Here is a 144,179-nt window from a genome sequence, read left to right as displayed (position 1 = left end):
GAGAGAGAAGTTGTGGTTTGAAGTTTTGATGCAATAAGACACAAATAAACCTGAGTTTTCCCAAAAAATATGAGTTTACAAAGATTGTACACCCTTGTAAAGATTTAATTGAGAAAAACCACTCATGGAATAGTTGGAGGGATGAATCACCTTTGATTTGGTGGTGGTCTGAGTTTTTGATCATTTTTGAGTAGGGAAAACTCTTCATTTTTTTGATTGTAACTTGGAAAGTAAGGGTTTGGGTAGGGTTTTACTTGGAAATTGTCATATCTTGCATCTCCTTCCTCTAGAAGTTAATTCCTTTGGTGGAGTACAAGATCGGTCAGTTTACATTAAGGTTTTCATGGGTTTTTTTAGGGGAGACTTGGTCATGTTGAAAAAGAGATAAAACTAGGTAGGCATCTCCATGTGACTACCTTAAGCAAAATTAGGACAATCATCTTAAAATGTGATAACGGTGGATTCTAGGCATGCAACCCTAAAATTAGAGGTTATTCACTATCCCCCTCATTCTCATAAATTTTTTTTTGTAGTTGGGATACCAGTAATGGGGGTTGCTTTGCAACTGAGTCCTATTCACCTTAATTAGGTCTCTAGGCTTCTATGGGGTTCAAACCCTTAGGTTGCATATCTTTCCAACCCATTTTGGGGATGAGTGTAACTCCCAAAAGGGTATCTAGAATGGTGAGTATTTTGTTAGAGTGTGTGGAATATTTTGGAGTTAAGGTCAATTCTCTCGCTAAAAAGGGCTACTAGCTTAGGGGGTAGGTTCCCAAACGAGGTATAAGGATTTGAAGATAAAACCTTAAACCAACACTTGGAATAATCCTTAGTAGTCCTGAGTGGACAAATTCCAAAGCCCCTAAGATTAGGAGTTATCGGTGAGGCATGTTAGAGAAGTTGAAGCCATTTACTCATCCTGAGTAGGTGTTAGGCTTGAGTAGTGGAGAGTAGTTCAAAACCTTAAGATGTGGAGTCCTTCCTTGTAGGGTCATTTTTGTCATTTGAAGGGTCAAACCCTAACCTTTTTGACTTGTCCTTAGGTTTAATAAAGCCTCTGCATCACTTCTATTTTTTGAGTTTACTTCATTTATGCATTTGTGCGTAGTACTTCATAACTATCATCTTAAAATGCGTCAATTTAAACAATCCCCTTCAATGGCTCCATTTGATAAGAATGAAAGTGTTGAACAACCTTTTTCAAAGTTTATACCAAACAAGGTGTCATGCCCAAACTTTTGGACAAAAATAGAACAATTTTTTTTTTTGAGCAACATAAACTCACAAAGTAATCTACATTTAAAGTGGAATCAATTGAGTTCTGTCTCAACTAGGGTGTAAGTAGAATTGTTTTCTAAAATTGGATTAATTAACTAACTCAAATAAGTGACATTAATAATGAAGGCTAAATATTCCCAAGAGGGTTATCGCAAATTAATTAGTTAATTTAATTAACGTATTTAAATTACCGCTAATTAAAGTCGAGGGATATTTAAATATCTCAATTGCATTTAAAACATCCCAGGCCCAAACAATGATAATGCTATCTTAAAATTAAAATTAATTAATTGGACGCATGCAAATTCATTAATTAATTTTAACCAATAAGGTTACAAATTCAATAATGTTATTTGCCAAATAAATCTAAATTATATTATAGCCAATTTTAGTTTCCCCTAAACCTTCAAATTTCAACGATTAAATAATCTGGCCAAAATTGGCCTCATAGGTTAAAAATTCATATAAAATAATTAATAATTCCCATTTACAAATTTTCCCCAAATTAAATTTAACTTGACATCCACATTTAATTAAATACAAAAATTAACTATGAATATCCTTATTAATAACCCTTGATAAAATTACGTCAATAATTGTGATATTAAGACTATATAAAATTAATTCCCCCAATTTAATAATTCAGCTAAAAGTGAAAGGGTCTAATTATTACTTACGCGTTCATTAATATTTATTTTATTATATATATTTTTTTTGTGTGTGTGTGATTAGTGTGTGTGTGCAAGGTTTGGGTGGCCATGAGGCAGCAGCTGAATGGAAGCAAGGTGGTGGCCAGAGTGGGGAAAAAGAAAAGGAGGTCCAAGTTTGGCAGGGTGGGGAGGCTCCCCGGACGCCACTGTGGATACCCACAGTGGCGGTCGGTGCCGCTCACTATGGGCACCCATAGTAGTGGTCGTGAGCCACCCACTATGGTTACCCACAGTGGCGGCCCCTGTGTTGACCACTGTGGGTAACCATAGTGGCGGCCTATGCCGTCCACTGTGGTGAACACAGTGTGTCTATGCCAACCAATGTGTTTACCCACAGTTGCGGCACCCTCCCGTGTCATCCACTGTGTGTAGACACAGTGGTTGGGCCCTTCATAAAATCTCTTTTTTTTTGTTATTATTATTTTTTTTTAAAATAAAATAGAATACTAATGTAATATCTTTTTAAAGTTTTCCCATCTTGCCCTATATGCATATTATCCTATGTTTTAGTTTACTCTTTTCTTTTAAAAGGTAAAATTTGCAGAGTATTAATACACACACACACACACAAATATATATATATATATATATATATATATATATATATATATATATATATATATATATATATATATATATATATATATATATATATATATATAATTTTCATTAAGAATGCATGAATTCAAAGCATAAGACTGGAAAATAGCAACTGGTAAATGGAAATGTTGTTTTCTGTTATACAAACACACACACACACACATATATATGGTAATAAAACATAATTAATGGCTTCTACCTATATCTCTAGATTTCTCAACTATGCCTAAATCTGAATAAGTATCTCCTATTTTTTGTTTTTTTTTTTACATACAACAATCCTTTTTAAACTAACAAATTTACCTACTGCATTTTTTTTCATTCTAACTTCTAATAGTTAATAGTAGGAAGAGATACATCTAGATTTGTCTATTTTATCTTTCTTTTCTTATGAAATAAAGGAAAATGATAGTAATAAATATCACTATAGCAACATTTAAATTTTACAGAAAAAACACTTAAAACATTTTCATTTCTTTTTCTACATCTTTTTTTTTCTTTTTTACAAATTATAGAGATAATAGATGATAGATTGTAGTTAAATGACATATTTAAATAAAATACAGTTTTCGTATAATGGATAAATTTGAGATAAAAGAAACAACATTAACATTACAACCTTTCATTCACAAACACTTTTCTCATAAGAACATTTTAAATACAATAGTCAACTTTTACAATGAGGGTAATACCCCAACTAGTCTCTCATTCCAAATAATGAGGACTTAAATAAAATAATGCATTTCTTCTTACAAAAATAAATACAATATAAATCTCCTCACTTACATTTCTTATTCTTTCCTTTTTAACAAATTTCAATGTTACATTCTCTCTTCTTTTTTTATTTTATTTTTTCTGCAACTAAAGTAAAATATGCAACTCCTAGCTTTCTTTTCCGAGCAACCTGCATTCAAAATTTAAGGTTGTGACCATGGGGTGCTCACCTCCCAGCCTAGGCTTACTAGAAGCTACCCCCGAGCTTGGAGAACCAAGTCCTAGATGGGTTACACTCAAGCAAACACAAACAAGCAAGGGGAAAAACTCAAACAGACACATTCCCATCCAAGGCTAAACTTCATGACATAATGTGATGTTTATAAGGGTGTAAGTGGACCAAGTACCTTTGAGGAGAACTGCAAGATAGTAAATCATAGCCAACTCATCGAAACCAAGAACACAATAGAAATCATCTTAACCCCACATCCTTATGACCCCCAAGTCAGACGTGCCATATTTTCTCCCCTTATGACCCCTGAATGCATAAACAAAACTATGCAGCAAGGGTCACAAAAACAAATCCTTGAGATCACTCTCAAAATGAGAGCCTCTCACTCTAAGGCTGTCAAACTCCTTCCACCCCCAAGACCATCCTACCCTCCCAAGGGTAAGAAGGCCTTGGATACTCCCAAAACACAAGAAAAGCATAAACAGAAGTACGAGGAAGCTCACATAATATTTTCACAAAGGAAAGAGCATGGAAAACAACATTGCATCCAACCAATCCTACAAACAGATTTCAAACAAACAAGTAAGAAAAGCACACTCCCTAACCAAGGCACCTCAAGAAGAGGAATGAAATGGGGAAGAGGAATAACACCTACCAAGAAGGTTATCTAACCAAGGATGGCACTCCTAAAGATGAAAATCGAACATCTAGGAAAACCCACTTTTTTGGGTGGTTAAACAAGCCCTAGGGAAAGACACATGGCCAAATGTGGCCCTCACCCATTGGTACCGCATGAGGCCCAATAAAAATGCCCCAAAACTAACTCTAGGAGTTGATTTAACCCTTTGAAAGTCCACCTAAAGTTAACTTATAGGTCAACTCTTAGTTGACCCTCCTTATAGCTCACTATCCTAGATTTCTTGGAACCTTCAAGGATAATTTGGAAATATATCAATTAAACAAAAAGTAAATCTCTAAAAAAGGTGACATGACAATTGCCAACACAACATACAACATATGTTTCAAGTGACACTACAAAATAATTCCACATCACAAATGCACACATGGCAATTGTCCCTTGAAAGATTTAAACAATTTAATAATTACAATTTACACACATGCAACATTTACGTTTACGAATAAAATACAATACATAAGGGGTGTTGTCTCTCCAAATAGAAAACCCCTAGTTTTACAAACGTACATAGGCCTAGGCTTGAATCTCCATAATGTTTCCATGGTCACATGGATAATTAACCTGCATATCTCAATTACACATTAGTAATTCCCAAATAGCCTCATATAATATTAAACACATAAATAAGAATACACATCAATCACTCTACATACAATTGACATCATACAATTCAATTTTCCATATATCAAAGCAAATCCATATAAGCAATTATCATAATCCTCATAATTTTAATCCCTTCATAAGATATGCATCATATTTCTAGCATCCTAATAAAGTCCTGCAGATTAAATAATGACATACATCATCTCAATTTTATCCTATTCTAGAATCATATAAAATTTTATACCCATAATGCATAGAAATGAAGCATCAATATATCAATGTTATCAAATTCCTGGGATCATATAAAGTTCTATATCCATAATGCATAAAAAAATAAAGCATCCATAATAGTTCCAACATGAAAATCACTGAAATGCTAGGATGGGTTGGGGTAGGACCTCACATCATCCCCCTTTAGGCATGAACTTCCTCTTGGAGTTCATTAAATAGATGAGGGTACTGTGATCTCATACATGCTGCATCCTCCCATGAAGTTGTAACCTCATCATAACAATCCCACTAGACCCTAACTTGGTCTAGCTCTCAACCTCGAAGGGCCAATGTCTGGCAAGCCAAAATGCGAATGGCCATCCCAATCTCAAATATGAGACTCATCATAGATATACTTCCTCAAAACTAAAACATGAAACACATCGTCGATACGTGACAGGCTAGGCGGCAAAGCTAGGTGATAAGCAACTGGTCCTATCCTCTCAAGGATCTCAAATGGTCCGACAAAGTAAGGTGTGAGGTTAGAACCCTTTCCATAATGGATTGGACTCTTATGCGGTCTCACTCTTAGGAAAACTCTTTCCCCAACCATGTAACTCTAGTCTATCCTCTTTGCATCTGCATACTTCTTTTTCCTATCATGTGCCTCTCTAATGCGTTGTCTAATAGAAATTACCTACTACTCCATATCACAAACCATCTTAGGACGTATGGCCACTCTATCCTCAATACGGTCCCAACTCAAAGGTGTCCTACAAGGTCTGCCATACAAGGCCTAAAAAGGTGGCATCCCCAAAGAAGTGTGATGCCCATTATTATAGGCAAACTCTACTAAATGAAGGTACTCTCCCATCTGGTCTGATGATCCATGATGTACATGTGGAGAATATCCTCTAACACCTGGTTAACCCACTCTGTTTGTCCATCTATTTCTAGATGATAGGCTATACTGAAATTGAGCTTGGTGCCTATTGCTGCCTATAATGCCTTCCAAAAGGAAGAAGTGAAGAGGGAATCCCTATCAGAAATAATCTTGTGTGGAATGCCATGAAGCCTGATAATATCTTGTAAGAACACTTGTGCCACTACTGGTGCTGTGAAGGTAATCCAAACCAGTGAGATGTGGGCCACTTTGGTCAACTTGTCAACTGTCACCAAGATATCATCATGGTGATGAGATGACATGGGAAGACCAATGATGAAATCCATGGATATAGTATCCCACTTCCACTCTAGTATAGCATGAGACTGGAGCCACCCACCTGGATGGCAGTGCTCCACCTTGACTCTCTGACACTCAAGGCATCGGGCTACTAACTCAACAATAAGCTACCACATACTTGGCCAATGATATAATTGCCTCAAGTCTACATGCATCTTCTTAACCCTGGGATGCGCTACATAAGGAGCTCTATGAGCCTCCATGACAATGAACTCTCACAATCCCTTGGGAGAAGGTACATAGATGCACCCTCTATGGCATAATAGTCCATCAGACTCTAAAGAGTAATCCACATACATCCCCTCTAGGGTCTCCTGAGATGGAATCCTCTGACAAGCCTCTAGATACCATCCATCCTCTAGCAACCACTGCAATATACGGTCTCTCAAATTCGTGCTCATAGATATGGATTATACCTCATGTCATCTCCTACTCAAGGCATCTGCAACTATGTTCTCTTTCCCCTTGATGTAGTGGACATCAAAATCATACTCGCATAGAAACTCCATCCATCTCCTCTAACGGGCTTTAAGATTAGGCTAGGTGAAGATGTACTACAAACTCTGATGGTCTGAATGAAGCTTGAAGTGATGACTCAAAAGGAAGTGTCTCCAACTCACAAGTTTATGTACTACTACTGCAAGCTCTAGGTCATGCATAGGGTAGTTAAGCTCGTGAGTCTTAAGTTTCCTAGACTCGTAAGCTATAACTTGACCCTCCTGCATAAGAACTGCTCCTAATCCATCCAAGGAAGCATCCATGTATACCATGAAATCAGCCATGGGGTCTAGAACAATGAGGATAGGTGCACTAGTGAGTGACCCTTTCAGATCCTAAAAAGCCCTCTCACACCTCTCTATCCACTTGAATTTCTTTCCCTTTTGCTGGAGGGATGTAATGGGATGTGAAACTCTGGAAAATCCCTCAATGAAGCGTCTGTAGTATCCTGCTAAACCCATGAATCTCCTAACCTCTGTCACACTGGTTGGCACTGGCCAATCCATAATAGCTCTAATCTTTGATGGGTCAACTGAGATCCCATCACCGAATATAACATGCCCAAGGTACTTGACCTCTGATATAAAGAAAGTACACTTCAAAAAAATGCCAAACAATTGGTTGTCCCTCAAATGCTCTTCATGCTCCTTCTCATTCTGAGATTATATCAATATGTCATTCAGGAACACAATCAAAAACTGGTCAAGGAAAGTGTAGAATACCCCATTCATGAGACTCATGAATACAACTGGAGCATTTGTAAGACCGAATGGGACCATGGTGAACTCATAGTGGCCATATTTGGTATGAAATGCGGTCTTGTGTATATCACTCTCCATAATCCTCAATTGATGATACCCTGACTTCAAATCTATTTTGGAAAACACTTTAGCACCCTAAAGCTGATCAAACAAATCATTGATCCTCGGCAAGGGATAACAATTCTTGATGGTTACTTTGTTCAGTTGCCTGTAATCCATGCATAACCAAAGGGACCCATCCTTCATCTTCATGAAGATGACTGGTGCGCCCTAAGGGGAGATGCTAGGATGAATGTGACCCTTCTCTAAGAGTTCCTCAAGCTACATCTTGTGCTCCTTAAGCTCATGTGTGGTCATCCTATAAGATGCTCTTGAAACTGGCTCAGCTCCTGGTACCAAATCTATGTGGAAGTCAATCTCTCTGCTAGGTGGCATACCAGGTAGCTCGGTTGGAAACACATGTGCAAACTCCTCAAGGATGGGATGATCATCTAGGGTAGGCTCCTTCTCACTTTCTTCCTCTCTATCACTAATGGTGATAGCAAACAACTAGAATCCCTTTCGCATTCTCTACTTAAGCTGCATAGTGGAAATCATACGAAGAGACACGGGGCTCTGAATCCTAGTGATTACTATGGGAGCACCATGATCATCCTCACACTCAATTTTTTTCAAGCGACAATCCATCTTGGCTCTATGGGTGTAAAGCCAATCCATGCCAAGTACGATGCAATAAGATCTAAGCGGTGTAACTCTAAGGTCTACTAAGGTGGTGGTATTACCAATCTGGAGTGGACATCCCCTAACCTCTGAATCCACTAACACTCTAGCCCCTGAAGCTAACTCCACTTCCTAGCTGACACCTTGCCTAACTACCACTAGCCCACAATGCTCCACAACCAATGGAGATATAAAGGAGTCAGTTACTCCTGAGTCAAACAATATAGAAATATCAATACCTCTGATTATACCTACAGCCTCAATGACTGTGGCATGGTGCTCTGCTTGGTGGTTGTCAACCACTGTGAAGACCCTATGGGACTTGCTCATATCTCCAACTGTAGGCTCTGATGCTGCCATCCTTTGACTACCTGCCATCTGACCCTGCGAACACTCTCTTGCCATGTGCCCCATGGCTCCACATGTGAAATAAGCACCATGTGCCTAAAACTATGCACCCTGAGGCCTAGAGAAAGGTTGCCCACCTATCCTTCTTGAACCACTGTACCCACCCCTGGAGGACTGCTGAGTCCATCTCGGAGGTGTGTATGTACCCTGTGGTCTCTAGTCATGCCTAGGACCCTATGAATGCCACTATTTGGGCTTAAAGCTCTGTTGTCCCTGAGGGGGCCTCTACCTCTGATTCTATTGTGACTGCTGTGGAGGAGGGGGTTTATAGGACCCCGATGCATTTTTGTGTTTGCCTTTCTAGTGGGGTTTCTGAAACTCGAAAGACTGGGGTACCAGGTTTTAGTTTTGCAACTGATCCCTCATGTCTTGTGGCCTAACCTGAATCTCCTCAGCTATCAAAGCCTTCTCCATGGCAACCTGAAGGCTCCTTGGAGTGGCCATCCTCACCGGTCCTGCTATCTTGACATTAATTCCCCTGATAAAATGGTTGATGAGAAGCTTCTTGCCCTTCAGGTAATCCACATAAGATAGGAGCTCAATGAACTTGCTCTCATACTAGGTCATTGAGAGACCCTTCTATTGGAGGTCATGGAACTCATCTATCCTATGCTGCCTGAAGTGCTCTAACAAGTATCTCTCACTAAACATCTTTGTGAAGATCTCCCATGTGAGGGTGTCTATAGCTAGGCCACACTTGTATTCCTCTTGTCTCCACCATGTGGAGTTCGTCACTCTCAAAAGGTGTATTGCAACTCGTGCCTTTATATTTCTATCGTAAGAACGCAATGTGAAGCACCGATCTAGGCTCAAAAGCCAACCCTCGGCTTCTACCCCGTAGGTAGATCCCCCAAAAGATGGTGGCTAGAGGAGCAAAACCTCTCTAATTAGATCCCCTAGTTCATGACGTACTCTCTCAAAGTACATAGGTACTGCTACTAGAGGTAGTCTAGGTAGATGAATGGACTCAGGCTCATGCTTAGCCTAGCCCTCTACAAGATTAGGAGGTGGACTCCTACTCCATTCCCTATCAGTTGATCTAAGGCTCCCTGAGTTCTGGTTTGCTGCATGACGGTCAACTACTTGAAGCCTATCCTGCACTATCCCAATCAGGTTCTAAAGTGCTAATAAGATGTCTTGGTTTGGGTCAATCGGTGGTTCAGGAGGGGCCTCTGGGTTCCCTTCCGGAACTGGTTCCTCCCTATCAACATCTTCACATGCCATACGTGTATGCCTAGGACCCCTTCCGCACTTGCAAGCTTGTCGCATAGTCAGAGGCATCCTTATGAGAAAATAAAATAAATAAATATATTTTGGGGAAAAATTTAATTAATTAAATAATCAAAGCGAAACATAATGGAGAAAGGTTTTTAGTGTTGCAAACCTTGCGATGATACCAAAATGTCATGCCCAAACTTTTGGGCAAAAACGGAACAATTTTTTTTTTTTTTTGAGCAACATAAACTCACAAAGTAATCTACATTTAAAGTGGAATCAATTGAGTTCTGTCTTAACTAAAGTGTAAGTAGAATTGTTTTCTAAAGCTGGATTAATTAACTAACTGAAATAAGCGACATTAATAATGAAGGCTAAATATTCCCAAGAGGGTTATCACAAATTAATTCGTTAATTTAATTAACCTATTTAAATTGCCGCTAATTAAAGTCGAGGGATATTTAAATATCTCAATTGCATTTAAAACATCCCAGGACCAAACAATGATAATGCTATCTTAAATTTAAAATTAATTAATTGGGCGCATGCAAATTCATTAATTAATTTTAACCAATAAGGTTACAAATTCAATAATGTTATTCACCAAATAAATCTAAATTATACTATAGCCAATTTGGGTGAATTCACAAAGCTGGTTCCCACTTTTGCCAACGAAGGAATTTGGCGAAAGTGGGAATTTCGGATTTGCCAGTGTTCGAGCGAAATACAAATGTTCGCTCAGACTACCCCTGGGAGTCCGAGCGAACCAAACTGTTCAGTTGGGTTCGCTCGAACATCGAGCATGCCAAAATCAAGCTCACTTGTTCGAGCAAATGGGGGTTCGCTCGAACCCCTTTTGGTTTGAGCGAACCCAATCCGATCGAACTTGTGTTCATTCGAAACCCAAAAATTAAAGTTTCTCCTAAAAAATTTTAGAGTTCTGAAGAATTAATGACTTCGGAGCTCTGGTTCAATGCACGAATGAAATAATCTTGATAACCCAAAAATATTAGATGGTAGTACTCGAAGCAAGCTTTCCAACAAATATAATTTTGTAATATTTTGAATTTATTATGTTCTTGATTTTTTAATTTTATTAAAAATTGGTTTTTCACCAAACATGAACTTCTCTGTTCAACGCATTGGGAAAAATAAGAAACTAATTCAAAAAAATTCTGAAAAATATCTATGCCCTTGGTATTGATGTCTTCTTTCTAACAAAAAAAATAAAAATTGAATTTCGATTTATATAGAACAAGTTATGTGTTCAAACGTAAACCTATGTTTGAATTATGACTAGTCGGACTTCAAAACTTTATAAAATGAAAAATATTGAACATATTGCTATAAAACCAAATGCAAGCCCTGGATATTGATGTTACAAACCAAAATTCGAAAGAATTGAGTTTTTATCATTTATAGAAAAAATGTTATGCGTTTCGGGAGGCACATCACTCTTAAAAAATGTAGTTTGTTGTAAAAAACTACTTTTCGAGGGAGATGGAAAATTTTTAAAAAAATCTTTCAAAAAAATTTGAAAAAAATGTATATAGAATCTACAAACAAAATGCTAGAAATCACTAATTTACATCATCTTCAAATTTTTAATAGTTTAAAAGTTATAGTTCTCGGAAGTTGAAGATTATTTTAAAAATGTACATCTCAGTGTCAAAAGTGGCAAAAAAGTGGGAACCATTATTGTGAGTTCACCCATTTTAGTTTCCCCTAAACCTTCAAATTTCGACGATTAAATAATCTGGCCAAAATTGGCCTCATAGGTTAAAAATTCGTATAAAATAACTAATAATTCTCATTTACAAATTTTCCCCAAATTCAATTTAACTTGACGTCCACATTTAGTTAAATACAAAAATTATCTATGCATGTCCTTATTGATAACCCTTGATAAAATTACATCAATAATTGCGATATTAAGACTATATAAAATTAATTCCCCCAATTTAAAAATTCAGCTAAAAGTGAAAGGGTCTAATTATTATTTACGCGTTCATTAATATTTATTAATAAAATCAAATTAAATAGGTTTTCCACCTAACCTCTTATATATATATATATAGCATATATATAGATTAAATATATATATAACAATTGGATAAACAAATCTATATTTATACCTATTTATACATGTATATTTCTTTAATAAAAAATGAACCAGCTATACCCATTAGATATTATATTTCAACTTATAAATAAACCCTAAATTAAAAGTTATAATTAAAAAAACTATAATTCAATTTCCCTCTCTTATTTTTATATGCAAACCTTAACTCGAATATGGGCTAGGGTTGCATTTCCAATATATTTTTGTTATTTAAATGCCAACCCTTACCTGAAATAGGGTTAGGGTTGCATTTTTAGCATCTAGAATTTCCCTTTTTTTTCTTAATTATTTTTACCCTAACCCGAAATTGGGTTAGGTTTTGTTATATATTTTTTGTGTGTGTGTGCAGGGTTCGGGTGGCCGTGAGGCAGCGGCCATGGAGGTGGCAGTCAAATGGAAGCAAGGCGGCGGCCGAAGTGGGGAAAAAGCGAAGGAGGTCCGAGTTTGGCAGGGCGGGAAGTCTCCCTGGACACCACTATGGATGCCCATAGTGGCGGCTAGTGTAGCTCACTATGGGCACCCACTGTGGTTACCCACAGTGGCGGCCCCCATGCCGACCACTGTCACTAACCACAGTGGCAACCTACGTTGTCCACTGTGGTGAACATAGTGTGGCCATGCCAACTACTATGTGTAAACACAGTGGTTCGACCCCTCATAAAATCTCTCTTTTTTCTGTTATTATTATTATTTTTTAAATAAAATAGAATACTAATGTAATATCTTTTTAAAGTTTTCCCAGTTTGCCCTATATGCATATTCTCCTATGTTTTAGTTTACTCTTTTCCTTTAAAAGGAAAAATTTGCAGAGTATTAATATATATATATATATATACAATAATAAAATAGAATTAATGGCTTCTACCTGTATCTCTAGATTTCTCTGCTATGCCTAATTCTGAATAAGTATCTCCTTTTTCTTTTTTTTTTAAATACAACAATCCTTGTTAAACTAATAGATTTACCTACTACATTTCTTTTCATTCTAACTTCTAATAGTTAAGAGTAGGAAGAGATACATCTAGATTTGTCTATTTTAACTTTCTTTTCTTATGAAATAAAGGAAAATGATAGTAATAAATATAAACTATAGCAACATTTAAATTTTACAAGAAAAACACTTAAAACATTTTCATTTCTTTTTCTGCATCTTTTTTTCTTCTTTTTAACAAATTACAGAGATAATAGATGACAGATTGTAGTTAAATGACAGATTTAAATAAAATACAGCTTTCTTATAATGGATAGATTTGATAAAAGAAACAACATTAACATTACAACCTTTCATTTACAAACACTTTTCTCATAAGAACATTTTAAATACAATAGTCAACTTTTATAATGAGGGTAATACCCCAACTGGTCTCTCATTCCTAATAATGAGGACTTAAATAAAATAATGCATTTCTTCATACAAAAATAAATACAATATAAATCTCCTCGCTTACATTTTTGCAACTCAAAAATAATATTACATTTCCTTTTCTTTCCTTTTTAACAAATTACAATATTACATTCTCTTTTTTTTTCTTTTTCTTTCGGCAACTAAAGTAAAATCTGCAACTCCTAGCTTTCTTTTCCAAGCAACCTGCACTCGAAATTTAAGGTTGTGACCATGGGGTGCTCACCTCCCAGCCTAGGCTTACTAGAAGCCACCCCCGAGCTTGGAGAACCAAGTCCTAGATGGGTTACACTCAAGCAAACACAAACAAGCAAGGGGAAAAACTCAAACAGACACATTCCCATCCAAGGCTAAACTTCATCACATAATGTGATGTTTACAAGGGTGGCAGTGGACCAAGTACCTTTGAGGAGAACTGAAACATAGTAAATAACAACCAACTCATGGCAACCAGGAACACAATAGAAATCATCTTAACCCCACATCCTTATGACCCCCAAGGAAGACATGCCATATTTTCTCCCCTTATGACCCCCAAATGCATAAACAAAACTATGCAACAAGGGTCACATTAACAAACCCTTGAGATCACTCTCAAAATAAGAGCCTCTCACTCTAAGGCTGTCGAACTCATTCCACCCCCAAGACCATCCTACCCTCCCAAGGGTAAGAAGGCCTTGGATACTCCCAAAACACAAGAAAAGCATAAACAAAAGTAAGAGGAAGATCACATAATATTTTCACAAAGGAAAGAGCATGGAAAACAACATTGCATTCAACCAATCCTACAAACAAATTTCAAATAAACAAGTAAGAAAAGCACCAACCTTGAATCTGCCAAGGGATTTCTAGGAATAGCTTGGAGAAGAGCATCCCAATTCCTCAAATCTTGTCTCCAACACTTAGCTAAAATTCCTATTCTATAACTGGTTTTTTTCTTCCAAAATTATCAAAATCTTCAAAGATGGAGAGTGGGTGATTAACTCACTAAGCCTCAATCTCTAGCCTAAGAAGGCTTCTCTCACTCCTTCCAACCTCTTGGATAGAGTGAGAGACTCCCATTGGTTGTTCTTCCCTAGGTCTTACACACTCCCTCACCAAGGCACCTCAAGAAGAGGAATGAAATGGGGAAGAAGAATAACACCTACCAAGAAGGTTATCTAACCAAGGATGGCACTCCTAAAGATGAAATTCGACCATCTAGGAAAACCCACTTTTTTGGGTGGTTAAACAAGCCCTAGGGGAAAGACACATGGCCAAATTTGGCCCTCACCCATAGGTACCCCATGAGGCCCAATAAAAATGCCCCAAAACTAACTCTAGGAGTTGATTTAACCCTTTGAAAGTCCACCTAAAGTTAACCTACGGGTCAACTCTGAGTTGACCCTCTTTATGGCTCACTATCTTAGATTTCTTGGAACCTTCAAGGATAATTTGGAAATATATCAATTAAACAAAAAGTAAATCTCTCAAAAAGGTGACATGACAATTGCCAACACAACATACAACATATGTGTCAAGTGACACTACAAAATAATTCCACATCACAAATGCACACATGGCAATTGTCCCTTGAAAGATTTAAACAATTTAATAATTACAATTTCCACACATGCAACATTTACGTTTACGAATAAAATACAATACATAAGGGGTGTTGTCTCTCCAAATAGAAAACCCCTAGTTTTACAAACGTACATAGGCCTAGGCTTGAATCTCCATAATGTTTCCATGGTCACATGGATAATTAACCTGCATATCTCAATTAGACATTAGTAATTCCCAAATAGCCTCATATAATATTAAACACATAAATAAGAATACACATCAATCACTCTACATACAATTGACATCATACAATTCAATTTTCCATATATCAAAGCAAATCCATATAAGCAATTATCATAATCCTCATAATTTTAATCCCTTCATAAGATATGCATCATATTTCTAGCATCCAAATAAAGTCCTACAGATCAAATAATGACATACATCATCTCAATTTTATCCTATTCTAGAATCATATAAAATTTTATACCCATAATGCATAGAAATGAAGCATCAATATATCAATGTTATCAAATTCCTGGGATCATATAAAGTTCTATATCCATAATGCATAAAAAAATAAAGCATCCATAATAGTTCCAACATGAAAGTCACTAAAATCCTAGGATGGGTCAGGGTAGGGCCTCACATAGGGGATTCATTCAAGTTCAATGACAACAATAACACCCAAGTACAAATCACGACAATAGGTGTGCCTCCTTTATCCAAGTAGTTTAGATCTTGCCTTTTCTTCTAATAATCTTGGTCTTGAGTCTAATAATGAAGTGAATCTTATTGATAAACCTACGCCTCCTAAGGACCTATGCATTACCTTTGATCCTAGTTATACTATTAAAGCACCTAATGACCCACTATATACCATTACAATAAATAAGAACATTCTCTCATGAGGTGTGCTCATTGATCTCACGTGCATAGTATTTATGTAATAACTGAAGAATATCTTTATACCTTACAATTGAATTAAATGACATATGATGTCTGATGTGGTGATTAAAATATTTTATGGTTTCTCTTGTCCTACTATTGGCTCTATTTCTCTTCCCATTGAGGTTGGTACTAATTTCTTAGATGTCAATTTCATGTGAAGTTGGGACATCCATGGCTCTCATCCATGAAAGTGATTGCTTCTACTACTCATAAGTGTTTGAAATTTCCTCTTAATGACAAAATGATAACAATTAATCATAGCATGTACCAACCTACAATGAGGCATGGTGTAAACAATTTGAACCTCTTAAACCTTGAAGTGATTCTCTTTTTCAATCTTCTCAAAGGTGGAAGAATGAGATGATCTTATCCTTGAGTAAGCCTAGAGATCTCAATCCCATTCAGGTCTTCTTCATGATAGATCTATCCCTCATCTTCATGATAGACCTAGTCTTATCCCTACACCTTCAACTCCTCCTTTATATGTTGTGGTCCCACCCACTACATCTTACAAAGGGAAACACATGACATCTCGTATATTTCAACCTAAAAAGCCTTCTCCCATGTATCCTTCTTTAAAGGAAGAGAAGAATTCCATGCCTATTGATCCTAAACCTTCACAACCCTCAGCTAAAACAAAAAGAAATTGTTGTACGAGAGAACACTGATGGAGACACCACACTAAGGCTCATGAATTTTCTTCTTAACCTATTTCCTCCCTGAAAACTCCAAATGTTGACATGATCCCATATGTCCAGCCTTTGCCTAACCCTAGGGAGGAAATTCAATCTAAATCTCCAAGACATAAAATTCTTAAGAAAAATGATGGTTCATGTTCTATTCCAATTAAAGATCCTATTTTTATTAATCTTGATGAAGAGATGGATGAAAATGATGCTCATGCTAACAATGTTGATTCAAGTGATGAATATAAATATGTTGATGTTGACAACAATTTATCTATATAATTTTCACAATCATTAATCCTAGCTCCTAGTGATAGACAAAGTGATCCATCTGTAGACACCTAAAAATGGTCAACGCTTGCAGATTCATACTTTAACATTTGCGCATTGCCTCATTTTAGGTTTTTAGGTTGCATTAACATTTCTCCTATGATTTGCACTTGGTATTTATCATTTGCGAACATCAAGTCATTCTTCTACATTCTTCATTTATCTTGCTCTCGAATTTGGTCTTGTTGACAATACTCTCGAGTCATGATTTTAATCGATATTATCTTATTGCATCAATGTGCATGCTCATTTGTCATCATTTTGGACATTGTCAATCCAAATTAGGGTTTTGTCCTCTTATCAATCTTGTCGATTTGTGATCGATTTGCCATCGATCGTTGTCCTCTTTTTAATCTTGTCATTTAACGATCGATTGGTCATTGGTCGTTGTCATGTTCGATCTTGTCATTTTGCGATCGATTTGTCATTGATCGTGGTCATTTTCAATCTTGTCGTCTTGCAATCTATTTTGTCATCGATCCTTGTCCTCTTGTCAATGTTGTCATTTTGTGATCGATTTGTGATCGATTGTTGTCTGTCTCAATTATGTCAATTTGGATCAATTAGTCATTGTTCCTCGTCAATTGGCGTATTTATCAATCAAATCATTTATCACATTGGTCCTTTGTTAATCAAAATCATGATCAAGTCAATTATCTTTCATCAAGACCTAATCCATCTCCTAAGGTTTCGTGATTTAATCATTTAACCTTGTTTGTCATTTCCCCTTCTAGGATTAATAAATTATTTATTTATCCTAAGTCTTCTTGTCACAATTAAATGTTCATTTAATTGGCTAATTATTCCTCTTTTTGTGAATTAATTAATAAATGACAAATTATTACTTTACCTAATTTCCTAGTCTTTCATCAATTTTCCCTCTTTGTGAATTAATTAATAAATGAAAAAGTATTAATTAATTCACTAATTCCTAAATTTCCTCATTTCTCAATTTTCTAATTTTCCTAATTTTCATCAATTTCTTAATTTCCTATTTTTCTTAATTCCTCTTTTTCTAATTTTCTAATTTTCTAAATTCTTAATTTCAATTTCCTCCTATTTCTCTCCTAAATTCATGGGAATGACATAGCAATTGTCATAAATTGTCATAAATCTTGCATAGCAATTTGTCATAAATTGTCATAAATCCTTGCATAGCAATTTGTCATACACATGTCATAACTTTGCTATTCTTGATTTGAATTTCCATTCGAATCATTATCATGCTAATTTGATCTTTTTCTCCAATTTCTCTATAAATTGGATGAATTTCTTCAATCTAATCCCTAATCAGATTATCGAATTTCTAATCAATCACGCTTCGAGTACTTTTGAGCAATATTCTTACCTACTTGCTTTCAATCATGTATGTGCACTTGTAGGTGAGATCCACAACCAAACTATTTGAAGAGGAAAGAAGAACAATGGAGCCACATGAAGGAAGCATTCAGATCTGCATATGGTTTGCATAGTATTTACTTTTGAATGTTTTATCTTTATGTCTCTATTGGATGTGTTTAGGATAGATTGTTGCAATGTGCTTTCGTGATTGAGCTAATGATTAGTATGTTTATCTTGTTTGTGATGATTTCTGATTTCCTATGCTACATTAATTGGTGAACCCGATGTGAACATTAACCATCTAACCCCTTTACTGTGTCTTTGAGTACTTTTGACTTGATTTGCAGGCCAAAAAACCCAAAAACAGGGCAGTGCAGGGCTTTCTGGAGACTTCTGCGCCTATGTAAGACAACCTGCGCCTGTGTCAAGCAACTTGCGCCTATGTTGAAGACATTTTGAGCTTGTGTCATGACTTTTGTGCCTGTTTCATGACTTCTGCACCTGTGTAAAGTCCAGAACAGAGGTAAAAATGCAATGTTTTACTTGAAATTTGTTTTGTTTTTGCATTCTATTTTCTGTGTTTTGGTTTTTGGTACTAGTTATTGGTGCAGCATCTTGGCATACACATGGCAAAGACAACAAATTAAACTACTAACATGTTTTATGCAAAATCGATAGTCAAAGAATAAATATCTCAAACTTCTAACTTGGGTTTTGCAGGTTGCCTTGGAGAAACAACTAAACTTGATGTTTGTCATTAATGTTTTAGGCACCTAGTGATTTATAAATAGGTTGGAATGAATATGTTTTTGCTTTGATTGTTGAGTGTGACATTGGAGTAGGAGAGTATGCTCTCATCCTTCTTAGGGTGATCAGAAATCCAGATCTTTGATACCATGCTTGTATCTTTGATTGTGTGTCTCCTTTAGAGGGCCTGCCTTCCCGACCACTTTCCTTTTGCAAGCAAGTGATAATCGTGAGAAGGGAATGACCCAAAGTGAGTATGGCTAGAATACCTTGGCATTCTAACTCACTATAAAAAAATACCCGATGAGCGAAAGCTTTGAAGGAAGTGTTACGTGGGAATTGCAGTTACTTGGGAAGTGATGACCCTTGAACTCTTTCTCATATCAACATCTAAGTAGGGCCTCTTGGTCTAAATTGTGCTTGCACGACTACATTTGTTTGGTATCTTGATGGGCTTAATGTCTCAATCACACTTGCATGACATCAAGAAGTAACACTTAATAGAAATCCTTACTAAACACCTTGTTTTTAGAGGCCAAAAAAACCCTTCTAGTTGCTTGAGAAGGAAAAGTTTGGATACTTGGAAGAGATACTAAGTTCGCCATGGGGAGATTTCCATGGGGAGTGATGCTTGGCTGCCCTGAGAAGTGAGTGCCATGGAGGGGAGCCCGTGGGGTCAAGCATCTATGTATTCTCCTTGAATCCCATAATGAGTCTACCTCTCAAGTACCTAATGTCCTTGCCTACCATAAGAAATGTGGGAATGAGCATGATTGTCTTGAGTCTAAGTTGAAATATCTTGTATTCTTTGCTTGTCAAAAGTTGAATTGCATCTCATTTCAAAAGAAAAACAAATTGATCCAACATAAGGTTAAACATAAGAACATTTCATCCAACAAAGTCAAAACATCTGTCAAACATGGTTGTCAAATATTGTTCAAAATCTTGTCTCAACATTCATGTCACTTACATTTAGATTCATCTTAGGTTTACATTTTGCAAAGTCATTTGTCAGGTACCAAGGTTAGATTCCACCTAAGTCATACTCCTTTGCATATCAATAAGGGTCATCCATTTGCATATGTCCTCTTGCATTAAAGTCATACCATTGTCATACATTCATATTTGCATACCCTAAGTCTCTTTATTAAGCTTAGGTCATTATCATATCATATTAAGATCACTTGCATATTAATTGTCCTTTTGCATATAGTCTCAAAACTAGGTTTTGTGATACTTGAGTAATCCAAATCTTTGATAAACCCTAAGTCATTGTTAGGAAGTCTAGACCTTATTAAACCTTTTGTCCTTTTGTCATCCATGTCATTTCGTCAAACCTAGCTTAGTATCCAAGCATATAGGGGAGACATTGTCATCTTGTCCTTTGTCACTTGGTCCTTTTGTCCTTCGAGGTCTAGACATCATTCCAATTTCCTAAAGGTCCCTATCTTAGATTTGCATTCATAAGTTGTCAAAATCTTCAAAAACAACCAAAAACATAGGTTGCATTCTTGTCGTAGATTGCATTTTCATCTATTTAAGTTTGCACTTAGTTGCATATCATACATTATCTTTGAAAATTCCAAAAATATTGCATTTACATAAGTGACATGCCTGTTGAGACAAGATCAAAATCTAAAAAGATGGGCGAACCAACGTATCAACCCATGGACAACATAGCAAATTCAGAGTTCCAAACTAGTCAAACATTACAAATTGAAGGTTCACCAAACACATCTCTACCACCATATGGAATGGTTCAACTTGGACCACCTCCATTATATGAACCAGTGTTTGTACCTATGAAACTAGGACATGGAAGTGTTCCACCAACTCCAAGAGGAAGTGCACCTTTCAATTTGAATCAACCACACCTACAACATGACACTAAAACTCAAACATTATATGAAGAACAAACCCTCTCACAAGGATTTGGTTCAGATCAAGGCATTCAACAAGAAATGAATCCAAATGTCCAACCAGATTCTTCATCCGATTCTGATGCTTTTGATGATGTTGACATGTTCCTTCAAGATCCAAAGATAACAAAAAAGATGGATAAGTTCTTGAACAAGGTCTTTAAGATGTTTCCACAAAAGTATCTTAACATGATGAGTAATGTGACCTCTTCAAGTGACCAAATCAATGAGCAAGAAAAACAAAGTGGTGAGTTGTTAAGTTTCTCTCCGCATCCAAATGAAGAAAATACATGACAAGCAACTCAACCTACATTGATGAGTAAACATGCTTCAAAGGCATCGACAGTGACCATTCCTCAGAAGTCACCATTTGAGACAATAAATAATCCACTATTCAATACAACACCTATAACACAAGATCAAATGAAGACCATACCAATATTGACAGCTGTCCCTCAACAAGAAGTGGTTCCTTACATGCATAAAATTGGATCAAAATCTAAGATGCAGGAAAGCTTCACAACTAGAATGCTTAATGTCACCAATGTCCAAAATAATTCCATGATGCAACAAAGTTCTTATGTCCCGTTAAGTTCAATATCTTTGTCAAACACTATTGTGATAGATCCTTCGATAATGGTGACACAAAGAGCTACGGATAGTGGTTTGCACCAACAACAATTGAGTAATATACAAAAGGTACAATCAAATGTTCAAACTAGCAATGTGCCACAACAACAATTTCGCATTCGACAACAAATTGTAGCGCCTTCGGCACCATTACAAGTTAATGCAAACTTGCAACCATCACAATGGATTGGACAAACAACACAACAAGTTAATGCAAGTGCTATACCCCATCCTAAGGAGAAGCAACGAAAACCATCTAAACAAAGTTTTTTACAAATTATGGGATATACACCACGACAACAATTGGCACAAAGTCAACAAATTCCGATCCGTCAGCTTCAACACCAACATGTGCCACAATATGTGCCAAGGCAAACAAGTTATCCTACTTCACAACCGCAATTGGCGCCTATGCAATATCAACCTAGGTTCCAAGAGGCACAACAACAAGGTTGATATCAAGGCATAGCACAACCACAACAACAAGCGATGTACCAAGAATTTTATATGCCAGAGACACCAAAAACAGCCATTTCAGAGTATCAACAACTGATCGGAAATGCGATGTATCGACAAAGAATACCAATCAGGATTCATGATGGACCTCTAAAATCTGATACAATTGTGCAACAACTTGAGAAGTTGCAACGAAAAGTTGATGCATTAGAAACTAAAGGAACAAAGAAGTTGTATACAGATCAAGATTTATGTCCTAATCCATTTGATAAGAGTGTATACATGCCTCCATTCCCTAAGCATTTTGAGGCACCTAATTTTGAGAAATATAAAGGGAATGGCAATCCAAAAGATCACATTCGAGCATTTTTTGTGGCATGTATGGAAGTAAGCTATAAGGAGACATATCTAATGCGATTATTTGCACGAAGTCTCACAGGACAAGCCATGGATTGTTATTCACATTTGCGAGGAAATATAAAGACTTGGTCGGAATTGGCTCAAAAGTTTTTATCTCATTTCGCATTCAACATCGATAGTGATGTGACCATGTCAGACTTATGCAACACCAAGCAAAAGCAAGGTGAATCATTAGCGACTTTCTTGCAACGATGGTGAAGCTTGTATAGTCGTTCTTCTCTCGATATACCCAAAGAACAACAAGTGAATCTGTTTATCCAGAATTTGGTCCCAGAAATGATGTATGAGTTAAAATTCAAAAGTCCCAGTACTATAGAGAAAATCATTAAGAAAGGAATGAGCATTGAGATGGCTCTTGTAGCTAAAGGAATTATCAAGCTCAATAAAGACAATGACAACACCAATTATTCGGGGGATAGAAATAGATTTTGGTATAAAAACAACAATGTCACTAACGATGGAGTTGTTGATGCAAGAGCGGTGAATGCAAATCAACCCCCATTCATGATCAAGAAACTGAGTGTTCCTAATATGTCAACTATGGAACAAAATCAAGCACCAATGAGCAGTGTTACTCAACAGCCGCAATACCAACAGTATGCTCAACAACAACATACTCAACAATATAACCAACAACAAGGCCAACAACAAAACCAACAGCGCAAACCCTTCTGATCGCGGGATGGGCCTCCTCAACAATTTACACCATTAGGAGAGCCTATTGAATTAGTAATGAGACAATTGATACAAGAAAAATTTATTAAGCTACCAGAAATCAAGGCAGAACTAGCGGTAAAACCGCATTGGTGGAATGATAATGCATACTGTGAGTATCATCGGTCCAAAGGACACAAAACTGCATCATGTTTCCAATTGAAACATATAATTCAAGATTTATTAGAGCAAGGATTAATTGAGGTAGATCCACCCCATGCGACCTCTAACGCTGACCATACTATTTTCAAAACTCCTTTGCTTGATCATGACAAGGGTAAAGCGTCTTCTTCCAACTTTGCCCAAAAAGCAAATTATGCAAATACTGGTTATAACAATGTCATTAATTGTTTTTGTGCATCAAATGAGTATGTTTCCACCCTGAGAATAAAGGGACAAGATCCTTCTTGCGCAATCACCACTCATCGATCGAAAATAGTCCTAAAAGGAGCCCCTGTAGCTCCTCCCAAGCCAACTCCTACAAGTTAGTATAATCTTTTGGATCATCTAGGAAAGACACCTACACAAATATCAATCCTTGAGTTGTTGAAAATGTCTCCCATGCATCGTGCAGTCCTAGATAAAGCTTTAATTGAGTCCACTATCCCGATAGTTATTGATGTTGACCAGTTTCAAGCCCGGATTGGACATTTAGCTATTTCCCAAAATGTTGCATTTTTTGACAATGATATCTCACCTGATAAGCTCCCTCACAATGATCCTTCACACCTTGAAGTCTTTGTTCATAATTGCAAAATCTGACGAGTCTTGATAGATGGTGGAGTAGGTCTTAATATTTGTACTTTGAGAGTAGTTATTGGCCTTGGATATATAGAAAATGACATTGATGCTTCCAAAAGAATAAAAATCAAAGCATATGATGATGCTGAGCACCCATCCAAAGGGATAATTACATTGCCTATCAGAGTTGGTCTAGTGACAGAAAACACTTTCCTACAAGTCCTCGACCTTGATCTCCCTTATAATATGATCCTTGGCCGTCCATGGATCCATGTGATGAAAGCAGTTCCATTCACCTATCACCAATGTTTAAAATATCCTTACAATGGAACTGAGATAATAATTCCAAGAGATCCTAATCCATTTCAATTTTGTGCTACTCTAAAGGATACTCCTCAGCAGCAAGTCCCAGTCAATAGAGAGGCCAAATCACATAACTATGTGGATCCTAATCAATTATTAGATGCTGTCAAAGGAAAATTGAAGATACAAGACCAAGGATGTGGAGAATATTCAATGGATCAAACATTCCTCATTGGGAATTTGCCAATATTTCCAAAATCATATGGCAAACTGCATTTATTACAAAAGGAACCTAAGGTCATTATTCAATATCAGCCTCCCACTACATTTACAAGATGGGGAGAACTTGACAAAGAAATTGTAGATGATGATGTCATAGATTGGCTTTACAAAGATCCAACTGAGACCCCACCTATCAGATTGCTAGTGGAACGATATGGCAAAGGATTTACTATGCTGCAAAAGAAAGGATATGATGGTTGCAGTGGCTTAGGCCTGAACAACAATGGAAGGCTAGAACCTATCATACCCAAGAGGCGACCTCCAACTTTAGGGTTAGGTTTTGTACCATTGCAAATTGGATCTACATCTACCAAAGTGCCCGTGTGTAGAAAAGGGCATGATTTTGATGATGAAATAACACCTGAGGATACCCGACCCGAAACTGATTCCAATGAATGGGAGTGGAGTTCTTTTTATTCTAGCTCCTATGCCCTCACCAATATTTTCATTGACCCTGATAATTTGCCTATGGAAGACAAACATGAAATAACTCCTCTTCCTAAAACATGTCCCCATGCTTGGATAGAGCCATTCTGGGATCCAAGCTCTGAATCCAATACAAGTAGTTCAGATAGTGATACCATAGATGTTCATATCTTTACCATATCAGCCCTCTATCTCCTTACAACCGACGATGACATGCCCCTCATCTATCCCTAGCTTATCCAACATGACCAACAAGAACCGCTCACATTGGATTGTTTTCAAAATGACGAAGCAATTGCAGAATTCCTTGGACTACGGGAAGGCATACCACAAGGTGATCATAAGGAAGGATTTGCTATTGACTTGGATTCCATAGCATATTTTGGGGAGTCAACTCCCTCTTCCAGTCATCAAAATGAAAAAAGAAAAGAAAAAGTAAAAAATAAAAAAAATAGATCTTTGAGTGAAAACCGTAAGGCACTCTCTAATCATACAAAAGTCAAAATAAAAGATGTACCTGTGGGTGAAAACCTCTCCGAGGTGCCCAAAGGTGGAAGAGTGGACATACCCCTATCAAGTCAAGACAAATCAACATTGCTAGTGGAAATGATCGAGGAAATCAATTTGGGTATGCCTGACAACCCTAAGGTCATTCATTTTGCTGCTTCTCTATCACAATAGGAAAAAATAGATTTTGTCAATTTCTTTCTTGAGAAGAAGATCAGCTTTGCATGGTCCTTTGCAGATATGCCTGGCCTTGATCCAGAATTGGTTCTTCATCATTTGCCACTAAAAGCTGATGCCAAGCCTGTCAAACAGAAACTTAGAAAGATGCATCCCCAGGTGGCTCTTTTGGTCAAGGTGGAACTAAAAAAATTACTAGATGTGGGCTTCATTAGACCCATTGATTATGCGGATTGGATTTCAAATTTAGTACTAGTTAGCAAAGTAACTGGGGGCATCAGAATCTACACAGATTTTAGGGATCTCAATAAAGCATGCCCTAAGGATGATTTTCCATTGCCAAACTTAGATATCATAGTTGACATGACTACTGGATATGAGATGCTTTCATTAATGGATGGTTTCTCCAGCTATAACCAAATTCGCATTGCTCCTGAAGACCAACATAAGACAGCATTCACCTGTGCTTGGGGTACCTACTATTGGAATGCGATGCCCTTTGGTCTTAAAAATGCAGGCACAACATATCAAAGAGCAATGACGACAATTTTTCATGATTTCATGGACACTTTGATGGAGGACTATGTTGATGACTTGTTATGCAAATCTGTCACCAGAGATAGTCATCTAGCCATCCTAGGCCTGATCTTTGACCGAATGGTGACATACAAGCTCAAACTCAATCCAAAGAAGTGTGTCTTTAGTGTCACAACTAGCAAATTACTAGGATACATTGTTTCTCACCGAGGCATTGAGGTCGACCCTGCCAAAGTCAAAGCAATAATGGATATGCCTCCACCTTCAAACCTCTGGCAATTAAGAAGTCTACAAGGAAAGCTCCAGTCAATCCGTTTCTTCATAGCTTAGTTGGCCAACAAATGTCATCCATTCCAACATCTACTGCACAAAGGTGTCACCTTCAGATGGACTGAGCAATGTTAAATAGCCTTTCAAGCTCTCAAAGACTATTTGCTATCGCCGCCTATTCTAATGCCTCCGATAGATGGAAAGCCATTTTTATTGTATATTTCTACAACTAAAACAGCATTAGGAGTTCTCTTGGCCCAACAGGATGAGAATAGCAAAGAGCGAGCTATTTACTATATCAGTCGGACACTAGTAGGCTATGAGCTAAATTATTCAACTATTGAAAGGGCATGTTTAGAGGTGGAATTTGCAACACAAAAGCTCCGACATTATATGTTAAGCCACCAAACATTGTTGGTTGCAAAAATTGATCCCCTAAAATACTTGCTTAGCCGAGCAGCTTTGACGGGTCACCTAGCAAAGTGGGTAATGATTCTCAGTGAATTTGATATTGTGTATATGGAGCGAAAGGCCATAAAAGGACAATTCATAGCAGATCAACTTGCAGAGGCTCCTATTTCTGATGATCGTCCCATGTTGACCAATTTTCCAGATGAATCAATCTTTGCTTTCACGTCCTCTAATGAATGGAAGTTATACTTTGATGGGTCCCATACCAAGTTTGGATCCGGAGCTGGCATCTTGTTTGTCACCCCTCAAGGTGATGCTATTCCAAAGTCCTACAGAATAACTTTCCACTGCACCAATAACATTGCAGAGTATGAAGCACTGGTTACAGGACTCCGAGTAGCAGTCCACTGGAACATCACGCATTTTCAAGTCTATGGAGATTCTCAATTAGTCATCCGACAAGTGAATGATGACTATGAAACAAAAGATGAAAAGCTTATTCCCTATAAGCATATGGTAGATTTCTTCAAGACCAAATTCATGGTTATCCATTTTAGTCAAGTTCCAAGAATGCAAAATAAGTCGGCAGATGCAATGGCTATGATTGCCTCCATGTTAAATATGCCAAACAATATGGACAAATGTGAATTTTTAGTTGAACAATTGCTGGTTCCTTCTTTTGACATTCCGACAGTAGAGGTGATGTGCGTTCTTGTTGGTCCCAACTCCCCATGGTACAATGGCGTATATCAATATTTGAAATCCCAAACCTTACCACCCAACCTTTCTGCTAACCAATGCCGAGCCTTTATCCGACAGACAGCCAAATATGTCATCATCGCCGACACCCTTTACCGACGATCCTTTGACTATACCCTCCTCAGGTGTTTGGATTCTGATGAAGCACAAACGGCTTTACACGAGGTTCATGATGGCATATGTGGGGGCCATTTCAATGGTCTAAGCTTAGCCAAAAAGTTGATTCGTGCTGGATATTATTGGCCCACTTTAGAAAAAGATGTTCATGATTTTGTTAAGAAGTGCTACAAATGCCAGATTCATGGAAACTACATTCATGCACTAGCCCAAGAGCTTCATTCTATCATATCTCCATGGCCCTTTTCTCAATGGGGATTGGATCTTATTGGCAAGATTCACCCGACATCTGCAAATGGACACAAGTTTATCATTACAGCCATAGATTATTTTACAAAATGGATCGAGGCCATCCCCATGACCTATATCACTGGTGTCCAAATTTCAAAATTCTTGCTAAATTATATCATATGTCGGTATGGGGGTCCCCTTTCCATAATCACAAATAATGGTCGTCCTTTCAAGAATAAAGATGTTAAAGAACTCTGTGAAAAGTTTCATATCCAACACTGTTTCTCCAGTCCATACTACCCATAGGGGAATGGTCAAGCCGAAGCATCAAATAAAACCATTATCAAGATCCTAAAGAAGGTTGTCAATGATGCTGGTCGAGATTGGCATGTACAGTTGAATCTAGCACTATGGGCCTATCGCACTTCTATCCGCACACCTACTGGCGCAACACCTTATTCCTTGGTGTATGGTGTGGAAGCTATTTTACCCTTGGAAGTGGAGATTCCTTCCTTGCATGTTTCCTTGCAACATTTGATTGATGATGAGACACACAAAGTCTCTCAATTGCATCAGCTTGAGATGTTAGATGAAAAGCGTCAGACAACTCTAACACATTTGCAAGCATATCAAAACCCTCTTCGTCGCTCTTATAATAAGAAGGTCAAAGGGTGACACTTCGAAGTGGGAGATCTGGTTTTAAAGGCAAACCCTAAGAATGCACAGTCTACTGACATCATCAAAGGCAAGTTTGAACCTAATTGGGTTGGGCCTTTCATAATAACTACAGCATATGGCTCGGGGGCATATTAGCTTGCTACCCTACAAGGTGAACCTCTGTCTGATCCTATAAACAACATGCATCTTCACAAGTACTGGGCATAATTTTCTATCAGCATTTCTTCAAATATGATCCTAAAAAAATACAAAAAAATGAAAAATAGAAAATACGAAAAAAGTGAAAAAATACAAAAATACAAAAAAAAAAAAGAAAGAAAAGAAAAGAGAAAAAGAGTAAAGAAAAAAATGATTCACCCTCTAGTGAAAATCTGGCAAACAGACGCTTTGGGCAAGTACCTTGGTGAAAACCTGGCAAATAGGCACCATGTGTAACATGAGATGGTTGCTCTGTCATCTAGCCTGACCTCTAAGCTATGCTTTCTCTCAGCCGGTTTCTCACATCTATCCTTGTCTTGACCCAATGTTCTATTCCATGTCTATTATTGGTCAACATCATTGTCTTGCATACTCCGGTTTCTTGTACATATGTTTTGGTCCTGGTCTATGTATATCTTTCAGATGCGCATTGGGTGTATTTCCCTTGTCATGATCAATCGTTGGAACTTTTGCATTGAAAAAATCTCAAAAAAATTTTAAAAATGTCCTGAAAAAATCTCATAAAAATTGAAAAATGTCTTGAAAAAATCTCAAAAAACATTTAAAACTGTCCTGAAAAAATCCCTAAAAAATCATATAAAGTCCTGAAAAAAATGAACACAAAAAAATTGTAACAATTCAAAAAGCAAACACAAAAAAATTCAATAATCCCTTTGTGCATAGGCAAATCACTGAGCATCCCTCCAACGACACTCACAATCATACACTATGCTTTAATGAAATCATGTTTTAACAGATGAACTCTTTCAATCAACTCAGACATTCAAACTGATCAGAATTGTCATATCAATCAACCTCAAAATCATTTGTCCTTGGCACACTATCATGGGTCTTATACAGGGTGTGGTATACTTGAAACCAGACTATGTCTTGTCTTAGACGAGGTACCGCATGTCCTGAAACCAGACAACATGATTGTCCTATCAGCACTTTCAACTTTTGACAATGAAGATCAAGATGTTTGTTTGATTTGTTGGAATTTGTGCATCTTATCTTTCTATTGATTTATCTTCGATCATGCTCCTATGTTGCTCGATGATGTCACTGAGTGATTTAGAGTGACCGGGATGGTTCATGGTCCCTTTCTTTTTTTTATGATTGTTGTTTGTCTGTGATGTGTCTGTCTTTTGCAAAAAGGGTTGCATTTTAGCTCTGGCCTTCAATGCCATGATGCTATGCATCCATTTTGCTACATTAAAATAAAGGTTCTCATCTACAAAGTGCATTACTAAAAGCAAGTTTTTCTTCATCTCTAACTGTCCTCTTGTCTCATTTTCTTCTTACTAACATTTCTTCCGTCAGTTCGGATAGTCAGTTTGATCTAGTGCTCTGATTTCCCCACACACATATGCTGCATCCTGCATCCATTTGGTTAGTACATTTTCATTACATCATGCATCACATCAAGTATTTTATCCATTTCATATTATCAATACATAAAAAACACATCAAAAAAAATAAAAATAAATCCATACATGTTCCACAATAAACAGTGCATAAGTCATCCATCCATCAAAAATAACAAAAGTCATAACACATTGCATCCCATCATATCGATGCATATCATATCATATGTCACAATAATATTGGAGTACAAAATTGGACTGTCTGTCCTAAGTATGGCCCGCAGGCTGACTACAAAATGTCAAACTACATAATGTCCACTGTCTATCATACGGAGCACATGCCTCTATCACTGGGTGCTCCCTCTATCCTCCTCATCCCTGCCATGTCTTGTGGATGATGTCCCTTCTGGTCCTGGCTGTGGTGGTCTCATAGGTCAACTCACCCCCATGCTGCTCAATGACCTCCGAGAGCGTGCCCTGCTCTCTGTCCTTGATTATGCCCACTATGAAGGTGCTCTCTACTCTGGTGGAACTACACTCTCATATAATGTCCTCCAATGGTGTCTCTCCTCTCTGGTCTCTACCAGCATCTGTGCCATCTCCCGTGCACTGGCATCCCGAATCAACCCAATATACTCAGTGACTCTCTGTTCCTCTCGTTGTGCCTGAGCAATTGCTGTATCTCGAGCCGTTGTGAGTCTAGCTATCTCTACTTTGAATTGATCCTGCTGTCTCTTTAAAGTCGTAATGTGATCCTACTGACTCGCTATGGTAGCCCTACACATCTCCATCTCTTCTATCCTAGCTGTCTCCGGCTCTATGGGTATATCCTGCAATGCCTCATGCTCGCCTGAATCTGGCTCATCCTCATCTTTGTCCTCGTCATCCCCATCCTCATCTCTGTCCTCATCATCCCCATCATCCTCATCCCCACCCTCATCCTCCTCATCCTTGTCATCTCCCTCCTCCTCTCCTATGAGTGGGAAGTCCTCCTGTCGCCTCAGTACTGGAATATCTGGATCTATCAATGGCACTGGTCGTAGTCATGCAAACCATCTCTCATACTCCTCTGTCATCCCAGCATCCACCACATCTAATCTCCAATCCCACTATCTCTGCTGTAGCTATGTGAAGTCAACATATGCTATGTGTGGTTGAATCATTATCCCCCACTAACTCGTCTCTCTGTGAGATCGGGCAAAGTGTGCAATCCTCCTAGGTACATCCTGCTTCTCTCCAAACTGTCGTTTGACTCTCTCTGGTAGGTACAACTCAATCACTCTCTGGTGATTCACTGGTCACCCAATCAGGTACCTCTCCTATCTACAATAAGGTAGCTCCTCACTATCATCTGACCATCCCAGACAATCACGATATGGCCTCCATATGAACTCTCTCAGTCTGTCTAGCTCATGTTGCCAATATAGCATGTATCCAAACAGACCCTGTCTCAGTGCTCCCCCATAGTAGTATACATATGGTTGGTGTGGTACTACCTGTCTATCTATAATCGATCGACATATGGCTATATGCTCAAATGCCCATACCTGTAGCAATGTGACTCCACAACTCAAAGTCTGCACTCCCTGATATGCTATCTGATGCAGCTGAAAATATAGCATAGCAAGCACACATGGTCCCCATGCATACACTGTCCCTTCTATCGCCATCCGCTCAAGTACCCTTCCCTATCCAATAGGGAATCCATGTCCTCGTCTGTCTCCTACTAGTAGACATGCTATCACCACTGCTATCACCACATACCATCGATCATACTCTAATGCCATGGTCTCCCAGCCAATCTCCCTCTCGATGATATCCAGATCATCTATGTCACACTCAAATAATCTGTACAATGCATCTCTCCCTATCACTGGGTCATACTCTATCATCTCTCCATGTATCAGAATGCGGAGGATATGCCATACATCCTCCAGTGTCACTATCGCCTCTCCAGTCGCCAGATGGAATGAGGAGGTCTCTAAATGCCATCGCTCTGCCAATGCGGTAAGCAGTCCTATGCTTGCCCTAATCTTGGGCATGAACGTGACATAGTATATCCCAAGTCCTACTAATGTATCTCTATCCATGCTTCTGAGTCTATGTCATAGCATGAAGCAGTCAGGTCGGTTCTCTCATGTGATCAACGGATACTGTTGACTCTGCATCACCAATTGGGGCACATTTTGTCAGTATTAGGGTTTTCTCCCATGGGTTGCATTTCCTCATTATCATGTCCAGATCAGGGTGTTTTTCATCTAATCTGACTTATCCTACCCTTATCCCCCCTTTTCGGATCATTTGCATGTAGTTTTGAACCAAAATTAGGGTTTGCATTGCACAATTGCACCTGTGTCAAGGAACCTGCGCCTGTGTTAGGTAACCTATGCCTGTGTCTCCCTACACAAGCATAGAAGACCCTACACAAGCACAGGATTCACCCTACACAAGCGCAGGAGTCCTTTTCTGCATCCCCTGTGGGCCCCGCAATGTCCCACAAAGCAATCAAACTTCATCAAATTGAAAACATGGATTTTTGAGATACATACCATTGCTCCTGCATCGTCCGATCATCTGAATGTGCGTACACATTCTCCAAGGTGATCTGCCATTGGAATGTTCGCCATCTCTCTGCAAGTGTCCTTATCCAGAGCAACAAATCCTCCTCTTTGTCTAGTGCAAATGAGCAATTTTCACCTCTCTTGGTCTCATTTATAGATCTTCGTCAGTGCATAGATGGACGTGCACCCTCTCCATCTTATGTTGGTCGCAGTCTTTTGCACCATAAATTGCTTGTCCTTCATGCATCTGATCTCCGATTGTCAGTCCGTTTGATCCTTTCATTTTTATCGATCAATTGGCCTCTTTTCTGCATGTTTCCAGCCAATTCCTCAAGGGGGCATGCATATGTCATTATTTTTCTTTGAAACAATGCTTAAAATCGCATTGTCTCAAAGAGGGGCAAAATGTAGACACCTAAAAATGGTCAACGCTTGCGGAGTCATACTTTAACATTTGTGCATTGCCTCATTTTAGGTTTTTACGTCGCATTAGCATTTCTCCTGTGATTCGCACTTGGTCTTTATCATTTGCGAACATTGAGTCATTCTTCTACATTCTTCATTTATCTTGCTCTCAAATTTGGTCTTGTCGACAATACTCTCCAGTCATGATTTTAATCGATCTTATCTTATTGCATCAATGTGCGTGCTCATTTGTCATCATTTTGGACATCATCAATCCTAATCAGGGCTTTGTCCTCTTATCAATCTTGTCGATTTGCCATTGATCGTTGTCCTCTTTTTAATCTTGTCATTTAACGATCGATTGGTCATCGGTCATTGTCATGTTCGATCTTGTCATTTTGCGATCGATTTGTCATTGATCGTGATCATTTTCAATCCTGTTGTCTTGCAATCTATTTTGTCATCGATCCTTGTCCTCTTGTCAATGTTGTCATTTTGTGATCGATTTGTCGTCGATTGTTGTCTGTCTCAATTATGTCAATTTGGATCAATTAGTCATTGTTCCTTGTCAATTGGCGCATTTATCAATCAAATCATTTATCACATTGGTCCTTTGTTAATCAGAATCATGATCAAGTCAATTATCTTTCATCAAGACCTAATCCATCTCCTAAGGTTTCGTGATTTAATCATTTAACCTTGTTTGTCATTTCCCCTTCTAGGATTAATAAATTATTTATTTATCCTAAGTCTTGTCATAATTAAATGTTCATTTAATTGGCTAATTATTCCTCTTTTTGTGAATTAATTAATAAATGACAAATTATTAATTTACCTAATTTCCTAGTCTTTCATCAATTTTCGCTCTTTGTGAATTAATTAATAAATGAAAAAGTATTAATTAATTCACTAATTCCTAAATTTCCTCATTTCTCAATTTTCTAATTTTCCTAATTTTCATCAATTTCTTAATTTCCTATTTTTCTTAATTCCTCTTTTTCTAATTTTCTAATTTTCTAAATTCTTAATTTCAATTTCCTCCTATTTCTCTCCTAAATTCATGGGAATGACATAGCAATTGTCATAAATTGTCATAAATCTTGCATAGCAATTTGTCATAAATTGTCATAAATCCTTGCATAGCAATTTGTCATACACATGTCATAACTTTTCTATTCTTGATTTGAATTTCCATTCGAATCATTATCATGCTAATTTGATCTTTTTCTCCAATTTCTCTATAAATTGGATGAATTTCTTCAATCTAATCCCTAATCAGATTATCGAATTTCTAATCAATCACACTTCGAGTACTTTTGAGCAATATTGTTACCTATTTGCTTTCAATCATGTATGTGCACTTGTAGGTGAGATCCACAACCAAACTATTTGAAGAGGAAAGAAGAACAATGGAGCTGCATGAAGGAAGCATTCAGATCTGCATATGGTTTGCATAGTATTTACTTTTGAATGTTTTATCTTTATGTCTCTATTGGATGTGTTTAGGATAGATTGTTGCAATGTGCTTTCGTGATTGAGCTAATGATTAGTATGTTTATCTTGTTTGTGATGATTTCCAATTTCCTAACATACACCATCATCAGAGCATGGTCATTGTTTGGAAATTGTGGTAGCTTCATCTATCATGTTTGAAGTTGCTCCTCTTACATATTGTCCACCTTCCCAAAACAATGTTGAGCGAGATTGGGAGGTAGATGACCTGCTTGATTAGCTTCATTCATGTCATAGATTATCTCTCTCTCTCTCTCTCTCTTGTCCATAACCTTCCTCTATTTGTTTCTCAATTCTTATATTTTTTGTCCATAGTGTTGTTTACTTGAGGACAATGCAAAGCATTGAGATATCTTTTGGTCTCTTCCATGTTGACTCAAAAGACACATGTGTGCCCTTCTTCTATAGTGGTTCTACTTTATTTGGGGTATGAGGACAATTAAATGCATATATACTTCATGATATATATTATTTATCATAAGAGCATATTGAACCCAGAGTTAAGTAGAACCCTTATGTGTTTTGTATTTTGTGATTGTAATGCCCCGACAGGAAACCCCTATGGGTTTAAATTAAAAACACTCAAATAGAGTGTAAATTTTTTTTTTTTATAATAACTAAGAGTGTTAATGAAAAGGTTACAATATTAAGATAGACTGAAGTGATCTCAAGTTATCTCTATCTAGATAACACAGCGGAAGGCTAAAACGATCCTAGGGAGTTTCCCAACGCGATTACACAACTTTACACCTAACTCAACTTGCGTCATTTGATCCATTAAACTGGATAACTTAATTACGAGGACAATGCATAGATCTTAATTACAAATGTGTTCAATGGTTTGACGTCTTATAATTTTAGGAAGAGATCATTTACTTTAGACGGTTAGGGAGCCATTGTGAAGTTATTTATTCATTGCACTTTAATTCATAATTACATTAGGAGGTCTCCAAATGGGCTCAAGCGCCTATAAATATAACAAGGTTCATTCATTAGAGTTTTAAAATGACCATCCACACTTGACATCATCCTTTAATACTATAAATATGCTTTACGAGATTCATTCATTTAGGGTTATACTTCGATTAGTAAAACAAGGATGCCATCATTTGATTTTAAGATATTCACCCACATTTGTTAACCTTTTTTTTTTGTTAATATTAAAAGCATGGTTGATGAGAGGAATTCATTTCTTAAGGATTAACCACAATTAATAGAGTGAAGTCCCCTCATTTGGTTTCATGCATATTCAACTAATGAGTTGTAGTGCTTATACGAAGGGTAAGTTATGAGTAGCCTTAGATCTCATTTGAATTTTTTTTATAATGCAATAAATGGACTAACTTCATTAAGTTGGATATGCATTAGAACCCCTGAGAGCATCCTTCAATTTAAAGTATCGTTAACGAGATTACATTCATCATTTCAAGGTTTGAGTAATCAGACCATAGTGATGTTCTTCTATTAGGATTAGAATACAATTATCTTTTTGCATATCTCTTCTTATAAACGAAGTTAATATGAGATGGTACATATATTAAGATTAAGGTTTAAATAACTATACCAAAACTTCCCTTTTTAGATCCATTTCAGCATTCATAAGGGATTCGTTATTTAAGGTTACAAATATAGAAACTAGTTGAGTTCACTCTTGTATAAAATAAATCTGATAAAGCATATTTGTTAGGATTAAAATGTAAACAACTAAGTAATTTCATTTGATAAAGTGAATTACAATAAACATGGCGATGTTCATTTACAAGGGTAAGATGGTAAATGCCTAAATGAGTTTCACCAATTATCAAGTTAAATTTCGATAAGGTTGATTTGTTAAGATTAAACGTATTTAACCAAACAACTATATCTAATATATTGAAACATAATTAACATGACATTTCCCATTCTAGTTCAATCTTAGCAAGCATGAGGGATTCCTTTTTATAAGATTAACATATGGGTTTTCTAGTTGGGTTCACACAATTATAAAGTTAATTTAGTGAGGATTATTGTTTTTAATTACAACATGAATTACTAAGTATATGCATCTCTTATACAACATGAATACCTAATTAAGCCCTCACGGTTATCGAATTACTCTGGTGAGGTTTATTGTTACGATTAAATCGTGAAATAACTTAACAAATTTACCCAATGCAATGAAACATAATTGACATGGCGAGGTTCGTTTACTAGGGTAAAGGATAGATATTTCTGTTATGTTCATCTTTTAGATTTCAATTTAAGAATAGTGACATAATTTTATCTTTGTTTCCTTTTTACATCATTCCATTTATATACTTAATATCAAGATGATCCCATAAAGTAATTCTAATTAGATTTCTGCCACTATTACAATTTAAATTAACGTTACCAATTTACCCTTTTTTTTTTTTTTTTTGCACTTTAATTTCTAATATTTAAATACCATGCCATATCCATAATTTACAACGTTTTATGAACTTAAATAACTACGTTTATCCATATGAAAAATGTTATACATTTAAATTTGAATTCATTTAATCTACACTTTACACCTTGCAAGATTACAACCATTCAAGATAATCTAAAGCATAAAACAAAGAATGCTATAAACATCGCATAACACAGATATGATCTCGGAGTTCACCCCGGATGGGCTACATCTCCGGGTCTGCTCAACTGCAAGACCCCTTTGGTATTATGTTGTTAGAAATACATGATTTATGAGTCTTTTACATCTTGCCACATAGGCGAATAAAATCAATATACAACAGACACCTCGGACGTTAATTACATAATGATCCCTTTTGTAATGGATCCTATTAAACACATCAAGTAAAGAAACAAAAGACAAGGATTTCTTAACCGGAGGTGCCTTAAATGGTGACTAGACCCACAAAGTAATTACAAAATATACGGGGATAATTTCGATTCAATTTTCATACTCTCCTGTACTTTAGTTTTTTTTTTTTTTCCATTTGTAAGGTTATCGGGAGATCTTAATCATTAAATTTGATAGACAGTGATTATTAAAAGAAGAACAACTTCTTGTTAAAATATATTCCATGACGTTGGCAATGGGGTTTTGTCTCAAGGGTTTTCAAATACCGACAGTATTTGGTCTCTTCTCCAAGTTTACTCCCCTATTAGGTTTGGTTCCAAAACTATACGTGATCAATATAAATTTAACATTTCATGTCTAATGATATGTTAAAAAAAACAACAAGTCTAAATAGCTACACAAACATCGTGATTGATACACACACATATACATACATATATATATATATATATATATATAACAATCTTTAACGAAATAAAAATTAAATAAACTAATTTTCAATAAACTGAGCTTTTCCCACCAAAATACCCCTTTCTTTTATTTTAAACATTATATATACTAATATAAAATCCCAACTCATTTTGAAAATACAATATATTACTTAAAACAGGTTTTACACCAATAACATCTCCCCATTTTATAAAATGAAAACCCCCATTTCATGTTTAACTATACTGATAAGATTTTTTTTTTTAAAAAAAAACATTTTAAAAACAAGCAAAGGGCGGCCAAACCCTAGGCGGCCAAACCCTAGGGCGGCCGAGCCCGAGCCGAAGAGGCTGCGGCCTCCACGGAGGACGCAGGCCCCTCGGCCTCCACTTACAGTGGAGTCGGGGGGTTCTGCGCCTTCCGTGGGGGTCGCAGGCCCTTCGGCTCCCCACACAGTGGCGCCGGGAGGGACTGTGGCCTCCATGGGAGACGCAGTCCCCTCGGCCCCCACTGTGTGTGGGCACCGAAAGAACTGCGAGCGGCGCGCGGGGAGGGGCGGGTTGAGCTTCGGCTCCCCCCCCCGAAAACCCCAAATTTTGTTATTAAATTTTTTTTTGTTTAATTAATTTTTTTTGTGTTTTCTCATTCGAATTCACAGTTCGAATTAACCCTTTTTTTTTGCATAAAATCTTAACCAGAATGAAATCCTCCATTATTGCCCCATTCATTTTTTTAAAAATTTTACAGGTCTTTTCATTTCCAGATTCACCCAAAACTCCATAATAGAACAAAAATCTCCACATCGGGTTTTTAAGCCACCAAATCTATTAAGAACAAGAGTTTTATTCAAGAACAATCCAAGTTTGGAAGTAAACTGAAACTAAACTTCAAACATTCATGGGTAAAACTAAATTTATTTATTTTTTTTGTAATCAACAAATAAATGAGGTAGTGGATTCGAATCCTACCTCAAAATGCAATTTCCAGGCATGAATCTTGATGAAGTGCTTCCCATTCTGCTGCTCCCCTCCAAATCTTCCATTTTTCTTCCAAAAACTCCCCAAAACCAAGAACCCCCAAAATGTCTCCAAAACTGGGTTAAAAAGAAAAAGCCCTAATTTTGCCCTAATTTCAATTTCGAATTTAGGGTTTTATTTCTAAAATACAATAAATGAAAATCCAAATGGGAATCATTCATTCCCTCCTTGTTCATTTTTCTTTTAAAATTTAAAAGCTTCTATTTCATATTCAACTCTAATTTAATTTACTGAAATTCAAACTTTTATATTTTATCAACTATACAAGTAAGAAGAAATAATTTCTTTTAAACAATAATAATTTTCCCTTTTCCCTCCAAATGCGAAAATGCGTAATTTATTGCTATCTCCCAAATGTCTTTAAATTTTTCCTTTCCAAAAACGCATAATCTCATTAAATTCATTATTTTAAAATTAGCTATTAAATTAACTCGCTACAACATAATAAAGCTATATTTTTAAATAAATGACTAATCTAATGCAAGAGTTTAATTTATTCTAATTTCTCGACTACAAACGCATAAAAGTTACAAATGCGTAAATGAGCACACTAACCTCAGTTAAATACCTTAAACTTGCTACAATAATAATTTAAAGCAAGTCTCTTTAATTACTGATTAATCGTATAAAGAAGCTACCTATTTAAATTTCTATATCTCTAATGTGTACGTTTAATCATAATTTTAAATTTAATACTTAGGATAACAAACCTCACTTACCTCGTGCAAGGCACGCAAATCGAGGTAGTCCTCCAAATCTCTCGACACGCATCCCAATGAAAAGCAAGCCCCACGAACCCACACATGGTGCTCACCTAACCATGGCTAAGGCAAGACGAGAGTTATATGACCACAAATCCGAATTCAAAAGATGAAGGAGCATACTCAACCTTGCAATTTCCAAAGGAGATGAACCTTGCCCTAAGCGGTGTTGTACCTGAAATCTCCTGCACCCATGAATTCATACAAGCATGCATATACATATACATATTCAATGAAGGCGTTAGCTCAAGATTTATCTCAAGGGTTAGGGAACAATTGCATTTACACAAAAATCGATGCAAATGCACAATAATAAGTATGCACAATTTATTTATATTATCTAAACTACACATTGCATATCGGTTACTCTACCATTCAAAAAATGCCACATAGGAAGTCAATCAAGGTTAAACGGGTTTTAAAAGTCCGACTAGGGTATGGGCATTACATTCTCCCCCCCTAGGTTCCGACTTACTCCTGGAAGTCGCAAAGTTAAACGGAAGTCCTACAACACTTATTAGTCCTTAAATTCAATTAACAATTTTCATTTTGCACAAACAACTATTTGTCAACAATTTAAAACATTATTCATCAATAAAAAAAAAAAGCATCTAACATCATTCACACCTTCAAATATTCTATAATTTACACTCAATCACAGCATGGATACGAGACTTTTGCCTTTTTATTTCACCAAATTTAAGCAATTTAAAATATATAAGCACAGTTATCATACTCATTTATTAAACATGACAAGGAAATGTGCTCTCAAGGTCAATTCTTTCACCAATTCATCTCTTTCACAAAATTTTATCACATAAAACTAGCCTCAATTAAACAATTTCTACGATCAAGTTAACTTCTCAACAAATAATAACAACGTAAGAGCTCAATTGTTTACATTTTTCAGACATACAAGATCCTTTCCAATGACTATGCCCCATAACATAGTGACAAGTTAATACCATTTAATCTATGCTTACACATAATATCCATCCACAATACTGGTTTGCACAACACAATAGGCCACATGTGAGCATGTCTAATGCTCGGTTAAAGGTAACATATATGATCCACCTCTCTATGTCTGCTCTCAGAATACATACATGATCAACAAATATCCATCATCTCACTCAAGGGCTTGATGGTGCTAGGGTACACCATAGCGGTGCCACCTTCCATACAAGTCCCCCGTGAATATCCCTTGTTGTGTAAGGTGTTTAGCCTCCAAGAGATAGTCACCACTCATAGGTAGGTAGTGGATCTTAGCTGTTTTCACAGCCTCACATACCTCCATCCTCAAGGTTCCTTGCGTCTACTTCCTCGTACACACTCATCCAAGCCCGTCTCCTACGTTCTTGGAGAGGAATTCACATTACAACACAAGACCAGCATACGAAAACAACAAGGATAAACCGGTTTAGCCACCAAAGTACAAAAGATTAAAGATAATATTTGTCAATTCCAACAATAAAACAAGAAAATAATTTCCGGATTTGCAACATCAAAGCAAGTAAGATCAAGATCGCAAGATCGTGGCTAAACTGTCAAGGTCAAAGTAAAATAATTTGCTGGCCCACAAGAAAATAAATAAATAAAGGAAATTCATAAATGCACATTACACCACTATGTGACTAGTAGCTAGCCACCAACGAGGAAGGAAGGAACAATCGTCTAGCTATCCTAGTAGCTCATCATGTGGTGTGACCAAGTCACACATCCACATGGCATGGCAGTGTGCACCTCGGCATCACCCCGCATCACGTCGTCACGTGGCATGGCTCTACCCTATACCTATTGGTAGGCCGCATGGCGATGTCTGCTACATCCCGCATCGTGTCTCAGCACGGCATGGCAATACTCCAAGTGGACAAAGCACACAATGGACGTATCCCGCATGGCAGTGTACCCCGCGGATAAGGCACGCGCTGGTCACACTCCGCATAGCGATGTTCCTCTCAGGATACTCGCCGTAAGCTAGAGGTATACATGGCTAAGGTCTACCCATAAGTCTACCAACACTAGCCAGTTGGTAACTTATGTAGAACAATAACACGCCTCTCATGAAGACAAGGCAACAAATGCTCCAATATGGAATCCAACAATATGCTGAAAAACTGTCATCTATATGCTCAAGATAAAGGATAGGAATAAGGCTGGCACACATGAACCTCATAAATCGGTTCATCATAAGGGGAAGTATTGAGTACACCTATGTTATAGTTTCATTACAAAACCATGCTTTTCCTCGAAATAGGGAAGCTAAAGTCGCTTCGCGTCGACATTACTCGTACGCTATTTATTCTATTTCAAGGAACGGTGACTACTACTACTACCCCTTCACATACTGACTTATCAACAACCCGTGGGTTGGCACTCAGTAAGGGAACAACAAGCAACATCACATAGATAGGTATGGGTTCCCATACTCATAAACAAACACATTCCCCATGGTTGATTACTTCACCATCCCATGGGCACACAAAGCAAGTGCGGGTTTTCTCACAACACACACAGAATAGCACTATTACTGGTTTAGTCACATTTACGGGGAGTGCTTTACATTATGCTAACATATACTTAAGGGAAATTTTAATTATGCTTTACACATGAATCACCAAACAAAGTTTACTCTGGATCCACGTACTGATATTTTCAACAATTCAAATTTACACAAAGTAATAGCATCATTCTGATATCTTTCTCAATCTTCCCTGAGCTTTTTACTCATATTACTAACTATGCAATTTCCCTTTTTTCAAGATGCAAAAATGTTCCCCTTTTAACTAGAAGCCCAAGGCAACATAAAATTTCATATGCATTATAAGAATTTCTTTAAATCACTGCATTCTAAATAATGCTTCAAAAACAACAATTCCTATATTTTAGACAAGAGGAGGAAAAGAGTTGGAAAATCAACCATTTCCTACGAATACACAAGGATTTCAAAATCACACCATATGCTCGGATATAAGTTTATCATTTGAGTTGCACGGTCTTCATTCTTCTATCTTTTAGGAAGGTTCCAAAACATCCCACATGACATTCCTAATCATTATTGCTGCACTATAATGTCCTAGTTTTCCGAACAAGAATTCAAATAACCAAATTTTCTTTTTTGTAATACCAACCTTCTAAAGCACAATCACTATTCATAATACGTTACAATACAATAATACCTCAATTTTAACATTGAAACTTCATAATATGATAAGGAGGTAAATAAAGAGCTATCTCCTAGATTTTTACACATTTAATACATACAAATCAGCAAGTCTTTTATTTACTCCTTTCGAAGCATAATAAGGCAATTATCTAATTCCAAAACAAGTTAAATGGTGCGTCATTTAATAGGTCCTAATCACACTAATTGAATAAGCACATAAAACAATCTTTTGAGAAGCACATCAATTTACTCTTGAAGCTACTGCAGTATGTCCTCTTTTGGTTTTCCTTTCACATCAAGCAATTTTCACAAAAATTAACTATACGCATATGGATGCACCTTACTTAAGATAAAATTTAACTATATTACTCCTACCAAGCACATGGAGAACCTTTTAATGCAATATACAATTTCCTATCATTAACCAAAAATTAACTCCTAAATCAATCCTTTTTCACAATCTAAGCACAAAAAAAAAAAAAAAAACGTTATGAAGCTCACACAAGGCTCAAGAAATATCATCCTTTCTCTTGCAATACGAAAACTTAACTAAGAGGTAACTTCATATATCAATTCATTCTAATTTACTTAGAGAAAGAGAAAAGAAGATGAGTCATAATCACCCAATGTACTACATGATAGGCATTAACATTTGTCATATTAGTCCTTAAAGTGGACAATCATTAAAATAGAGCCAAAACCACAAACAACACATTTCGTACTTTTAGGTTCAAGATATTAACAACCAACTTAGATGGATTAGTCAAAGAGGAAAATAAATCGAAAATGAAGGTACATACGACTCCCTTTTGAAGTAAGAGAAATCGTAGACCAAGACCTCATTAAGCAGACAAAACACCTATAATTATTCCCAAAACACCCACATCATTGAGGTGAAAACAAAGTGTGAACACACACGTTACACACAAGTAAGGTTTGTCAAATCACACCCTCGCAACAGGGTGGGCAAGCATACAACATAAGGTAGATACACACACACCAACTAAGAGCACAAGTGAAACCAGAGATCCCAGTGTTGCAACATGGGCTCTGATACCAAGTGTAATGCCCCGACAGGAAACCCCTATGGGTTTAAATTAAAAACACTCAAATAGAGTGTAAATTTTTTTTTTTTATAATAACTAAGAGTGTTAATGAAAAGGTTACAATATTAAGATAGACTGAAGTGATCTCAAGTTATCTCTATCTAGATAACACAGCGGAAGGCTAAAACGATCCTAGGGAGTTTCCCAACGCGATTACACAACTTTACACCTAACTCAACTTGCGTCATTTGATCCATTAAACTGGATAACTTAATTACGAGGACAATGCATAGATCTTAATTACAAATGTGTTCAATGGTTTGACGTCTTATAATTTTAGGAAGAGATCATTTACTTTAGACGGTTAGGGAGCCATTGTGAAGTTATTTATTCATTGCACTTTAATTCATAATTACATTAGGAGGTCTCCAAATGGGCTCAAGCGCCTATAAATATAACAAGGTTCATTCATTAGAGTTTTAAAATGACCATCCACACTTGACATCATCCTTTAATACTATAAATATGCTTTACGAGATTCATTCATTTAGGGTTATACTTCGATTAGTAAAACAAGGATGCCATCATTTGATTTTAAGATATTCACCCACATTTGTTAACCTTTTTTTTTTGTTAATATTAAAAGCATGGTTGATGAGAGGAATTCATTTCTTAAGGATTAACCACAATTAATAGAGTGAAGTCCCCTCATTTGGTTTCATGCATATTCAACTAATGAGTTGTAGTGCTTATACGAAGGGTAAGTTATGAGTAGCCTTAGATCTCATTTGAATTTTTTTTATAATGCAATAAATGGACTAACTTCATTAAGTTGGATATGCATTAGAACCCCTGAGAGCATCCTTCAATTTAAAGTATCGTTAACGAGATTACATTCATCATTTCAAGGTTTGAGTAATCAGACCATAGTGATGTTCTTCTATTAGGATTAGAATACAATTATCTTTTTGCATATCTCTTCTTATAAACGAAGTTAATATGAGATGGTACATATATTAAGATTAAGGTTTAAATAACTATACCAAAACTTCCCTTTTTAGATCCATTTCAGCATTCATAAGGGATTCGTTATTTAAGGTTACAAATATAGAAACTAGTTGAGTTCACTCTTGTATAAAATAAATCTGATAAAGCATATTTGTTAGGATTAAAATGTAAACAACTAAGTAATTTCATTTGATAAAGTGAATTACAATAAACATGGCGATGTTCATTTACAAGGGTAAGATGGTAAATGCCTAAATGAGTTTCACCAATTATCAAGTTAAATTTCGATAAGGTTGATTTGTTAAGATTAAACGTATTTAACCAAACAACTATATCTAATATATTGAAACATAATTAACATGACATTTCCCATTCTAGTTCAATCTTAGCAAGCATGAGGGATTCCTTTTTATAAGATTAACATATGGGTTTTCTAGTTGGGTTCACACAATTATAAAGTTAATTTAGTGAGGATTATTGTTTTTAATTACAACATGAATTACTAAGTATATGCATCTCTTATACAACATGAATACCTAATTAAGCCCTCACGGTTATCGAATTACTCTGGTGAGGTTTATTGTTACGATTAAATCGTGAAATAACTTAACAAATTTACCCAATGCAATGAAACATAATTGACATGGCGAGGTTCGTTTACTAGGGTAAAGGATAGATATTTCTGTTATGTTCATCTTTTAGATTTCAATTTAAGAATAGTGACATAATTTTATCTTTGTTTCCTTTTTACATCATTCCATTTATATACTTAATATCAAGATGATCCCATAAAGTAATTCTAATTAGATTTCTGCCACTATTACAATTTAAATTAACGTTACCAATTTACCCTTTTTTTTTTTTTTTTTGCACTTTAATTTCTAATATTTAAATACCATGCCATATCCATAATTTACAACGTTTTATGAACTTAAATAACTACGTTTATCCATATGAAAAATGTTATACATTTAAATTTGAATTCATTTAATCTACACTTTACACCTTGCAAGATTACAACCATTCAAGATAATCTAAAGCATAAAACAAAGAATGCTATAAACATCGCATAACACAGATATGATCTCGGAGTTCACCCCGGATGGGCTACATCTCCGGGTCTGCTCAACTGCAAGACCCCTTTGGTATTATGTTGTTAGAAATACATGATTTATGAGTCTTTTACATCTTGCCACATAGGCGAATAAAATCAATATACAACAGACACCTCGGACGTTAATTACATAATGATCCCTTTTGTAATGGATCCTATTAAACACATCAAGTAAAGAAACAAAAGACAAGGATTTCTTAACCGAAGGTGCCTTAAATGGTGACTAGACCCACAAAGTAATTACAAAATATACGGGGATAATTTCGATTCAATTTTCATACTCTCCTGTACTTTAGTTTGTTTTTTTTTTCCATTTGTAAGGTTATCGGGAGATCTTAATCATTAAATTTGATAGACAGTGATTATTAAAAGAAGAACAACTTCTTGTTAAAATATATTCCATGACGTTGGCAATGGGGTTTTGTCTCAAGGGTTTTCAAATACCGACAGTATTTGGTCTCTTCTCCAAGTTTACTCCCCTATTAGGTTTGGTTCCAAAACTATACGTGATCAATATAAATTTAACATTTCATGTCTAATGATATGTTAAAAAAAACAACAAGTCTAAATAGCTACACAAACATCGTGATTGATACACACACATATACATACATATATATATATATATATATATATATAACAATCTTTAACGAAATAAAAATTAAATAAACTAATTTTCAATAAACTGAGCTTTTCCCACCAAAATACCCCTTTCTTTTATTTTAAACATTATATATACTAATATAAAATCCCAACTCATTTTGAAAATACAATATATTACTTAAAACAGGTTTTACACCAATAACATCTCCCCATTTTATAAAATGAAAACCCCCATTTCATGTTTAACTATACTGATAAGATTTTTTTTTTTAAAAAAAAACATTTTAAAAACAAGCAAAGGGCGGCCAAACCCTAGGCGGCCAAACCCTAGGGCGGCCGAGCCCGAGCCGAAGAGGCTGCGGCCTCCACGGAGGACGCAGGCCCCTCGGCCTCCACTTACAGTGGAGTCGGGGGGTTCTGCGCCTTCCGTGGGGGTCGCAGGCCCTTCGGCTCCCCACACAGTGGCGCCGGGAGGGACTGTGGCCTCCATGGGAGACGCAGTCCCCTCGGCCCCCACTGTGTGTGGGCACCGAAAGAACTGCGAGCGGCGCGCGGGGAGGGGCGGGTTGAGCTTCGGCTCCCCCCCCCGAAAACCCCAAATTTTGTTATTAAATTTTTTTTTGTTTAATTAATTTTTTTTGTGTTTTCTCATTCGAATTCACAGTTCGAATTAACCCTTTTTTTTTGCATAAAATCTTAACCAGAATGAAATCCTCCATTATTGCCCCATTCATTTTTTTAAAAATTTTACAGGTCTTTTCATTTCCAGATTCACCCAAAACTCCATAATAGAACAAAAATCTCCACATCGGGTTTTTAAGCCACCAAATCTATTAAGAACAAGAGTTTTATTCAAGAACAATCCAAGTTTGGAAGTAAACTGAAACTAAACTTCAAACATTCATGGGTAAAACTAAATTTATTTATTTTTTTTGTAATCAACAAATAAATGAGGTAGTGGATTCGAATCCTACCTCAAAATGCAATTTCCAGGCATGAATCTTGATGAAGTGCTTCCCATTCTGCTGCTCCCCTCCAAATCTTCCATTTTTCTTCCAAAAACTCCCCAAAACCAAGAACCCCCAAAATGTCTCCAAAACTGGGTTAAAAAGAAAAAGCCCTAATTTTGCCCTAATTTCAATTTCGAATTTAGGGTTTTATTTCTAAAATACAATAAATGAAAATCCAAATGGGAATCATTCATTCCCTCCTTGTTCATTTTTCTTTTAAAATTTAAAAGCTTCTATTTCATATTCAACTCTAATTTAATTTACTGAAATTCAAACTTTTATATTTTATCAACTATACAAGTAAGAAGAAATAATTTCTTTTAAACAATAATAATTTTCCCTTTTCCCTCCAAATGCGAAAATGCGTAATTTATTGCTATCTCCCAAATGTCTTTAAATTTTTCCTTTCCAAAAACGCATAATCTCATTAAATTCATTATTTTAAAATTAGCTATTAAATTAACTCGCTACAACATAATAAAGCTATATTTTTAAATAAATGACTAATCTAATGCAAGAGTTTAATTTATTCTAATTTCTCGACTACAAACGCATAAAAGTTACAAATGCGTAAATGAGCACACTAACCTCAGTTAAATACCTTAAACTTGCTACAATAATAATTTAAAGCAAGTCTCTTTAATTACTGATTAATCGTATAAAGAAGCTACCTATTTAAATTTCTATATCTCTAATGTGTACGTTTAATCATAATTTTAAATTTAATACTTAGGATAACAAACCTCACTTACCTCGTGCAAGGCACGCAAATCGAGGTAGTCCTCCAAATCTCTCGACACGCATCCCAATGAAAAGCAAGCCCCACGAACCCACACATGGTGCTCACCTAACCATGGCTAAGGCAAGACGAGAGTTATATGACCACAAATCCGAATTCAAAAGATGAAGGAGCATACTCAACCTTGCAATTTCCAAAGGAGATGAACCTTGCCCTAAGCGGTGTTGTACCTGAAATCTCCTGCACCCATGAATTCATACAAGCATGCATATACATATACATATTCAATGAAGGCGTTAGCTCAAGATTTATCTCAAGGGTTAGGGAACAATTGCATTTACACAAAAATCGATGCAAATGCACAATAATAAGTATGCACAATTTATTTATATTATCTAAACTACACATTGCATATCGGTTACTCTACCATTCAAAAAATGCCACATAGGAAGTCAATCAAGGTTAAACGGGTTTTAAAAGTCCGACTAGGGTATGGGCATTACAGTGATCATTATCTTTTGATGTATCCTTCTTGAGGGAATAGCATTGTGATAATGTGCTTCTCTTTTGGATTAATTCACTACCTCAAATAAATTGCACTTGATAAGGTGTGCACAATCTCTTTAATTTGGGGGCATACACTCTACTCAATTTTTTTCTCTTTGTGCATCTCGATACTCAAGTTAATTTGAAAACTTAGCCTTTTGGTTTGTAATTTCATTATTTTTCTTTTCATGATAGTAAGTGAGCCTTACTAGGCTTGCAATCATGCTTCTCTTTCTCCATCCTTATGATGTCCCTTTTATCTTGATCTTGAAGTCGTATGATACCTAAAGTCCATTGGGAGCTTGGTGTGTCTTGCCACCTTAGCATTTTGATGAAAACCTTTCAATGTGAACCATTGTAATTTACCAAGAGTATGCTTAGTCTCATACTCTAGCTAAATTGGGGACTAAATGTAGCATCCTAAATTGTACTCCCTTACAATTTTGAATGCATTTGGAAAATTGGCTTGGTGTTCATACTCTAAGGCCTGAATAGAACCTAATTATGTTCTTGCTATGAAAATTATCATCATTTTCACCTTCCACATCATCCTGCCTCCTGATTTTGGTACTTGATTAGGCAGGACTAGGGAATGACACCCTAGTATCCTCAGAACCAAAACACTCAATGCCCTTGTCCTCCCAATTAGGACCCATATTTAGGCCCCTTAATGGTCATGTAATTTGAGCAAGAATTCCTGCTCTGTGTCAGCTCATGTCAGAAAATTAATTTGTTTTTTGATATGCAAGTATACAAAGAGGTCTACCCCTCTCATTTGATCATCTAACAATAATATTGATCTATCAATTCAAGTGATCAAGAATTCAAGTTCAAGAAAGCAAGCAATCAGACTTCCTTCAAACATTAGAGCAGAGATAAAGTCAAGATTCAAGCATTGGAGTTGACATTCATGTTCTATGTTATTTAAGACTTCATGAAACCCTAATTCTATGTGGAGACAAACAAAACTTCACAAGGAGGTATATCATTTGTGTTTCAGTCATTATTCAACATCTCCCTTAAAAGGATAATATTTCCATTATTGTAATTCAATCAGATTTCATTTCTATTTCATGGTTAATTGCAAAACTAGGTTTTGACCTAAGACAAACCCATATTCCCAACCTATTTCCCTTCTCTAGTGTGCATAGGAATAGGTACAAAGCTGTGATCTTCAAGATAAGCTTTATTTATACAGATGAATTGATCCCCTATTGGAGTCTGAAAAGTGTGGACTAGAGCGATCGTCACACTGTTCCTAACAAATTAGGAGCTCCTTCTAGGAATAGGTCTGAATCCTCTTACAATCATTAGATCTAGGTTGGTGGCTTGAGCGAATGACTATAGCTCATTTTTTGCACATAATTACATCAATTTCATCCCATTTACCCTAATTTTTGCATCTTCAACAAATGAATTCAACTTAAGGGAAAGAAGAGGCTCATTCAACACCCCTAGATTTAGATTAGTATTTAAACCTCTTAGGTTTTGTTCTATATAATTCCTATCTTTACCTAATGTAATGGTCCCCAAGTCATAAAATTAGTCGTTTCTTCCTTTGATGGTGGTAACCTTTATTTTTCACCATTATAGAAACAAATCTTGATGAGAAGAGTAAAGAATGGTTGAAATTCGAAGAAGTGACAAATATAATAAAGGAACTCAAAGATGCTAAAGATCAAATTAGTACTGGCTTAAGTATAAAAGTTTAAAAAGAGATATGGGAATCTATCTTGCAATTTCAGAAAAATGGAGATCTTGGTGGATGCTTGAAGATCAATGAAGGAAAAGACAAAGAAGTAAAGAATGCTACTGAGGATAAAAATATTTTCATTCTTAATTAGAATTTTTGGAAGTGTGTGATGGACTGAGGACCTCCTCCTATTTTCTCCAAGTATTTATCTTTCAAAGGAAATTATTTTTCATGTAATCAAGTAGGACACAAAGCAAGTGGATGTAGAAATCAAATGAGGAATTGTTTTTTCAATGGAAATTTTCATTATTGCAATAAGCTTGGCATAAGGCTAGTGAATCTAGAAGTAGAATGAATATGAACAAAAGTGTCAGGTATTTCAATGGATGTTAGAATGTTTTCAATAGATATGGGCACAAAGTTTCTAAATGTAGGATAGATAAGAATTTCAAAACAAATGTAAAAGGGAGTGTGATGCAGAATGGTTTAGTATTCTATATTATAGTATTGTTGGGCATATTGCTAAATTTTATAAAATTCACAAAGGAAGGAATACTAGTTTGGAGAATGTGGTGGACTCTAATGGAAAAGGAAAGAAGTTGTGGGTAAATAAATCAAAACATAAGACTAAATGAAGTGTTGAAGGTGGTTCGACATCCACTATGAATGCAATTCCCTATTCTGATAATCGACACAAACAACAGGGTCTGAGGGGAACATTAATGAAAACATCCTTTGACCCCTCTTGGTTTGATGTTAAGTTTCTTCTCAGCATGGTGGATGCATGTGAATATTTTTTGGAGGTTTTGAGCATATCTTGTGGTCCAGATATAAATCTTGAAGGAACGGTAAAAAGATGTAAAACTTAATTGGCGAGTATTTATTTTGGTGATTACAATCATTTGTTCACTTTCCATTTGGAAAGCAAAGGAGGGAGAAGGATAAAATTCAAGCAAAAGTGTGTGAGAAAGGATTGCAAAGTAGTAATTTGATGAAATGGAAAAAAATGTAAGTACCTAGAGTTGAGTATGAGTTGAAACCTTTCATTTTGTCAAATATAGATTTAGTTGGAGCTTTTTCTAGAGTTGATGATAATGTTATTTATAAGGAAGACATTTGTCATGTTGTTCTAGAAGAATATGATCATGGGAAGATTAGGGCCTTCAAGGAGAATAATTTGGCTAATAGTTTGTAGAGGTTGAAAAGTGAATTTGGTAGCCTACGACACAAGGGTTTGGATACTTGGAATTGTTTTCTGATATTTGAAGATGAAGAAATTAACAAAATTATTATTTAAAAAATTAATGGGGAATATATCTATCTTGATAAAACATACTTTATTTTGATGGAAGTGTTGTAGGTTGTGACAAGTTTATGTGCGATCGAGAAAGTGCCAATGTTGAAGTCTATAAAGAATGTTGAAGTGATTCGATTGGATAGAGTAGTTCAGATGGGAGAGCAATAAGAATTGATTCTATCAAGGATGTAGATGTCAGGTATGCAACAATGGGAATATCATACAAAGTGTATCACAAAAATAGAGAAGGTTCTTATGCATCTACTAAAGTATATGTGGCTTACAAGTTGGTTAAAGAAAATGTAGAATATGATTTGTGTCAAATTCTATGGTGGTAGTTGTTCGTTAATGTCAAGATGACAAAGAGTGATATGTATCCATTTTGGTATGGTTCTCTAATTGTTTGTTTAGGTTTCTATTTTTTGAATTCTTTTCTCGGTGTTGAGAATGTTGTATGGAGAGATGATATGAGTGTTGGATGTCAGATTAAGGGTTACTTAGATGGACTGGATGATAGCTCTAAAATGTGTAGAAATTTATTTCAGAAACTAAGAAATGTTTTGATCTTGAGGAACCAGATTCCTCCTAAGGCTTTAGATTGGTATAAGAATGACATTGTGTTTTTGGTAGATATTGATAATTTATTTTTAGAAGTTGTTATTCTAAGAGTTTATTGGATAACTTTGTTATCTTATGAAGTTTCAGAAGATGAATGTATGAGGTTAGTAGAAAAACTTTTGAAGATGTCTAAGGATCAAAATGCAGAGAGGTTTTGAACAAAAGAAAATATTCTTGGAAGGTCTAGAATGATGAAGCCAAGAAGAAAGTAAAGAAATCTAGAAGGATATCTGTAGAGGCATCTTCCTCTTGTTATAAGATTCAAAAGAGATGAAAAAGGGTTTTGGAGAAGAAGGATATATAACCAGTGACTATAGTTAGTGATAACAAATAAGAAGAGATGAAGGGAAAAAAGGAGTAGAAGGATTCTGAAGAAGCATTTGATGATGATGAGATTATTGAGGAAAAGTTCTTGAAATGATTAGGAAGCCTAGTAATGCCCAATCTATTGGAGATTCGTATCATAACTATGTTTCTTATGAAAAAGATGTCATTGAGAAAATGTTTGTGAAATATTTGATTCAAAATAATTTGGTTGCTACTTTATACACATAAATCTGGCTCAATTAATTAACCTGGATGCAAAGTTTTTTAATATTCTTCTATTATATAGTTAAGTTCAATTTAATTATATAATTGATTTTTCTAAGTTATTATAAAATCACAAATATTCCACCCCACTTGCATTCTCCTACAAATCCACATCATCACTCCTCTTTCCACCTCATCATGAAACATCAGCATGTTGCAAATAAATAGCTATTTTACAAATTAAAAAGGTAAAATATCCTCAGATCACATGGGTACTTGGACCTTTCTTGTAGTACACCACTTGGGTACTTGCACCTTTTCTTTATCATGCTTCCAAAGTACTCAAGCCTTACACTTGGGTATTTGAAGCTTCTTTGCACATGCATTTTGGGTACTTAAGTCTTACTCTCAAGTACTCAAAAAATACTCCTTGCTTCTTGCACCTAGGTACTTGGACCTTACTTTATCCATACCTATTTACTCTGTGTTGCTTTCTTGACTCATGGATTGACAATAAATTCTCATCTTCCATCTACAATCATAAATGATGTTTGCATCCTCACCATTCAATTTGACAGATTGAATTTCAGCCCTTGATTCCATTTCATCTCACCCTTGGACTTGGAAAGCCTATAAATAGAGCCATCTCCATGCATGAAGATCATATCTTGTTTTTGCATCACACTAATGGTCATTTTCATCTAGCTTGTGCATCGATTTTAGTATCATTTATCTTATTTTATCATGTTGTTAACTTAGAATATTGTTCATATCATGTTTATATTTCCATCTTAGCTTCATATTGGCTTTGTGTATATCTTGCATTTAGCTTGCATTGCACATAATTTAGTAATCTCATTCTCTAGGTCATCATCCAAATGAATCTTGTGCACAATATGAGAGTACTAATCTTCCAGATTCAATAGGTCCTTGGAGATAGAGGACAATGGGATGCTCTTGAGAGACTTTTCATATTCTCATTAACATGCTTTTATTTAAATCTTTCAATCTAATGTCTCATTGGTACACTAGGTGCTAACCTTGTTTTGTGTGTACATCTTTGGTGCCCACTGTGGGGCAGATTTCTCCCGAACTTGATATTTGTCTTGCAGGAATCTTGAATTTTCTCGCAGTTTTTTTGGTGAACAGAAGGACAAAAGCACATTTTTACGCATATGATTCTCAGGTTTGCGCATACATCACCCAAAATAGCACATATACAATTTTTTTTTGTGTATTTAAATATTTCTATAGCACATTTAACTCTATCCATCACACATTTAAAGTTATCTATAGTGCATTTTTTTGCATATTTATTCTTAGTTATGCATACTATTCATCTAGTTTAGTGCATAAGACTTAGATTAGTACATTTAATCTTCATACTAGTGCATATAACATTCAATTTAGCATATATACTACTCAGAGTAGTGCATATCCATTTCATTTTAGCGCATATGAAACATTTCATGAGAATCTAGTTTTACTAAGTCTAACTATTTACTCGTTGCTTGTAGGTTGCTAATCCACAGGCAAAAGATCAAATTATGCAACTACTGACTGGTTTTCTTGCAACATCATTTGACAAAGATAAAATAAACCAAACTTTGTGATTGTTTTTCTAAAATAGGCATCTAGCTTAATCTAGGGGTTAAAGATCTACTTGTTTCTTTTGTGTCTTAGGATCAAAAGTGGTAGGTATATGCTCTCCCCTTTATTGGGTGACCAAAAATCCAAACCCACTTAGATTATTTTGCTTTCAAAAATAGTGCATATCTGTAGTGGGCTTGCCTTATCGAGAAGCCCATAAGGCCAGTGAGAGGGGAACAACCCAAGTGGTAACAACTAATACCAAGTAATATAATCCACTATAAAATAAATGTGGTTTGGTGAAAATCAAATCAATGGTAGTATTTCAAAATACCTCTCTTCCATACCTTTGGGTATATTAAACCTTGGTTTTCAAGGTTGGGAGACCTCTTAATTGAGTTTATACCCCTCTTCACCGAGCGGATACCTCTCTTGAAGATACCCACCATATGTTCCTCTTGAGCTTATGTGTGAACTCCCCTTTTGAGACCTTATTGCTAGGCTCATAACAGGACTCCACTAGCTCTCACAAAGGCAAAAACACAGGTGCCCTATTGGGGGTGACAAGGTTGTGGGTTGAGGAATAACTAGTGAATCCAATCTCCTATTGGTAGCTTTCTTGTATTTGTATTTCATGTGAAAAACCTATGAAAACATGGGCTTTCTTTAAAGCCTAAGAACATACACTCAATGTTTACAGGAATAGGGAAGACACATGTTTGATTAAGTGTTTTTTGTGTCCTTTTAATCATAATCACAACAAAAACATTCAATTCATTGCAAAAATCCAACTTGAAAACTATAAAAAATTGCCAAAACAATCAGAAATTAGAAAGATTTGCGCATCTTATTCTTAGTTTTGTACATCTAATTTACCATTCTACACATATACTTAACAAAATTGTGCATCTGATTCTCATAATTGCACATTTAATCAAAAGAACAACGCATTTAAAACACAGATCTATGCATTTGCATCATGAAATTATACATTTAACTAAAACAATAACACATGTAAGGTTCATAATAGCGCACATGTTTCTCACAGTCGAGCATATGCTCATTAGTCTAGCACATCTTATAATTTATGTTGTTCATTTGAGATAGTGCATCTAGGACAGAGGGCATTTTCAGTAAATTTAAAAAAAAATTAAAAACATTATTAGATACCCTTTTCATCCTAGTATCCATCCAAAATGTCACAGTCATCAGAAACTAAGCTAAAACACTAGTTAGTGAGTGAAACAAATTTTTCTATCATACTATCAAGGCTAGTCTTAAATTTTGTGTGATTATACATTCTAGCAAGGTTCTCCATCAAGATAAATCATTCCTTATCAGAACCTAGACTTGGAGTTTATAATCACATTCACATTGCCTTATCAATAGGGTCACATCTTACCCCTATTTGATTTTATCTAAATCAAAACAAGACTACAACCTTTGATTATCTTTTAGAAAAAAAAATTGGTGTCACTTACATGACCATCCCTCATCACTTGAAGAGGAAGAAACTTTGTCAAAAGAAAGACTCGAAGAAGAAAAGACCTAGTCAAAGACAAATCTTGAAGAAAAGAATCTTTCTTTACATTAACTGCAAGCTCTTGCTAAAGAATCGTACATTCTTACACCACTAGCATGATTATCTACGCAGTCATGGGAATGACTTTGATAGAGAAACTTTGAGAACATCTGATTTAGAACAAAGATCAGGGCTATGCCAATCTCTCAATCAAGGTGGTCAACTTAACTTGACATAGTTGCCTCAAGAACTAATCACCTATTGAGTCTTTCAAAAAAATCATTTACAATGCCTATCTACACTCAAAGATAAAGACAAGAATAGGAAGGTTCAGAAACACACTTAGAAGAAAACCCCTTTCACATATATCAAGGTCTTGAACTAGGAGAGATTACAAAAGAACTAATTCAAGAAGCTGAATAAAATCATGACTTTCAAAGGTTTATGGAAAGGCTCATAGAAGCAGACAAAGAAAAATACTTCCTAACGTTAGCAAGAAAAGGCATAAAACTCCTTGTGGACTTTGATATGGATCAACTAAGGAAAACTCATGATGAATCAAGAGAAGAGATAAGGAGATACACTGACCGCAATGAAACCAACTGTCAGGAAACCAACCATCACGAAACCAACTGCAATGAGGATAATCCCCTCACCGCTCTCACACAACAAACAAATGCAAACATTGCAACAACAAATTCAAGACATGCAACAAGGAACAATCACTAGAAGATACACATTAGAGGATATATGTCCTTATCCATTTGATAGACGTCTCAACATGACTCCATAATCACAAAATTGTGAAATCCCCAAATATGATAAGTACATGGGTGATTGTGATCCACAAGATCACATAAGGGAATGTTGTAACATGAGCATGGAATTTGCACACAACAAAACATACATGATGAGACTATTCCTAAGGAGTCTAGGGGGACAAGCCATGGAAAGGTTCTCCAAACTACCTTTTGGCATTAGATCCTTTGAGGAATTGGTAAACAAATTCATCACGCAATAATCTTACAATATTGAAAATGAGATCATAATGTTGGATTTTTGCAATAGAAAGAAAAAAAGTGGAGAACCATTCCTTACCTTTCTACAAAGGTGGAGGATATTGTTTTCAAAATACCCATGTAGCATACTAGAGAAGGGAAAGATGGGTATCTTCATAAATGACTTGGTCAGTGAGATGACCTATCAATTAAAGTTACAATGTCCTCCTACATTCACCAAGTTGATTGACAATATAGTCCATATTGAGGAGGCAATGGTTGAGAAGGGAGAACTCAAATTAAACAAAGACAACAAAGGTTCCTCAACAATAATCCCAACAATAGTTCTAACAATGCCAAACCAAAGCAACCCGCTTTTAATTTATCCGCCAACATTCTCTCAAAAAATCAAAACAAAAAATCAGACAACAATCAACAAAAACTATCAGCACCCAAACAATGAAGGAAATTCACATCATTAGGAGAACCTTTGGATTTTTCATTCAAAACTCTTCTTACTAACAAACTAATTACATTACCAAAAGCAAGAGATTTTGAGCCACAAATAAAACCTTCTTGGTGGAATTGTGAATTTCATAGAAACATGGGGCATAAGACTAGTGATTGCATGAGGTTAAAACATGTTATACAAGACTTGATAGATAATAGAGTCATAATGGTGGATGGACACAAGTCTAATGATCATGTGACATTTTGTTCTCCCATCCCAAATTATGAAAAGGGTGAATCATTCAAATATGATAAAGTCAAGCATGTGAACTATAGTCATGCTTCTGATAACATAATTAATAACCTTGAAGCATACGAGTCACAAGTTAGTGTCATTATCATAAAAGGGAAAGGGGAAAATGAATCCACTAATGTGATCACAAGAAGCCAGGCTAAGGTAACCATGAAAGGAGTCTCCCCATTAATATCATCTACTCCTCAATACAATATTGTGGACCAAATTCAAAGGATTCTGACACAAATATCTATATTAGAGTTGCTCAATCTCTCTCCTACTCATAAGGAGATTTTGGGGAAGGCCCTAGTCAAAACAACAGTACCGAATAATCCAAGCCATGGTGGGGCACCTAATTTCCCCTCATTATTTATCATTTTCAAAAGAAGATGACATGTCTTTAAATCACCTACCTAATCTTCCTCTACACATTAAGGTCATGATCCATAAGAATCATGTCAAACATGTCTTGATAGATGGAGGGCTTGGCTTAAATATATGCACATTGAACCTAGTCAAGGCATTAGCATATTCAGAAGATGTTGTGGACCCAAGGAGAAAGATTTTCATAAAATCCTATGATGATTTAGAAAGATCCTCAAAAGGCTTAGTGATATTACCTATCAAAGTAGGACCTGTACAAAAGAGAACAATATGCCAAGTCTTAGACTTGAATTTGTCATACAACATACTTTTGGGTAAACCATGGATACATGAGATGCAAGTAGTGTTGTCTACTTACCATCAGTGCCTAAAATTTCTATGCACTGGACAATAAGTTTTTATTCTAGGGGATCCATGTTGGCAACAATAATGAGAGAAAACTGAGAGGGGGGTGAATCAGTTTTCTACCGGATCTACAAACTCAACCATAGATACAATTCTGATAAACTACAACAACAACAAAGATAAGAAAATTGATAGCACAATACAATACCAATATTTTGACATGGAAAACCTGGTTAAGGGAAAAACCATGGTGGGAACCTACCCACAATAAGATGATACTCTGCAGTAGTATGCGAATATATTATAATGGGGAATACACCAACATTCAGGCCCACTGTCTAGAGCTTACAACTCAGTATATAATAACCTAAAAGGTTACAACCCTCAAGGAAGGTTCACTACCTTACAAGGAAGTCTCACTGACTTACCAAATGTTTGGACAACAATCCAGAATCAAATGAACTACAATAACAACATCTACAAATGCTTGATGATAGTTCCAGTTAAGCACATTTGTCTACTCTACAACACCATTCTTTGCTCAATCACAATGCTAAAAGATGAATCACTTGTTCACACATACACCACTCTCTGATAATGTAGACACAACCACGATACCTAAATTACATGACTATATCACCTATTTATATAAATCATCAACCTTCACAAAAAGGTTAGCTAAACCATCAACACCCAATTACAAACTTACATCACATGATACAAAGATCGACCACCAGACCAATATAATGATGTAAATGACATAACATGGACCTAATTTAAATCTCCAAACATACAACACCACCGATAATCATGCCAAGATCAACCACAACACGCAACACCACCGGGAATACCTCATAACATGAAGATCATCATTGGTTCAGAAAAATCACCAATAACTCACAAAATGACCAATTTAGATCATTGAGAAATAAGACACAATTAGGAAACACCATCAAGTACGTTAGAATCATCAATAATAGATACACCAACACCACTTATCAAATCTCCATCGATCAACATCTGAAACTCAAGAACACTCAAACAACAACAACTATCACAAAGAAAGATAACTTGTGGATCACCAAATCATGAACCATCTAAAATGAAGATACACAAGATCATCCCAAACAATCTCCCAAAAACTCAGCTCAAGATCTGATCACATAGGAATATACCAGAGGAAATACTGAACTATGCAAAGCACTGATCAGAAAAACAAACTACAAACTGGATCATATGATATGATCAATTAAGCTTTCCAAATCACCAAAACCAATACACAATAATATAATGATACTATAAATACTCCATACATCAAACCATGATCCCAAAAAACTAATCTGCAAATACCAAAGTAAGAATATGTTGACATCAATGACAACAACATATCCTAGCACCAACAATGTCTAACAATCTCCCCCTTTGGAATTGATGGCAACATATGAATGTCAAAAACAATCAATTCAAAGAAAGAAAACATCTCCAACAAAATCCCCCTAAGATAAATAGATAAAATAGTTTTTCACATGCTTCTCTCCCCCTTTGACAACAATGTCAAAGATCTCAAAACAAAAAACCAAATTCTCCCCCTTAGATAGGAAAAACATGATCCTCTCCCATATAACCAATCCAACAGACTACTCCACCAGAAGAGAAACACCAACTCATCAATCTAGATAAAAGGATAAGACTATGAAGTCCACTGGATTGATGCAACTCAATGCATCTAGTTCACATCAGGAGGGATAGATACCCCTAACTTATCTCTCAAATAGAAAAATATATCTATAGGAAAAGGCTTAGTGAAAATATCAGTGATATGTTCCTTTGTAGATACATAATCCAACTTTATTTCCTCTTCATTGAATTTTTCTCTCAAGAAATGATACTTGATTGATACATGTTTCTAAGTCTTTGAATGTTGTACCAGATTATTTGACATATTGATAGCACTGGAATTATCACAATATATGATAGTAGGCTCATCATAGATAACTCTGATATCCTTCAACATTTTCTTCATCCAAATCACTTGAGTGCAGTTACTAGCAACAACAATGTACTGAGTTTCCGCAATAGATAAGAACACTGAATCATGTTTCTTACTCGCCCAAGAAACCAATTTCTTACCCAAAATGAAAGCACCATCGAAGGTACTCTTTCGGTCATCAACATCACCAACCCAGTCATCATCAGTGTAAGCACACATCATGAAATCATCATTCCTCAGATACCATAAACCATAATTTATAGTTCCTTTCAAGTATCTAAATATCCTCTTTACAACAATGACATGAATCTCTTTTGGATCAGCTTGATATCTAGAAGCCATGCACACAACATGCATAATGTCAGGTCTAGTCTGAGTAAGATTAGAAGTCCACCAACTATATATCTATACAAAGGCTGATTAGATTTTAGAGATTCGTCATTTTTAGATAATTTGTAGCCAGTCACCATAGGAGTTCCAATTGGTTTGGAGTCATCTAATGCAAACTTCTTCAATAATTCCTTCACATATTTAGTTTGATATATAAAAATACCTTTTCCAGTTTGTGAAATCTGGAAACCTAAGAAAAAATTCATCTCTCCTATCATAGACATCTCAAATTCTTTATGCATATCACTAGAAAACTTCATACTCAAATTATCATCTCCTCCAAAAATAATATCATCAACAAAGACTTCAACAACCAAGATGTTATCATTCTTAATCTTGAAGTACAAATTACTATCAGTTATACCTTTATTAAATCCCAATTTCAGTAAATACTTATCCAATCTATAATACCAGGCTCTAGGGGCTCGTTTCAATCCATAAAGAGATTTCTTCAATTTGCATACCATGTCTCCATCATCTGATAATGAAAATCCATCAAGTTGCTCAATGTAGACTACTTCCTCATGATCACCATTCAGAAAAGTTGACTTGACATCCATCTGATATACTTTGAAATCCTTATAGGCATCATATGAAAATAATAGTCTAACAACTTCAAGTCTGGCTACCAGAGCAAATTTCCTCATAATCAATTCCTTCTTTCTGTGAATATCCTTTGTATACCAATCTTACTTTATTTTTGACAACTTTTCCAACTTCATTCAATTTGTTCCTAAATACCCATTTAGTGCCAATCACATTCTTATCTTTAGGTCTAGGCACAAGCTCCCATGTGTTATTCTTTTCAATTTGATCCAATTATTCTTCCATAGCTCTTATCCAATTGTCATCTTTTCAAGATTCAACAACATATTTAGGTTTAATTTTGGAAATCAAACATACCTCTTCAGCAGCTAGCCTTCTTCTAGTCATCACACCTTTATTTTTATCAGCAATAATCTAATTTTCAAAATAATTCAATCTTACATACTGTGGAGTCATGATTATTCTAAATTTCAGGTTCCTACACCTCTCCACTGGAAACAACAATATCCAAATTAACTATCTCTACCAGATCATTCTAATTCAATTCTTTAGTCTGAATAAAAGCTATAACAATATGCTAACCATCATCATGCTGGCATTCTACACTCTAATGAGAATAGTTGATGTTGTCATTGATGGCAACCAACTGGAAACCAACTGGCAATAGGTTTATAGACATGCACCAACATTGTAGACATCAGTCACCGGTAGGCACCAAAACTGGTAGACACTTTCACCAGCATCTAGATTACACCAGAAATGAAGTATACTGGCACTTAGATGAACATGGGATAAAATTTTGCTTATATGAACTATATTGTAAATATAATTAATTATTTGTAAGCCAACTTGGTCTATTATAAAAGACTCATATATGTATGAGATCTTATAGATCATTTTTGTAATAATGCATAGGAATGGAATTGTAAGGAAGAAGGACAAAATATTATTGTTGGATAGCGAAAGGTTTTCTAGTTAAGGTATATGATTGAGCTTAAACCAGTATTGAACTAGGAATTAGAGATTCTATTTTGAGCAGTACATTGTATTGGATTTAATTATCCATATTGTAGTCAGTGAGACTCTTTCATTAAGCAGTGTGCTCCAGGCAGTTGGCCTTCCTGCATGTGCAGGCCCCTATTGTAAGTAATATTTATTCATATTGGCCAGTGAGTAAATATTGCGGGTCACAAATATCACTGAGGTTTTTCCCACATCGGGTTTCCTCATTAAAATATTATGTGTTATGGTGTGCATTTATACTGTCTCTATTACTTCTCTTTACTGCATTATTTCTTGTTTACCAGTACATTGATTTTGGTTGCAAAGTTATAAATAAGTTTAAATATTCTACTAATCGGTTAGACACTGATTCACCCCCCCTCTCAGTGTCTTTGGGACTATCATTGAATATAACAATTGGTATCAGAGCTTGGTCCTCTATTTTCAAAATCCTAACAGTTTGAGGGAGATTTTGTAACCGGTACCAATGGAGAATTTAAGAAAATAGTTGGAAGGAGCTCTTGAAGACTTTGATGCAAAAAAATTGAAGAATATCAAATTTGAAGATGATCTAAGGGATACTAAGGAATTCATTAAAGGACTCTAAGAGAACCTAGTTATAGCACAAAACAAGAGAAAAGAACTTCATGAGCAAATGCAAAAACATGATGATGAAAAAGAAACTCTTAGTGATATTGCAGATAAGTTAAGACAAGAGAACTATAATATGAGGAATGAAATGAAACATATGACTATGAGGCTATGTAAGGATATTGAAGACAGGAAGAAGAATGAAGAAGATTTGACTAGAAGACTTAATGATGGAGGTAATGAAAATCTGAGACTTTGTCATGAAATTGATATGCTAAAGACAAATCTGATTCACATGCAACATGATAAAGAAGAGCTTGTGAGACAAGTTGGAATTCTTGAAAATGAGTTGATCACTGCAAATGAACACAAAGACAAATTCAAGAAAAGTTTAGAAAGACTTGATGACATGCTGAAAAGACAAAAACCTAATGGGGATACAATTGGACTTGGATTTGAACATGGAGAAAGATTCAGGACTGCAAACAATCAAGATCATAGTAAACCGGTAAGACAACCTAAGGCTTATAAATTTAATGGGAAATGTTTCAATTGCAAAAAATTTGGTCATAGAGTAAATCAATGCAGTTTTAGAAATAATCAGAATACAAGTTTACCCACCGGTCAATGTTCCAAATGTAATAAAGTTGGTCACAATTCAAAAAATTACAGAATGAATGTGAAATGCTATGTTTGTGGTAGATTTGGACATTTATCTAATCAATGCAGATCACAAACTAGTCAGGGATCTAGAAAAGCTATTCAGAGAAATAATGTCACTTGTTATGCATGTAACAAGATTGAGCATATTGCAAAATTTTGTAGAAGCAAGATTATACTGACGAACAATAAAGGATCTAATGAGAAGGGAAAAGAAAAGGTAAATGAAATAAAGCAAGAATTTTCAAAACAATGGATTAAGAAGGGAGATCAGAGAGTTGATGAATTTGTATCTACACTGGTTGAACAGAGTAACCCTCCACCGATAGGAGATTCTTTATCTAAGTAAGGAAATATCCTTAGGGGGTATGGCAGCAAGTTGAAAATCATGCATTCTACCCTCGGTTGATGGGAAGAAGATACATTTCTTCTTTACCAACAGATGTGTTAAGATTTGACTTAACCGACAAGCATTTAATACGGTAGTTGGAAAGAATTTTTGGCTATAAAGAACTAGAAAACCCTCATTTTTATTCACCAAGCATTCAAGCACTCAGAGAGTGCAAAATTGAGAAAGGGCATTCTAAACGCGAGCTGCGAAGTGTTTTTTAGGCATTCAAGGATTTCAAGCAAGAGGTATTTATCTTCCAAAATGGCATCTTCATCTTTTGTACCTCATTTTATTGCAAAGTCTACTGTGGTAGAAAATGTTAAGCACCCTAGGCCCATGTTTAAAATCATCCCTGAAATTGCCAAGCAAGATGATTCTATCAGAGCTTTTTCAAAAATTCAGAAGGGAGTCACTTTTGTCGAAGACCCTAGAATCTACATTCACTACAACATAGAAAATTTAGGAACTGATGATTTGAAGAACATGTATAGTGGTGTTATTACTGATGAACAAGGCTTAGTTAAATCAGAGCATAAGATAGTTGAAGACTTAGGATTCATTGAAATACTAAACATACCTGAATTTCCAAAGGAGGTAGTCCATCTTGTTCTGAGTAGAGTTCATGGAGAGTTCATGTGGCTTGACTCTATTTTTAAAATCTCTAAGGAAGCAATCAAGGTAGTTACTGGTTTACCCTCAACTAGTAGTAGGCCTGACAAAACCAAGAAGATACCTAAAAAGGGAGTTATGGAGTTAATCAAAGCTACATCAGACAACAGATCTCTTAGGGTCAATGACATTACTGATGCTAATGTGAGATATGTGAGTATGGTACTTGGCTATAGAGTAACTCATGCAAACAATTTGAATTCAATTTCCAACTTATGTATTTGTAGTGCATATGAGATGGTAAAGAACAATGCTAGGATTGATATCTGTGAATGGCTTAAAGATGAACTAATAGACAACCTAAAAAATATTAAGGTTGACAAGAAGGGGACATTTTGTTTTGGAAACCTACTTTTGTGTCTAATGCTTTACTTCAACAAAGAGGTACCCAACATTGGTCATAAGGATTTTGGATATGACATCCCGGTAGGCAAACAAATCAAGGAAGCTATCACTGGTATGGACTCTAACAGTGACAACACTATAGCAAACTACTTCAAAAATTTCCAAACTAAGATGAAAGCTAGAGAAAGGTTACCACAGACCATAGTAGACAAGTGTGACAAACAAATCTACTTTGTAATAAAATGAGATGAGACATGGATGGAAGTTGTTAGTCCTAGAACCATTTGGAAAATAGAAATGGGATATGAAGTTGACCTAAATGTTTTTGAAACATATGCTAAAACACTACTTGATGCACCTAAGGAACCATCTAAGAAATTTTTTGGTAGTGTTGAAACCATTGAGAATGTTGTCTCAATGTAGAAGTGAAGAAAAAGAAGAGAAACATTTATCAGAGATGCATCCAAGATGGCTAAGGAAATTAAGGAAAATGTAATAAACATAAGTGGTATATCTACTAGTGAACTGGAAGGATTGAAACCGGAAGCTCATGTTTCACAGGTTGTCACTTCTTCAGATAGAGATAGTGGGAAAGCAACAGAATTCAAAGGAGTTGAAAGAAAGAAGAGTAAACCTTCACCGGTACCCTCTCCTTCTCCCAAAAGCACTAGAACTCTGAGGAAAAAGCAGCAAACTATAAGGGAACCCAAAAAGAAGCTAACACCAAAGAAGAAACAAACTAAGACACTGGATACCCTTACACCGAAGGAACTGGTAAATGAGATAACACAAGATGGCAATCTTACAAATACTATCATTCTTACAAAGATTCTGACAAGGAAACAATAGAGGCTAGTATTTCATTTAGACATCTATAAGAAGGTTTTTATTGAAGTTGTAGATGATCTACCAAATGACTTGTATCTAAGACTAGAGGCTAAAAGAATGTCAGTGATGGAACTAGATAAAAAGCTAAAAGTTGAAGCATTATTGGTTGTGCACCTTGTAAACTCTAGAGAGGAAATTGATGAACTAATTTATGAAGCAAACCGGTCAGTTTTTGTCAGTGGACACCGACAGGTTAGCCTAATGGCTAGTAGAGTGAAAGAGATTACTGATGAAACTATAGATAGTTGGGATATATTTTTTGTTGAAAAGGAGAAGAAAGAGGAAAGGGAAAGACAGAAAATAGATAAATCTTTTGTGAAGGTGTACCACAAGGACTAAGGTAAAGGCAAGATTGGTGGTGTACCTACTATAAAGGTAACAAATAACATCTCTCCATCGGCTCGAGACACCCCTCCATTAACTTCAGCATCACCTATACATACAGAAAATCAACTGGATAAGGCAACTGAAGAAGTAACTCATGATGATACTAACCCGAAGTCTGAAATAATTTTCACCATGAATATGGATAAACATGATATTAACATTGTTGTGGATAAAGAGACTGCATGGGTTAAGGAAGATGATGTTAAGGATAGTAAGATCTTTGAGTCACCGGTACACATTGTTGACTCTTAGAAGACTGAGATACCAACATAAGATAAGGAACCAAAGACAGAGAAACCGACAGAGGATAAGGACACTAACACCAAGAAATCCTCAAAAGCAAAGGTACAAACATAGACAGAGAAACTGAAAGAAAATGTAAGTAAAGAGGAAGTAACTGATGGAAATAAGGAGAAAATAGTGAAGGTAACTGGGCAAATATCTATTGAAAGGAAATCCATAGCAGAACCAAGCTCATCAACTAAAGAATTTAGACCCACTAACATAACAAATGTTCTATTGGATTCTATCAAGAGGATAACAGATTGCAATGCCTTAGCATTTAAGGCTATTGATAAAACATTACCTATCTTGAAGATGATTGCACCTATGTGTAAGATAGATCACATTAATGATTCTTTAGGTAAATTGGACACATTGTCCAAATTTATTGCTGAAAATGTCATAGCTATAGATAAGGTGAATGAGGATACTGTAAAGGAAAGAGTAGATAAAGAAAAAGGAGAATTATTTGAGAACACCATCAAAGACTATAATGAGCATATGGATTCATTATTACCGGTACTTAACTCAACAATTTTGGAATATAAGGAGCTCTATAGAGAATCTTGCAAGCCTCACCATCTAACTAAGGATATAGATGAGGAAATCAAGAAGACACAAAAGGAGATAGATGACATTGTGGATAATATGATAGGTTCTTCAGAATTGACCTCAGTTTTTGAGCAGGAAATGGAAATGTATGAGGAAAACTTAGAGAAACTTGAGAAAGAGAAAGAAAGGATAAGGTTAAAGGCCCGGGAACTCAAAAGTAAACCCGGTCCAAGACTGGATAGTCTCATTACTCAGCGGGTTGAGCTATCAAAGACAACAGTTCAAGGAGAACGGTCACCAGAGCAACAGATGCACTATCTAACTGGCATGATCTAGTAGATAGAGACCATTCTCTCCGATAGTAACAAATTCATGTGGAGCCTGAATCTAATTTTGGCAGACATTTTTTAAATTGTAACCAACCGGTTACAGGCTATGAGGTAGCATTTTTGTATTCTTTGATTCTTTTTGACATCCTTTCTCATTGATGTCAAAGGGAGAGTAGTGTGGAGAAAAATAGGGAGTAGTATGGAGAAAAATAAATGCATAGAGGAGATCACTTGCTCAGGGGGAGAACACTTCTTTTGGATTTCATTTTTGGATAGAAGTTTTGTATTTTTCTCATGAGTGTTGCCATCAATGCCAAAGGGGGAGATTGTTGGCATTCTACACTCTAATGAGAATAGTTGATGTTGTCATTGATGGAAACCAACTGGAAACCAACCAGCAATAGGTTTCTACACATGTAGTGGCATCACAAACATCAGTCACCGGCAGGCACTGATACTAATAGGCACTATCACCAACATCCATATTACACCAAAAATAAAGTATACCGACACTCAGGCCGACATGGGATAAAGTTTTGCTTATATGAATTGTATTGTAAATATAATTAATTATTTGTAAGCTGACTTGGTGTATTGTAAAAGACTCATATATGTATGAGATCTTATAGATCATTTTTGTAATAATGGATAGGAATGGAAATGTAAGGAAGAAGGACATAATATTATTGTTGGACAGTGAAAGGTTTTTTGGTTAAGGTATATGACTGAGCTTAAACTGGTACTGAACCAGGCATTAGAGATGCTATTCTAAGTAGTACATTGTATTGGATTTAATTATCCATATTGTAGTCAGTGACTCTTTCATTGAGTAGTGTGCTCCAGGCAGTTGGCCTTCCTGCATGTGTAGGCCCCTATTGTAAGTAATATTTATTCATATTGGCCAATGAGTAAATATTGTGGGTCACAAATCCCACCAAGGTTTTTCCCACACCGGGTTTCCTCGTTAAAATATTATGTGTTATGGTGTGCATTTATGTTGTCTCTATTATTTCTCTTTACTACATTATTTCTTGTTTAAGGGTACATTGATTTGGGTTGCAAAGTTATAAATAAGTTTAAATATTCCACTAATCAGTTAGACACTGATTCACCCCCCCCTCTCAGTGTCTTTGGGACTATCTTTGAATCCAACACATCATATCTTCATGCTCTAATTTCTTTTCCAATGTTCTCATCAACATTTACATTTGCACTTTCCACTATCTTTCTTAGTCTCTTATTTTAGCACCGGTAGGATTTTCTCTTTGTTAAATATCCCAAGAAAATTCCTTCATCACTTCTTCCATCAAACTTTCCTATATCCTCATCTTTGCTGATCTAACACTTGCTACCAAAAATTTTGAAATATCTCATAGTAGAAACATGACCAAACCATATCTCATAAGGAGTCTTACTGGTATCTCCTTTTATATGAACTTGGTTGAATGTGTAAACAATAGTGCTAACAACTTCTCTCCAATAGATCTTTGGAATATTTCCTTCAATCAGCATAGTCCTTACAACATCCAAGATAGTCATGCAGTCCCCCTACTAGTTTGAACTCATTAGACACATATTTTATTATTGGTTGTTTTTCAGTGGATACATTACCATGACATATTATTCAGATTTTTATGACATTATGCTTTATTTGGAGATGAGATGTATAATTTATTTGCAGTATTTCGGTACTTGTGATTTATGGCATTTTATGTATTATTGCTATGTATTGACATTTTACTTTAATTATGCAATGTGGAATTATATGTTGCGTGTTTGCAAGTGTATTGGATGCAAGGGGACAATTTTCCTTCACTCATTTCAGTGAGACAGGGAACGTCGTGATTCTCCTTCATCAGTGTGTTTATCATGTTTTCTATATTATATATATGTATGCATGTGTGGTTCGATGATGCAGGATATTGTAGGTACAAGTACTAGGTAGGTACGGGGTATCATCTCCACCTGGCTTCACAGGTTTGAGAGTGCCTTATATTTTCTGATGGAAGTGGAGGAGATAGTAGTTGACCCTATTTTACTCAGTTACACTCGTATGAGTGTCATCAGTTAGTCGTTTTGTTAGTTAGTTCAGTCTTCGTATTTTGTCATTTTATCTTTTATGGGTAATTGCTTGAGATTTGTTTAATTTGAGTGTTTTAGTGGATTTAATTAATTAATTAATTAAGTTTATGAAATTATCTCATTATTGTATTGTTTATGCATTGAGATTATAAATTTAGTTAATTAAAGAAATTATTAAATTAAGCTGCATGGTATTAAAAATATATTTTTTTATTTTAAAAATAAATTAGGTTAATTGTATTGTAAAATTATAATTAAATAAATGAATAAAAGGATTAATTGGAATTAAAGTATTGTTTTAATTCTTTATTTAGAAAATTAATTAATTGGAATTAAAAGTATTGTTTTAATTCTTTATTTAGAAAATTAATTAATTGAAATTAAAATATTGTATTAATTCTTTATTTAGAAAATTAATTAATGTGCATGAGAAAAGTAATGAAAGAATAATGTTTTAAATTATTGCAAGTGATAAATTTAGAAAATAAAATAAATAAATTACTATTATTATAAATTTAGGTTTTTTGTGAAAAAGCTATTGAACCTAGAATTTTAGTTTAAATAGGGGTTAGGTCTTTATTGTAGTTACACAGATAGGAACACACAGAAACAGGTCAAGAATTTAGGTGAAGAAAATTTATTAGAAGTTATTGAAGGGATTAGGGCTCTTCTACAAAATTCTTCCAAGAAAGCTATACCAAGTTGGATGATTTCTTAGTTTTGTGTTTTATTAAAAATATTTCTATTTTTCTCTACTTGATGTGTGTGTAAAATAATTGTCAAATCCAAAACTCTCTTCTGGTGAATTTGAGTTGTGTTTGAAAAATTCATGCCTGATGTGTATTTCTTGTTTGTGGAAAGAATGTAATTTTGTGAAAATTAGAAAAATTGTTATAGAAAATTTGTCGGATTTTAGGATGCATGGAAAATTTGCAAGATTTGTGTAAAAAGGGTATTTACCTGAGAAATGGTTTTAATTACCTTAAGGAAATAAATTTTATTATACATTAAATTTATTTAGGTTAATTAAATTTTTAAAAAAAATGAAGAAGGATTGAAATTTTGTTAAAATGGAATTATGGGAAAAATATTGTTTTTTGTTATTATTGTTGTTAAAATTTTATTAAAATGAAATTATTAAAAAAAAAAAAATATTGATTAATTATTTTTCTGTTTTAAAATATATATATAAAATAATTATTAAAAAAAATATAAATTAAAAAAAAATATAAAAAAAAATTAATAAAAAAAAAAATTTATTACCTACAGTAGCATCCGCTACCGGCGGTAGTACACAGTACTACCGACGGTAGCAGTGCTACCGGCGGTAGCATAGGCTACCGTGACAGACCTTTTTGCAATGATTAAAATGGTTTTTATAATTTTAATTAATTTTTAAACCCTGTCCACTATTTCAAGTTTCGTACCTAGGGAATTAAATAAATTAGATATTATTATATGTATGTATATTCATATATGTGTTTATATATATATAGATAATATTAGATATATTTCTTTTGGTAGTTATTATAATATTTTAAACGTTATTTGAAATATTATTTAATTACAGTTTGGAATGTTAATTTAAATAAATATGTTGAAAATACTTTAGGAGAATTATTTGTATTTTTAAATCTTTTTGGACAAATGACACAGTGAATGTTTTTGGTATTAAAAAGTTGTAAATTCTTGTTATCTGGAAATTTGTAAATTGCATGTTATTTATGCTTTGGCTGTTTTTAAGGAAAGATTACCTGTAATAGGATCTTGCATATATTGTGTTCTCAGTCAAGTGTTATTTCATTGCAATTTTGGTTAAATTGTCATTGTGTCCTATGTTATTATTTCTCCTAGACTAGGTGTTGTTGTATAACCTATTTGATATGAGACATTGTGTGTTTTTGTCCAAATGGTCAATCTTGGTGTAGACGTCTAAAAATGGTCAATGCTTGCGGAGTCGTATTTTAACATTGGTGCATTGCCTTATTTTAGATTTTTTTGTGTCGCATTAACATTTCCCTTATGTTACACACTTGGTCTTTATCATTTGTGAGCATCGAGTCCTTCTTCTGCATTCTTCATTTGTCTCGCTTTCGAATTTGGTCTTGTCGATAACAATCTTGAGTCATGATTTTGATTGATCTTATCCTGTCTCATCAATGTGCGTGTTAATTTTTCATCATTTTGGACATCGTCAATCCTAATTAGGGTTTTGTTCTCTTTTCAATCTTGTCATCATGCGATTGATTTGTCATCGATCGTTGTCCTTATCAATCTTCTCATCATGCGATCGATTTGTCATCGATCGTTGTCATTTTCAATCTTCTCATCATGCGATCGATTTGTCATCGATTGTGGTCATTTTCAATCTTGTCATTTTGCAATCTATTTTGTCATCAATCCTTGTCTTCTTGTCAATTTTGTCATTTTGCGATTGATTTGTCATCAATCATCGTTTTTCTCAATCGTGTCAATTTGGATCAATTAGTCATTGTTCCTCGTCAATTGGTGCATTTATCAATCAAATCGTTTGTCAGCATTGGTCCTTTGTTAATCAGAATCATGATCAAATCGAATCGATATCAATGATACTTTGTCAAGACCTAATTGTCATTCTTGCATTTTCTAATTCATCTTCTAAGGTTTCATGATTTATTCATTTAACCTTGTTTGTCATTTCTCCCTCTAGGTTAAATTGTTTATTTATCCTAAGTCTTCTTATCACAATTAAATGTTTATTTAATTGGCTAACTAATTCTTCCCTCTTTGTGAATTAATTAATAAATGAAAAATTGTTAATTAATTCACTTAATTCCTAATTTCCTCATTTTCTAAATTTCTTAATTCCTAATTTCCTCAATTTTCTAATTTCCTAATTTCTAATTCATCTAATTTTCAATTCTCTCCTATTTTTCTCCTAATTTCATGGGAATGACATTTCAAGTTGTCATAATTTGTCATAATTGACAATCAATCAATTTTGACATAGAAATTTGTCATAATTTTGTCAAGATTATCAATCAATCAATTCTACATAGAAAGTGCAAATTTGTCATAATTTGTCATGTTTGTCATTCTTGATTTGCAATTTCCATTTGAATCAAATTCATGCTAATTTTTTCTTTTCTCCAATTTGTTTATAAATTGGATGAATTTCTTCAATCAAGGCCCCTGGTCCCTGGTCAAATCAATCACGCTTCTAGTATTCTTGCGCTATCGTCTTGTCTACTTGCTTTCACATCATACTTATGCACTAGTAGGTGAGATCCACAACAAAGATATTTGAAGGAGAAAGAAGGACAATGGAGCCACATGAAGGAGACATTCAAGTTTGCAATGGTTTGCATTTGAATTGATGTCTTGTTTTCATGTTTTCATTGAGTGTTTTTAGGATTGGTCATTGCAATTGAGTTTTCGTGATTGAACTAGACTAATAATTAACATTGCTTTGATGATTTCCACATTTCCTAGCTACACTTGGGCTGGTATTTGTGTATCCATCACCTGTGTTTGTCAGGATTGTTTATGGTTTCCTATTTTTCCATAGAGTTCTTGTGGAGAGAAACATTTCCTATTAGTGTCCTAAGAGAGAGAGTGGCTTTCGAGCGGGGGCCGTGCCCAAAGTGGATGATAGGATAACCTGTCAAGAGTTAGTTAAAAAGTGATAGCCTAATAATTGATTAGGGGGTGGGTAGATTTAAATATTAATTAAGATAAATGTGCCTCATGCATAGATGAGTGCTTGTGCAGGGCTCATGATGTTACGAGAAGGCCTGGAATGGCAAACTTACCACCTTGTCTTCACGAAAGGATTGGTAGGGTCCGCATGAGACTTAGTTGGAACCGGAGGCTCAGGAGAGGTTACCAGGAGAAACCTGAGTATGGGGGCTGGGACCTATGGAGGTTGTACCATGGTAACCATCAAGTTATGCGATGACACTCTCTTCTTAGAGTCACTAGTGTTTTGTGAGTTGTGTTACATGGATGGTTGCAGAGTCTTGTAGTCCTTTTGTACTTGTCTTACTTTGTTTGCTTGAGGGGTTTTTACTATCTCCTAGCATGGTGGGGTGGTTCCATTTTAGGATCACATGGTCGGGTGGTAGTGCCACTTCCCATCGGATGTTTTGGATTGTATCTTCAGGTGAGGAAAGGCTTTGCTGGTGTTTCTTGGTTCGTGGTTTATGTACCAGCTCTTGTTTGAGATCATTGTTCAGTTGAGACCTTGTGATCATTGTATTAGACTTTTATGTAACCTTGATATTGTATCTTTGTAACCAGTGGTATTATTGGAAGCCATGTATTTATGGATATTGCAATATTATTATGTCAATGAAGTAAATGTTATTGTTTTGATCTTATGTTTAAATGGTTTATGAAAATTGGATACATTGGAATACTTTTATTTCTTTAATTTGAAATTTGGATGTATGTGTGATTTTAAACTTAAGTATTCAATTTATCTAATTGAATGGATTAACTATGGTGTTAATATAATCTATGAAATTAATCTTCATTGGTTACCTTTAGGAAAACTTATGATAGACTTCCGCTATGTTGATAAACGTACAATGATTATAGTTAGTACACTTAGTCTTTAACAAAAAAAAAATTATTTTGCCCTTTAGTTGCCTAGTTGTGTTGTTTTCCTTTAGGGTTCCTGGCAGGGCATTACAAGTCACACTCTTCCTTTCAACAACTCCATTCTATTGTGGGGTTCTAAGAGAAGATATTTGTCTTCTAATCCCATGATTCTCACATATTGAATCAAACTCACCGAAACAAAATTCTCCTCCTTTGTCAGATCTCAGACATTTCATCTTCAGTCCACATCAATGTTAATATTTGCTTTGATTTCTCCTTCAAAAAGACAACCCACATCATTCTAGAATAATCATCAATTAGTAACATAAAATATATGTCACCCTGTACACTTCTGATGTTCTTAGGTCCACATAGGTCAGTATGCACAAGATCTAGCAATCCATCAGATGTATATTGCTTTCTCTTGAAATAAATTCTTGTTTGCTTACCAATTTGACATTTCTTATATACCAAAATAGAAGGCTTAACAATTTTAGGCAAATATCTAACAACTTGTGTAGAATTGATCTTAATCATTGAATCAAAATTAACTTGACACATTCTCCTATGCCACAAGCAGCTTTCATCAATATAAGTAATCAAGCAACTTTTTTCACTAGCATTCAAATGAAAGATATTACCTTCAGTCTTAGTTCCAAGTCCAATTTATATACTAGAGACATTTAAGATCTTACATTTTACATTCTTGAACTGTAAATCATAACCTTTTTCAACCATCTACCCAACACTTAAAAGACTATTCTTCAAACCTTCAACATACAAGACATCATCAGTGTTATTCTTACCATCAAAAGAAATAGAACCTCTACCATGGATCACACATGCTTTGTCATCTCCAAATCTTACTATTCTATCATCATATCTTTCCATACTCACAAATTTATTTTTATCACCGGTCATATGATGTGAACAACCACTATCAATCACCCATTCATCTTTCTCTTCAACTTTAGCAGCTAAAGCTTTCAACTCAAAAGTGCAACTTGTGGAATCAACAAGTATTGATCCATCTTCTTTGATAGCAACAAACACCACTTCATCTCCTTCTAATTCTTCATTTGTAACACCTTCATCAACAACATAATAATAGTTCTTCTAATGCTTATACTTCTAGTTAGGCTTGTAATTATTATCATAATTATCATGCTTCTCATATCTATCATTTCTATCATGCTTATCATGTTGGAATTGACACTCATTTCATTGGTTGCAATATGTTGTCATTGATTGCAAAATGTTCTAGTTTTCATATTTTGGTTTGGTTGTTTACCGACAGACACTTCATCGGCACCAGAACCGGCACCGGCACTGGCACCGATAGGTAGCTTCATCAGTAGGAGGAATTATTTGGGTACTGACATTGCAGGTTGACATGAATTCATCCGGATACTGGTATAGGATGTTGACATCATTTGGGAGATCTGACAATCAACAATTGATTTTGATATTTATGTATATATGTAATTCAGTCGACTTGTATATTCATTTTGTAATTATCTATGTAAGACAACATAAGGCATGAAGGATTGTAAGGTTATATAGGTCGGTTGATTAGATCATTTTGAGATGTATGAGATGTAGGAATGTGTTGAGAGATAATTGTAATGTGAGGAATGTTGATTATGTAAGAGGTTATTCCGGTAAGTGTTTAGGATATCAGAACCAGAATAGACAGATCTTGGATTGGAACTCAATCAGGCATAGCAGATGCATTTTATGAGTTCGGTTTTATGTTTTCTTATTCAGAGTAACCGTAGTCAGTGAGACTTTTTTGTGATGAGCAGTGTGCTCTACGCCCCCATATTTTGTAATATCACTTCATATGGATAGTGGATTGATACTGTGGGTCATAAATCCCATCATGGTTTTTCCTCTTTGAGGTTTTCCATGTATAATTTGTTAGGTCCCAGAGACAACTGAGAGGGGGGGTGAATCAATTGTCAAATAAATTCAAACCAAAAACAACTTAACCAACCTTAATGCTTAATACCGATAAATAAAACTTTATGCCCGTAGACATTTTATCAATTAATTACAGTACCGGTAAAGATTAATACATGAAATAGAAAGACAATAGCATCCACAACACATAACACCAATATTTGTACGTGGAACCCTGTAAGGGGAAAAACCACGGTGGGAAACCTTACCCACAATCAGATGATACTACTGCAGATAGTATGTGTATACAAATGGGGTCTGCACATGCAAAAAGGCCAAGCGCCTAGAGCTCACTGCTCAAACACAAATAGGAGTCACAGTGACTACAATTGGATGGTTAAATCCAATAATGATGTACTACTCAAAATAGCATCTTCATATGTTGGATTCAGTACCAGTGTAGTTCTGATTGTCTTTACAAAAACCTTGCTTCACCTTCAAATGATGTCTGCATGTATAGCTCTGCTTATTCTTGCATATACCTTCTTACAATTCCTTATCCCTATCGCATATTGATCTTACAAATAAGATATTACATGTATACCATAACCTAAGACCAATTTTAGTAGGTCGGCTCTAAAAGATATTACAATAAAATAATTACAAGTAAATCAATAACTGATGCAATATCCGATTCAACATGTCAGCTTAATGTGTTTACAATAACAACAAAATCATCTCCAAAGCGTGTCATGCTGATCTGGAATAGATAAGCCTATCGGTGCATAACCTGGACCTATTTGCCGATAACAACAAATATGCAAATATGAATATGCCAATGAAAAAATCTCCAAGACGAAGTGTCCAAATGATTTCTTCAACATAACCAAATTTTGTCCATGTCATTACAAGTGTCAGTGAACAATATATCCTGTCAGTACATACCAGATGCCGGTGACTATGCATAAGTCACTTGCTTGCTGGCAAACATTGTTGATCCTCCAAAGTGCCAGAGTTGATAAGTGTTGATAGGTGTTGACATCAATGACAAAACCATACTAAAATACCAAAAATCTTCCCCTTTTGCATTGATGGCAACACAAGATGGAAAAACCATCAAAGTGCCAAAACAAAAATGCCAAATACCAAAAAAAACAATAATCTTCCAGAAATTAAAATTCAGAATCAATTTCTCCAAAGTAACAATCTCTCCCCCTGAGAGTAACATGTGTTTTCCTTGTGCTTTTCCATATCAATCTCTCCCCATTTGACATCAAATTCCAAAGCCAATACAAAAGCCAGGTTCAAATATAAAATACCAGCCAATTTAGTATGCCAACTACTCCCCCTAAGAAGTAGATCTCCTCATCAAGGCCGGAGTAAAATATTTCTCTGTTGATTCTACCGATTGATGACAAACATCAACTATCTAAGTCTCTACTAGTGGGGGTATGACCCCAAGCTATTCTCTAAGATATTCAAAAGTTTCCTTAGGCAAAGGCTTAGTGAAAATATCTGCAATTTGCTCTTTAGTATTCACATAAACCAGTTTTACTTCGTTTGCTTCAACATTCTCTTTCAAAAAATTCAATTTGATAGAAACATGTTTAGTTTTAGAATGTCGTACCGAATTCTTAGATATATCAATTGCTATAGTGTTATCACAATAAACAATTATAGGTTCCTTGCATTTTACCTTTATGTCCTTCAACATTTGCTTAAGCCATAATACCTATGTACAGTTAGTTTTTGTTGCAACATATTTTGATTTTGCCATTTATAAAGATGTGCAACTTTGTTTCTTACTCAGCCAATTAATCTACTTCCAAGAAAAAATGCGCCACCGGTGGTACTTTTTCTGTCATCTACATCTCTTGCCCAATTTTCATTTGTGTATGCACATAATTCAAATTTTTCATCTCTAGGATACCATAAACCAAGATTTGTAGTGCCTTGTAAGTAATGGAAAATCCTTTTTACTGCTAATTCATGATTTTCTCTAGGATTACTCTAAAATCTTGAAACAATACATATTGCATTCATAATATTAGGTCTTGTTTGAGTCAAATACAGTAGACCTCCTATCATAGACTTGTACCTAGTCGAATTAATAGGTGTAGATTCATCCCTTAGTGATAATTTTTCATTTGTAGTCATAGGTGTGCTTATCGGTGTAGAGTTCTCCATCCCAAATTTCTTTAGTAACTCCTTCAAGTACTTGGATTGACTTAAGAATATACCTTTATCAGTATGTGAAATCTGCAATCCTAAAAAGAATTTTATCTCTCCAATCATAGACATTTCAAATTCATTTTACATTTCAATAGAAAAGTCTTTACATAATCCATCTTCTCCTCCAAAGATTATATCATCAACAAAATCTTTTATAACCAAGATGTCATCATTAGTCACTTTATAGTATAAGTTGGTGTCAACTTTACCTTTAGAAAAACCAATCTTCAAAAGATATTTATCCAATCTAGCATACCAAGCTCTTGGAGCTTGCTTCAACCCATACAAATCTTTCCATAACCTGCAAACCATATCTTTATTATCTATCAAGGAAAATCCATCAGGTTGCTCAATGTAAAATTCTTCTTCAAGATCTCCATTCAAAAATGTACATTTAATATCCATTTGATATACTTTGTAGTTCTTGTGTGCTGCAAAAGCCAAGAATAATCTGACTCCCTCAATTCTAGCTATTGGTGCAAAGGTTTCATTATAATCAATTCCTTCTTTCTAAGAATATCCCTTACACACTAGTCTTGATTTATTTTTGATTACCTTACCATCTTCACTAAGTTTGTTTCTGAATACCCATTTTGTTCCAATCACATTTTTGTCTTTAGGCTTGGGAACTAATGTCGATGTGTTATTCTTCTTAATTTGTTCCAGTTCCTCTTCCATAGCTTTAATCCAGTTCTTATCTTCACATGCCTCATTAATTGATGATGGTTCAATTTGAGAAATAAGACATACCTCTTCATTTTCCAGTCTTCCTCTTGTCATAACCCCTTGATTCTTATTCCCAATTATCTAATTTTTAGAGTGGTTCAATCTTACATATCGGGGTGTCTTGGTTTGCTGTTGTTCCTCAATTACAATGGAATTTTCAGATGATACCGGGTAATTGGATCTTCATTTTGTACTAGTGGATTCAATGTAGGTTCATTTGTCAGTATCTCTACTACCAGTTCAGAGTCTATATACCTTGAAGTTCCTCTAAACTATTCATCAATCTTCACATTTGTACTCCAACAATTTTCTGCAATCTCTTGTTAAAACATCTATATTCTTTGCTCTTAGATGAATAACCAAGAAATATTCCTTCATCTATATTCTTTGCCAATATACTCATCTCTTCTAATATAGTATTTGCTTCCAAATATTTTGAAATATTTAAGAGTAGGAGTAATACCAAATCATAGTTCATGAGGGGTCTTACCAGTTTCTCCTTTGATGTGAACTTTGTTGAATGTATAGACTGTTGTGCTTACTGCCTCTCTCCAATATACATGTGGTAGATTTTCTTCAAATAACATACTTCTGGCTGCATCCAAGATATTTTTGTTTTTCCTTTCTACAACTCCATTTTGTTGTGGTGTCCAGGGTGCTAATTGTTGGTATTTTGGTATGGTTTTGTCACTGATGTCAACACCTACTATCACTTATCAACTCTAACACTTTGAAGAATTGGCAATGTTCACCGACAAACAAGTGACTTATGCACAGTCATCGGTATCTGGTACACCAGCACCTAGAATGGCATGGAAAACACCTGGTTATGTCAAAGACATCATTTGGACACTTTATCTTGGAGATTTGTTCATTGGCATATTCATATTTGCATATTTGCTATTATCGACAAATAGGTCTAGATCATTCACTAGCAGGCTTATCTATTCTAGATCAGCACGACATGCTTTGGAGATGTTTTCTTATTCTTGTAAATGCATCAAGCTAACATGTTGAATCGGTTATTGCATCAGATATTATTTTATTTGTAAAATTATTTTATTGTAATATCCTTTAGAGCCAACCAACTAAAATTGGTCTTAGGTTATGGTATAAATCTAATATCTTATTTGTAAGATCAAGTGTGTAATGCGAAAAGAAATTGTGTGAAGGTATATACGAGAATAAGTAGAGCTATACATGCAAACATCATTTGAAGGTTGAAGGAGGGTTTTGTGAAGACAATCAAAACTACACCGGTACTGAATCCAACATAGTAAGATGTTATTTTGAGCAGTACATCCTTATTGGATTTAACCATCCAATTGTAGTCAGTGTGACTCCCATTTGTGATTGAGCAGTGAACTCTAGGCACTTGGCCTTTCTGCATGTACAGACCCCATTTGTATACACATACTATCTATAGTAGTATCATCTGATTGTGGGTAAGTTTTCCCACCATGGTTTTTCCCCTTACAGAGTTTCCACGTACAAACATTGGTGTTATATGTTGTGGATGTTATTGTCTTCCTGTTTCATCCATTAATATTTACCGATACTATAATTGACTAAAAAAACTATCTACTAGCAAAAAAGTTTGGTTTACCGGAATTAAGCATTTAAGTTGGTTATGTTGTTTTGTTTTGAATTTATTTTGACAACTAATTCACCCCCCCCTCTCAGTTATCCCCGGGACCTAACAATTGATATCAGAGCCTAGTCCTCTTTCTGCAGAAGTTTAACAGCTTGAGGAGATCCAATGTCTACTAACTATTTCAGGAAGGACAGTCCTAAACTTGATGGAACCAACTATGGAATATGGAAGATTAGAATGGAGAAACATCTAAATTGAATTGGAAAGGACATCTGGGATGTTACAAAGATTGGCTATACAACTCCTACAACCAGTCAGCCTAATCCACCAAACTTGGCTAAAGATGAGGAAAATGATTGCAAACCTAGAGAAGCACTTTTAAGCTCATTATCAGATCAAAAATCATGGGATTATCAGATAGGTCTTCTGCTAAAGCTATTTGGGATCATCTAGAAACATTGAATGAAGGAGATTCCATAGTCAAAATTGCAAAACTTGAAAGCTTCCGGATCAGGTATGAAAATCTGAAAATGGAAGAAGATGAAAGGATTTCTGCTTTTATGGAAAGAGTAAATGAAATTGTTTTGGGTATTAAATGTTGTGGAGGAATCTTAAGTGAAGATGAAATAGTTTCAAAAGTTTTAAGAGGATTGGCACTGACATATAAAATGAAGGTTACTGCTATAAATGAGTTAAGAACAATGCCTAATACATCAGTAACTAGGGATACATTGATTGGAAAACTTTTAGTTTTTGAAATTGAGGAATTTAGTCTTGTTGCTACTATAAAGACAGATTTAGCTTTTAAGGCATCAACATCATCTGCACCATCATTTGACAAGTCTGATTGGAAAACCTTTTATGCAAGAGAACTTGAAGAAAGCAGGAGAGAAAATGAAGAACTTGAAGAACTTGAAGCATTGTTTGCAAGGAAAATGCCTAAAGGTCCAGTTGGAAGTAAGTATGAAGGTAAAACACCCTTTAAATGCTCTAACTGTAATAAGATTGGTCATATGGCTTCAAGATACCCTGATAGACATGCTAGACTAAGAGAAGAAGCTAGAAGAACATACAAGCCTAACCCTAAATATCAGAGATATAGATTTAAGAAGAATAAAGATAAATCTTGTTATCTTGTTGATGAAGGAGTCACTAATGATTCTGATGAAGATCCGATAGACAATGGATGGGTTTTTGCTGCTATAATAGAAGATCAATCGGCACCTACTATTCAACCAGTAGAGAAGGCCTTGGTAGCTAAAGTTAAAGTTAAGGATGAATGGATCATTGATTCAGGATGTTCACATCACATGATTGGTGATAAAGGTAAATTCTTGAACTTTCAGGAATATAATGGAGGTCTAGTAAGATTTGGAGATGATAAAGCTTGCTTGATCAAAGGTAAAGGTACAATATCTCTTGATGGTAAGCATAATACTGACAATGTTTACTATGTGGAAGGTTTAAAGCATAATCTTTTGAGTTTTGGTCAATTAGTTGAGAAAGGATTTGAGTTACAATTCAAGAATGGTAAATACAAAATTATGAATAGAACTAGCTTAGAAATTGCAACTGGTAATCAAACTAGAGGTAACATCTTTCATTTGAATAATAGTGAAAAGACATGCTTGATTGCACATATTGACGAAAGTTGGCTATGCAATAAGAGACTCTGTCATGTAAATTTTGATTGCATGGTAAAAATCAATACTACTAAAGCAGTTAGAGATTTACCAAAGATTGTGAAACCTCACAATCTGGTATGTAAGGAATGTCAATTTGGAAAACAATTTAGAGAAACTTTTAAAAGTATTCCAGAAAAATCCAATAATTCTCTTGACATAATTCATACTGATTTATGTGGTCCAACTAGAACTAAAAATTTACAAGGTGATAGATATTTCATGCTAATCATTGATGACTATTCTAGAATGTATTGGGTTACTTTTCTCAGAGGAAAATCAGAAGCACTTAGGAAGTTCAAACTATTCAAAGCAATGGTAGAGAATGAAACCGGTAAGAAAATCAAATGTATGAGATCAGATCAAGGAGGAGAATTTACATCTAAGGAATTTAATACATTTTGTGAAGTGAATGGAATCAGAAGACAGTTATCAGCACCCTGGACACCATAGCAGAATGGAGTTGTTGAAAGGAAAAATAGAACTATCTTGGATGCTGCTAGAAGTATGTTATCTGAACCAAATCTACCACATGTATATTGGATAGAGGTAGTAAGCACAGTGGTCTACACATTCAAAAAAGTTCACATCAAAGGAGAAACCGGTAAGACCCCTCATGAACTATGGTTTGGTATTACTCCTACTCTTAAATACTTCATAATATTTGAAAGTAAATGCTATATTAGAAGAGATGAGTATACTGGCAAATTTGATCCTAGAAGTGATGAAGGAATATTTCTTGGTTATTCATCTAAGAGCAAGGCATATAGATGTTTTAACAAAAGATTACATAAAATTGTTGAGGGTACAAATGTAAAGATTGATGAATAATTCAGAGGAACTTGAAGGTATATAGACTCTGAACCGGCAATAGAGATTCTAACAAATGAACCTACATTGAACCCACCAGTACAAAATGAAGATCCAGTTACACTGGTATCATATGAAAATTTCACAGTAACTAAGGAACATCAACAAATGAAGACACCCCAGTATGTAAGACTGAATCACTTTGAAGATCAAATAATTGGGAACAAGTATAAAGGAGTTATGACAAGAGGAAGACTGGAAAATGAAGAGGTATGTCTTATTTCTCAAATTGAACCATCATCAATTAATGAGGCATGTGAAGATAAACATTGGATTAAAGCTATGGAAGAGGAACTAGAACAAATTGAGAAAAATAACACATGGACATTAGTTCCCCGGCCTAAAGACAAAAATGTGATTGGAAAAAAATGGGTATTGAGAAACAAACTTAATGAAGATGGTAAGGTAATTGGGAATAAATCAAGACTAGTGTGTAAGGGATATTCTCAGAAAGAAGGAATTTATTATAATGAAACCTTCGCACCGGTAGCTATAATTGAGGCAGTCAGATTATTCTTGGCTTTTGCAGCACACAAAAACTACAAAGTATATCAAATGGATATTAAATGTACATTTTTTGATGGAGATCTTGAAGAAGAAGTTTACATTGAACAACCTGATGGATTTTCTTTGACAGATAACAGAGATATGGTTTGCAAGTTAAGGAAAGCTTTGTATGGGTTGAAACAAGCTCCAAGAGATTGGTATGCAAGATTGGATAAGTATCTTTTGAAGATTTGTTTTTCTAAATGTAATGCTGGAAACAACTTATAATACAAAGTGACTAATGATGACATATTGGTTATAGAAGTTTTTGTTGATGATATAATCTTTGGAGGAGAAGATGGATTAAGTAAAGACTTTTCTATTGAAATGCAACAAGAATTTGAAATGTCTATGATTGGAGAGATAAAATTCTTTTTAGGATTGCAGATTTCACAGACTGATAAAGGTATATTCTTGAGTCAATCCAAGTACTTAAAGGAGTTACTAAAGAAATTTGGGATGCAGAACTCTAAACTGGTAAGTACACCTATGACTACAAAAGACAAATTATCACTAAGGGATGAATCTACACCTATTAATCCGACTAGGTACAAATGTATGATAGGAGGCCTACTGTATTTAACACAAACAAGACTTGATATTATGAATGCAATATGTATTGTTTCAAGATTTTAGAGTAATCCTAGAGAAAATCATGAATCTACAGTAAAAAGGATTTTTTGGTACTTACAGGGCACTACAAATCTTGGATTATGGTATCCTAGAGATGAAAACTTTGAATTATGTGCATACACATATGGAAATTGGGTAGGAGATGTGGATGATAGAAAAAGCACCACTGGAGGAGCATTTTTCCTTGGCAGCAGATTAATTTCTTGGTTGAGTAAGAAACAAAGTTGTACATCTTTATCAATAGTTGAATCAGAATATGTTGCAGCAGCAACTAACTGTACATAGGTATTATGGCTTAAACAAATGTTGAAGGACATAAAGGTAAAATTTAAGGAACCCATAACTATCTATTGTGACAACACTGCAACAATTGATATATCTAAGAATCCAGTATTACATTCTAAAACTAAACATGTTTCTATCAAACTGAATTTTTTAAGGGAGAATGTTGAAGCAAAAGAAATAAAACTGGTTTATGTGAATACTAAAGAGAAGATTGCAGATATTTTCACTAAACCTCTACCTAAGGAGACCTTTGAATATCTCAAAGATCAGCTTGGGGTTATACCCCCACCGGTAGAGACTTAGACAGTTGATGTTTGTCATCAACCGGCATAATTAATAGAGAAATCTTTTATTCTGACTTTGATGAAGAAGTACTTCTCAGGGGGAGTAGTTGGTATACTGAATTGGTTAGTATTTTGTTTTACATCTGGTTTTGTATTGACTTTGGCATTTAATGTCAAAAGGGGAGATATATCTATGGAAAAAAACTTTATCTTTTGGGGAGAGATTGTTATTTTGAGAGAAATTGATTACTCTCTGTATCTATATTTTGATTTTTGGTTATGATCTCTTTTTGGGAGATTGTTGTTTTTTTGTATTTGGCATTTCTGTTTTGGCACTTTGATGGTTTTTCCATCCTGTGTTGCCATCAATGCCAAAGGGGGAGATTGTTGGTATTTTGGTATGGTTTTGTCATTGATGTCAACACCTACTATCACTTATCAACTCTGGCACTTTTAAGAATTGGCAATGTTCACCAGCAAGCAATTGACTTATGCACAGTCATCGGTATCTAGTACACCAATAGGATATAATGTTCACCGGCACCTGGAATGGAATGGAAATACCTGGTTATGTCGAAGACATCATTTGGACACTTTGTGTTGGATATTCGTTCATTGGCATGTTCATATTTGCATATTTCCTGTTACTGGCAAATAGGTCCAGATCATTCACCGACATGCTTATCTATTCTAGATCAGCACATCACACTATGGAGATGTTTTATTATTGTTGTAAATGCATCAATCTGACATGTTGAATCGGTTATTGCATCAGATATTTGTTTTGTTTATAAAATGATTTTATTGCAATATCCTTTAGGGCCGACCTACTAAAATTGGTCTTAGGTTATGGTATAAATGTAAGATCTTATTTGTAAGATCAAGTGTGTAATGCGAAAAGGAATTGTGTGAAGGTATATGCGAGAATAAGCAGAGCTATACATGCAAACATCATTTGAAGGTTGAAGGAGGGTTTTGTGAAGACAATAAGAACTACACTAGTACTGAATCCAGCATAGTAAGATGCTATTTTAAGCAGTACATCCTTATTGGATTTAACCATCCAATTGTAGTCAGTGTGACTCCCATTTGTGATTGAGCAGTGAGCTCTAGGTGCTTGGCCTTTCTACATGTCCAAACCCCATTTGTATATGCATACTATCTACAGTAGTATCATCTGATTGTGGGTAAGGTTTCCCACCATGGTTTTTCCCCTTATAGGGTTTCTACATACAAATAATGGTGTTATGTGTTGTGGACGTTACTGTCTTTCTATTTCATGCATTAATCTTTACCGGTACTGCAATTGACTGATAAAACTATCTACCGGCATAAAAGTTTTGTTTACCAGTATTAAGCATTTAAGTTGGTTAAGTTGTTTTGGTTTGAATTTATTTTGACAACTGATTCACCCCCCCTCTCAGTTTTCCCTGGGACTTAACACTGATAATTGTCTTTTGATTCCATTCACTTCACAGAATGTATTAAATTCCTTAGATGTGAATTGACCTCCTTGATTTGATCTCAAACATTTGATTTTCTAACCGGTTTCATTTTCTACCATTGCTTTGAATAATTTGAACTTCCCAAGTGCTTCTGATTTTTCTCTGAGAAAAGTAACCCAACACATTATAGAATAGTCATCAATGATTAGCATGAAATATCTATCACATTGTAAGCTTTTAGTTCTAGCTGGACCACATAAATCAGTGTGAATTAAGTTAAAAGCATTATTGGATTTTTTTGGAATACTTTTAAAAGATGCTCTAACTTGTTTTCCAAATTGACAGTCCTTACATACCAGATTGTGAGGCTTAATGACCTTAGGTAAATCTCTAACTGCCTTAGTAGTACTGATTTTTACCATGCAATCAAAATTTACATGACAAAGTCTCTTATGCCATAGCCAACTTTCATCAATGTGTGCAATCAAGTATGTCTTTTCATTGTTATTCAAATGAAAGATGTTACCTCTAGTTTAATTTTTGGTTTCAATTTCCAAACTAGTTTTGTTCATAATTTTGCATTTACCATTCTTGAATTGTAACTAAAATCCTTTTCCAACTAATTGACCAACACTCAAAAGATTATGCTTTAAACCATCTACAGAGTACACATTGTTAGTATTATGCTTACCATCAAGAGATATAGTACCTTTTCCTTTGATCGAACAAGCTTCATCATCTCCAAATCTTACCAAACCTCCATTATATTCCTGAAAGTTCAAGAATTTACCTTTATCACCAGTCATATGATGTGAACATCCTAAATCAATGATCCATTCATCCTTAATTTCAACTTTAGATACCATGGCCTGCTCTACTGGTTGAACAGTAGGTCGGTTGATCTTCTATTTTAGCAACAAAACCCATCCATTTTCTGTTAGATCTCCATCAGAATCATCAGTGACTCCTTCATCAGTAAGATAACAAGATTTATCTTTATTCTTCTTAAATCTGTATCTCTGATATTCACAGTTAGGCTTGTATGTTCTTTTAGCTTCTTCTCTTAGTCTAGCATGTCTATTAGGGCATCTTGAAGCCATATGACCAATCTTATTATAGTTAAAACATTTAAAGGGTGCTTTACCTTTATACTTACTTCCAACTGGACCTTTAGGCATTTTCCTTGCAAATAGCACTTCAAGTTCTTCAAGTTCTTCATTTTGTCTCCTATTTTCCTCAAGTTCTCTTGCATAAAAGGCTTTCCAATTAGATTTGTCAAAAGATGGTGTAGATGATGTTGATGCCTTAAAAGCTAAATGTGTCTTTATAGTAGCAACAGGACCAAATTCCTCAATTTCAGAAACTGAAAGTTTTCCAGTCAATGTATCCCTAGTTACTGATGTATTAGGCATTGTTATTAACTCATTTATAGTAGTAACTTTCATTTTATATGTCGGTGGAAATCCTCTTAAAACTTTTGAAACTATTTCATCTTCACTTAAGGTTCCTCAACAACATTTAATACCCAAAACAATTTCATTTACTCTTTCCATAAAAGCAGAAATCCTTTCTTCTTCTTCCATTTTCAGATTTTCATACTTGACTCGGAAACTTTCAAGATTTGCAATTTTAACTATGGAATCTCCTTCATTCAATGTTTCCAAATGGTCCCAAATAGCTTTAGTAGTAGATCTATCTGATAATCCCATGATTTGTTGATTTGTTAATGCACTCAAAAGTTCTTCTCTTGCTTTGCAATCATTTTCTTCATCTTTTGCTAAGGTAGGTGGATGAGGCCGACTAGATTTAGGAGTTTTATAGCCATTCTTTGTAACATCTAAGATGTCCTTTCCAATGCAATTTAGATGTGTCTCCATTCTGATCTTCCATATACCATAGTTGGTTCCATCAAGTTTAGGATTTTCCTTCCTGAAATAGTTAGTAGACATTGGATCTCCTCAAGCTGTTAAACTTCTACAAAAAGAGGACTAAGCTATAATACCAATTGTTAGGTCCCAGAGACAACTGAGAGGGGGGTGAATCAGTTGTCAAATAAATTCAAACCAAAAAAAACTTAACCAACCTTAATGCTTAATACTGGTAAACAAAACTTTATGCCCATAGACAGTTCATCAGTTAATTATAGTACCGGTAAAGATTAATCCATGAAACAGAAAGACAATAGTATCCACAACAAATAACACCAATATTTGTATGTGGAAACCTTGTAAGGGGAAAAACCATGGTGGGAAACCTTACCCACAATTAGATGATACTACTGTAGATAGTATGTGTATACAAATGGGGTCTGTACATGCAGAAAGGCCAAGCACCTACAACTCACTACTAAAACACAAATAGGAGTCACAGTGACTACAATTGGATGGTTAAATCCAATAATGATGTACTGCTCAAAATAGCATCTTCATATGCTGGATCAGTACCGATTTAGTTCTGATTGTCTTTACAAAAACTTTGCTTCACCTTCAAATAATGTCTGCATGTATAGCTCTACTTATTCTCTCATATACCTTCTTACAATTCCTTATCTGTATCGCATATTGATCTTAAAAATAAGATCTTACATATATACCATAACCTAAGACCAATTTTAGTAGGTCGGCTCTAAAAGATATTACAATAAAATAATTAAAAGTAAATCAATAATCGATGCAATATCCGATTCAACATGTTGGCTTAATGCATTTACAATAACAATAAAATAGTCTCCAAAGAGTGTTGTGCTGATCTGGAATAGATAAGCTTGCCGGTGCATAACCTGGACCTATTTGGTGATAACAACAAATATGTAAATATGAATATGCCAATGAACAATTCTCCAAGACAAACTATCCAAATGATGTCTTCAACATAACCAGATGTTCTCCATGTCATTACAAATGCTGGTGAATAATATATCCTGTCAGTGTACCAGATACCGATGACTGTGCATAAGTCACTTGCTTGCCGGTGAACATTGTTGATCCTCCAAAGTGCCAAAGTTGATAAGTTTTGATAGGTGTTGACATCGATGACAAAACCATACCAAAATACCAACATAATTATCTATGTTATGGTATTCATTTGTGTGATTGGCTTACTGATTGCTTTACTTCTCTCAATCTTATATGTACCAGTTTACCGATTAGTGAATATATGTTATAATAAGGGTAAAATTGATCATTCTGGTAGAAAAAAGATTCACCCCCCTCTTAGTGTTCGTGGATTCCATCAATTGGTATTAGAGCCTTGTGCCTCAGAGGAAGTTTAACAGCTTGAGGGGGATCCTGAATCCAAAATTCATGGATATGAGTTTGGTGAAGAAACTTGAGGTGGCACTTGAAGATTATGATGCTGAAAGGATGAAGAACTTGAAGTTACAAGATGAAATGAATTCTTCTCAAGAATTCATTCTTATCCTATAAGAGAGGTTGTCATCTGTTCAAGCTAGGAGGAAGGAACTTCTTCAAAATCAAGATAATAAAGAGAAGGATGCCCTTAATGAAAGATGTTAGAAGTTGAGTCAAGAGAACATGGTCACAAGGAATGAAATGCTAGCCCTAATTATGAGGATGTCAAAGGAGATTGAATATCGGAAGATGAATGAAGAAAATCTTGGGAGATCCCTTAAGGATAGATCTAAAGAATGCATCCAATTGGTTCATGAAAATGATATGTTGAGAACTAATTTAGTGCAATCCCAAAGTAATGAACAAGAACTTGAAAGACAAATGATAATTCTAAGAGATAATCTGACTATTGCAACTAAGTACAAGGACACATTCAAGATTATTTTAGCACAGCTTGATTGGATTATTGAAAAGTCAAAGACAAAATGGAGATTCCAATGGACTTGTATTTGAACAAGGTCAGAGCTCTGGTACTGCAAATGAAGATCAAAACAAGAAGGTACCGGTAAGGCAACTTTATGCTTACAAATTTAATGATAGATGCTTTGTTTGTAATAAATTTGGTCACATGGCTAGGAAATGTAGAAATAGAGAAAATCAAAACTATAATTTTGCTCCCGGTCAATGTTCTAAATGCAATAAGTATGGTCATAAGACAAAAGATTGCAGAATGAATGTTAAATGTTATGCATGTGTAAAATTTGGACATATGGCTGATTAGTGCAGGTCAAGCAATTATACTGGTTATAAAAAAGTAATTCAAAAGAACAATGTTACATGTTATGCATACAACAAGATTGGACACATAGCTAAGTTCTATAGAAGCAAAAATCCACTGGTTAACAATAATGGATCAAATGATAAAGGAAAAGAGAATGTCAATGAAATCCGATAAGATCATATCAAGAAATGGGTCAGGAAGTCAGATGATCAAAGAGTAGCTGGGAATAGTTCAGTTACTCAACCGATAGAGGAGGTTGCTCCTGCATCGATAGAAATTTCATCCAGTAACTAAGGCAAATGCCTTAAGGGTAGGAAAAATTCATGAAAATAGTGCATATGCCCCGAGATCAGAAGAGTTCTGTAGGGTTTCATCAACAACTATTTCTTAGGTACTTATCGATATTATCTTTCATCATGGAAGTAGGATTATCCTTTGCACCTACTCTTATTGCAAATCCTACTATTATTGAGTTTAAGGATCATCCTAGGCTGATTTTCAATCAATGCCCGCATATTGCCACCTTGGATGATTTGGTTGGCACTTTTTCCCTTGTCCCTAAAGGAGTTGTACATGTGGAAGATGTCAAAGCATACATTCACTACCACATTGAGGATTTGGGTACCAGTGATATCAAGAGCATGTATATGAGAGAGTTGCTGGGAGACTCCAGAAAGATCAAGCCCCAAAACAAGCACATTGAGGATCTAGGGTTTACTGACATTATGGATATTCTTAAATGTGAGGATGAGATTGTAAGATATATTTTGAGCAGAGTGCATGGAGAATTCACCTAGTTGGATAGACCTTATAAGATCTCAAAGGGGGCCATTAGGGCCATCACCAGTTTGCCACAAATTGGTCAGTGTTCAGAGAAAAAGATTTCTAACAATCAGGTTAACAAACTCACCGGTGCAACTTCAGTTCATCGATCGATGAGGGTTAGCACCATCATAGATAGAGACATCAGATTTGGTAGCATGATTATTGGATACAAGGTAACTCAATCCAATCATCTTAACTCTATTTCTAGCTCCTGCATTTATGTCTCACATAAGATCATGAGGGATAATGAGAAGTTAGATCTTTGTGGATGGATGTTAGATGAATTGTTACTTAACCTAGAGAAGATCAAAGGAGAGAAGAAGGGGAAATTCTAGTATGGAAATCTTATTGTTTGTTTGATGCTTTTTTTCATTAATGAAACTCCTAATTTTGGAAAGAGACAATGGGCATTTGATATCCTGGTAACATGACAACTAAAACAATCTATTGCTACATTGGGTATTCAGCAAGATGATAAGGTTTGGGGTTACTTCAAGACATTCCAGAAGGCTATAAAATTTAGAGAAAGGGTTCCAAAGGAAATTATTGAGAAATACTCAACTGAGATATGCTTCATGGTTAAAAATGATGAAATATTAATGGAAGTAGTCAAACCTCAGAAGATATGAATTGAAGAGATGGCTTATGAAGTTGATGCATAGATTTTTGATGCTTATGGAAAGATGTTAATTGATGCACCTATTGATGAAGCTGAGAAATCCTTTGGTACTATAGAGTAGAAGAAGCAAGAGGTTCAAACTAAGTTTAACAAGAAGAAGAGGGAGAAACAACAAGGCAAGGCAAGAAAATTTGTTGAACAAGTATCTCAAGATATCAAGGCATTAATGGATGTTATTTTGAAAAAAGGAAGGAAGAGGAAAGAGCTTGAAGTTTTTATTGAGCCTATTCTATCAAACTTTGGAACTGAAGATGACACAACCTTAGAATTCAAAAGGGTATTGAGGAAGAAAGGTGAGGAATCTAAGGAGGAAGAAAGGAAGCAACCAGTTAGGAAGGTTACAATCAAGGTGCTGGCAAAGAAGAGATCTCCAAATGAAGCACCTTCTACACCATTCGGTACTGGAAGAAGAAAGAATATGGATGACACAGACCTGAAAAATTGTCACTGGTAATGTAACTATTATTCCACCCAAGACTTGTGCAAAATTGGTAGATGAAATTACTAAGGATGGTATGTTGAAAAATGTACAATTTTATTATGAGCATTTAGATGATGATGAGAAAAGAGAAGTTGAGGAAGCAATTTGGTTATATTTGGATATATATAAGAAAGCTTTGTTGGAAATTGAGAAGCAAATATCAAATGCTAGAAGATTATCAGCTATGGAGGAGGATAAGAAGATAAAGATTCATGAGTCATTAACTACCTATGGATCCATTACCCTAGAGGAGTTAGATAGGACACTTGAGGTTGCAGATAGAAAAATATTTCATAGCAAGGACATGATAGTTAGTCTTATGTTAGGAAGGGTTAATGAGACAATCAAGGAGACTCACAAGGTATGGGTTCAATTCTTTGCTAAAAACCCTGGTTTCTACACTTCACTGAAGGCTAAAACTGACACTATAGACATCCTGAATGAAGGGAAAGGTAAACATATAATGGGTACCTCATCTATAATTTTGAAGATATTAAGATATTGGATATAGAGCCCCCAATAGAATATAATGCATAGGAAAAAAAGGTGATACCAAAAAATGTTGAGATATTGACAGATTCAAAGAGTGTACAAGTTAGAAATGTTGAGGACAATAGTCCTCCAGATCAGAATGTACAGGTTGAGGTCACAGTTCATAAGGAGGAATCAACAATAACTGATACTACACCAAGTTGCAAAGACACCACTGCAAAAGAGGAAGTTATAAAAGTTAATAAACCATCAGAGGATAAGGGAGAGGAATCTGGCAGGGAATCGGTAGTGAGTACATCATTGTTGTCAATTGACACCTCATATATAGAGCATAAAATATTAACTGAGATGAGTTCTATTGAGCTCATGATGACAGTTACATAGTTTATGATGAAAGAAGGATCTGTGGACAAAGGAGTTATTAATCAGTTAATCCCAATTTTACATAGACTTGTCCTAGAGTGCCATTTTGACAAAGAAGCAATCCCATCTGACAAGTTGCTTCAAATAATCATAGAGCACATTTCTAAAGACTTTCAATCTTTATAGCAGATATCAAATTGACAGGCATTGGAGAGGTTTACACAAGACAAGAGAGCAACATTTGATCAGATGATTGAGTCGGAGAAGAAGGAGATTAATGATAAGTTGAAGTTGATTGATAATTATTTAAGGAAATATACAAATATTTATAGAGTATGTTGTAACACAAGTTTACTTACAACAAATTTAGATAAAAGGATTGAGGATACTTAGGAGAAGATTGTAGGTATAGTCAATTATTTTGATGATTCAATTTCTTTGACTACATCTATTGATGGTCAGATCTTGGTATTGGAAGATCAAGTTTCAACTCTTGTGAGGGATAAAGATAAAACTATTAAGAGTGCTTGAGGTCTCAGAGGATTTGTGAGTCCCCGATTGGACTCATTAAGTATACATAAGAAGGAGTGTATTTATATGGTTAGTAAGCCCACACCAATAGAACTTAAGGATAAAGAGTCATATGCTCACATGCTTAATGGACTTGTATCTATTTCTGACACACTCAAATCAGGTTGGGATACCTATCTAGAACTTTTGGGGAAAACCTATCCCCAAATTTTTAGATATATTCAGCTCTGGTAAGGTGTTTTGGGACATTCTTTATACAAAATTTCATTCTTCATCTTGGTTGTTGATTTTTTTTTTGGCATTGATGTCAAAGGGAGAGGTATAGGTGAAAAATATATTCTTGACATCAAGAGATATGGAGGTATGGAGTATTTTGTTTAGGTCATGATCATAGATGAATAATTAGCTCAAGGAGAGCAGTCTCAGAGTGAAACAGACAGATGGAAACCATTATCATTTTTCGCATGAGTGTTGCCATCAATGCCAAAGGGGGATATTGTTGGAAATTAACACTCATTTGATTGGTTTCAATATGTTGTCATTGATGGAAACAAGTTCCAACTTTCATATTTTGGTTTGATTGTTTATTGGTAGACACTTCACCGACACTGACACTGACATCGGCATGTAGCTTCATTGGTAGGAGGAATTCTTTGGGTACTGGCATTGTAGGCTAACATGACTTCATTAGGATACTGGTATAGGAGACCAACATCATTTGGGAGATCCAAAAATCGACAATGGATTTTGATATATATGTATATATGTAGTTGAGCTGACTTGTATATTCATTTTGTAATTATCTATGTAAGCTGACATAAGGCATGAAGGATTGTAAGGGTATATTGGTCAGTTGATTAGATCATTTTGAGATATATGAGATGTAAGAATGTGTTGAGAGATAATTGTAATACAAGGAATGTTGATTATGTAAGAGGTTATTCTGGTAAGGGTTTAGGGTATCAAAATTGGAATAGATAGAGCTTGAATCGGAACTCAATCAGGCATAGCAGATGCATTTTATGAGACCACTTTTATGTTTTCTTATTTAGAGTAACTGTAGTCATTGAGACTCTTTTGTGATGAGCGGTGTGCTCTAGGATGTAAGTGTTGGAAAATGCACACTCCAATGAGAAATTGTAGCTGATTGAAGGTATTGTCATTGATGGCAACCTCACAATCCTATGATACTGGCAGACACTGGCACTGATAGACTCAACACTGGCACACAGATCACCCACACCAAAAAGATTGATCATCGACACCATGGCCGATAGGAATTTTTTTTTAATATATTTTTTATTTAATTGTAAAATCTTTTGTAAGTCGACTTGGCAGATTGTAATATGACTCATATAAGTATGAGATCATTGTATATCATTTAATGTGTGATAGATGGAAAGATGAATGCAAACCTAATATGTGAATTGTAAGGTAGATATTGGATAAGGGTTTATGTATATTGCAGAGCTTAAACTAGTACTAAATCTAGCATAGTAGATGTTGATCTGAAGTAGTACAAGATATTGGATTTGTATAATCCATTTTTGTAAGTCAGCGAGACTTCTTTTGTAACTGATCAGTGAGCTCTAGGCACTTGGCCTTCCTGCATGTGCAGGCCCCTATTATATATAGTAATATTCCCTTTTTGGCCAGTAAGTGAATATTGTGGGTCACAAATCCCACCGAGGTTTTTCCCACACTGGGTTTCCTCATTAAAAATACTATGTTATGGTGTGTCTCTTATGTTGTGGTTATTGCTCTTATTACTGTATTATTTTTGGTTTACTGGTACATAGTTTTGATATGCTTTTCATGTTATAATTCAACTAAATTATTATACTAGTCAGATACTGATTCACCCCTCCCTCTCAGTATCTTTGGGAATCCTAACAATTGGTATCAGAGCCTGGTCCTCTATTTTCAAAAGCCTAACAACTTGAGGAATATCTTGACACCGGTAGAGATGGAAAACTTGAGAAAGCAATTGGAAACAACTCTTTCAGACTATGATGCAGAAAATGTGAAGAATATCAAACTTGAAGATGATCTGAAGGCTGCACAGGATATTATTTGAGGACTTCAATAAAATTTCACTATAGCAAGGAATAAGAGAAGATAACTTTGTGAAAAGATGCAAAATGATGAAGATGAAAAAGAAACTCTTAATGATCTAGTAAACAAACTGAGACAAGAAAACAATACAATAAAGAATGAGATGCAAGATATGACTATGAGATTTTGTAAAGAAACTAAAAATTGGAAGAAGAATGAAGGGAACTTTGCTAGAAGACTGAATGATGCTGGAAATGAAAACACAAGACTTAGTCATGAAAATGATATGTTAAAGACAAATTTGATGCATACACAAAATGACAAAACTGAATTCATGAGACATAAAGGAATCTTGGAGAGTGAACTGGTTGCTGCAAATCAACACAAAGAAAAATTCAAGAAAAGTTGAGAAGAACTTGATGACATGCTAAAGAATCAAAAACAAAATGGTGATGCAAATGGCCTTGGCTTTGAAGTTGGTGAAAGCTCTGGTATTGCAAAAAAACATGATCATAGAAAACTGGTAAGACAACTTAATGCTTACAAATTTAATGGAAAATGCTTTAATTGTAACAAGTATGGTCATAGAGCAAATCAATGCAGATCTAGAAATTATCAGAACACTAATACACCCATCGGTCAATGTTCTAAATGCAACAAAGTTGGTCACAATTCAAAAAATTGCAGAATGAATGTAAGATGTTATGTTTGTGGAAGATTTGGACATCTATCTAATCAATGCCGAACAGAAACTGGCATAGGATACAAGAAAGCTATTCAAAAAAATTACGTGACTTGTTATGCTTGTAACAAGATTAGACATATTGCTAAATTTTGTAGAAGAAAGACATCATCGAAAAATAAAAAAGGACCCAGCTTGAAAGGTAAAGAAAGAATTCTCCAAACAATGGATCAAAAAGTCAGATCAGAATGTTGATGGGAATACTCCTCCACTAGCAGAATAGAGTAACACTCCACTGATAGGAGACTCTTTATCTATCGAAAGGAAAATCCTTTGGGGGTTTAGCAACAAACTAAAAAACATGCTAATATACACTCAGTTGATGGTGAGAAGTTGAATTACTTCTTTACCAGCAGATGAGTTAAGTTGTGACTTAACTGACAAGCATTAAATGTGGTAGTTGTAGAAAATAACTGATAACTTACCCCCACCTCTTTTTGATACTCCACTGGTAGAAACCGTTGACAATCAATTGACTACAGAGAGTATGGAGACTCCTCAAGAGGATACAAATCCTGAGTCTGAAATTTTGTACACTATGAATATCGATACCCAAGAGGTAAACATTATGGTGGACAAAGAGACCACTGAGGATAAGAAGAAAGATATGGCTACTAAGCCACTGATTGTAGATGTTGAGATTAGAGTTAGTGATACTATAAATATAAGCACAGAAAATCCTACATAGATAGAGAAACCGGTAGAGGATGCCATTGGGAAACCATCAGAAGCACTGGTAGATAAAACTAAGAAACAATCAGAGAAACCGACAATGGACAGTATAGAGGTGAATATAGAGAAACCGACAATGCATATCGAGACTTCATCAGAAAAACCGGTAGTAGAGAGCATAGAGCAACCCTCTGAGGAATAGGTTGAGGAACAGGAACAAAAACAAGCTGAGGTACAGGTTCAAACCAAGACAGTGCCCCCGGAAATAGCTAAAAAGCCTAAACCTTTGCTAGTAGAAATGCAAACACAAACTGACCTACCAGAGGTCGAAACAAGCAAAGTTATTACTACAACCGATAGGATGGAAATTGTGAAAATAGTTGGGAAGACATCTGGTACTTCAATGACAAAATTCAGACCAACGAACGTGACAAAGGTCTTATTAGATTATATTAAGAAGATCACTGAGTGTAATGCACAAGCCTATAAGGCTATTGATGACACAATTCCTATTCTTAAATTGATAGCACCCAAGTGCATTGTGGGAAGTAATGATTCTTTAGGTCAACAAGACACATTATCTAAATACATCATCGATAACATTTTGACAGTTGATTAGATAAATGAGGACACATTCAAAAAGAGAATGAATAAGGAGAAATAAAAATTCTTTGAGGAAATAGTGAAGAAGAATAAGGAGAAAACGGAAACTTTATTACCGACACTAGGAGAAACAATTTTGGATTTCAAGAAACTATACAAAGATACCTGCAAAAGTAATATTTTGACAGAGAACATAGATTCAAAGATCAGCAAAGCTCAATAAGAAATTAAAAATATTGTTGACAATTTAATAGGATCATCAGACTCATTTTTGGAAATTGAAAAGAACATTTAGATCTTGAAGAGAAAATAGAGAAGTTAGAAAAAGACAAAGAAAAGATAAAGGTTAAGGCAAAGGATTTAAAATGCAAACTAGGTCCAAAACTAGATTACCTCATTTCTTTGAGAAAAGAAATTTCGGAGGCTTTGGTTCCCATACTTAAGACACCGAAAGAGAAAATGCACATACTAACCAGTATAGTTCAGAGAACAGAAGTGGCATTACAGGATAGCAAAAGATTCAGTGACAGTTAGAATTTTGCATTGGTGGATATCTATCAGATTGTAACCCACCAGTTACAAGGATCTAGGCAGGAACCACACTCCACTGACAGTGAATGACAACCTTTGTCATTGATGTCAAAAGGGGAGTAGTGGAAATGAGAAAAAAAATTAGAAAAAAGACATCATCAGCTTAGGGGGAGCATACATTTTTGACAAACATGATTTTGGTAAGATATTTTGGTAGATTCTTTTTGGACAATATTTTTGGACACTTTTTGGATTTTTTTCATGAGTGTTTCCATCAATGCCAAAGGGGGATATTGTTGGAAAATGCACACTCCAATGAGAAATTGTAGGTGATTGAAGGTATTGACATTGATGGCAACCTTACAATCCTATGATACCAGCAAATACCACCATCGATAGACTCAACACCAACACACAGATCACCAGCACCTAAAAGATTGATCACTCGCACCATGGCCAACAAGAATTTTGTTTAAATGTATTTTGTATTTAATTGTAAAATCTTTTGTAAGATGACTTGGCAGTTTGTAATATGACTCATATAAGTATAAGATCATTGTAGATCATTTAGTGTGTGATATATGGAAAGATGAATGTAGACCTAATATGCGAATTGTAAGGTAGATATTGGATAAGGGTTTATGTATATTGCAGAGCTTAAACCGGTACTGAATCTAGCATAGTAGATGCTGATATGAAGTAGTACAAGACATTGGATTTGTATAATCCATTTTTGTAAGTCAGTGAGACTTCTTTTGTAACTGAGCAGTGAGATCTAGGCACTGGGCCTTCCTGCATGTGCAGGCCCTACTGTAAATAGTAATATTCCCTTATTGGCTAGTAAGTGAATATTGTGGGTTACAAATCCCACCAAGGTTTTTCCCACACTGGGTTTCCTCGTTAAAAATATTGTGTTATGGTGTGTCTCTTATGTTGTGGTTATTGCTCTTATTTACTGCATTATTTTTGGTTTATTGGTACACAGTTTTGATATTATGTTCATGTTATAATTAAACTAAATTCTTATACTGGTTAGATACTGATTCACCCCCCCTCTTAGTATCTTTGGGAATCCTAACAATAAGCCTTCATGCATGTGCAGGCCCCCATATTTTGTAATATCTCTTCATATGGCTAGTGGATTGATATTGTGGGTCACAAATCCCACCATGGTTTTTCCTCTTTGAGGTTTTCCATGTATAATTCTCTATGTTATGGTATTCATTTATGTGATTGGATTACTAATTTCTTTACTTCTTTTAATCTTATATGTATTAGTTTACCGGTTGGTGAATACATGTTATAATAAGGTTAAAATTGATCATTCTGGTAGAACACTGATTCAATCCCCCTTCTCATTGTTCTTTGATTCTGACATATCAAATTTATCATGCCTATCATACTTAGACATTATTTTTGGGCATCTAGAAGTAAAATGTCCTATCTTATTGCAAGAGACATTTCAAAGGCAATTCTCCATCATACTTACATGCTCCTTTAAGCAATCTTCAGGTAATCAATGCTCCAAGCTCCTCCAATTCTCTTTCTTTCTCTTTCATCTCTCTTCTATGTCTTTCATATCTAGATATTCAACATTCTTCATAGTCATATTTCTTCTTTGTGGATACAGATGCTCTAAATGATGTCTCAGAATTTCCATGTGATTCACCAAACTTGCTCAGTTCAAATGCAATAATCTTTCCTGATGATATGATGAAAGAATAAGGATCCATTCAACTAATGAGAGGGAGGGTTGAATCAATAGATAGAAAATTGATATAAACTTTTATCAATCTCAAAATCAACCTCTCAAAGAAAACTCAAAACTGACAAGATACAACATCAAACTGGTTGACTGTTATAACAGACTAATAGTAAAACAACTTGAAACTCACAAACATCCAAATACTTTACTAACATTAGTAAAACCTCATTTTATATTGTTGCTAGTTAACATAACATATCAGAGCGGATTTAGCAGTTAAGCAATTCAACCATAGTACAAATGACCACAAAAATATTCACCACTTGACACAATATTTTTGACGTGGAAACCCAAATGGGAAAAACCATGGTGGGGATGAATACCCACAAGTATTTTGAACTCTTCTAAAGTTTTCCTTATTAGGAACCAAGTCTGCTAAAGCTTTACTATAAGTCCTATTAAGAATAGATCCTATTAGGGACCAACTGATTAAGGGATTGACTATAATGCCCTATTAAAAGCAATACCCTATGAGGAGTAACCTAGGTAGAGGATTTGAAATCCAAGCTAATGGACCACCTAGTTAAAGGATTTGAATAACACTAAGCTTGTTAGAGCTTACCCAGTTAGGGGATTTTACTATTGTAATTGTTAGGAAACAATAGGTGTTTGTTGATCTATTTGAATAGAACTACACTTGCTTGTTTAGATCCTTTTCATGCTCCTATCTGCCTTTACACAAACTACAGATACATCATCCGGTTCAAAAACCACACTCTCATGCTCAACTATAATTGCAAACACTACAAAAAAATAATGCATCGACCTTATAAATAAATCAATAGGTCGGTAACACAACACAAACCTAGTTCTCATAGACATTACAAACAAATCGGTTCAAGTATGACCATTGGATTACATAATAATATTTTCACATCATTCAAGATAGCCTCGACTGCTCCTTGATCATTGCTTCATCGAACTCTGTAACTCATCACAAAGTTTATATTACATGCAATGTAATTTCTCATTACCAAGATAAAAATCGTTACCTCAATGCACCAAAAACCATTTGAAACTCTTCTCATACAAAATGCATATGTGTCATAACCATTATAGCTCATCAGCAGATCATAAACCAATACAACAAACTTCACCAGTTAGAGTTTATCATATTAAAAGGTAGGGTTTACCAGTTGATCTTACTTCTTCTCTAGTAATATCGGTTTACTCCATAAACTCACCTATTGGTTGCAGTTCCCTTCACTAGCTCTTCCTACTAGTTACAAAACAATATTATAACAACATCATTACTGGTTAATTGACATCAATGACAACATATAATTTTATTAATGCAATCTTCATGCAAATGCCAACATTTCCAGCCAACATATCTCTTGTCATAGTAGTCACACTCTGAATCTCATCAATAGAAGCTACCTTATGTTTGTAGCAAGAGGCAATGATCTCAGCACCTTAGCAACAATTTCATCTTCTTTAAGGGTTCCACCGGCACATCTAATACCTAGGATAAGGTCATTCACTTTAGCCATAAAGGTGTTTATGTTCTCATGTTCTCCCATCTTTAGCATCTCATACTTCCCTTTCAAACTCTGCAACTTAGAAACTTTGACTTATTTATTTCCTTCATACAAGGTCTCAAACTTCTCCCAGATCTCATGTGCAGTCTGAAGTCCCATCACATTAGTCATCTCTGAATCAATCAGGGTGCTCAACAATGTTTCCTTAGCTCTAATGTTATTTTCAGGTTCCTTGATCTCATCATCAATAACCTGTCCATTCAGAGGAACATAATAGGCATTATTTGTAATCTTCCAATAATCTTCTCCAAGACATCTCAAGTGCACTTCCATCCAGTTCTTCTATATAGAATAGTTACTTCCATCAAATATAGGACTCTCCTTCTTAAACAAAACACCTCTAGTTGCCATCCCATATCTCCTCAAATGGTTAATCTTTTTCTGAAGGATCTAGCTCTGATACTAATTATTGGCAACAATAATGAGAGAAAACTGAGAGGGGGGGGGTGAATCAGTTCTCTACCAGATCTACAAACTCAACCAGAAATACAATTTTGATAAATTGCAACAACAACAAAGATAATAAAACTGATAGCACAACACACAACACCAATATTTTGACATGGAAAACCCAGTTAAGGGGAAAACCACGGTGGGAACCTACCCACAATAAGATGATACTCTATAGTAGTATGTGAATATATTACAATAGAGAATGTGCCAACATTCAGGCACACTTCCTAGAGCTTACAACTCAATATATAATAATCCAAAAGGATACAACCCTCAAGGAAGGTTCACTACCTTACAAGGAAGTCTCACCGACTTAGAAAATGTTTGGACAATGATCCATAATCAAATGAACTACAATAACAACATTTGCAAATTCCCAATGACAGTTCTGGTTAAGCACATTTGTCTTCTCTACAACACCAATCTCTTCTCAATCAAAATGATGAAATATGAATCACTTGTTCGCATAGACACCACTCTTTGATAATGCAGACACAATCATGATGCCTAAATTATATGACTATATCACCTATTTAAACAAATCATCAACCTTGACAACAAGGTTGGCTAAACCCTCAACACCTAATTACAAAATTACATCACACAATACAAAGATCAACCACTTGACCAATATAATTATTTACATGACATAACATGGACCTAATGAAAATCTCCAAACACACAACACCATCGATAACCACGCCAAGATCAACCGCAACACGCTGCACCACCAAGAATACCACATAACACAAAGAACATCACTGGTTCAACAAAATTACCAATAAATTGCACAACAATCAATGTAGATTATCAAGAAAAATAGGACACAATTAGGAAACACCATCATGTATGTTAAAATCATTAGTAACAGTTGCACCGACACCACTTATCAAATCTTCATCGATCAACATCTGAAACTCAAGGACACTCAAACAATAGCAATTGTCACAAAGAAAGATAACTTGTGGAGCACCAAATCATGAACCATCTGAATTGAAGATACACAAGACCATCCCAAACAATATCCTAAAAACTCAGCTCAAGATTTGATCACACTGGAATATACCGAAGGAAATACTAAACTCTGCAAAGTGTTGCTCAGAAAAACAAACTACAAATTGGATCATATGATATGATCAATTAACCTTTCTGAATCACCTAAACTAATACATAAGAATATAATGATACTGGAAATACTCCATAAATCAAACCATGATCCCAGAAAACCAATCTACAAATACTAGAGCAGGACTATGTTGACATCAATGACAACAACATATCCTAGTAGCATAAATGTCCAACAATCCAAATCCATTTCCACATTGCAACTCACTCAAACCCATGACATACATTATTGTTCTGTACAATAGGGAGGCTCCTAAAGCTTCTCCCTCAAACCAAGGAAACACACCTCATCAAGAGAATGTACAAGATGTTTATACATCTGGTACTCCTAACATGGATGGCAACTCTATTGGTAGATTATGAGACGAAGATCAAATTGAAAGACAAAGGGGTTGGGGAGTATTCTATTGAACACTCATTGGCTCTGGCACAATTATCACTTTCACCTAAATAATATCAAAGACCATCTCTATCATGACAAAAAGTATCAAAACCTCACACAATCTATAATGGTACCTTTATCAGAGTTGTACCAACATTATCAAAGGAAGATGAGGACAAGGATGTTCTAAACTAGTTGTATATGATGAAGAGGAAAATAGGATATCGGCACAAGATATCCAAATACCCACAAAACAATATGGGAAGGGATTTATCATTATGAAGAGAATGGGATACAAAGGAACTGAAACTATAGGAAAAAGAGAGGAAGGTATGGTAGAACCTATTCTCCCTTATTTCAAAAGTTATAAGGACAAGATTGGACTAGAGTTCATCGAGCACACAAACGCAAGTATACCATCAATAAGAGAGGCAATGCTGCCATCCTCAGAATATGTTGCTTCATCAAATAACTTAGAATAGGTTATGCCATTAGAAGCACCAATGGAGGTTGTTTCATCAATCACAATAGAAGAGGTCGTCATGTCAGAAACAATAGAGGAAACTACTCCACCAATTGCACTAAGAGCAGTCATTCCCGACATATATGAGCAAATTCAAAAGTTGGATGAGTATAGTGGCTCTAATTCAAATGAGTGGGAATGGGATTCACCCTCACCTTCTGACTGGTTCTGGGATGACTTTGAGATTGATGTAATTCATACCTATGCACCTACATTAGATGAGGGCCAAAGTTTGAGGCCAAGTCCTTTTGAATCCAAATTGCAAACTTTCAATGATGACTCTAATGAAGACTATCAGATTCATCACACTATAGACAATTTTGAGGAGAGTAATGTCATTGACCTATCTATCCTCACCTTCGATGATAGTACCACTATCAGAACTATTGGTGTAAATAATTATTCATCTTGGATATTATTACACTTACTTAAGTTTACTTAGGAAATGCATCTCATAGTAGTTTGGGTATGAGACACTTGGGTGTTTGTGCCACATTGGGATAGTGTGTGTAGGAGAAATTCCACCTTTTATGGTGTTGATCTTGTTGTTACACTCCACATTCAGTGGGTGATCCACCTCATGTGGAATATTATATTGTTTCTCCTACCTACCCACACCTATTTCCTACCTACCCTTGTTTCTTATTGAGTCACATGTCATGTTTGTGTGCTCACATATCCCTAGCCTTGCCTATATAAGCAAGCTCATCTACATTATATGTAATTGATTATTGATCATTTTCTATTGATGAGAATACAGTTTATTCTTGTCCTATATTGTGTCTCTATTTTGTACATTTCATTGAGCTCTTGATCTTGGCAAAATCTCACATGGTATCAAAGCCATTGGGGCTTCATTGATTCATCTTGAAGAGGCATTATTGTGATGTCAAGAGGCAGATCTAAGGAGCAGCATCTTTTGGAAGCGTCCTAGACCAGATTCGACCCCGCCATTGCATCCAGAAGGCTGTTTCCATGAATTTTGGTGAGAAAAAAATTTTCGCCAATTTTGCTATTATCGTATGGATTTCGAAATTTTTTTATTAATTTTTTGAAAAAAAAAAATTTATTTTCTGAAAATTTTCGAAAATAAAAATAAAAAAAATAAAAAAAAACCAAATAAAAAAAATTTGAAAATTCAAAAAAAGCAATTTTTGGGGGGTCCGCAAACCCCCCCGTGACCTGCCGTACCCTGCAGGTCTATAGCATAGGTCTGCGCGCCTATACGCGTTGTCGCTCGTGTTGTTGCTACTGTCAGCACCACCGCCCGCGCTTGTACCCGGTCATCCCATCCTCGCCATTCTCCACCTGCACCGGTACCCACCGTTCCACCACTACTGCTCGCTTGCACCACTCTCCGGTGCTAGCTACCTCCTCTCCGACACTCGCTACCACACGCCAGTTGGGACACAGACTCCACTGGCCCTCAGCTCCGGCCGCTCCCTTCGCCGACGACCACCTAGATAGGAGGACCCACGCCCGCCACTTGGTAGGCGGCCACTGGCCCACGGGTACAACCCATACACATCAGCTCTGTATGGCAGCCGAGTCATCTGCCACATCACCTGTGCCACACAGACCTTCGTATGCACTGTCAGACTACCACGTCATTCGTACGGCCTACACAGTCATCTGCCACATCAGTAGTCCATACAGTATGGACACCCAGTCAGTAGGGAGGTGAAGTTTTTGCGATGGTCATACGGCCATCAAATTTAACACAGTGACTTGCTGATGTCAGCGCCACATCATCATTTTTCTAAAATTTAGCAGGCCCCTCTCATTGAGCTTTTTGATTTTGCAGTTCAACTTCAAATGGCCATAACTTGCTCATTTTTGCTCTTTTTTGGGTGTAATTTGTTTTGAAATGGGCTTAAATTTCATGCTCTTTGTAGTGGTGAAGAAATTTTTTGATTTTGATGCACTGATTTTTCATAAAATGCGGTTTTTGGTGATTGTACCTGAGTAATCCTAGTTTTTGCAACTTCAGAGGCTTCGTTTAGGGTCATACGACCTCCTTTTCAGGTGCCATTTTTTTTGAAAGTGGATATTTTTTTGTCTACTTTCACATGATGCTATCAGATTGATGCCATTGTAATTGGAAATTGTACTTTCAGCTTTTGGCCATTTTAGGCTCTCTTGGTACTTGTATATTTGCTTGAATCTTATTTAGATTCATTGCACTATTGATTGAAGTCTCTTGTATCTCATTTGAGAAGTTGTAAAATTTGTATCATAAGTCCACTTTGCCTTGTTTTGCAAGTGGCTCATTGTAATCACACTAAGTATAAAGTGCCAAAATCATCACATTGGGGGGGGTACTTTGATTAAGTGAATTTGGGGGGGTGTCTCTTGTGCTTTTGTGCTCTTGTGTTCCTTTCTTTTTGCTGCTATGGGTTCTTCTAAGTTTCCTCTCTTAACTCCTCATAATTATGCTACTTGGAAAATTGATGCATGGAGTAAACTTATGGAAAAAGGACTCACTCATTACATTGATGGAACTATTGTTGCTCCAGCTGATCCTAAGGTTGATCTAGTTGGTCACTTGGATTGGCTCACTAAAAATATCATGGCAATTGGTACCTTAAGAAAGTATGTATCAAAGGATTTCATTTTTCATATTGAGAAGTGTACTCTAATCAAGGATGCTTGGCAAAAGTTTCAAGACTTGTATGGTCAAGTTGATGAGATTAGGGGATATCAAATTGATAGTGATCTCACCATGTTAGATCCCAAGAACTTTGATACTATACAAGATTATGTCACTAAAGAAAATGAGTTGAGGGCAAAACTCAAAGATTGTGGCATAGATAAGAAGGATACTCAATTGATATTCAACTTGATAGGCAAACTTCCACAAGAATATGCAGCATTTGTTTCTAGTTTCCAAACCCATAGGATGACAATGGGTTCAAGCTACAAAATGCCTACATTTGATGCTTTCAATGAAATGTTGATGATGGAACAAACTAAGTTGATAAGCATGGGCATTCTTAAGGCTTCTAAGTCTCAAGCATTAGTGGCAAATCAAGGGAACAAAGGAAATCAAGGAAAGGACAACTGAAACAAGAAGAAATGGCAATCAAAGCCTAAAGAAAAAGCACCATCTTCTCCAAAACAAGGAGATTCATCCTCTTCCAAGAGAGATAATTCATCAAAGAGGGAGAGACCTACTTGTGCTTATTGTAAAAAGATTGGTCATGAGGAGCATCGTTGCCATTCTAAGAAGATTGATGAGCTCACACATATCGTCAAAAAGCATAACATTGATTTTCCTAAAGTCTACAAGAAGGATGATACATCAACTTCCACTTCCTCACATTCAAAAGGAAAAGGGCAAGCATTCATGGCTTCTACAAGTGGGAAGACTCACTCTTTTGGAACAAGAAAAGGAAAATCTCTATGTGCTACTATCAGTCATGATTTAGAGAGATGGCTTCTAGATTCAGGGGCTTCTCATCATATGGCATCTTTGCAGTCTATCTTCTCTACATTTGAGCCTTGTACCATGCCACAAATTTTGATGGGCAATCATACATACATGGATGTGATTGGGAAAGGATCTATTGACATTGGGGATAACTCCTTCAATGATGTGTTGTGTGTACCCCACTTGACAAACAATCTCCTTTCTATCTATCAAATCACACATGGCGCAACTAAGAGAGTTGTGGAGTTCACACCTGACTCAATTTTCATTAGAGACTTGGAGACTAGAGCTATCATTGCGACTGGTGTGGTTGATCATGCATCTCAATTATACTCCTTTTCAGATTTTGTTGATGATGATGATTTCACATTTGATGATTCTACACATTATGATCACACTTCTTGTGATGGTTCAGATTTTGAGGAGAACTTTGGGCACTTGAACATGGGGATTCTCACATGTGACCCCATTCTTGAGCCTCATATTTCATCTCCTCATATTGATATCACATCACCTATTGCACCTGATGATGCGGATAGTGTGATAGTTTTGCCTTCATGTGATTCAGTGCAGCAGGATATTCATTGTCTTCCAGCTTCAGATTCATGGGATGATTACTTGATAGACATTGCAGGTTTATTTATGGAATCCTACATTGCAGATTTGGGAGACATCATTGATGACATTCATCTTCTCTTTGATGAAGGTGATCCTTCTTCGATTGTTGCAAGGGAACACTCTGACCCTCTTGTTCATTCTCTACATGATCATTCTTTTGAGGTTGATATGATTGTGGATACTTATGTACAACAGTTGGAGGAGGTCTCTTTATGTTTTGAAGAGACATGTGAGTCTTTGGGACATGTTCTACATCCATCTCCACTAGATCTTGGAGTGCCTTTTTCAACAGTGTGGCATAGTTTACCACCTTTGGAGGGGGTATCTTTCAGCATCGACATGGGGACACTTGAGTAGTTTTCAGAGATTCCTTTCATCATGAGTTTTCTTCATACATCTTCCCTTCATGATTGGGGAGACTTCATGGATACACCTTTGGTTTTGTTTCTTCCTAAGGGGAGGAATGTTGTTCGACGTTCATGGAGCAGTTTCTTCTTACATCGAGCTTCTATCATTGGTGCAGATTCCACATTGAGGTGGGGCTTCCTAGCTTCTCTTCTTCTCTTATATGGGGGGGACTTTTTCCTCACATGGGGTTTTGTCCTTCACATTCTTCCATGAGAGTTCTTTGTATCTCATTTTCATCTCTCTTTTGGGGGAGGGTTTTTTCCCATTGGGTTTTTGTCTCTTTCCCCACCTTGTGAGAGTTTTCATTGCATTGGTTTGCATGCATTTGCATTTGTACATGGGTACCTAACATGGCCTCATAGCCGAGACCCATCTTGCATTGCTTAGTTGCATTGTAGACTTAAGTGCATTCCCCTAAGTTGCACTTAAGGGGGGGTGTTGGTGTAAATAATTCTTCATCTTGGATATTATTACACTTACTTAAGTTTACTTAGGAAATGCATCTCATAGTAGTTTGGGTATGAGACACTTGGGTGTTTGTGCCACATTGGGATAGTGTGTGTAGGAGAAATTCCACCTTTTATGGTGTTGATCTTGTTGTTACACTCCACATTCAGTGGGTGATCCACCTCATGTGGAATATTATATTGTTTCTCCTACCTACCCACACCTATTTCCTACCTACCCTTGTTTCTTATTGAGCCACATGTCATGTTTGTGTGCTCACATATCCCTAGCCTTCCCTATATAAGCAAGTTCATCTACATTATATGTAACTGATTATTGATCATTTTCTATTGATGAGAATACAGTTTATTCTTGTCCTATATTGTGTCTCTATTTTGTACATTTCATTAAGCTCTTGATCTTGGCAAAATCTCACAAGGACTTTCACTACTATTGACCCCAATGATCCATTACCAAGTTAAGACATATAAAACTTATTGATTGTGACCAAACTGAGCTTGCAAAACTTGAAAAATTTCTCAATGACAAGGTCATCGCTACATACCTTAATGAAATTGAACCTATGGTCTCTTCGACCAAGGAAATCGATAACATGGATCTAGTTCAGGGAAGTATCAAGTATTTTAGTTGTAAAATTGAAACAAATAAGTTAAAAGCAAGATCTAATGGTGAAAACCATCTAATGGCAACATTGGATCACAAAATAGTAAAAAGAAAGGGTGTATCTGATAGTGAAAACCTCTTAGAGGTGTCATAGGATGAGAGACTTTATGCTCTCCTTGAACACTATTAGGAAAGGTCAAGAGTCTTGATTGAAATAACAATACTAGTCAATGTGGGAATGGAGAAAACTCCCAGGCTTGTCCATTTAGCTGCATTTCTCTCCGAGCAAGAAAGTTAGGATCACATCAAGTTCTTAAAATAAAAGAAAGTCAAATTTGTTTGGTCCTACGTAGACATGCCTAGACTATATCTAGACCTTATCATGCATCACTTATCTATAGCACTAGGTGTAAAACTAGTTAGGCAAAAGTTGAGGAAAATGCATTCCCACATTGCATTACTAGTGAAAGTTGAGCTGAAGAAGTTGCTTGATGTTGGCTTTATCTGAGAAATTGATTATGCCAAGTGGATTTCCAACATTGTGCTAGTGTCCAAGTATGACAAGACCATCTGCATATGTACTGGCTTCAGGGATTTGAACAAGGCTTGCTTGCAAGATAATTTTCCTTTACCAAATATAGACATGATAGTGGTTCAGACAACAGGGCATGAAATGTTCTCCTTAATGGACAACTTCTTAGGCTACAATTAGATAAAAATAGCTCCTAAAAATCAAGATAAGATAGAGTTTACGTGCCCTTGGGGTACCTTCTTCTAGATAGTCATGTCATTTAGGATAAAAAATGTTGGGGATACTTATCAAAGAGCAATAGAAACTATCTTCCATGATATGATGCATATCATGATGGATGATTATGTGGATGATATCCTGGGAAAGGATCTAAAAAGGAAAGACCATTTTCACATACTAGATTAGATTTTCACAAGATTAGAGAAGTTTAACCTTTGGCTAAATCCTAAGAAGTGTGCATTCGATGTTTCATCAGGAAATCTGCTAGGGTACATAATTTCAGCAAAAGGAATTGAAGTGGATCTAGAAAAAGTTCAAGCTATCATGGAAATGCCACCACCAAGGAATCTTAGTCAGTTAAGGATATTACAAGGCTACAATCTATATGGAGATTTGTTTCACAACGTGTTGATAGAAGTCACCCATTCACCAAGTTGTTACATAAAAATATACAATATTAATGGGATGATGCATATTCAAAATCTCTTGATCAGATCAAGCAGTTTCTGGCAAATCCACCAATCGTAATGTCACCTATTAAAGGAAACCCATTGTTACTCTATATCTCAACAACAAAGATATCTTTAGGATCTTTGTTAGCACAACAAGATCAAGATGGGAAAGAACGATCAATATATTACATCAGTAGGACATTGGTCAGCTATGAGTTGAATTACACAACATTACAAAAGGCATGCTTAGCAGTTGTCTTTGCATCACATAAACTAATGCATTACATGCTCAATCATTCAACCAAGCTCATAGAAAAAATAGATCCACTAAAATATATCCTTAGTAGAGCAGTATTGATAGGAAGACTTGCCAAATGGGTTAGGATCTTAAGAGAGTTTGACGTAGAATATGTAGACATAAAAGCCATGAAAGGACAGGTTATAGCTAACCAGCTTGCAGAAGCACCTCTACAAGCTAAAGAACCAATGCACATCAAATTTACAGGTGCAATTGTCCTACATACTAAATAGTCAACATGGAAACTCTACTTTGATGGCTCCCATACTCAACATGGATTGGGGGTAGGAATCCTATTTTTCATGTGTAACAATTATACTATCCCGAAGGCCTAAAAACTCATGTTCCCATGCACAAACGATATTGTAGAATATGAAGCACTATTAAATGACTTAAAGATGACATCAAAATTAAAAATCAAGGACCTATATGTCTATGGAGACTCACAACTCATAATTTTTGAAACCAACAATGATTATGAGACAAAGGATGAAAATTTGTTTCTATATAAAGCAATGGTAGAAGAGCTAAAAAGGAACTTGTAGTTTCTATTATTCACATAGATTCCAAGAGAGCAAAACAAGGTTGCAGATGCTTTGGCCACCTTGGCCTCATTACTACAAGCACGTGAACAACAAGCCCATTAAGAGTTCTTGGTGGAAGGCTTACTATCTCCTACACATGATAATCCCGATTCTCACACCATATGCCAAATCGAGAGTCCTGACTCATCGCGCTATGGACTTATCTATACCTACCTCAAAGAGAACATGCTTCCCCCAAGCTTATCTATAAACCAAAAATGTAATTTTATTCGGCAAGATACTTGCTATACCCTTATCGATTATAACTTTTATCGAAGAGGTCTTGACGGTACTTTACTTAGATGTCTAGAGCGTGATGAGTCTAAAATGGATTTGCAAGAAGTCCACGAAGGGATTTTTGGGGCTCATTCAAATGGTCTAGCCTTGGCAAAGAAACTCACATGAATTGGGTATTACTGGCCCACAATGGAAAATGACTCCTTCCAATTTGTCAACCAGTGCAAACAATGCCAAATCCATGGGAGCCTAATACATGCACGCACTAAAGAACTTCAGCCTCTTACCACTCCATGGCCCTTTTGCCAATGGGGATTGGATCTTGTAGGGAAGATACACCCATCCTCTTCAAATGGTCACAAGTTCATCATCACAACAACAAAGTACTTTAACAAATGGGTCGAGGCTATACTTCTCATCACAATAATGACTAAACAAATATCCATGTTTATCTTGAACTATATCAGTTGCAGATATGGGATCCCCATGACCATTGTGAAAGACAATGGAAAGAAATTTAAAAACAAGGATGTTGTAGAGTTATGTCATAAATTCCATTTCACACAATACTTTTCCAACATATATTACCCTCAAGGGAATATACATGCAGAAGAAACAAACTAGAGATTATTAAAAATACTAAAGAAAATAATTTATGATGTCGGTTGAGACTGGCACATCCAATTAAACCCTGCCTTGTGGGCTTATCGCACCAAAATTCGCACACCCATAGGAGAAACTCTGTACTCATTGGTCTATGGGTCAGAAGTGGTACTACCAATTGGGGTTGATTTCCTTCTAAAGGGGTTAATATTAAATGAACAATACATGGTATCTAGACTGCAAGAGTTAGAGCTACTAGATAAGCATGAACAACAAACACTAGATCACCTTAGGGTCTACCAATGAATAATGTCCAAGAGCTATAACCATAAAGTCAAGAATAGATAATTTCAAGTGGGTGATCTCTTTCTTTGAGAGAATCCTCGCAACCAACAAGATCGGGTCAAGAAAGGAAAAATGAAGCCAATTGGTTGGGTCCCTTCAAAATTGTAGTTGTATAAGGATTAGGGGCATATCAATTGTCCTCTCTAGAAGGAGATGTTCTTGAAGAACCAATCAACACCAAGCATCTCAAAAAAAATTATGCATAATACTGATGAATACTAAGAGGTGGGGGGGGTGAATTAGTATACAGAAAATACTGAACTTAAACACTTTAATAGTCTAGTAGTAAACTAGTAAACCAGTTTAACAAACAAACTGGTTGACACACATGCAAACCAAATAGCAAATAAGGAATTCACCCATAGATGCAGTAACACCATAACACAAGATATTTGACATGGAAACCCAAATGGAAAAGAACCACTGTGAGATGAAACTCATAAGTAACTATCTGCAGAATAGAAACTAGACCGGTTAAGGTCATACAATGTTCTTTACCAGAATAGATCCTATTAGGAATCTCAATCTCTGTTAGGAGATAAGTATGATTAAAGACTACCTTGCTAGAGGATTTTAGATCCATAGATGTGAACCACCTTGTTAGAGGATTTACAAAGGCTTTTCTGGACCTACCCGGTTAAGGGTTTCTAACTTGTCAAAGATGTGAGTAATCAACAAGTGAGTGATCTAGCAAATTCCATAGATTTCTTGGTTAGATCCTTGATAGCTCATTCTTAATACATTCCAGTATTACTTCAGTCTTCAACACATTCACACTTTGCCTTCTCTCACAGACCTAAACTTCTCTTCTCTGATCACACTTACAAAAACTCATCAATCACTTTCAATAACCCTTACTCCCATTTTAAAACCCTAGACATGATGTCCTTATAAAGGAATCTGATTTCATGTCAGTCCAATAGGTTTACAATACAATTTTCTAGGTTTAGTGCATCTAGACATATTTGGTAACATGACACAAAAAGCACCGCTAGAGTGTTGGCACCGCAAAACAATCGGTGGATGGTAACTCATCGCAAAATATCAGTTGGTAACTCATCATAGAGTATTACCGGTTCATACAAAATATCAGTTTACGCAAAATACCAGTTGTCGGTTTGTCGAAAATGAAGACTGGGAAATATGTGTTTTGCTGCTTTGATCCTTTGTGCCGCTTGAGATCCTCGAACCGCTTGGGGTCTTCATACCGCTTGAGATCAGTAAACATTTTCTACAAAACACCAAGAGTCTAAAGACTAACACATGATACCAGTTTGGAACAATTACCGGTTGAATATAATTCATACATTCAAAAAGTGATCTCATAGAAAGTGTGTGACCGTCAATGACAATTACAACATAATCATCAAAAATGGCAACAATCTCCCCCTTTGGCATTGATGACAACACTTAGGAAAATTTTGACATCTAAGTGTTTTACAAAATCATGCCATAAACAAAATTACTCCCCCTATGCATATACACTATCCCTTTTGCAAAAAATAGAATGTGTACTACTCTTTATCAAAGATAAACATGAAAGTATACACCAAAACATCAAAATTTATATACTTCTCCCCCTTTGCCAACAATGACAAAAACATTGCAGACTAACCCCCATTTCATTAGTATTAAAATAATAAGTGTTTATAATAGTAAAGAGTAAAATTTGTCAAAAACTGATTTAAAGTCCTGCAAAAATTGCTTCATGGATAAGGACCATGACTCAAGTAGGGAGGTAGCCACCTCTTTCTTTGTCTGCATCTGGGAGACCTGTTCTTCCATGGAATCTATCATGCTCATCTCTTGAGTGACCATTAGGGCATTAAGATTTAGATAGCATTTCTAGAGAATTTGTAGTCATGGCAGTAGGATCAGTTGAAGTTCTTGCAAATTACATGTCCGATTGCTTATCTCTACCTCTATTCTAGTAGATTGGATTTGAAGTTGGTGGATAGTTTGACCATATGTGGAAAATTAATCATATGGCATTTTGAAGGTGCTAATAAATGACTGAATATCAGATTGCAGTTTGTCCTTCTGAGTGAGCACATCATCACAAAATAGATGAGGTTGACATATCTTGTTGAGTAGTAGATTGCCCTCATCCATTGCATCTCGGATATTCTTTTATGTCTTTTGAAGTTCTGACCGAAGCTCATTCAACTTCTTCACCAAGGCAATGTTCAGAGCCTTTTCATGCTCCTTTTCGGTATTTGATTCTGCAACTTCTTCTAGGCTTTGGACCTATTCATCCACAATTGTACATAGAAGTTTTAAATGGGCAAGTGAGGAATTGGTACTGGGGAGGTTCGTACTAGGTATCAAATTGGTAAGTGTTTCCACCGTAGTTTGGATAACATCTTCCTCCTTTTTCCTCCTTAGAGAATCCAATCGCTCTTGAGCAAGCTTAATGCTCTGTAGCATCTCTGATTCATTTGCAGACTGGAGGTCAATAGGACTGGTAATGTTAGCCGGTTTGGCCTGGCTACCAGTTGCCTTTGGAGTCTCCATTTGAGTGCTTTGTGATGCTTCTTTTTCCTTGTCTTCTTCTACCTTCATTTTTTCCTCATCTTCATCCTTCTTCTTCTTCTCCTCTTCCTCCTTATTTTTCTCCTCTTCCTTTTTCTTCTTCATTTCCTTTCTCTTCTCCTCTTCCTTTCTCTTCTCCTCTTCCTTTTCCACTTCATTCTTCTTCTTCGCATCTTCCTATTTCTTATTTTCCTCTTCTTTTCTCTTTTCTTCCTCTTTCTTTTTCTTCTCTTCCTCTTTCTTTTGTTCCTCTTTCTTTTTCTTCTCTTCTTCTTTCTCCTTTTCTTGTTCTACCTATTTTGTCTCTTCAGTCTCCTATTTCTTCCTTTCTTCTTCTGCATGTTTCCTCTTGTCTTCTTCCTATTTCTCTTGACCTTCTAGTTTCTACTGGTGCATCCGGAGTAACACTGTCACCATTTAAGGCATCAACATCAATTGGTTCCATTTGAGTGGTGACCGGTTGTCCTTCACTGTTGTATACTTCATCGAGTTGAGTGATTTCCAGTTCTTGCTCAGCTTTCCTATTGGCTTCAGCCACTTCATGTAGTCTTAAAGCTAATTGAACAAGGGAGTGGGTATCTTTGACCACTTCTGGAACTTTTCCTTCCAATAACAGGAGTCTTATTCTTCTCATGAAGAAGAGGCCTTTATATTTCTCCACCACTTCATACAGTTTTGTTTTAGGTACATTAGGAAAGTATTGTGAAAATACTTCCTCTCTTATTTCTTGTTCTTTCTCTATGGCAATGCACCACTTGTTGTCTAAAGAATTATACAAAGAATCAGGCACCTTAGATTTAATTTCTGATGGCCACCGGTCATTAATGCATAAATAATTGATAACTTCCTATTCAACTTCTTTCTTTTCATCATCATTAAAATCATCAAAGCACTCTTTTAAATCACCAAGTACTTTTCTTCTAATATTCTTAATTGTTCTTTGACAATGTGTCAAAGGTTTGTAAGAGGAAATATCAATATTTACAGGTGTAGATGATGTCGGTTCACTCTGTCTTTTTCCTTGCTTTCCTAGTTTTCTTAGGTAGTTCTTCAGCGACAATGTCCTCTGAGTCTGGTGTATTGCTTTTTCTCTTCCTCTTCCTCTCAAAGACTTTGGCGAGTGCCACTTTTGATTTCATTTTTGTTGGTGACTGCTTGGTCACTTTGGGACTTGTTGTGGTAACCGGTGCCAATGCAGACGGTACTATCTTTCCCTTCTTTGCTAAAGGTTCTTCAACCAATGTAACCCTTTCTAGATAGGTGTCGGTTCTCTTTGCCTTTGGATCAAGGGGCAAGGCAATTAGGGTAGATGCATACCCATCTAACATGTCATTCATTACCTCATATCCCATTGGTTCCACTTCTTCCTGTTTAGGCTCAACAACCTCCATTATGCACTCATCAACTTTGATGGTGAAGTAGATGTCTTCCTCATACTTTTTGACTATATCACCAGATATTCTTATCCTTTGGCTCATCTTGCATCTGAACTCATCAAAGTATTTGTTCAACACTTCTAGACAACCGGTTCCAACCACTTGTAGGCTTTCCTTGATTTGCTTTGTCACTGGTTGGTCAGCAGACCACTGAATATCACCTACTCCTGGAAAGTAGCCTTGAAAGTAGAAGAACAACCCAACCAATAGTTGTCCAAACTTAAATTTCAGGGCATTGTCCTGATTGATTAACTTGAGGTTCAAGAGGAGTTGTCTTTGCATACTGGTGCACAAATCAAAAGATGCATCTTCCTTTATCATCCTGTAGGCAGCATTAACAGCTGCAATAGAGACAGAGTTGATTCTGCTAGCCAAGAATGTCTAGTAACCTATCACCATGCAGGCATACTTGACCAGATCGTCCTTGATTGAGTTGACAGTCATTCCACATGAGTTGCTCACTAAACTGATGATCTTGAACATTTTAGTCTTGTCGTCCTTCCTTAGGGGCAGAAACTGGTGATGACATGAATCGCTTTAGGTGTGATATCATGCATCCATTCTAAGTACATCTTATCACCGTGTACCCTGCTTAGAATAATGCGAATGTGATCATCCAAAAATTCTTCAAGAAAATAGATTGTGTTGTGAAGTTTCTTCTTTTCTAGAATGTTGAATTCTGGTTTAATATTCTTATCCTTCCCGTAGAACAAACTTAACTAGGAGTGGATCACAAGAGACCCTAGGTCTTCAATTTTACAGTCTATGTAATCGGAAATGCCTTCTTCCACTATAACACCGACAGGTATTTGAGATAGGGTATTGTATTTTGACTTTCATTGAATGAAGTCCATAGAATCAATGGGTGCAGTAGAGCTAGCATGTGATGTGGAAGCCATGATAAACAGGGAATTTTGAAAAATACCTTCATAGATTGAAATTTAGGGCTTCACAATTTGAACTTTGCTTCACACTCCTTCGATTATAGAAACACCACTTTGCATTCTACACTCCTTCAATAGATGTTAGCTTCAGATTCTTCTTCAGGTTTTTGATAGATTCCTTGGATCGCAATGTAACTCGCTTTTCTTCACTCTGCACTTGAAAACTTCTTTTCTCGAGAAAATGATAGTGAGAAATGATTTGAAAATTCCTTTTAAACAGATTCTCCACCTACCATAATAAATACTCCACTATTAGGGCATAAACCCTAATTTTGCCTTATACCATTTCCAGTCTTCTGCCAATCTGATAGGTATGTCATACCGGTTAAGGTCTTTTACCGGTGTCAACCAAGGGTTTGAGATATTTCACCATTTGCTCCCCCTAATATTTTCTGATTCTTAGTTTGTCAGTTCAATGACTTCCACACTGGGTGTAGAAACCGGTTCTACTTGAATCACTTCTTTTGGATTCTTCTTCCGAAGTGACCGGTATATCATCCAATATACTCTTTCTTGCTCTGCAGAATCTTGCTGTATGACCCAGTTTGTTGCAGTGATAGTAGACCATTCTAGATGCTCTCCAAGGTCCATTATTCATGTTTCCATTCTTCCTTCTACATGCTGCAACAATGTGACAATGACCATGACAAATCATACAGATTGCTCTCCATTTGGTTGCCACTTCATAGCCACCGCTACCTGACTGATGACTATAGGCATTAAACCGGTTTGGGTTCCAGTTCCCAAAGGGTTCAGGAAAACCTCCTTGATTACTTTGAGGATACCTTTCGGTATTGTGCATGACAGACCTGCATTCAAATGCTCTATGCCCAAACTTGTTGCATGCATAATAATTACCATTGAATCTATTGGATCTAGGCTTATCATTTAGAAAATAAGGAAAATTATTGTAAGCCTTACTTCTACATACATTAGCAGTGTGTCCTTCCTTGAGACAGTTAAAGCAAATAGGTTTGAACTTTTTCTTAACTTTATCCTTTGATGCCAATTGTTTCTTTGATGCTCCATCTTTTTTTCTAGAGGTCTCGCCTTTCTCATAATTAGAGAAACCAAGTCCATTGGTATTCTTTACTGGTTTAGTTGATTCAAGCTTCTGCTCTAGCTTAACAGTGCTCTTATTGAATTTGGCAAGTATTTCCTTTGACTCAATGAGTTCTTTGGAAATAGCAGCATTGGATTCCTTCAAGGTTGCATTCTCAGAAGTAGCCATGTTTAGTTCACCTTGTACTTCTCTTTTTCCATTTTTATTTCATGAAGGTGAGTGGTAAGTGCACTGATCTCTTGCTTTAGCTTGGAGATTTCATGACCTTTGTCTTTTACCAGATCTTCAGCTTTCCTCTAGTTCTCAAGATCTTCGCACATTCGAATAATCATTCCTTCCAATTCTTTTCTTAGGTTGGAATTGGATTCATTCAGCTTTTCTACTTCTTGAATCAGGGCTTCCATGTCCGCTTCATTAGAAGAACTATTTTTCAGCATGCTCTCTTCCTTTTGCCTGAGAGACCTTATATTTGATCATAAGTTCATCATAGTCTTGCTCACACTGAGTGAGCTAATGAGTAAGCTCCCTCATAGTATATTCCCCCATATCTCTTTCCAAGTGGTTAGACTTATAGAAAGGTTGGCTCTGATACCAATTGATGAATATTAAGAGAAGGGGTGAATTAGTATACAAAAAAATACTAAACTTAAACACTTTAATATTCTTAGCAGTAAATTGGTAAAGCACTTTAACAAACAACTAGTTGACACACATGCAAACCAAATAGAAAATAAGGCATTCACCCATAGGAGCAGTAACACCATAACACAAGATATTTGACATGGAAACCCACATGGGAAAAAACCACTGTGAGATAAAACTCACAAGTAAGTATCTGCAAAATAGAAACCAAACCAATTAACGTCATACAATGTTCTTTACCAGAATAGATCCTATTAGGAATCTCAATCTCTATTAGGAGATAAGTCTGATTAAAGACTACCTTGCTAGAGGATTTTAGATCCACAGATGTGAACCACCTTGTTAGAGGATTTACAAAGGCTTTTCTGGGCCTACCTGGTTAAGGGTTTCTAACTTGTCAAAGATGTGAGTAATCAACAAGTGAGTGATCTACCAAATTTCACAAATTGCTTGGTTAGATCCTTGATAGCTCATTCTTAATGCATTCCATCATTACTTCAGTCTTCAACACATTCACACTCTACCTTCTCTCACAAACCTAAACTTCTCTTCTCTGATCACACTTACAAAAACTCATCAATTAGTTTCAATAACCCTTACTCCCATTTTAAAACCCTAGACATGATGTCCTTATAAAGGAATCTGATTTTGTGTCAGTCCAATAGGTTTACAATACAATTTTCTAGGTTTAGTGCATCTAGACATATTTGGTAACACGACACCAAAAACACCGCTAGAGTGTCGGCACCACAAAAAAATGGGTGGATGGTAACTCATCGCAAAATGTTGGTTGGTAACTCATCACAGAGTATTACTGGTTCATACAAAATATTGGTTTACGCAAAATACCGGTTGCCGACTTGTCAAAAATGAAGACTGGGAAATATGTGTTCTCCCGCTTTGATCCTTTGTGCCGCTTGAGATCCTCAAACCACCTGGGGTCTTCATACCACTTGAGATCGGTAAACACTTTCTGCAAAACATAGAGAGTTTAAAGAGTAACACATGATATCGGTTTGGAACAATTACAACTAAATATAATTCATACATTCAAAAAGTGATCGCATAGAAAGTGTGTGACCATCAATGACAATTACAACATAATCATCAAAAATGCCAACAAAGACTTTATGAAAATTAGCAAAAATCCCAAAAAGTGAAAAATCGGCAAAAATCCAAAAAAGTGAAAAATCAACAAAATCCCAAAAAAAGAAAAAAGAAAAAAAAATCATCACTATAGTAAAAACCTAGCAAACATGTGCCTTGTGACCAAAAAAAAAGAGAAAAATGAAAAATTGCAATAAACACAAGTGGTGAAAACCTGGAAATAGGAGCTACTTGTCTTAGGTCAGTTTCTCCATCTATCAAGTACACTTGTGCTCATCCATGCATGCCTATACTTGTATCCATCTCATTTGATCATCCTAGTCATCAACAACTTATCCACCACAACAAGAAGCCTGAATGAAATACAACTTTTAGACACACTTAGCGTAGTCACTGTCCTTAAATTGTCCAAATGACCTTTCAATTAGTGTTCTTCCATGGCTTGGCAATCAGTGTACACATCCATAATAATTAGTACATTTCATAGCTGGGGGAAAAAATATCGACTCCCATCATCCCACTATCAAGTATTTCAAAGCAAGTAACTGTCAAAAGGAGACAACTTAACATCAATGTATGAATCAAAACTTGAAAAAGTGTAAACATCCCATCAATGCAACGTCAAACTCATAAGAACAATATCAGCCAAACCAAAACAAGTCACAAAGCAATGATTGGATGATCTTTTCTAAATGCTGATTTGGTCAATGCATTTGATCATCAGTTGTATTTTGAATTATGCAGTCATATCTCTTAGCAAATCAAGGATGTCATTGACTAGAGGAGAAAGGATGGAGACGTGACCTTTTTTTTGTCTACTGCTTGTGAGTTAATTTCTAGTAACTTGTGGATTTTTCTAAAGATGTGATTGACCAAAATATCAAAAAAGACATTTCAGATTCACATATGAATGAAATTAGCTCTTCCCTATTTTTATGGAAGTGATACTTAGGTCTGTTAGATAGTTCAAATAACCTGAAGACAATTGAGAGGAGGGGTGAATCAGTTGTCACAAATTATTAGAACCTTAAGCAATTAAAACTTTAAACCAAAACCCAAAACATTAATACCAGAATAGCAATTAAACTAATTAAGCATAAACAATAATCATATAGAATAAATACCATCCATATGACACAAAGATTTATATGTGGAAAAATCGGTAAAGGAAAAAACCATGGTGGGAAGCCTACCCATAGTTAGATAATATTTTTGCATTAAGTATGTGAATTACAATTGAGGGACCTACACTTGAAGGAAGGTCAACAGCCTAGAGCACATTGCTTATCACAAATGGAGTCTCACTGACTACATATAAATCCATACTACAATCTGGAGAAGTGTTTGAACTACAAGGATAGAATCTCTTATGCTTGAGTACAGTTCTGGTTAAGTTCAATATCGAAGGACTAAATCCTCTTACATAAACCTAATTTGATCTCCAATGATTGACCAAATCCTCTACCTGAGTGACATGATTCGCACATTACATATCCATTTCCATAACCATGATGATCTACAATGAGATCTTACATCTATATATACAGACCCTCGACCATAAACAATCAGGTCGGCCACCAGACAATAAACCAGTTACATAATTACAAAAGATGTCAGCCTTAGATCAAACAAATAATATCCAACGCATAAGACATCCCAAAAACACATCGAGAGGTCCAATCCACACATTCCATTAAGTCCGTCCATAACCTAGATCAACCAGGACCTAGTATAGGTCCACACACTAAAGTAATGATCTCCATCCACCAAGTCTTTAACATCATCACCAACAAAATCCTGAAACTCCACCAAAAACTACACCAACACCTCTTATGCATATCATCAGAGATCTTCATCAAAAGCTCTGTCGGTGAAACCCTTCCTAGAACTACAAGCCAAGCTTCCTAAGAAAACAAGATAGCATCCGATCACCAGAAGAAAACCAATTGACTCAATATGAACATGAGTATCATAAATAAGCCAATTCCATAACCAAACTATATTGGATCATGTCGGATCCAAACAAACCAGAAACCACTCAACCTACCGGGACCAGAAGGGTGTCGGTAAACCATCCAAACAACTAGTGTTGACATCAATGACAAAACATCAATGTAACACCTAGTTAGTTCCACCAAATGGCCAACAATATCTCCCTTTGGCATTGATGGCAACACTAGATGTGAAAAACATCTAAGTGTCAAGAAATGCCAAACAAGTCTCCCCCAATGGAAGATGACCAGCAATCTTTTGCTAAAAGATATAGCAGTGAAGTTATGAAACAAAAACCAAACTCCCCCTATGAATAATATCTCTATAAAGAACTGAATTATACATATATCTCTCCCCTTGATTTATACAACTCCTTAAGTTTTCCCTTTTCACATCAATATCTCTCCCTCTTTGATATCAATGCTAGAAGTCTGACAAAAATATCAAAGCAAAAACATAACCCATTGAATCACAAAGCTGACTACTCCCCTTGAGTAGTAGCATCTCCACATCAGTGCCAAAATGAATATTATCTTTGATAGTGCATATTGGACTGATGCCAAACTGCATCAATCAAGTCTCTACCAGAGGGGAAGAAACTCCTAGCCTATCTCTGAAATATTCAAATTATTCCTTGGGCAAAGGTTTAGTGAAAATATCTGCAATCTACTCTTTAGTGTTCACAAAAACCAGTCTAACTTCATTTTCTTCCACCTTTTCCTTCAAAAAGTTGTACTTGATAGATATGTGCTTTGTCTTAGAATGAAATACTGGATTCGTTGATATGCCAATAGCAGCAGAGTTATCACAGTGAATAACTACCAGTCCATTGCAATCCACCTTTAAATCCTTCAACATTTGCTTCATCCATAAAACTTTTGTACAGTTAGTCGTAGCAGCAACATACTCAGCTTCAGTAGTAGATAAAGAAGTACATGATTGTTTCTTGTTGATCTATGAAACCACTTTCTTTCCAAGAAAGAAAGCTCCACCGGAAGTACTTTTTTTATCATCAAAATTTCCAGCCCAATCAACATCTGTATATGCACATAAATTAAATTCATCATCCTTAGGGTACCACAAACCATATTCTAATGTACCTTGCAAGTATCTAAAAATCCTTTTCACCACGCTCTCATGATTTTCTCTAGGATAACTCTGAAATATTTATATAATACAAACAATATTCATTATGTCAGGCCTAGTCTGAGTCAAATAAAGCAGACCTCCAATCATAAATTTGTATCTTGTAGGATTTACCTATGCAAAACCATCTTTTCTTGTCAATTTCTCACTTGTAACCATAGGAGTACTTACTGGTTTAGAATCTCCCATACCAAATTTATTCAACAATTTCTTACCATACTTATTTTGATAGATTAAAATGCCTTTGTCAGTCTGAGTAATCTGCAAACCTAAGAAAAATTTCATCTCTCTAATAATAGACATTTCAAACTCTTTCTCCATATTCTTAGAAAATTCTATGCATAACTTATCTTCACCTCCAAAAATAATATCATCAACAAATACTTCAATAATCAATATATCATCATCAGTGATTTTATAATATAGATTATTGTCAGCATTACCCTTAGTAAAACCAAGCTTCAAAAGATATTTATCCAACCTTGCATACCAAGCTCTAGGCGCTTGTTTCAATCCATATAAAGATTTCCTTAATCGGCAAACCATGTTTGTATCATCCGATAGTGAAAAATCATCAGGTTTCTCAATATAAACTTCCTCATCAAGATCCCAATTCAAAAATGCATACTTAACATCCATTTGATAAACCTTATAGTTTTTATAAGCAACATATGAAAGAAATAATCTTACAGTTTCAATCCTAGCTACAGGTGCAAAAGTCTCTCCATAATCAATTCCTTCCTTCTGAGAATATCCTTTACAAACCATTCTAGCCTTATTCCTTACAACTTGACCATCCTTGTTCAATGCATTCCTAAAACACCCATTTAGTTCCAAAAAATTTCTTATTTTTAGGTCGGGGAACCAAAGTCCATGTGTTATTTTTCTCAATCTAATCTAATTATTCTTCCATAGCTTTCAACCAATATTCATCTTTACATGCCTCAATTACTGATACCAGTTCAACTTGTGAAATTAAACATACCTCATTAGTTTTCAGTCTTCTTCTTGTCATCACTCTATTGTTCTTATCTCCAATGATCTGATCTTTTGAATGATTCAATCTCACATACCTAGGAGTCTTCTAACTCTCTATTCCTCTTCCTAGTTCTTCAGTTACTGTAGAATTTTCTAATACTATCGAAGTAACTGGTTCAACACTTTGTTCTGGTAAATATGCTATAGGTTCATATATAATCATTTTCACTACCAATTCCTTCTCATGGACTCTTATTTGACCTCTATTCAACTCATCCACTTTGACATTAGCACTCTCCACAATCTCTACAATCTCTTGCTATAACATCTATATATAATCATTTGCTTGTTAGGATTCACAAAGATACTGAGAGGGGGGGGGGGGTGAATTAGTATCTAATCGATTAATGAATTTTCTGAACTTATTATATGAAAAGCATTCCAAAACTATGTACTAGTAAACCAAAATTAATGCAAAAAATAAGAATAATAAGTACAACGTGAAAGACACACCATAACACAATATTTTAACAAGGAAACCCAATGTGGGAAAAACCTTGGTGGGATTTGTGACCTACAATATTCGCTTACTGACCAATAAGAGAATATTACTGTTACAATAGGGGCCTGCACATGCAGGAAGGCCAAGTGCCTAGAGCTCATTGCTCAGTTACAAAAGAAGTCTCACTGACTTACAAAAGTGGATTATGAAAATCCAATGTCATTTATTGCTTCAGATCAACATCTGCTATGCCAGGTTCAGTACCAGTTTAAGCTCTATAATAATCATAAACCCTTATCCAAAATCTGCCTTACAATTTGCACATTAGTTCTGCAATAATCTAACCATTCCCACTTCCACTAAATGATCTACAAGATCTCATACTTATATAAATCTTATTACAATCCCCATGTCAGCTTACAAAAATATTTTACAATTAAATACAAAATACAATTAAGCAAAATTCACGTCGGCCATGGTGCTGGTAATCAATCTTTTCAGTGCTGGTGAACGGTATGCCAGTGTAGAGTCTATCAGTGCTGGTGCCTGCTGATATCATATGATTGTAAGGTTGCCATCAATGACAATACCTTCAATCACCTACAATTTCTCATTGGACAGTGCATTTTCCAACAATCTCCCCCTTTGGCATTGATGGCAACACTCATGAGAAAAATCCAAAAAGTGTCCAAAAAAGAATCTGCCAAAACTTGTCAAAACGTGTTACCAAAATGTGTGCTCCCCCTGAGCTGATGATGTCTTTCTTCTGATCATTTTTCTCATCTCCACTACTCCCCCTTTAGCATCAATGATAGGCTATCATTCACTGTCAATGGAGTGTGGTTCCTGCCTAGATCCTTGCAACTGGTGGGTTACAATCTTATAGATGTCTGCCAATACAAAATTTTAACTGTCTTTGAATCTTTCATTGTCCTTTAATGCTGCTTCTATTCTGTGAATTGTACTGGTGAGTATGTGCATTTTCTATGCCGGTGTCTTAAGTCCTGGAACCAGAGCCTCAAAAATTTCTTTTCTCGAAGAAATGAGTTAATCCAGTTTAGGACCTAGTTTGCATTTTAAATCCTTTGCCTTAAAATTTATCTTTTATTTATCTTTTTCTAACTTTTCAATTTTCTCCTCAAGAACTATAATATTCTTTTCAACTTCCAAAAATGAATCTGATGTTCCTATTAAGTTGTCAATGATATTGTTGATTTCTTTTTGTGCTGTGCTGATCTCTTAATCTATGTCCTTTGTCAAAATATCAGTTTTGTAGGTATCTCTATATAGTTTCTTGAAATCCAAAATTGTTTCTCCTAATGCCAGTAATAAGGTTTCCATTTGTTCCTTATTCTTCTTCACTTTTTCTTCAAAGAATTTTTCTTTCTCCTTATTCATTTTCTCTTTGAATGTATCTTCATTTATCTAGTCCAGTGTTATTAGGTTTCCGGTAATATACTTAGACAATGTGTCTAATTGGTTCAAAGAATCTTTATTATCTATGTTACACTTTGGAGCTATCATCTTCAAAATTGGTAAAGTGTCATCTATAGCCTTATAAGCTTATGAATTGCACTCTGTTATTTTCTTTATTGAATCCAAGAGTACCTTTGTTACATTTGTTGACCTGAATTCAGTCATTGATGTGCTGGATGACTATCCAACTGTTCTCACAATCTGTAGTCCACCAGTTGTAGTGATAGCTTTGTTTTCCTCTTTCTCTGGAGGATCTGTTTGAGTTTGCATTTCCACTACCAAGGGCTTGGGCTTTTTAGATGAAGTCGGTGGTATAGTCTGAGTAGGTACCTAAGAAGGAGCCTGTTGCTCAACCTTTTTCTCTGTGTTTTCCTCAGCAAGAGCTTGTTGCTCTGATGGTTTCTCTATTTGTGCTTCAGATGATTTCACTATAGTGTCCACTACCGGTTTTTCTTTGTTTACCTCTATGCTATCTACTGCCAGTGACTCAGTTGGTTTTTCAGTTTTAGTAGTTGCCGGTGGCTTAGTAGATGCAATAGTATGCACATCTATGGTTTCTACCTTTCCAGTGTCTGGGGGATTTTTTTATCCTTTAGTTTGTTGTTGTTCCCCAATTCCAATGTTTTCAATTCCAATATTTCCTATCAATGGCTCTATTGCCACATCTTTCTTCTCAGTTGATTCCTTATCCACCACAATATTGACTATCTGAGTGTCAATATTCATTGTGTATAACACCTCAGAATCAAGATTCGTATCCTCATGTGGAGTCTCCACATTCTCAGTAGCCGATGAACTATCAGTTAGTACTGGTGGAGTAACTGAAGGTGGTGGCAAATTGTCTATCAATTTTATATTTGGTGGTCCACCTACTTTTCCTTTTCCTTTGTCCTTATCCTTTTAGTATACCTTAAAGGGTTTTGGTCCTTTTAGTTATTCTTGTTTTTCTTTCTCCATAAAGAAGATGTCCCATTTATCAGCTATTTCTTCAGAGATTTCATTCATTCTGCCAGCCATTAGACTTACATGCCGGTGACCACTAGAAAAGACTGTCTTGTTTGATTCACTGATCAGTTCATCAATTTCCTCAACTGATTTCATTGGATGAACAACTAGAAATTTCTCAATCTTGATTTTCTTGTCTATTTCCATAATGGCTAACCTTTTAGCATTGAGCCGCCTATATATATCACTAGGCAAATCATCTACAACCTCTATCAAAACTTTCTTATAAATATCTAGGTGTAAGATGATACTATTTTCTATGCTTTCTTTCTCCTCATTTGTAAAAGTATCATATAATTTACTTACATTTGATAAGTTTCCATCATCTATTATTTCATTCAATAGGTTGTCAAGTGTAGGAATAACCTATTTTTGCTTTCTCTTCTTTGGTGTCAATTTCTTAGCAGGAGGCCTAACTACTTGTTGTTTTTGTCTTGTCTTCCTGGGCATATGTGAGGGTGCCAGTGAGGGTTTTCTTTTTCTTTCTACCCTTTTGAATACAGTCGGTATCTCACTCTCAAAAGAAGTCCCAACTAATGAAATATGTGCTTCTAGTTGAAGTCCTTCCAGTTCACTTTCCTTAATACTAGTTTTCTTTAATACATCTTCTTTTATTACTTTCACCTGTCTCGTTCCCTTCTTCACTATCTGTTTAGTTTTCTTAACTCTTGTATGAGATTGAATGCTACTTTCAATTGTTTCAACATTGTCATATACTTTTTCTATCAGTTCCTTAGGGGCTTCTAAGAGGGCTTTTGCATAAGTTTCAATTATGTTGTCATCTGTCTCATATCCCATCTCGGTAACCCAAATAGTTCTAGGGACAACTGCCTCCATCCAGATTTCATCTTTCTTGATCACAAAGTATATCTCATTTTGATACTTATCAACAATTTCTTGAGATAGCCTTATTATTGTCTTCATTCTTGCTTTCAAAGTTTGAATATATTCATTTATGTTTTTCTCTCTATCATCTCCCATGTTGTTTAGTATGTCTAATAGTTGCTTTCCTACCAGTATATCAAAACCAAAGTCTTTCCTACCAATATCGGGCACTTGCTTGGTAATGTATAGCATTAAGAACACAAGAAAGTTACCAAATCTGAAAGTTCCCTTCTTATCACCTTTGATTTTCTTCAAGTTTTCTATCAATTCATCTTTAATCCATTCACATACATCAATTATTGCATTGTCAATCACCATGTCATATGCACTTTTAATACATAAGCTAGAGACAGAGTTTAGTTTGTTTGCATGTGTAGCCTTATAACTACGAATCATACTGACAAATCTAACATTGATGTCCTTCACATCATTGACTCTTAAGGATCTTTTGTCAAATGTTGCACCAGTTAAGGTCATCATAGTGTTATTTGAAACTTTCTTAGTTCCGTCAAGCCTGCTACTAGTGGAAGGTAAGTCTATTACTACCCTAACTGCCTCTTTAGTGATCTTATGGATGGAATCCAACCAAAAGAATTCACCATGGACTCTGCTTAGGACTATCCTTATCGCATCTTTCAGAAAATCAGAGATACTAAGAATGTCCACAAAACCTAGGGTTTCCACTACCTTGTGTTCCGGTTTAACATTACCATTTGCATCATAGATTATAGTCCTATACATGTTCTTTATTTCTTCATCTCCTAGTTCCTTAATATGACAATGCATATACATTCTAGGATCCTCTGCATAAACTACTCCCTTAGGTATTTTTGAAAATGCTCCTAGAGTATCATCTTTCTTCGCAATTTTAGGAATAAGTTTGAACACGGGTCTAGGGCTCCTGATAACTTCAATCACAGTAGGGTTTGCAATAAATTTATGTGCAGATGAAGAATCCATAGTTATAAATACCTTAATCTGCCTTTAGGATGAGTGCTTGAATGAACTGCTTCACTTTTCACTAAGGATGCCTTCACTCGGGATTTTTGCACCCTCTGGAGATTTGAATGCTCGGTGAATGAAAAAAGAGCGAAAACACTTGCTTTGTAATGTTATTTCTTTCAACTGCCACATTTAATGCCTACTAGTTAAGTCAAAACTTAACTCATCTATCGATAAAGAAGTAATCCAACTTCTCACCATCAACCAAGGGTTAATTAGCATGTTTTCAATTTGTTTCCATACCCCCAAAGGATTATTTCTCAGTTAGATGAAGAATATCTTGTCGGTCGAGTGATACTCTATTCTTCTGGTGAAGGAATAGCTTCTCTAACATTCATGTCAGACTTTCTGATCCATTGCTTTGAAAATTCTTTCTTTACCTCTTCAACTTTTTCTTTACCTTTCAAGCTGGGTCCTTTGTTATTTGTCGGTGATGTCTTACTTCTACTAAATTTTGCAGTATGTCCAATCTTGTTGCAAGCATAATAAGTCACATTATTTTTCTGAATAGCTTTCCCATATCCTATGCCGGTATGTGTTATGCATTGATTAGATAGATGTCCAAATCTTCCACAAACATAACATCTTACATTCATTCTGCAATTTTATGAATTATGCCCAACTTTGTTGCATTTAAAACATTGACTGTTGGGTGTATTAGTGTTTTGATAATTTCTAGATCTACACTGATTTTCTCTATGACCATACTTGTTATAGTTAAAGCATTTCCCAATTAAATTTGTAAGCATTAGGTTGTCTTACCGGTTTGTTGTGATCATGATTGTTTGGAGTACCGAATAAGATGGCAGTATAAGATATTTTATTAGAACATGGATAAGGAGCAGAATTATGTGGATTGCCAAGGGAGAACTTGGAAATTATGGTAGTCTTAAGACATTGGTAATTATTGGACATCCTTATGTTATACCATAATTGGGTAAGAAGATATTATGATGATAAGGTGGTTTACGTGGTTCGAAGGAAATTGTAATTGGTGATATGCCGAAATTGTCTAGTAAGTAAATAACTAATTAATATGGAAAAAGGTAACTTCTTTTTACCAAATTTTAATTAATAGGGTGAGTGTTGGTCACTTCTCAAGTGCACACCCCCTTGATATCATAAGTTTCATAAGGGAAGTAGGAGGGAATAAGTCAACTCTCCATGTTGTTTAAAATATGTCATGAAATGTGTGGGAAGGAATTAGTTGTCAAGCGTTATTGATTTTTCTTGACAATTAGTCCACCCCAAATGGTTCTTAACCATAAGTGTTAGTAATATGGTAACATGCTCCTTATTTATGAGAACGAAAGGATGATTAGAGGTGAAAATTTGAGGAGCTAGAAAAGGTGCTAAGAAAACAAATGATGTCCCTAGTAGAAACATATGATTATTTTTTATTTCAAAACCTAAGTGTTTCTAAGTATACAAGTGACAATTTTGTGCCGATCTATCCACCGCTTGTGAGTAAGACATGAAAGTGTCGATGCATGAGTTACCACGTAATATTGAACCAAGGTTTAGCATATCAAGAAAAATAATGGAATTCCTAGAAGAATGGACGGAGAATGGTAGATTTAGTGCAATCACCTATTAGATATAATTATGGATGTTATTAACCCTAAATGGATAATGGATTATGTCAGAAAGTGTGGCTTGCGATAGCAATCACATGAAAGTTAAAATGGAACATGATCTATAAAACGATTGCAAGCTCATGTGTATAAGATATTTCATAAATAATAAAGGAATATAGATAATCTAAGAATATCAAGAGTCTAATAATCACTTCCTAACACACTCAGGACATGTGATATTGGGTGATGTGCTGCAGTTACTCCCTATAGCATGGCTAGTATGGTCATCTTGTTTTGAGTTTTGATTCGATAGTATTTTTTACTTTCTTTGAATAGTATTTTGTGATCTAGGGGCTAGTACTTTCTTTTTATTTATTTATGTTTATGATGAAAGGACCACTAAATTTATATTTTTTTTTAATTTATTTTGGAGCTATGGCACTTGCCATGCTACTAATTTTGATATCTTTCAATTGCCAGCATTTTTTTTTCTTCTTTGATTGGACTTGGTAAAAGTAACTTTTATTTTGATCTTTTAAAGTGTCAGGTGGTCATTTTGACATCATTATAGCTAGCCCTAGTGATGTGATTTTTGTAAAGTCTATCATGTTCGTTGAACCACTAATAGTGTGTCAAGGGAGAATACTGCAAGGAGTGAAATTAGGCACACAGAATAAACAAAGGATGTTATTCGAAATAAGGTAAGGAATATTCTTCTAGATAAAATTATTTGCAAGTAATCTAAGAGAGGAAATTTATAACAAAAAAAATATATAATGAAAATAAAATATATATATATATATATGTGTGTGTGTGTGTGTGTGTGTGTGTGTGTGTGTGTGATCTAGACCTAATGAATTGCGAAAGTGATGATAACTGTAGACTGGTAAATTTGGCATGCATATGGGGATGATTGCGTGGATGAGATAAAAAAGAAATAATAATTATTAATTTTCATCACTCCCTTACAATGGGATGGTTATGTACCTTAATGTTTGGGTTGTGCGAATAATGCACCTATGAAACTAAAACCTTGGTGCCTAGAAATACCAAGCATTGTGGGCCCTATGAGTAGAAAATTTCCCTACCTATGGGTAGATTCAAAGAGCTTAAGTTGATTATCCCTTGTTTCTTAAGGATGTTGGAAGAAATCATGCACCTAGGGTGGTTTACCAAATATGTGATTAACCCCCTTATGAGGCACCTTGATGTAAAATAAGTAGATTCATTATGGATAAATGGGGATGTCAATTCTCTTTAGTGGCAAGCATGGATGACAATTGTAGTGGGATAAACATGTTTTACATGAACCCTTAATGAGTATGACTCCTAGAAGTTAATAAGTAAACTATCATGTGTAACCTTGATTATGGGAGTTGATGTGTGTTATTGATATAATTTGGATGGTGCATTAACGTAAGTTGTTGAAAGATAGAATTTTGTAAACACCTACCTGAGATTGAAGGGAAATATAAGAATTTAACCTTATGAAGATAAGTAAGCTAATTACAATAATAAGTTGGTTTTGGTAATGCATCTTTATAGTAGGCAAGATAATATTTAGAGTAACCTATTGAAATTGTGGGAAATGTTATGTCCCTATTTCATATTCTACTCATGCGACTTCCAGGATTAAGTCGATCTCTAGGGGAGGAGGATGGAGAGCCCCTCCCCAATCAAGCTTTGGTTAACTCAGTTGACCATGGTTGACTTTACTAATAAATGCTATAATTCAATAGGATGGGCTATGTTAGACGGATAGATTGGTGAGAAAAGTAATTGAACCAGGTTACGAAATCATTTCACCTTGAGGTGTACATTTTGATGTGTAATGGATACATAACTTTATATGATTCTAGAATAGGATAACCTTGAGATGATGTATGCCATTATTGGATTTGCAGGACTTTAGTATGATGATAGAAATAGATGCATGTCTTATGTATGGATCAAAATTATGAGGATTATGATAATTTCTTATGTGGATTTATTTGGATATAAGATATATCAATTTGTTTAAATGTAAATTGTATGCAGAGTGTTTGATGTGTATTTGTATTCATATGTTTAATATTATATGAGGTTATTTAGAATTACTAATGTGTAATTGAGATGCGCAGGAAAATTATCCATGTGACCATGGAAACATTATGGAGAACCAAACCTAGACCTATGTACGTTCGTAAAGCTAGGGGTTGTCTATTTGGAGAGACAACACCCCGTATGTATCGTATTTTATTTTATTTATTGATTTATTTAAATCCAACAAGAGACAAATTTCATGTGTAATTTTCTAGTGTATTTTATTGTGTCACTTGACACGTGTTGATTTATGTCTTGATTTTTGACTTGTCTCTTGGAGGGAGTTGTTCAACTATAGCTTTTTCAAACATTTGAATGTGGTTCTAAAATTTCCTTGGGTAGAGAGTCTTTGGAGTGGTCAACTCAGGTTTGACCCGAAAGTTAACTTCAAATGGGTTTATAAGGGGTCAAATGGACTCCTAGGGGTAGTTTAAAGGTGTTTCCTAAAGCCCATAAGGTATACCTATGGGTAAGGAGTATTTTTAGGCATGTGTCTACTCCCATGTGACTGTTTAGTCACCCCAAAAAGTGGGTTTTCTACGATGTGCGAAAATTCAAAATTAGAAGGTGCCATCTAGGTTAGATAACCTTCCCTTTTGATGAGATATCCTTTTTGATCTTTTTCTTACTTTTTCCTTTTTCAGTTTTAGAAACCTATGAGAACTCTCACTGAGGTCTTCTTAGGAAAGGATGAGAGATTTTGTGGGTAATCACCCACTCTCCATTTTTGGAGATCATGCAATTTTGAAAAGAATAGGTTTTGGGATAGAATTTTGGCCAAAATGTAGGAGGAAAATTGTGGAATTGGGCTGCTCATCCTCAAACTAGTTCTAGCAAACCTTTGGGTAGGTTGAAGGTTGGATTATCCTCTCCTTTTTGTTTCTTTTTACGTTGCATGTAAAGGTTGTTTCTTGTATTTTCCTTTGTGAAAATTATTATGTGATCTATTTGTTACTTCTTTTATGCATTTTCATGTGATTTGGGAGTATCCAAGACCTCCTACTCTTGGGAGAATAGGATGGTCTTATGGGTGGTATAAGTTTGACAACCCTCGAGTGAGAGGCTCTCATTATGAGAGTGAACTCAAGGGGTATATATGTGACCCTTGCTGCATGGCCTAGTTTATGCATTTGGGGGTCTTAAGGGGAGAAAATATGGCATGAAATGCCTTGGGGGGCATAAGGTTGTGGGGTTAATGAACTTATGATATATTTTTGTTTGCCATGAGGTGGCTTTGTGATCTACTATTCTTGCAGTCTCCTCAAGGTATTTGGTCCACTACCACCCGTGTAAGAACATCACATTTTGTGATGAAGTGTAGCCTTGGTTGGGAAAGTGTTTGCTATATGGTTTTCCCTTGCTTGTTGTGTGTTTGCATGTTTGTAACCTATCTAGGGCTTGGTTCTCTAAGCTCAGGGGTGGCTTCTGGTAAGCCTAGGCTGGGATGTGAGCACTCCATGGTCAAACCTTATGATTTACTTGCAGGTTGCTTGTAAAGGAAAGGAAAAGTCAAGCTAGGAGTTGCTAGTTTTTACTTGATTTGCAGAAAAAAAAATTAAGGGATGGAATACCATATTTTTAGTTGCATCTATGTAAAGGGAAAGCTATATGTTGTATCTATTTGAAGAAAAATAATGTATTCATTTTGTCTCAAGTCCTCATTTAATAGAAATGATAAACTAGTTGGGTATCTCACCCATTTGAAATGTTGACTAGATTGTATTCTTAATATGTCTTAAAGAAAAGCAATATTCTATTAAGCGATTATTGCAAAAAAAAAATAAAAATGAAATGTGTATTTCTGGACTAAGTCCCTATAGCTCTATAAATAATATTTGATGTGTATATGTTATTTTGAAAATCAAAAATTTTCATTTTATCCCCTTATGCATTTGAAATATTGGAAAAGAAAGAAATAGAAAAGCATGTATGTTAGTAAGCTGGAAATAAAACATTAGTTCTATTTATGGAAGTTCTAAATGCAAATATAATTAATTAGTCATTTAGTAAGAGCACCAATGTTGCATGCGATAGTTTAATTAATTCTGTAATTTTTCCTTGATTTATTGTAGAAACTAAATCTAAAATTAATAATCTATTTCTAAAATTATCAACTAGATTGTCCCAAAGAAAAGGAAAGCATTATTTTAACTTGTTAAATATTGTTAAACTGCTTTATGTGATTTCTTTTAGAAAAATAAAAATAAATAGTTTGTTTAAAGTAAATAAAAATAATATACCTCTATTTCTATGCTGCCAATAATTTATTATTTTTGCATACCTTAGAAGGTTAAGAAAATAAATCCATTTTAAGGTAAGTCTAAATTAAATATACCCCTAAGCTATATATATATATATGTAGCGTCGTAAATTGTACACACTTGCTAGGGTGGTACAATTTCACACCTAGTTTAGCACCCGCCTTGGCGCAGTTTGCATTTTGCATTGCATTTCCCCTTTAGCACTTAATTAATTAAATTAATTAGGTCTAGGGTTCTATTTTATCATCTCCCATATCATAAAGTTGGGCCCTTTTCATTAAACTATGCCCCTTTCATTTTATTCCTCCAATACATCATTTAATCAAAAACCCTAATTAGGTCCTATTTTGAACTTGGGAGCTTGATTTTGGGGGTCAAAACATCTTGAAATCAGCTGTAACTTCGGGATTCACTCTAAAATCATCATATCCAACGACCCTGAAAATTTGGTGAAAAGTTGTCGAGACCATGGCGCCCGGCGTGCACATGGTCCTGGACATTTTTCCCAAAATTTTAGGAGCGCGATCCAATCATAAAATAAAGCTTAACCCCAAGAAATTGGCGGGAGATTCAATCTCTAGGTTGGCCAAAAGTTGAAATTAAGACCTAGGGTTTCATATATAAGAGCTCTCTTTCTTCATTTGAAAGGATGAGATTTTTTTTGGTTTCAAGGACCTCCTATGCAGTGAAAGAGAAGATCTTTGAAGACCTCAACAACATTCAACATCCATCCATCAAGCATTCATCAATTTCATTCATCCATTTAGGGTTTTGAAGACATTGAAGAGCAATAGGGGATCACCGACTGAAAATTGGCTTGTACCCCTCCCTTGGGGTTGGGTATGATTTCATGTTGTTTTCATGTCTTTGCATAAGCCTCATTATATCACTTGTATTCATGCTTTAGATCTCTTTACATCTTGATTTGGAGCATTTACATTATCATGTACAAGCAATTAGGGTTTACTTTCTAGGTTGCTCTAGTTTGCTTACTTGCATTTTAGGATCTTGCACATACACAAGGTCTGCACACACTACTTTTACAATACAACTTGGCTATTCATGAAGGTGGAAATCACCAAAGCGGGGGTTTGACTAAGGCAAAACCCTATATAGCCACCCACCATACCTTTTTAGATATAAGTGCAGGTTTTGGGATTCAGACAACGCCGCAAGTTGTAGATCCGACGGAAGTAGACTGAGATAGAACTTCACACCAAATTTCAGTGCAAAAGACCAGGATAGGGGCGTGGGGCACCCTGGTCCCTGGGACAGGGGCGTTGGGCACCCTGGTCCTTTTGTCAGACAACAAGTTTCAGTATTTTTCTGATAGCTTTTCAGGTTGCAAAATAGCAGTTTCAGGTGTAGAATCAGGATAGTGGCGCCCGCGCCCCCGTCCCAAACATTTCCACTTAGATTTTAACTCCGGGTACACATCTACATTCTTATCTTGTCCTTGTGTTTACATCTTTCCATCGTTTAATCCCAATTTTGTAATCTTGTCATTAGTTCATACTTGCACTCTAGGGCTAGTAGTTGAACTTGTATCATTTTATCTATCATTTGCAACAAAGGAATAGAAATCCTAATAGGTAGCCCGTGGCTCTCTCTTCTACAAAAAGAAGTAGCCAATTGTGTGATACCTCTAGGCTCTTTCGTATTCCACAAGTGTGTGATTGAAAGTGAGATTAGGGCATGTTTGCTTAGTGTCACTTTTTCCCTTACACATTTTGGTGAACCCAACATGAATTCCAATCTTCTCTAATTCTGATTTATGTTTTCAAATTTGAGTGTTTATGCTATTTCAAATTTAAATTTGTATTTACAAGTTTTAATTTCTTGCAAAATTAAAAAATTTAGAGGAATTTTTTGCTAAAATTCAAAGTTGAACTTGTGGATAGCTTAATTAATTTCAAATCTGATTTAGGAACTCATTTGAATCATAAATTTCATTTTCTAAATCTACATTCTAAGTGCTTGCATTGGTTAAAATTAAACATTTCCTTCTATTTTGCATGTGTTATCATTTGAAAAAGGAAAATTGTTGTCATGATGCATTCATTTCATAGATGTGATAATGGGTTAGCTTCCCTTGTTTCATTTTTTCCTTCTCCTAAAGAACCTCCCCCCATCTATAACAACATTTTAGTGCCTAAAAGAGTTGCTACCAATCCCTTTGAGACTCTCCCATGCTCTAAGGATGAAGACTTTAAGAGTGATCTTGACAATTCTCCTAAAATGTGCCCTTCCTATTTAGCTATCCTAGAGGAAGAGAATGATATCATAAACACCTTTCTTAATGTTACTTCACCTTCCCTACATGATGCCTCTCTAAGTGAAAAGGTATTGATGGACATTGACTTATTTTCTCCTAAAGTTGGTCCTTCCAATGGGGGCATGTTAGTGCAACAAGAGGTTATGAACACTTCTTTCAAAGATCTCCTTCCTAAGCATGAATCTTTGGAGAAATATGTTCATGTTCCTCCTAAAAAACACTCCCTTCATGAGGATCCTTTTGTGCAAGAAGATGGCATTATCCCTACATTTCCTAGTGATGGCATTTCCTTTTCCAACAAAATTCCCACTAGAGATGATGAATTAATGATAAATGCTTACCCTTCTCCTAAAGTTTGTCTTACCCATAAGCATCCCTTAGAGAAAGAAGATGAAATAATAAGAAATTTCCTTAATTCTCTCTCCCCTAAAGATCATATTGAATATATTTTGAGGAAAGAGGATGAGTTTAACACACCTATTGATGCTCTCCCTCCTAAGAATGAGGAATTAATAAACAATGTTATCTCCTCTCCCGAAATTGACAATACTTCAAACATTCCTTTCAACAACCTCACTATTTGGGATGAACCATTAGAAGAAGGTGTAGATTATTCTCTTCCCCACGAGAGAACCCTAGCCAAAGGGGATGAAATCAAGATTGAAAACTCCCTTGATAGTTTCTCACCTTCCTTGAATCTCAATTATTCTCCCTCTAAAAATAAAGCATCTCCCTCTCCTCAACTTGGTTCTACTCATAAGGAAACCCTAGTTCAAAACAAGATGGTTAACATCTCTTTCAAAGATCTCCCTCTCAAAAGTGAGACTTTAGAGAGTAATGTTGATCCTTCTCCTAGAGATTTTATTCCCCATGTAGATCCTTTGATGATAGAGGATGATAGAGGATGATATGACCTTTCCTAGTATTACTCTGCCTACTAGAACATCAATGCCTACCCCTTGTCTCTCTCCTAAAATTGATTTAATCCGTGATGAGATTTTAGTGCAAGAGAAGACTATCAACAATTCTTCCAACACTTTTGTTCATTCCTCTAAACCATCCTCAATCAATTTGATACATGTGAATGAAACACCTAACAAACCTCTCTTCACTGTCCAAGGTGCTTGTCCTTCTCAAAATTCTCAACCTTTAAATAAGCCTATCTTAGTGGTTCAAGGTGGTTATGCTAATGATTCTTTTTGCACTCCTAAGAAACCTATTATTACTATGCAAGGAGGTTATTTTACTAAGAGCCCTTATGAGTATGTTAAGCAACTGACTAGAGAGAGTTATAATGTCGTTGCTCATACCTATAACACAAGAAACAATAGGCAACCTAATCCTCCTCCAGTTATCCCAACTTCACTTCCTCCTTCCCAACCTATTCTTCCTCAAGCTCCTTGTATTTCACAAATTCTTAGTAAGGACTATGATCTCATAGAACAACTTAAAGCTACCCCTGCTAAGATATCCCTTTGGGATTTGATCCAAACTTCTTCCGCTCATCATGGAATGTTACAAGATGCCTTGAAAGATTTGAATGTTCCTCCACCTAATAAATCTAGTAATATAGTGTCTTTGGTTAACTCTATGATGAATCCTAAAGCCCAAATTGTGTTTACTCAAGATGAGTTGCCTACTAGCGAAATTCAACATCAATATGATCCCTTGATGATTGTGGTTATCATAAATGACACTACTATAAGATGAACACTGGTGGATAATGGTTCTGGCCTTAATGTGTGTAGCATTAATCTATTGCATAAGATGAATGTGGATACATCCCTTATTGAGCCTGACTCTCATCCCATTCGAGGCTTTGATAATGTGGCTAAGTCTTCATTAGGTATTATCACTTTACCCATCACAGTGGGACCTGTTACTTTGCCTACTCCTATCCATGTTATGTCAGGAAATCTAACATACAACTTTTTATTAGGGAGACCTTGGATTCACAATATGCAAGCTGTCCCCTCTACATTGCATATATAAGTTAAATTTATTTATAATAATAAGACATATACCTTGATAGGTGATACTAATTTTCAAGCTTGTTTGCAAACATCTACTTCCAAAGGGAGTTCTTCTAAGCCTTCCTCTTCTAGTGATGACTTGTTAAACAAGATACCTATGGATGAATCATTACCCTCTGATAATCAAAATTCTTTGGATGAGTCTGAAGTTCCTGAAGAAGATTCTTCTCAACTTGAACCTACACATGAAAAGGCTTTTTACCCTAAGAAGGTTCTTGCAGAAGATGATTGGGGATCTCTTGATTTCAATCCCATCTTTGTAGGTGAGTATAGGGTTCCTCCTAGAGAGCTTAAAGTTAAAAAGAAGGAAGAAACTAGAGATCAATCAGTCTTACCTGAACCCATGAGCAATAATTTTGTGGCGGCTTCTCAAACTTCTTCTCCTCACACCTCTAATTCTGAAAAATTTGATTCTTTGTCTTATGAAAAACATCCTTTTCTTTCTGAAATGGCTAATCATTATGGTCGTGGTTTCCATATTTTGGCTGAGTGGCTATAGTGGAAATGGTTGTGGTGCAAATGAACAAGGAATTAAAGTTCCTTTAGAATGTAACATGCATAAATATTCATTTGGACTTGGATATAACCTTTCTAAGCCCACCAAAGCATCTAAAAGACCATCTCTCAATGTGAATGCTATATTTAGTAGTGATGATGATCTCACTTCAACTAAATCATCTTCTACTTCTATCAACTCTCATTCCCCTCATAAGGAAATCTTGGCGATGAACAAATCTCTTTATGACTCCCCTCAAATTTCTAAATCCACTTATGAATCTTTATCTCCTATTCATCATAAAGTCCTTTCTTCCAGGGATAAGGCTCTAATAAATTACACTCATCTCTCTTCTAAGATTTCTCGTAACTTTCCTTCTTCAATTTTTATCATTTTATACATGTTTTTGATCTCACTTATAGTTGAGCATTTAGCATGTCATATTCAAATACCTCATTTAGTCTATCATGTCTTTAAATAACATTAATGGCTATTATGTTGCTCATCATTATGTGACATTGGTAGCTCATTTACTAGGGGCTCATTGTCATTCATGATGGTACAATTTCAAGTGCAGTCATATTTTTGAAGCAACATAATAGCCTAATTTTTCTATGTTATCTCTTGTTCCTATTAGGTAATAGTGTGGAAATATTGATCATCTTTTCTTTAGAATTCTCTTTTCCTAGATATGGGAGAAGATGTGTATTCTCTTTCTTATCCTACCCACTTCTTGTGAGGAGCATTTTACATACACTAATGTCTTGCTTGCATGAACTCATGTGAGTATGTAGTACATTTTGCTTATGTCTAAATCTCTCCCTAGAAGATTGTGTAAGTCCTTCTCATTGTCCTTATCCTTGGGAGGCAATGATCTCTCCTTATTTTTTATCTAAGGATCCACTTTTTCCTATTTCGTGGATGGTGTGAACTTTATTACTTGATGTTATTCCTTGTATGCATTTGTTGTTTCTTGTTCAAGGATTCTCTCTTACAAGAGGTGTAAGTCCTTGACCACAACCTCTTTTGCACTTGGTCAAATACATCCATAATGAATTCACTCTCCCAATTGGGTTAAAAAGAGCGTCATCCTTCATTAAGAATCATTTTCACCTCACAAAAGAAGGAAGTATTGCATTCTTATTCTCTTCTTAGACAATTCCTCTCAGGGATAGGTATCTTTTGTACAAAGATCTCTTCTCCTCTAAGGATCTCCTTTACACATACTACAAGATATCCCTTTTCAACTATCTTATCCTTGCTTAAAGAGTGCAAAACTCTCTTGCTTGGATATATGACATTGTTGCATTTTTGGGGTATCTTCTTTTGTGATGAAGGTAGGTATCCTCGTTCTACTTTTCTAATGACATAAACATTACACTTTTTGAGCAATGGGTCATTCTCGGAACCAGAGCACAGACTCTTAGAGCGAGATGTCTCCATTCTTCTTTTATGCAAGGTGATTATTCTCGGAACCAGAGCACAGACTCTTAGAGCGAGATGTCACGCTTTTGTACTATACATATACAGGTTGTAGCATACTCGGGCATAGACTCCTATGAGGTGCTTCTAACCTCCCTTACACACACATGCACGAGGTTGAGTGGAACTAGCGGCATAAGGCTAGACTTTCTCACTCTCCTCCCTTACATGGATCACTTAGACAGACTCTAGGGGCTAGTTTTCCATGTCCTTTTCCCATGGATCACCTAGACAAGATCTAGGGGTGAGAAGTCCATGTTTTCTCTCTCACTATTCTTCTCATGGATCACCAATGTGTGTATTCATGCTTTTTTCCTTTCTTTTCTTCTCTTTGCATTTTGTTTCCATTTACATCCTTCATCTTGTGTTAGAGAACTCTCAAACCCTCACACTCTTTGTTGTGTTGGAATTGAGATTTAGTCCTCTTTCTTACCAAATGATTCTCCATTAGTTTTTGATCTCATATGGAATCCTCTTGTGAGCATTGGTCATCAATATTCTTTAACAATTCGAAGTGGTAAACATGATACCCTGTTTCAACTCACTAAAATTAGCAAGCCGAAACAGGGGGGGGCATATAGCTACCCTCAAATTTTCATCACCTTCCTTAGTAAGAATTAGGTGATTTTGTGATCTAACGTGTGTTTTGTAGGGTGTGGTTCCTAACTGTGTACTGCAGATACCGTTGGGGGCTTCGTTCGACAGACTTATGGATATATCCTTTTTCAAATAATGTTTACTTTTCTGTAATTTAGCTTGCATATGCACGTAGTGTTCATATGACTGCTAAAGTGGGGGCTAAATGTAGCATCATAAATTGTACGCACTTGCTAGGGTGGTACAATTTCACACCTAGTTTAGCACCCACCTTGGCGCAGTTTGCATTTTGCATTGCATTTCCCCTTTAGCACTTAATTAAATTAATTAGGTCTAGGGTTCTATTTTATCATCTCCCATATCATAAAGTTGGGCCCTTTTCATTAAAGTGTGCCCCATTCATTTTATTCCTCCAATACATCATTTAATCAAAAACCCTAATTAGATCCTATTTTGAACTTGGGGGCTTGATTTCGGGGGTCAAAACATCTTGAAATCAGCTGTAACTTCGAGATTCGCTCTAAAATCATCATATCCAACGGCCCTAAAAATTTGGCGAAAAGTTGTCGAGACCATGGCGCCCGGCGTGCACATGGTCCTGGACATTTTTCCTGAAATTGTAGGAGCGCGATCCAATCATAAAATAAAGCTTAACCCCAAGAAATTGGCAGGAGATTCAATCTCTAGGTCGGCCAAAAGTTGAAATTAAGACCTAGGGTTTCATATATAAGAGCTCTCTTTCTTCATTTGAAAGGATGAGATTTTTTTTGGTTTCAAGGACCTTCTATGCAGCAAAAGAGTAGATCTTTGAAGACCTCAACAACATTCAACATCCATCCATCAAGCATTCATCAATTTCATTCATCCATTTAGGGCTTTGAAGACATTGAAGAGCAATAGGGGATCACCGACTGAAAATTGGCTTGTACCCCTCCCTTGGGGTTGGGTATGATTTCATGTTGTTTTCATGTCTTTGCATAAGCCTCATTATATCACTTGTATTCATGCTTTAGATCTCTTTACATCTTGATTTGGAGCATTTACATTATCATGTACAAGCAATTAGGGTTTACTTTCTAGGTTACTCTAGTTTGCTTACTTGCATTTTAGGATCTTGCACATACACAAGGTCTGCACACACTACTTTTACAATACAACTTGGCTATTCATGGAGGTGGAAATCACCAAAGCGAGGGTTTGACTAAGGCAAAACCCTATATAGCCGCCCACCATACCTTTTCAGATATAAGTGCAGGTTTCGGGATTCGGACGACGCCGCAAGTTGCAGATCCGACGGAAGCAGACTGAGATAGAACTTCACACAAAATTTCAGTGCAAAAGACCAGGACAGGGGCACTAGGTGCCCTGGTCCCTGGGACAGGGGCGCTAGGCACCCTGGTCCTTCTGTCAGATAGCAAGTTTCAACATTTTTCTGACAGCTTTTCAGGTTG

This window comes from Cryptomeria japonica, chromosome 5 (genome assembly GCF_030272615.1).
Source record: "Cryptomeria japonica chromosome 5, Sugi_1.0, whole genome shotgun sequence".
In the NCBI taxonomy this organism is placed as follows: Eukaryota; Viridiplantae; Streptophyta; class Pinopsida; order Cupressales; family Cupressaceae; genus Cryptomeria; species Cryptomeria japonica.
The sequence above is the reverse complement of the archived record's forward strand: the minus strand, read 5'-3'. Positions refer to the sequence as shown.